Raw genomic sequence first — 126,063 nt, forward strand, 5'->3', positions numbered from 1 at the left:
GGATGTTTGTGTAGCATCTGAGGACCAATATGACATAGAAAAGTAACTCAGAAGGAAGCAATATATCCAGAACCAAACTATACTGAAATGGAGATATTGATTTTATTTAGACTCAGCTAATTTTGTACAGTGGATATGACAATATTTTATATATTGATAATCATAATTTCATGTATGCTTTGCTTCAAAATGAAATTGTGTTGCTTTTTATGTCAATGATTCCAAAACTTGAAATAGAAAAAACTAAGAGATTCTGCATAATAAAGGGCTCAACAATAAATAGTTTTAAGTATGATATAGGTGGCTTATATTTTTTATTTCAGCAGAAGTACAAAATGCGGGAGCAATGGCTAAGAGCATTAAAGTTGTCAGTGCCTCTTCAATAAATTTGGTGCGCTCAAGTCTTGACAAATCTATAACTGAAAGCCTTGTGAAGACATGGAAAGATCATGTGTACTGAAATAACATACCTTCTCCATGTTGAAACTAGCAGGAAAGACCACAGTGAATGGATCCTCTCTTGGAAAAACTTCAAGCATGCGCTTTCTACATTTCTTTAACCACTTATCATCATCACCTCCATCATGAAGATTAAGAAGCTCATTGAGTAATCTCATGGCAGGAGTTGCTTCACTCTTTAGAATCTCTGCCTACATTCAGATTTGTGATTTCCGATTAGCTCATAAGTCATAACACACCAACAAGAGAATTGGAAGAAAAGATGGAATATCCCAATACCCAACGTATATGGCACAGAATCATCTAACTATGATTGAAGGTACAGCTGTGTCACACTTACCTCTACCCTTCTATATAAGAGATCAAGGCTTCTGATGGCATCCCGCTCATCCTGCAGGTAGAACAGAATGTGAAATATCCAAAAAGTAGAATCTATTATTAACTTACGAGAAAAGGAACATCTTAGATATCTTTCTATTATGCTGAGAAATTAGGAAAGCATCAAGGTAAACTGGTGAACAAATAAAAGTGGTAAGGAAATGAAGTAACACTGTTTACAGACTAAAATATTTAGTACTATGGTAATGCTATATAGCAATATAAATGAGTGACAACAAAATGGGATTTTAAGAGCTCCCAGCAAATATTCGTATTTAAGAAAATCTTTTAAAGTCCAAACTGTAAGAACTTGACCTTTAGTAAGGATAAACAATCCATAAAATCATATAGCTCACGATTCAAAAGAGAAATTTTACATACATCACGCCGAGCAACATCAAGTCGATTCCAAATGACCATAAGAACAAGTTCAGTAAGGTCTCCTCTTTCAGCAGCCTTCTCAATTTCCTGCACATGAGTATAGTAGCAGTTCATCAATAAAATAAACTTTTCTGGAAATGAATTTTTAGAAAACAGTGTCATAGGAAGCAAAACGCATGTTCAGGGAATACTAACTGTAAATTTCATTTCCGTGGTTCTTTTAATTAGTATAAGGGAATCATGTAACAATACATTGATGCTCACACTTTGGAGTCAACTTTTGGTAAGTCGGATGGTAAATACATTGATAAGTGAAAGTAGCACAGTTCTATGTATTGTTGTGGATGCATTTAGGTGACAGCTACTAAGGAGAATAGATCTTATGAGGCTGGAGCACGGTGCTTGGTGTAGGAATCTGTTGAGTTGCAAACTTGTAATGGGTAATCGTTAAGACTTGAGCTCGTGACATCCTATGTGCCCTTTAGAACAATAGTTTTCAATTTCATAAGTGTTGTCTAGGTCACTGAAACGCCCAAGAAGTCAAGAGAGCAATATTGTTTGGCGACATTTGTCTCACACTGTTCCAGTATTGTGCTATTCACTAACAGTGACTACTGCCCATAATTCACCAAAACCACAGTTAGCTGATGTACCATAAAGATAAAGGGAGGGAAACACAGAATAGCAAATTGGGGGAATTATTTTGCATCTTGAAGAAAGCAAAATGAGGTGTTAGGTTACCTCCTCAACATCTTCACCAGCTCTTATGAAACTTGAAACTAAAATCCTAGCTTTGCGAACTTCTTCCTGTGGGTAAGCTTTCAGGCGCATGCCTATTTCTTGGTATTCACTTGTTATTCTTTCCTCCTCTGCCTCCTCTTTCTGCCGATATGCATGCCATTCCTTAGTCCTTTCCCGCTGACGGGCTTGCCACTCCTGCATGTGGAAGTATATGTGATATCCGGTTGCAGGAAAATAGTTGTTTTTGATATTTGGTCAAATCATGGATACCATCAGTCAACTCATATAAACATAACAGATGAATGAAATTTGACAGAGTGATGCTGTTTAATGAGAATGCATACATCTTACAGATAAAATACATATTATCTTTGAGGAAATAAACAGTTTTCATACATCACAGTACGGGTACTGCTTCCAACATACAGGTCACAGTGAATGGAGATGGATGGCACTGATAGCTATGAAGCTATTATTGCAACTCAACACAGAGTGAGCAATATGTGAGGAAGACCTGTGCTGATAATAGATTGGTTCTACAGGCTAAAATTTGATGGCAGAAGAACCATCGACGATGCACATTTGGTATACCTATCGAAGACAATTGTGATTTTAGTTGTCTGCTAAAGAACAATACTGAGTACTGAGATAATAACAGCTACATAGAACTTCTGGTGGTATCAGGAAAATTGCAGCTCCAGTGGATTGCCCATCATCCCATGTATCTAAAGACGAGGAAAAACAAAAGTCATCTCTATTTATCCAAAAAGGGAATGTTTCTAACACTAGTAGCATATGGTCCATGTCACATTTTCCGGTTTACAGCATGCTTGTCGATCCTACCACCAATTCACCATAACGAGATGGGATTAAGCTCGCACATCACTCGCTCGATGAAATACCTCAGCAAACTAACCACGAAATCACCCACACACGCGCACATACCTCGTCGTAGAACTCGGGCGGCATCCCCTCCAGCTCGGCCTCCTCGGCAGCAGCAGCCCCCTTGGTCTTCTCCACAGCTGCAGCAGACGAGGCGATTAGTAGTCACCACTCACCAAGGCCCCCGACGCGAGCCAAGTGCAGAGGGGCGGGCCGCGCCCGCCAAGTACAGCAGTACAAGCAGCAGCCGAACCTGATATGGGGAAGAGGGACCTCGCGGGGCGGAGAGGGCTCAGGCGCAACGGAATGGGGCTCCGCCGGCCGGGGACGTGGGGACCGGCGGAGAGGAGTAAGGGCGAGGCCGGCCTCGGCCGGAGAGAGGTGGGCAGCGCGGGCGCCATGGCCGCCATATCGCGCGAGCACGGCCGACGAGTCAGCACTGAGCAGAGGGGGTTTTGGGTCGACACAGGATTTTGCGTAGGCGAGCCAGCCGGCATTGCAGTGATGTAAGGTTCAAAATTACCGGCAGCTCTATCCAAATGATCAACTCCCACACAGAAACGGCCGTGAGTGACTTTGGGCTGGGGCCGTATGTTTGGAAGCAACCTTTTCCCCTGCCAAATCTTCTTTACCAAGGTCACTTTGGTAACCCACGGCCCACGGGGCGTGACCGACAAATGGGTTGGATAAACAACATTAGTAATAAAAGAAATGTTTTTTTAAAAAAGTAATAAAAGAAATGAAATAAGGTTTCACGTGGCAAAGCAATCGTACAGGGCGAAATTCGCGCTGAATCTGACCAATGCTACCATAATTTAGAACATCAAACACCAAAGGATTCGCAAACCCAGTGTTAACACGACTAAAGGGGGATTATTGCTTGCCTACACTGATTCAAGGCATAAGAAATGTTTAAGGTACTGGCGAAACAATGAAACATAACCTTGGCAACAAGTATATTGCAATACTTCCACAGATATATCAGAAATTAGCATCAGAGTACCTTTTTCCAATAAAAGAAGCTGTCGTCGAACTTATTTAATCACAACATGGGGCATATAATATGTTGTCCAAGCCTTTAGGCTTTAGGGAAATCAACAATGCCCAACCACATGGATCCCTTGCATCCTGTGTGATAAAAAGAAAGGCAAAATGGGGCCAACGGGAGAAGCATGACAAGCACGTCGCCAATGTTTATGCTTTATTGTCCTTTAACAGTTCTTTATTCTTGCATCGTTTGTCTTGTATCAGTATATCTGTTGGGGTTCAGCGAACCCCGTGTAACAATACAATCATGGGGCAACCACTTGTAATTGATGTATCTTTAACCAGAAGTATTATTCAACAACACGGCAGTCTAAGGTAACAGCATTGCCATGGGTGCTACCAGACTTATGTTCACCTCACCCCTCGGTCATGGAACGGACCTTGCGTACCCCTGCAACAATTACAATTCAAAAACAAGAAACAAACAACCAATTAGTAGTTTGGCAAAACGAAAAAATATAACGTGTATATTTGTATCATGCATATGTCAAGATTAACACAGCAAGCAAAGGGCAATAAGTGATTACAAAGAAATAACTCTCATAACATTACTGAAAAAGTACAACATTATGCTCAAATCAATTTCCCAAAAAAAAACTAGCAACTTTTGTGTAGAAATATAATATCGATGGAACAGATTAAAACATAAAGACACAATTTCTATTGTCCAGTACAAATAAAAAGAACTATACTACAGCAATCAATTTTCTGAAGGTAGCCAAATTTCCTACTTTCCTGTATAACTTTAGCATCCGAGAAGCAACAAGACAAAACAGAAACTACTAATATACATGGATAAATATACACAAATGTAAGACAAACTGTAACATAATGTTTCATCAGGTAGCGCAAAGGGAAAGCATGAACAAGCAACTTCAAAAACATACTAGGAATGGAAAAAATATATACATCATTTTAGCAAATGGTTTCTTTCTAGAAGCTAAGATGTACACAGTAACACCCAATCATGTGATTTATCTATATATCGCTGTCAACCCACGTTTGTGCGTGTACAAAAGCATCATCAAACAAAGCACTGATATATTTATTCTAATGAAAGGAGTGATTTACGAATCAAATCCAACCAATACAGGACTCAGAAAACATGACCACACCAGTAGATGTCCATAACCTAACTAAACGCCTACTCCCTCCGTTCCAAATTACAAGTCACTCCAACTTTCTTGGAGAGTCAAAGCATCTCAAGTTTGACCAAATTTATACAATGAAGTGCTAACATTCATGATACCAAATAAATACCATTAGTTTCTTCATTAAATATATTTTCATAGTATATCTATTCGGTGCCATAGACCTTTGTGACCCTCTCTATAATTTTGACCAAACATAAAATGGTTTGACTCTCCAAGAAAGTTGAAATGACTTATAATTTGGAACGGAGGGAGTACAAAGTTTTAACTGAACTAGGCTGTCAGAATCAGTCAACATAGAAGAAATGAAGAATGCATTCCTCTACAGCAAGAGATCCGACAACAATTGAATATCAGAATAAATTTATCAGGAAACAATGACATACCACCTCTATTCTATTAATATCCAGAAGTTTAAAAGATGCTTTTAAATGTAGAACTTTGCCAAAATGACAATATGGAAATAATCTTTAAAGATCAAGAAATCCAAGTCAAACAAAATAGTAAGCCTTCTCATAGAGGAAAAGGTACTATGCAGAGTTTAGTTAACCAAAAATGATCTTATAAACAGTTTGTCTCTCTATAAGCCCAAACACCAAAAAAAGGTACATATTTCAAGCCATGAAGAAAAAATAAGAAGAATTATAGGCCAAGACAACTTAAACGCACATGAAACACAGACAATCTCAGCAAAAATGCAAGAAACTGTACAATCAAGCATATCTAATATAGGAAAATGATATACCAAATCACCACACCTCCTGTTAAAAAAAAAGATAATAGCACAACTTTTACCAATATAACTTCATTTTCCCAGCCCAATTCAAGAGAAGAAACACAACAGTTTAAATGTGAACTGAAAGAATCCAAGTTTCCTTATTGGTAACTAGAATAATTTTTAATTTTACGGTTTACTCGACAACAGTAAGAAGTGCTAAAATTTGTGCCACTATGAGCAAAATGTAAGAGATTTGTTGACCTCAGGTCTGGCAAAGTTTCCTTGGGGTAGTAGATAAGTGTCTGGTTCACAGGGCCAGTTTAGTCATGCCAAAACAGATTTCCAAATCAGGTCCCACACATTACAGAAACTAAAAGGCCTTGCAGATGCAAACCATGGATGCTGTCCAATAATTGAGTTTGATGAGATGACAAAGTGTTGATGTCAAATCCCCACACCCAGCATATCGATGCTATGCATATCATACTGTAGTGGCATGTCCAGGTATTCATTTCTACAATTTCTAGCCCCATGAACATATTGGTCTAATTGAGAACCAATTAGCACAATTCCAAGATGCTCTCATAACGAATCAATTTTCTCGTGCACAATACAGAAAATGCTCACTTCCAGGTAACTTGCAGCACCTCAGAAATCCTACCGAAGTGACTTCTTCCTATGCATGATCGAAATATAAAATAACCATGTTGCAAACTCCAACTGGTTACAAGGTCCACAAATGAGGTTACGTTTCTATGTTACAGATGAGGTTCAAGCTTCTCAAACAGAAGTAAAGAACCTCCCAAAATGTCTTTTAGACTTTAGGGACCCTTAACCTTATGTTTTATATCAGCTAAAAACATCAAAGATAATCAAATTAGACATCACCCAAGGTCATTTGTGTCAAGAATGACAACCTCCTTCAACAGCAAAATCAATTCATGTGGAATAATTAGTAGTGCGCTACAATTGAAAAGGCTATTCCGTGAGAACAATAAACCTATCGAGAGACCAACTAGAACATGGAGGTGGCTCAAAACATCATTGACATACCCACCAACTTAGAAAGTTATCTGGATTTCTATTCCACGTCTATGTCAAATAAGCTTAGTCGCTTTGACAACTTTGGCATCCATTTGGCTAGGTGCCTAACTTCTGGCAATAGACCAGTCACATCCGAAGACTAATTCATTTTCTTGCAAACTCATGACAAACAAGATGTTAGCCCTACAAGCTATGGTACAAACAGCTGAGAGAATCACGGAATGAACAGAAGTCAACTAAATTCAGAAAATGAAGCTGACTAGACTAAAATTCCCACCACCATCATGAGACAAACAAACAGGGTACATTCTAGAGCATGCTTCCTAGATGAGTCAGAACTAGACACAGTCCACACAATACGGTTACCTATTTGCATACAGAAATGTATCATGATTCATCAAAATGGGAGATTAACAGATTAACAGGGCATAATATCTCAAAAATGGAGAGAACAATCAACGAGATGACCAAAAATTAACAACATAACTGACACCACTGCGCTAGAACAGGGAAATGGCATGGGTAACTAACATGTCAGAGAACCGTTAAATTCTAGTTACCATGGAAATCGCAAGACTAAGTTTAGCCGTGGACCGAAGTAATCTGGTAGAATTTGCAAAGTAATGAGACGTGGTCAACGAGCACTCACTTCTTGTTGCGCCGCTTGCTCTTGGGAACGCCCCATCCCTCGAGCTTAGCGACAGGGCAGCCACACCGGTTGCGAAAGAGCAGCACGGCGCGGCCGTTGGGCGGAGCCATCCTGCGGAGCTCGGCGCGGAGGCACTCGTAGTCCGGGTTGTTCCCGCCCTGGCCACCCTTCCACGGCAGCGCCTCGATCTCGCGCCACATGGCCGCGTCGGCGCCGCCGACGGTGCTCCCGGCGCCGGCGCGCACGGCCTCCTCGGTCTGGAGCTGGACGTCGAACTCGAGCGCCTTCCTGAGCCCCCGGCATCGCGGGTTGCGGCAGCGCCGGCGCGGGAGCCGGCGGCAGGAGAAGAACGCGGCGGCGGCGAGCACGGCCGCCGCCGCGAGGTAGGGGAGCGCGGCCGCGGCGTGGGCGAGCGCGGCGGCGACGGGGGGCGTGGCGAGCAGCGGGGAGAGCGAGCGCGCGACGTGCGCGAGCGAGGAGGCGAGCAGGAAGGAGAGCGAGAAGAGCACGAGCAGCAGGATGAGGAGATCGAGCGTCGCCGACGACGGCGTGTGCCTGCACGTCGTCCACGCCGACGGCGAGACGGAGACGTTGTGGTGCCCGTGGTTGTGGTGGTGGGCCCCGCCTCCGCCGGCCGAGGACCGGGAGGAGGACGCGGGGCGCATCGCCGCTGCTGCGGCGGCGGCTGCTGCTGCGGTGGAGGCGGCGGGGGCAGAGCGGTGAGGGGAGAGGAATGGCCGGAGCATGACGCGGCCGGCGTGGGGGGATTAATCGGTGTGCGGATTTGGGCGAATTAAATCGGCATCGGATTCGTTGCGTGCCTTGTTTATTGTGGTTTTCTCATTTCTGCATTCCGGAGCGGGGTTTTGCTGCTGCCGCTTGGACTTTCCCCTTTTTCCCCACTCCTCTTTTACTTAATCACGATTAGTCTACGGCATTAGCGGGACACGGCCGGCCGGCTGCCGATAATGCGATCGGGTCGGGGTATCGGGGAGGAGGGAAGCAAGCGTCGAGTGGAGGCGAGCTGGGAAGAGTGGGGTGGGTGGGTCATGGGTGGATCAGGATCCGTCACGCATCAAATCAACGGCAAAAGAAGAGGCGCACAATTTGTATTGAATGGGATGCGCAGATTTGACTTTGCTATGGGGTGTCATTCTAAATCGAAGCAACCTAATATTTTTTTAAAAAAATGTGGTCATTCGGAGAGAGCATGTGTCAGATCATCATTTGTATCGGGATCCGGTGTGCGTTTGATTTAATTTAAGAGCCACGTTTGATAAGTTTTGGCCATGGGAGAGGCTGGTCGCATCGAGCGCATATTTTTAAGGAAAATTGAGCAGGAAGATTGAGCGTGAATTCTCCGTTACAATCATGAAGATTAAGGTAGCGATGTGTGACATACTGTCATGTGTGCATTGTTTGCCCCGTCCCCGTTGTATCGTAGACAGCTATGGTTAAGTGAAGTACTAGAAACGTTATGTTTACATGTGTTTGGTTACATCCACTGCTTCTACCAATTTGTTTGTACCATATAATTTATTCTAATTAGTAGAATAATGTATTAAGTGTGATTGTCACGTCTTAGTATAATTCACCCAATCAAAAAAATTATTATTATTTTAAATTATTTTGTACATTTAATGATACAACCAACCACTTAAAAGGTAGCAATCGCTATCATTAGCACTCGTTAATTTTCTTTCCGGTACTTAGTACTCCTATTTTGGCAGCATTCAAGTCGGTGCCCTGGCGGCCTGCCCCTGTTTTGGCAGCACTCAAATCGGTGCCCTTGTTCACACTGTCACCAGCTTCGGTAACGTTCTCTTTAGCTTCACAAGGGTGGCAAATCTCTTTCCGAATCATACATAGGACTCACCGTTGGGCGTTGAGGATCGTGATGCTTCTTTTCGGCTGAAAACATGTTGACCCCAACGAGCATTTTCTTTAAGAAATGGGCCTAACGAGAGCCTACTAAATCGGGTGGGTTGAGTTGGATGCGGGCCGAAACTATGTGCTTCTCCATTAAGGCCACGGATCCGGCGGCCCATGACCGGCTTGGGCTGGAATGATGCAATGCCATGCAAGTAGGAACATATCCTCATCTGCGGAACGGCGGCGCCCCGATATGTAGGCCTACAGGCCGGATCTCCAGCCCAGGTACCTCAAACTCCCTCCTCTTCCTTCCTCTAATCTCCCCCAAATCTCGTGGATACAGGACCTACGAGCAGAGGTAGAAGGTGATAAGTTGATGGGAGAATGGTGCTTAGAACTATGCACCTGTTTGGCAGCACTCCACCTCATAAAAACCAGCTCCACTCCACCAGCTCCACACTTTCCCAGCTCCACTCCACCAACTCCAGAAAAATATGGAGCTGTTGTACGTGTTTGGCAGATTGTGACGCTCCGGCTCCAGAAATATGAAGATTTGGTGTGCATTGTCTATTATACCCTTGTGTCGTGGGACCCACGCGTCAATGTCTATTGGAGTTCTTCCCGCGGGCAAAGGCGCACCCCCTTACCTTCCATGCTCGATCCCGTGAATGGTGCCGGCGCCGCTGCCCCAAGCTACCACGTCCGCCGGAGCCTAGGCCACTAGCACCATCTTCCTGGCCCCTCCGTCGCCGTTCGTTTCCTGGCCCCTGAATGATTCCTTTCCGTTCCTCGAATTCGTTCCGTAGGTTCCCAAAAGCACAGCAGAATGATGGCGGGCACGTAGCTTGCAAGCAGAGAGCTGAAGACTCAAGTGAACCATCATGTAGCTACGTAGGTACACAAGAATCTACCTCAAATGCAATATCACCAAGTGTCATTGCGTTTATTCTGCTGATACTATGCACTGCTATGGACGGAGCGTCAGTCAAGCTAGCACATTAGCACAACTGAAACGAACTGAACAGCTACACGAACTCAGTCTTCAGGTTGTTGATGGTTGTTGAGTGATGCAGATTATTGGATGAAGACTGAGCTCGAACGAGGAGGAGCGGAGCCAGCGCTTCGCCGACACCGAGGACCGGTCCTGGCACTCGCACTCCCGGCAGGGCTCCGCCTCCACGCCCGCGTCCATCGGCTGCGACGTCGGCACCAGTGCTGGCGGCCCCGTGGCGCGGACTGCTGCAGCGGAACTGGCGGATGAAGGTCTTCCACCGTGGGCCGGCCACCAGCTCCGACCAGCTCCACGGAGGAAGCCGCCCACAGCGGCGCCCAGAAGCAGCCGCAGTAGTGGTGCTCGTGCTGGGAGAAGAAGGCGGCGTCCGCCTCGTCGAGGCCGCCCACCAAGACGGCGCCTCCTGCTCACCCCGCCGGCGGCGGAATCCAGCAGTCCGGTCGGCGGCGCGCCCCCCACGGAGGAGCTCCTGTTCGCCCGGCCGGCCTGTGCGCCGGCCGCGCCGCCGCCGCGGGGGAGCTCGCCCCCGGCCGGCCTCCGCCCCGGCCGCGCCGCCGCGGAGCTCGCGCCCCCGGCCGGACGCCCCCGCCGGCCTGCGCCCCATGGGAGAGGAAATGAAGATGTCGGAGGAGATAGAAAAATAAGAACCGAACTGGTAAATTGTGTAACCAGTGGCAATGGTGGGTAAATAATCCCAACTCCATGAGGAGATCTGAAAAGGAGGTTTTTGGAGCACCTCTTGAGGTACTCCATGAAAAACGTGGATCTACCCCCTGCTCCACCTTTTTCCTGGAGCCGGAGTTGCTGGAGCTAGACGCGTTTGGCTGCGAAATTTTCGGAGTTAGTGGAGTGGAGCAATTTTTTGTGGAGTGGAGTGCTCCCAAACAGCCTGTTCTGGTTCTGCAAAGTTCCAAGGATACAGCTCAGATTTTCAAGTATTTTGCATTTTTCACCAACTTGAGAATTCGTAGTGTGCTGATCGTCGGGGTTAGCTCTTCACCTTGCTCCTGCCATGCTCCTATCTAATGCATCAGGTCAAGCTTGGCCCAAAAAGAGCTTATGTTCTAATTTTACAGTGCCAATACCCACACATTTTGTATTTCTAATGGGCAGAATTCTTATTTACTTTTACAGGTTGATGAAACTTCCAAAGCTGGTGTGTTGGGTAACAGAAACTTGATTTTTAAGTTATCGCTCCGAATTCATTTCATGCGAGTTGGGTAACAGTAACTCAAAGGGCCAACGATTTCTGTGACTCAGAAATGAGACTATCATTCGAAAAGGGAGATTAAATTCATTCCATAACTGATCATACACGTGCGCTAAAACACTTATTGCTTATCATGGTGCTTGCAAAATATTGAGTGCTTACTGATAAGATTACTAATGTCTTCTGAAATAAATTTGTTGATCTAACATGAAACTGACTTAATGGTCTATGCTAGGAGGGGGCAACCAGCATTGCGTGGTGCCGAGGAGGTTGCCGCTGGCAGATGTCATGATAGAGTGAGACTTTACCTCCCCAACGCCAACGACTAGGTGATAGTAGAAATAGACACGCATGGGCGAAAGTGGAGCGAGAGAAAGTTTATGAAGTTGCAACAATTTATACTCCTATTACGTTGCGGGTCATATCCAGTCCTATCCATACTTTGGAATATGTTCACAGAACATGAATATTTTTAAAAATATAGTGTATGCATACATTTTGATGCTATCACAAATGTTTCATACGTGAAAATTGGTGCTCATAAAGGAAATCCGTTATGCCTGTAGCAACGCACGGGTATACTCCTAGCCAAATAATTAAAAGCAAACATATCAAATGATTGTAGTATTCTACGACAAACCGTCGTGATTTTTAATGGTACCTAACAATACTACCAAACTCTAATGTCTCACGGCAACATTTTCCTTTCGGAAATGTTTAGCATAGGGCGTCCGGTGACTGGCATATAATCGAACACTTTTTTTCTAGCGTTGATTGTTTTTTCCTCATCCTCTCGCTGACTCGCTCCTTATCCGTTCAGTCTCCGTCTCATCCCCATCGCCTCGCCCCATCAGCCATCGTTGAGCGGAGGCATCGCCATGGCCTGCCATCTCGCCCCTAAGAGCAGTGGTCATGAGGTCGTAGGCTCATGGCGGCCTACCTTCCTTCCCATCTCCCCTCCTTCATCCTTCCCTTCCACGCCCCATGGAGGCCATGGGTGAGGACTCCGACAACTTCTCCGGTCTCCACATCGGCTGCCTACCTCCATTGCCTCCGCTCTCCGCTTGCCCTCCTTTCACCTCTCCTCTCCACTTCCTAGCGAGTCGGAGTCCGGTGACTCAACCTCCGTGCCACCAGCATGTACTTGCAGGCACGGTCGATGGAGGAAGGAAGTCGCCGACAATCCCTTTTTCCAATTCCTGCTTGCCTCTTTCTCTCACCAGGATTCGATGTTTCAACATCTGATTTTGGTTGTTGCAATAATCAATTTGAGATGTCAACAATCGTCAAGAACTTGAACGCATCGGCAAAAATCTCATAAAGAAGTGTAATGGTTTACCACTAGCTCTTGTTTGGGGATCTCACCTATCGAAGAACCTCCATCTGGACACATGGTTGAAAATGGATCGTAGTCTAGATTGGGAAGTTACCACCTAATGGGACAAAATCATGGATTGCTGAGGGTTTTATGCCACACAGGAGTAATCACACGCTAACAAGATCATGGATTGCTGAGGGTTTTATGCCACACAGGAGTAATCACACGCTAACAAGATCATGGATTGCTGAGGGTTTTATGCCACACAGGAGTAATCACACGCTAGAAGAAACTGCAGTTGACTGCCTGGAGGAGTTACGCAGTTAGCTCAAAGATCTATGATTCAAATTCTCTCTAGGGATAAAATAGATGGTCAGATTGCAAAGGTTCAAATGCACGATATCTTACGTGAATGGGCGACACAACATGCTCGGAAAGAAAGATTTCTCTATTTGTGCAAAAATCAAGCTGATGCGTCAGATGGAATATCTGCTTATTGTTTATCTTTCTTAGATTTCTTTGACAACCAAATTTGCTTATCTGCGCCAAATGCCCTGTTTAGTTCCCCCAGAATCCAAATTTTGGCACAATAAAAAAGAAGATTTCCCGTCACATCAAACTTGCGGTACATGTATGGAGTACTAAATGTTGACGAAATTAAAAGCTAATTGCACAGTTTGATTGTACTTTGCGAGACGAATCTTTTGAGCCTAATTAGTCAATATTTGGACAATAATTCACAAATACAAACGAAACGCTACAGTGTGAACAAGGCCAAATATGGGAAGCATGTGGGCTTTCACTAATAGTTTTCTACCTGTGGATGTCCTCACCTCCCTGTCCAACCATCATCTCTTTGCCCGTGTGGGAATCCGTGACTGCGTTCCCAGACAGCACCCTACTCCCTCAGAACCTTCGTAGCCTGTTCCTGAACTTCCCTGGTACCTGGAACACGTGGCACGCAGATCTTTTGCCAACTCTAGGGAGGCTCCAAAGCCTCGTGGGTCTTCTGTCAGCGGCATATCAACAAGATGATGCGGATGTCCCAGATACGGAGTTAATCTCTCAGCATTGCCAGAAAGCAGAGGTGCCAACGTACGAAGCCCCCATCAGCTCCAGCCCTGCCGGTGGGTTCCCGCGGTTGTTGTCCTTGGGTCTCAGGGGGGTCCAAGCTAAGAAATTGATATTTCCGACTGGTACTATGCAGAAGCTCATCGAGTTGTGCCTTATGGGAGGCCATATGGCAGCGGTTCCAGAAGGCAGAAGGGCTGCTTGACCTGCCGTCACTAGAGAAGTTGGAGCTGAACGAAATGATAAATGAGTTGCCCAGGGAGACCCACGAACTGCTTGAGAGCAAAGGTATCAAGATCACCATCACTAAAGACGAGCAGACAGCTCCAAGGAGATTATTCTTAATAATTTCACACGCTCACGGTAAGATCCAGCTTTATTCAAAACACTTGCCTCCGCAAATAAACAGCGCCATGCTTTTGCTGAAACAGATACCGATCCTGTGCTTATTTGCAGAGGTATCACGTTGCATATGGCCCCTTTCTGAAACAGAAACTGATTCTCCGCAAAACACTTGCCCCCTTTCTGCAGATGGCCCGGTTGCATATGCTCGGAGAGCTTGATGACGGTGCTTGGGTGCAGGAACATGTCTCTGTAACTCAACTGGTCGTTCTCTACGCCATTGCAGGAAGCAAGCGTCGTCGATGTAAGCAAGCTTATTAATTGGTGACTGTTAGGCCGTGAATTTATTTCCTGCACTTCCCTGAACATGCCTACTACGTTGCTTTACTTTGGTGTTGTTATTAGATTTGCTACTACCATTTGTACTTCTGATTAAAATGATTGGTTTACGTGTCTGCTTGATGAATATAAATCTGAACTAGTGAAAACCTGGTTTGAATGTAACAATCAGTGTACATTGTGCTGAATAAGGCTTGAAACTCGAATGGTGTGATTTTGATTTGGCCTGTTCATGGGTGCTAGCTACTTTTGCTAGCACTACTCCCTACTAGCACTACTGTTGTCCTGGGAGCAGACCTTATGTTCAGTTGAAGTGAGACTCGTGAACACACTATGCAGGTGCTGATTATCTGTTCAGCAAGCAAGGTACGCAACTGAATTATTGAACTGAGAATAACACAAATTATAAGCACAGGGTGATGGAGTCAACTCACAGCTCGCGCAATCCCTGTCCCTCGGTTGTCTCGCAAGACCGTGTGGAGTGGTGCTCCCCGGTGCGGAGGTTCAGGAACAGCACGTGGCCGCCGTCGCCGAATCGGGCGGCGACTGGCGACACGAGCCAGCGGCCGTCGTACGAGACGAGGTAGCGCGCCGCGCGCGCGTTTCAGGACGCGAAAGCGGTGGATAGTGCCGCTCGGACCGTCAACGCGGCGGAAGGAGAAGCCGGCCCGCAGGGGCAGCGGGCCTCGCCCGGGGCCTGCGCGGGCGCCGCGCACCCCAGAGCGGCAGACGAGGGCCACGCCGCGCTCGTGCTGTCGCCCTCGCAGGGGACGTGGCGGACGACCTTGCGCAGCACGCCGTTGGGGAGGTCCTTCCACCGATCGAGCGTCGCTGCCATTGAAGCCGGGAGGGAAGGGGCTTGGCGGCGGGGGGGGGTCTGGTACTCTCGTGGATGGCAGAGCGGAGGCGAGGCGGCGAGCAAGCCGTTGCGGTCGGATTACTTCTGGCTTCTCGAAGGAGCTGGTCGAGCCCCTTTTAACCATCGCTCTGGGCGGTCTAGCTGTCCGGCCAGGTCCAAATCTGGTCTGGAGCGAGTTTTCGGGCCTAAAATCAGGGTTACTCCGCCTTCCGGTCCGTTTACAACTCGAAACCGACCAGCTACCTCGTACCCTTTGTTCGACGAGCAAGGAGCTGCTGTTCGACGTGATCCAGGCGGGGCCAACTACCTCGACGCGGTGGAGCTCCTGCGCGACGTGCCAGTGCGTCGCCGGCCATGACGGTCGAGGAGGCCCGTGAATACTTCCGGAGTTCCGGTAACCGTGAGGCATCGCTTGCTAGTTGCTAGCAGGCGGCGCATGCAAGACAAGAGAGGAAGCAACGGCAATATTCTATGGTAAGAAAATTGAACCAAGAGAGAGAAGCATGCTGCAGCTGAACCGAAGATGAAGAGGGTCGTTTGGGATTTTAAAGATGCAATCATACTATCCGAGGTTCTGGCGTCAATCATTGTGTTATTACTTTGCAAATTTATGTAATACTTAGTTGAAACATGCTGTTGTTTGGCCTCATGAACATACACCATTTGCATTCATCTATGCAGGCAACCAATCAAACATATCTTGCATCTCTCTTTTGAATTGTAGGTATCAATATCTCTGTGTGGCCTGGCTAACATAAAACAAGTAACCAAACAACTGGCCGGCCTGGCTCCCTGGTGCGAACCAGGCTACGACGGGAAGATAACACCCTTAGAGAGGGCCGCGTTGGTGTTTGCGAACGGATAGCCATGCTGGAACCGGCCGGTGGAATGCTGGATGACCGTGTACGTTTGTCAAATTTCACAAGCTCACCGCTGCCCCAAGATGGCTGCCTGCTGCCTAGCGGCGTGTCGGAGAAAATCTGGTGGAAAGAATGGAGTGCTCTTGGTAACTTGCAGGCGAAAGAAAGAATATAGAGTAGAATACAACTTCTTTTTAAGAGTTCTCGTAATAAATTGCAGTTCCACACCTTTGTGCAAACCCAATAATTCTGAGCGGAAAAGTTCAGAATCCGTGATCGACCTACGTATCAAGAACAGGAAAATTCTTGCCATTTGCTGAAGATTTCTAAGAAACAACCATGAAGCATTTGTAAGCGTTCTTTCAGTTCCAATATCCAGTGACCAGTGTACAACCTACAACGTCCCCCATTGCAAAGAGAAGCTGCTAAGCACGGTTCAAGTTTGTAATGTACAGAATCTCAAGTTGATTAACCAATGTAAACACTTTCCACTATCCTACTCTATCCCAACCTTTTTGTAATGCATACATTCAGTGTAAAACTACAGCGTCGAAACCAGTATATGTATCTTGACCAGCTGTGGCCGACCTCTTTGCATTGGTTGGTCGGATCACATGGATGCTAACTTGCTTTTATATGTACAGAATGGTTACAAAATCTTGCTATAGCCACCCTAAAAGAATCAACGACTGTCCTGCTAGCTCTGAATCATGTTGTGTACATATACAGTGGTTGTTTGCACAAAATGTCTAGCTGTTAGTGCGGTGGTGGTGGGGCGAAGAGATTCCCAGGAAGAAATCTGCCAATTGAATGAAATATAAGTATAACTCCCTTGAACATAGAACATGCACTGAACCAACCACTAGAGTTTCTGGGTGTAATGGAACTTACCTGTAAGTCAATCCTTGCTTGTTCAGTAAATTATCTGGAACTGGTCCAGATAAAGAATTGCTGTACAAAAACCTGAGTAATGAAGAGAAAAACATCAGCTGAAAAGTGGGGCGTTGCTATAAATCAATGCAAAAGCATGTTTACAAGGTGCACGAAGAGATAAACATCAATCTAGGATGTTCCTATGTTGCAGAATCAACATCCAGAGTACAAGGTGCATGAAGAGATAAACATCAATCTAGGGCGTTCCTATGTTGCAGAATCGAGATATAGTTGTGCTCTATCACCAGCATAACACTCCAATCATGTAACGAAAAGAAACAACGTTATAACATGCTATTCTCCTTTTCAATGGCTCACTCAAACCACTCACAAACTCTCAACGGAGAGATACTTTAAGAAGCAAAATCCTGATAAATTGGACAGACATTGTGAAAGACATGTAAGTGAGATCCTATACATTGTGGGCCTTGCAGGGATATCCTTGTCATTCCACTTTATGTATAATAACAAAAAAGGGAGGACTTCAAATACAGCACTAACTCATGTAACAGGTCTGCATCAAGGGTCAACCTTCTTGTGTTCTTCAAGTATGCAGCTTATATTTACTTGTCAGAATATAGTAGTGTAGCAATTCAAAGCAAAAACTACTGCTGCATTGGAAGATTAAATCTTGGTTCTTTTATGCCATTCATAAACACACTATGCAGGTGCTGATTATTTGTTCAACAAGAAAGATATGAATACTGAATTATTGAAATGACAATGACAAATTATAAGCACAGAGTGAAATCAACTCACAGTTCACGCAATGTGTTGATTGTCCCCAATGTCCTAGGTACTGATCCAGATAGATTATTTTCTTGCAGGTGCCTGTAAGATAGAACCTTCTCCTAAGTAATGTATAAATACACATAACTTTAACCATGATCTTGAGAATTGCATAGCTAAGGGTCTTACAGCCGTTCAAGCTTGCTTAGGTTGCTAAGATCTGGAATTGGTCCAAGCAGGCTGTTGTGTCCGAAAGATCTGCTCATGGTAACAGTGTTACTTTTTGTTATTTTATTCAATTGTTCAATTAATTAATTTTTGAAGAAAACGTACATATTAGTCAAAGCGGTCAGGCTCGCAATTTCAGGTGAAATAGATCCAGAGAGACCCATACCAGATAAGTTCCTGTTACAAATCAATACAATGATGTCAGTACAAAGTGGGGAAGAACCATATTATACAGATGGAAGCAGAATGAGTTCAACTCACAATGAGATGACACGTATTCTTGATCCTTCATCACATGTAACTCCCGTCCAAGAATATCCTGAGGGCATACATGGATCTCCATTCCAATCTTCAGGTACATTTTGAAGGTTTTTCTTTATACTCTCCAGAGCACGTACTGCAAAAGCATGCTAGATGTAATTAACGAGCTTACATTATGCATGTCAACATATGCAGAATGTTATACACAGTACAGGTTTGTTTTCCTGCGATGATATTTTGGATTCCCAGTTACTCCCTAAAAGTGATGCATTCACTGATAAATAACAGGAACTCTTAGGTAACTGTACTAATGACACATAATGCATTACACCTCAAATAATCACATCAATGTTAATGCCTCATGGCTACTTCCTAGCCCAACATATTTAATGTGAAGTGTACTTTCACAATATGGTGCTTGGTATTCTAATAAATGTGACAGCTAATAAGAGTTACCAGAGCCCCATAACTCATAACATGGCAGAGAATTTTGTCCTCAATATACATCATATCACATTGGCCAGGAAATTTTTATAAGAAAAAAATTGATATAAAGAGGAAATAAATGAGAAACTGCTATACCATCCCGTGCATATGTCAATCTTCCTAGGGGAAAAAGTCCGAAGACCTCGCCAGCATTGATAAGTGGGGGAAGAGCAGAAGGAGATGCAGGTTGCAATATAACTCTGGTCAAGCCTGAGAGAATCCATTGTGTTGCAAAGACAGAAAGACCAGCTGATGTGACAGTTAGATCTCCGATAAACAGGTAATCATTTATATATACGTTAAAGGTCCTTGAATTCTCAGGTAATGTGTCAGCAAAGTAGAGGGCAACATAATAGCTATCATTCTGGACAGGCATTGGAGGCCATTGTAACACTAGGGGTGCATCTTGTTCCGCTACGAAAGCTGTGTTAAACATGTTGGGAGGGGGGAGATTCCAGAAATCAGCTGATGTAACATTTTGGGTGCTACTAACTGCATGTTTGCTGTCAGGGAATGGCTGCCAATAGCGATCAAAACTGTCATCAGGGTACCTAACATTGAATGCAAAGAAGGAATCAAGTCAGAAATAAATACAATTCTCATTGTTCGTACACATTCAAGAAATAATCGAATAAATAAACAAATATAGTAGTCCTGCACTCTTAATCAATCATATATGACACCTTCCATCTGTTTGAAATGCGTGAACCATACTAACTCCCGATATGCGCTATAAGTAAGGCGGCAACAGTATACACCAAGATCATAACTCTTAAAAGATAAAACAGAAAGCTACCATACTAAGAAAATAAGCAAGTGAAACAAATGAGATCTTCAAGTGGCATCTGCCAACTACTCCAGGAACAATCCTACTAGTAAATCCCCAGAGAGTACCCCGGTAAACCCAGACTGCACAATATTACGCGAAGAAGTGGAGCGCATTAGCACAAAAGTAACAGCATTCAAGTTCTAAAAGAACAAAAATAGTCTGATCAACCTATCCCTGCCTGATAAGGCGAGATATGTTTTCATCAGATGATGTAGAATAAACTCTTAACCAGAAAGGCTAAAACCAGGAGTTATTAGATATTTGCACGGACTAGAAACTAGCCTAAATGCTACTATCTGTTTAGAAACTTACCCTACTCCTGTCAATTACAGATCCACAGACCACTGTACTCTACGTGGTCAGATTCAATCAGTGCTACAGTCACTAAATCTACTCAATTCTAGCAACCAGGAGTTTTTAGATATTTGCACGCACTAGAAACTAGCCTAAATGCTACTATCTGTTTACAAACTTACCCTACTCCTGTCAATTACAGATCCACAGACCACTATACTCTACGTGGTCAGATTCAATCAGTGCTACAGTCACTAAATCAACTCAATTCTAGCAAGTCACTGAATCCCCATCGAACATTTCAGCACTAGCTCACAAAGGGGCACTTGAATTGAATTGAGGCCAGCCACTAACCTCTCGATTTCGCCAGTGGAGCCAAATTTGGTGCGAGCTATAAGGCCCATAGCGCTGGTTTTGAAATCCGTGGCGTTGTACACGGAATCGTCGAGCTGGATCACCTGCAGCGCGGAGATGAACGGGCCGGCGTCGGTGTAGTCCGGGTTCACCCCGAGGCAGAAGCTCATGTTCCTGCCGCTCGCGGGGAAAACACCCTCGTAGGACGACGCGGCGCCGGCCAGCGCGTCGTCGGTGGTATTGACGGCGGTCCAGAAGGTGCCATCCACGATCAGATCGAAGACGGGCGGCGGCGGCGCGGAGGAGGAGGAGGAGGAGGAGGAGGAGGCGGAGAGCGCGCCGTAGAAGAAGGTGGGGCGGAGCAGGTAGCGGCGGTTCTTGTCGACGGGGAGCTCGTAGCAGAACTTGGACCTGGGGCGGTGAGGGAAGGAGCGGAACGTGGCGAGCGTGGGGTCGAGGAGGCCGCCCGCGCCCGGGAGCGTGGGTGCGCTGGGAGCGCCGGCGGAGACGTAGGGGGCGTCGGGCTCCCAGCGGAGGCCGCGGCCGTCGGTGGTCGCGGACGCGGAGCCGCAGTTGAGGAGGTAGGAGAAGCCACGGAACCCCTGCGCGGCGGCGAGGGCGAGGTGGGCGGGGAGGAGGAGGAGGAGGAGCGCGGCGGCGGCGTGGAGGGGGCGGGTAGGCGGCGGCATTTTGGTCGGGCTGTTTCGCACTTCCGCTGGATTCCGGGTGGGAATGGAGCTGGGGGTCGGGTTGTTTTCGCGTGGCGCAGGTTGGGGGCGGCAGCAGAGTAGTTGACTCGGCCGGCGCCCGGCGGGGAAGGTGGGCGCGGTCGTAGGAGCTGACGAGGTGTGCGTCTCGGCGCCTCGGTGCTGGATGACTGGTGGGGTTACTACTTGGGCGATCCGGCCACGCGGTGACGCGGGTGCGCCGCGTGACCGGTTCTGGCGTCTTGCTCGGTTGTCAGCGACTCGGTTCTGTTTAACATTTTGCGGCCCGTTTGAATTGGGCATCCTTGAATCATCGCAGCGATACCGTTTCAATTTCTAGCAAGAAACATGAGTACATGACGTTATACCTCGAGCAAGTTTAGGACTCTGCCTCATAAAGTTCGCATAGTATTTTTTTTAGTTAGAGGGTGTTTGGTTCTCTAGAGATCCTAAAATTCCTATCACATTGAATGTTTAGATACTAATTAGGGGTATAAAAAATACATTAATTACAAAACCAATTGCAAAGATGGAAGCTAATTTGCGAGACGAATCTATTAAGCCTAGGGCTTGTTCGCTTCAGCTTATAAGCCGGCTGAAAAGCTGAAACGGCTGATTTGTTGTGAGAGGAAAACACTATTTGATGACTGATAAGCCGGCTGAATAAGCTGAAGCGAACATGCCACTAATTAGGTCCATGATTTAATAATGTGATGCTACCGTAAACATGTGTTAATGATGAATTAATTAGGCTTAATAGATTCATCTCGCGAATTAGCCTCCATATGTGTAATTAGTTCTCCTAATTAGCCTCCGAATATTCGATGTGACGTGAATTTTAGTCCGGAGTAAAGATCCAAACACCCCTTTAAAGTGAAATCTTTTGATCGAGATAGTCTCATGCATACATTTCTAGATTATATATGAGTACAATATGAGGGCTACTTATATTTGAGCTATACGTTAAAAGTTGGAGGCATTATCTCTCGTACTATTTATTATTGATGTGGAGTGTGCCACATAAACATATAAGCTAGTGTTCACTCCAACTGTTGCAGGTCTAAGTAACCCCAGTGTAATGTACTTCCTCCATTTTAAATTGTAGGTCATTTTAGCTTACATGATTTTTGTGATGCACCTAGATATACATTATGTCTAGATATATAGCAAAATATATCTATCTAGAAAAGTCAAAACGATCTACAATTTGAAATGGAGGGAATAGCTAATTTAAGGGACTATTACTCTTGAAGCTACTATTTCTCTTTATGCAAAATAGCCGTATTGGTCCCTAAGAGCTACTATTTCTCTTTCGGCGAAATAGTCGTATTGGTCCCCAACTTTGCTCAAAGGGTTGTTTTAGTCCCTAAGCTATCAAAAGACCTAAACTGATATTTCTGGTTCAATCTAATCCCTGAACTTATGTGGCATGCTAAGTTCGCGTGCCATGTCAGCTAATCGGCATGGAGCAAAGTTCAGTGGCTAGCAAACCACGCCTAGAAGGTGTATGCATCATATCTGCATGACTGTCCAACATGGATGGGCTAGCAGCATAGCAGGTAAAACTTGCAAACTCCACCTTCCATGCAGCACGCACACATGTGTGTGTCTGCACGCACACCTTCCTTAGCAGAGGCTTCTTCTTCTTCCCCTTCCTACCCTCCCTTTTCTTCTTCTTTCTAGAAAGTCATGAAGAGGTTAAGGGGGTTCCATTATCCGAGCGGCGGTACGAGGGCTTGAGCCCCACCCGCCCACCGCTAGATATGTCCCTGCTACAGAGAGCGAGGAATTGTGTCTGTATTCAACAACATGTACAATATGCTGACGACAGATAGGAGAGGTGCAGCTAACTGCTACAAGCAATTTAGGTGGGATGACCAGAGCTGGAGGACAACCTAACAGGTGGTATCAATCAGTGAGAGTGGAAGGGTAATTTGGATATTTTGCATGTGGATGTATCGATCAGCTGACGTGGCACGACAACATAGCATGCCACATAAGACTAATGACTAGATTGGACCAAAATAAAAGTTCAGGAATCAAATTGGCTCTTTTAACAGTTTAGGAACTAAGATGACCTTTTGAACAAAGTTAAGGACTAATATGACTATTTGCCTTCTCTTTATCTAACCTTACCGTCCTAATATCTCTTGATAGTTGGCTCCCCCGCCCCCCCCCCCCCCCAAACCCAACTAACTTTTTTGATTCACTTTGTGTCTGTGCAACCGAAGTTAGCACACTCTCGAACATTCAGTTATGAAACATGTGATAATGTTAAATAAGTTGTTAGACTTAAATGGCCTTATTGATACAGAATCCATTTTTTCCAACTGAAGAGTAATATGAAGAAAGGAAATAACATATCATAATTAATGAGTACGCCTCGCGAATCAAATAGATATTCATTTATATCATAATTAATGAGTACGCCTCGCGAATCAAATAGATATTCATTTATAATAAGAAATTTCCTAGCACATGCCGTGGAAAATTCACGTGAAACTCCGGATAGTCTCCTAGTGTGGTATACTCATTTTGGCAAGAACTTCTTTGACCATTGAGGGCTCCTTTGGGAACCTCAAACTCCGAGGGGATCCCGTCGTTTTCCCGAGGCTGGAAGCCCGCGTGGAGAACTGGCCACGGGCCAAATTACCTCATCATTTGGGAGAACAGGAGACAGGGGCGCCTGACCCGATCCGCGAGTTTTTCGTGTGGCGAGCCTTCCCCACCTCGAGGGTCCGGACGGCGCTTCCCCGAGCGTCGTCGCTCCACCTCCGATCGCACCTCGAGGGTCAGCTCCGCCTCCCCCACCTTGAGGGTCCGCTCCGCCTCCGTCCGGGCACTGTTGCCCGCCTCCACCGCTCCTCCACCTTCCCACCACCGGCCAACTCCACCCACCTCCGGCCACCTCCATCCAATAGCCGGCGCCCCAACCTCCGTCACATCCCCAGCTACCCCTCTACCAATCCTTTGCCTCCGTCGTGCCTTCCTCTGCCAAGGATTGGAGATCCCGCGACCCACCATGACTGCTGCCGCTCTGAGCACTCGCCACCAAATCCTCCAGCCGTGCGCCACTTCCACCCAATAGCCCGCACCCCACATCCTTCACCCCACCTACCGCCTCCTCGACGCCACTGGAGGCCCGGCCGAGCTCCTCCTGGGGATTCGAGTTCCCGTGGCCGCCCGAGCCGTCGGCCCGCTATGGCCGCCCTCCCATGGAGCACCACCGTCCCTGCCATTCCCGTCACAACAAACCGCACAAATAGAACGCCGGTGGAATCAGCGGCAGGTGGTGGGGAAGGGGTGGGAAACGTCGGTGGAACGCACAAATAGAACCTCCTCCATCTCCCAAACAACGGTAGGTGGTGGGGAAGGAGTGAGGGAGCGCTACCCTAAGAATCAGGTGGCCGGTAGAATCCCCCGTCGGAGTTTCACAGGTTAACTAGTCACCGGCTTCCAAATTAGCCCTGACTATCGAGACGCGGCGTTACTGAAACCGATCTATAGCCATCAAACGATATTCCACGGCCACGAGTGGCAATGAGGTTTACGTTGTTTTGCCCCTGCGTCACCGCGTGGAAAACCTGCAAGACGACTGACCCGCACGGCGACCTTCGGACCAGACGGACCCTCCTCTCGTCCTCCGGTGCGTCCTCGCCGTCTCCACCAGGACCACCACCCTCCCCGCCCCGACCCCACTGCCCAGCCTGTCGATCCAGCACCAGCAGCGACGCCCGCGCGCTGCCCCCGTCGTGCGTGGGAGCCCAGACAGCGCTGTAGCACGTGCGCGCGCGAGTCCACACCGAACGCAAACAGCTCAGCGCCGGGCCTGTGTACGCGCCCGAATGCAAATTCTCGCGACGGCGCACGTAGCGGTGCGCACGAAACACCCGCAAAACCATCGCGGCAGTCAAAAGCCCAATACTTGCCCCGCCCCGCGCGGCGGCTGGCGTCGCCGGCTGCGGCTTCTCTGTCTCCTTTGCATGTCTCCGTATGTGTCCCTCCACACGTGGAGACCACCTATTGGCTTCCCCTCCAGGAGGCAGGTCCACTAATTTCCATCGTTATCGCACGGCACCAGGAAACGGAACCGTCAGCCCATCTAGTCTGTCGCCGCTCCGTCCTCTATTCTATCCTTTCCCCTTCTCTCCTCCAAGCTGGTCCGCCTAGCTGCTGCACAAATCGAAGAGCTCGATCTCAGCGGGACTTTACATCCAATAGCAAGAAGTTCGATTGGTGGAACAACAAGGTAAATCACGGTGGTAGGGAGCTGATTTGGTCTGCGGAATCTCGATTATTGCTGATTTCGATTTGGGTGGGCAGGACCTTGATTCCGGCTGCAAGATTTCGATTTGGGTGGCTACAACCTCGATTCTTGCTGCAAGATCTCGATTAGGATCGTGAGGATTTCTATTTTGCGGTTTCCTCGTCATTGCGTCCAGTCAAGGTCACCATGGTGGGACATCGAGCTGGGAGGGTGTGACAGCAGGTGTTGTGAATACGATGGTGATGGTGTATCCTTCAAGGTCCTCTTGTCGGAGCAAAGAATCTTCCCCCTGACAAATCTAGTTTGGTTAGTTGTCTTGTGCCTTCCCCCTTTTTTCGTGAGGAATATGCACTTTACCACTTCAGTGTGATACTTGCAATCAGTTGATTAGTTTGTGAACAGAAATGAAATTATATTAATTGTTTTTTACAAAACACAGAAAATATAGTTCCTAGGTAAGATAAATTGTTTGATACAAAGGATTCGATAGATAGTGCACAAAACACATCCATTCTCCTAAAAGGATGTGGCCTAAAAGGATGTGGCTTTCAATAGTTCAATTAAAATGGGAAAACATATTATTGTAGGGATTTGTAACAAATGATTGAGTGGTATTTTCTTGCTGTGTATGTTGACCATGACCAGGGGTCCCAAAGAAAGAACCGAAGGATGGATGCGTAAAAGCATTTCCAACTGGATAGTAGCCTTGATAGTAGCCTGGTGTCTGTATGTGATGTTGATCTGTACTAGTCCCTAAGTGGCCCTGTTCAAACCAAGAAAAAGGATTTGAATATCACTACTGAATATGTGACTAGTCTTAATAATAGTAATAGTAAATAATGTTGAAATCTTATACCAATATGGCTTGTGGTCGCAAATGTGTCACAATATCTGATTCCATTGCTGAGCTAGATGCCTTTGAGTCATTGTTGGTCTTTTTCCTCTTTCGTGTTGCCTTCTCAAAACCAGATGCAGAACCAGATGTCTTTGGGTCATTCTTATTCTTTTTTCTCTTTTGTGTTGCCTTCTCAAATCCACCAATTGGTCTGTCAGATCCATGGATTGCCTTCTCCTTAACCTTGACACCTTTTGGTTTTATAGCCTGGTCTGGTTGTAGTGTAGCTGCAAAAGTCATTTTTTTAAAAAAATTTACAAAAACAAATAAATTGTGTGGCATATGTGGGGTTAAGGCAAGTAGTATTCCAGTGCAAACCTTGCGGCTGAGATGAACTACCCGTATCTGTATCGCCTCTATTTTTCAAGCTTTTCTCCACATCCTCTGCTAATTTCTCTGCACTGTTCACAGCAATAGAGTATGTTTCATCGGATTCTGCAGCTCGGTTAGCTAACTGAAGGAATATTCTACACAACTCTTTTCTGCGTTTGGATAGCTTTATTTTGGGATCTTCATGTATCTCAGGGTTGCTCTTTATATGAACCACTTTTGCATCAATTGTCCATCTGTTGAGTATGTATTGTTCAGGAATTTTTTTTATATTGTTAATATCAAGTATCTTCAATGCATGGCAGCATAAGATTCCAGCAAATTCGAACTTTTTGCAGCTACACTTCACATGACCTTCAAGTGCAGAAAACTTTACGACATGCTCGTTTTTCTTACCATAAACCTTTATTTTGTACACCTTTTCAGCATCAATATCACCAGAATAGAATAGATCACAGTTTAGTGTTTGCATCACTTGTTCTTGTACTAGCTTGAATACTGCTGGGGTATAAATTTTTGCTGCATGCCTTAGTATTGTCAGGTCTGCTTTCAACTTTGGTGTACTTTGTGTTGCTTTGAAATCATATTTTACCTCTTCATATCTTTTATCTCCCACCAACCTGTCAAAGTGCTCAAAAAAAGTAAGTATATCATATTTGACACTAATATATCCCTTCAATTCATTATTCATGCTTTCACTTCTTTGAGTGCTAACCATATCAGCAGAAAATGTATTTCGTCCATATGCTAAGGCCCATTGCTCCCTTTTATCAAATAATCTTTCGAGCCATTTATTTTCTTGTAGCTTATACTTATCTAGCAAATTGTTCCACGCGTTTATAAAATCCTCCTCATCCTCTTGATCATAAATACAGTTTTGAAAATCTGTATTGAACTTCTTATATTCTTCCACAACTCCAGAAAGGTGCTTGCATGCATTCTGGTTCATATGCCAAATACAAATCCTGTGATGACTCTCTGGTAGCACTAGCTTGATTGCTTTTGCCATTGCTGCATCTTCATCAGTTAAAATGGTCTTTGGCTTCTTGCCTGACATAACAGCTAAAAAGGTTTTGAAAAGCCACACAAAACTTTCAGCAGTTTCGTCATACAAAAGTGCAGCACCAAAAATAGTAGTTTTCTTATGATTGTTCACTCCAACTAGCAAACCGAATGGACGCCCATCATTTAGCTTTCTGTATGTTGTGTCAAAGCAAACGACATCACCATAAATTTCATAGTCTGAAACCATTTTAGAATCAGCCCAAAAAATATTCGTTATCAAGTCATCATCGTCAACCTGAAAGGAATGGAAAAACTTCCCATCTTCTGATGCTTTCTTCTCCAAATATTCCAACACTCCTCCCGTGTCTCCTTGTTTTACCTTCATTGATCTCTTTGAATATAATTTATTTTTCATATCTTCACGCGTAAATCCAAGATTCTCATTTCCACCGGCTTCTTTTGCCATGAGATCAAAAGTGGCTTTATTTGAAATCCCAACCGCTTTAGCAGCTTCGACACTGACAATCTGTGCTGTAGTTATTCTCCTTTGAGATCTTAAGTACTGGGCTTGGATGGCAGTAGCAAGAATATGGTTATGCTCAGGCTCAAATTCATAGATGTAGTACAACCCATCCGTGAGACTTATCTTCATGCGTGCTTGACACATGCATCGTGTCTCAGGCCTACTGTACTTGGAATTTTCTTCTCTTTTATCAGGACCCCGAATACCTATTGATAAATAAAAAATTTGATTAAATTGATGTTCTATCCCAAACCATGAAGAAACTATTATAAAAAAGATTTAATTTGATACCTGCACGAGAACAACAAAAGGTTCTGTTCTTTATTGTTGTAGTATTTTTAACATTGTGTGAACTACTCCTTCGGATGCTGAAACCCTTGTATCTGGCGTAAGCATTGTAAAATTTATAGGCTTCTTCCTCAGTGCAGAATTTCATACCAACCTTTGGTATCCTGTCTTCTAGAGAATTTTCTACTCGAGTAGCAAAATCAAATTTATCAGAATCCTGTTCGGGTTTGTAGAGATTACATACGTACCAAGTTAGAAATCATGCAGAATATGCAAACATATTTACATAGGTACAGTATGACTTACATTTTCTAACTCTATTCTTTCCGTATGACCAGAAGGAATGTTGATCCGACAGAAATTTGGCGAGGATGTGGTACCTGCAACCGGCGGCATGGCCATGCTTAGTACTTGTGGAAGTAATGGCGGTGCCCGATCCAAGTAGTTGTCTTCGTTGATAGGTGTAATGTGATTTGACTGAGATGCCATTGTTGTTGTGTGGGAGATGAGGAAGATGCAAATCTGATAATTATCTTTTTGTGTTTTTAGTGTTGTTAGCTTGGCGGCCGATAAAAACTGCACCCGCTGTAATTGGCGCCATTTTCTTCAGAATTAGGCGGCTTTTCCCTCCATTAATTCTCCCTAACCCTCGTAATTACGTTAGTGGGGCCAAAGAAACAAGCGCACGTGGGGCCATTCTCCCTAACCCTCCGTTTCCTGACTCCGTTTTCTGTTATCGTGGGCTGAGGAAAAATTAAAGGGCCCAAGAAGTGAACGGATGGCATCCACGTGTGCAGAGATATGGATGGAGACATGCAAAGGAGACAGAGAAGCCCCAGCCGGCGTCGCCATCCGGCCATCCCACTCCCTCCTCCCCCCGTCCCCCATCATCTGCCGTGACGTCTCCCTCTTCTCCATCCACCCCCCTCTCTTATTTACTCGCACGGCCCGCCCCGCCCCGCGCCTCCCCCTCGCCCGCTGAGTCGCTGGCTCGCTTCGCGGGTACGCACCTCCCCCACGCCGCTCGCAACTTGCTGAACCCGAGGGGGCAGTAGGCGTCACGGAACAGAGCGGGAAGATTCCCTCGGGATCTCGGCGGCCGGGAGAGGAGCGCGATGGCGGGGGACGGCGGCAGCGGGGTGGACTGGGAGAGCCTCGCGGAGGCCACATCGGGGGCAATCGGCTCGCTCGTCAGCACCACCGTGCTCTACCCGCTCGACACCTGCAAGACCAAGTTCCAGGCCGAGCTCCAGACGCACCACGGCGCGCACAAGTATAGGTACCGATCCCTTCCTCATCTCTCTTCACTGGGCTGTCCGGTCCGCTCGTCGGGAGCTGGTGGCGATCGCGTGGTTCAGGAGCGTAGCAAGGTTCTCCTTCCAGAGGCGGGCCGCGAGGATTTGGTCCACTTGGATCTGATTTTGTAGAGGAAGCTCGCGACGATTGGGGTTCCCTGGGCCTGCGCTGTTTGCGATGAGGTTGATTGGGACGGCTTGAACAGTCCCGCGTCAGTCAGGGTGAGGACGCGTTGATTGTTGACATTAGTTAGCGCCTACTAATTCTCTGCGATCGAACTGTCTGCACTTGAGGTCTCGATTTGTGCGAGCTTCTCCAACCTTTATCTCCTTTGTGTGGAATTTCTGTTGAAAGAGGTACAGTCGATGGTACACTTGATTTGGTTAGGTTCACAAAACATTCGTTAAACCTGCCAAATGTTTTATATGGCGAGTGCAATGGTTTTGCGTTGCTACACTAGGAGGGTTAGGTTAATATCTGACAACTATTATCATCACTAAGCAAGCATGGAAAGAGTCTGACGTGACAAAAAAGTGGATAATTATGCATCTGATGTTGTTTCTGTGGACAATCATCACCTATTCTGGGTGTTTGGGGGGGGGGGGGGGGGTGGCGGCGCTATCTTCTAACAATGATGCTGGGAATTCGATTGACTGCAATTTTGGACCCATAGTCCGATAATAAGAGATTTTTTTTGGGGGGGGGGGGGGGGGGGGGGGGGGTGACCATGCATTTTTACTTGTGATTCATGTACACATGGCCTACTGCTGTTGATGATATTGCTATATGTTGTTTTATCTCTACAATTTCATCTTTTCCATGCATCTATCTTGTACTCTTCTAGTTACTCCATTATAGGAACTAAGTGAGTTCAAATGCTTTTTCAGGAACCTTTCAGATGTCTTTTGGGAAGCAATTCGTAAAAAGCAACTTTTGTCCCTATATCAGGGTCTTAACACGAAGAACATTCAGTCCTTTATTTCGTCGTTCTTTTACTTTTATGGGTATAGCTACTTTAAAAGACTTTACTTGGAGAAGAGTGGAGCAAAGTCTATTGGAACAACAGCCAACTTGGTAGTTGCAGCTGCTGCTGGTGCTTGCACAGTTATCGTGACACAGGTAACTAACGCTATAGGTTTGCTGAAAATCAATCTTGTCTGCATGATCTTATTTGTGCTTCTCTTCTATTAGCCACTAGATACAGCAGCTTCTAGGATGCAGACAAGTACCTTTGGAAAGTCAAAAGGGCTGAGGGAAACTCTTACAGAGGGTACTTGGATGGAAGCATTCGATGGATTGGGCATTTCCATTATATTGACTTGCAATCCTTCTATTCAGGTATTAAACTTGACAAGGTTCTTGTACAATGAACATTGTAGAACTTCATATTGCCCATTTGCGCTATGGTGTCCAACTATATCATTTTTTATATATAAAGTCCAAACATAAATACTGAAGATTGTGTTGAAAGGATATTATTTAGTTCCCATCTCCATGCTACAAAATGTGCTTAGTTTTTATTATCTGAAACCAGACATGTCTTCATCACAAACAGACACGGGTCAAAATGTTTGGGACTATTGATCAGGCCCTGTATATCCCTGCTTCTGCAATATTACCATAAATTATCCAAATATTATAGTAGGAATGTGGCTATCCTTATTTCCACAAAAACACAGAACCTTTGGAACGACGAAAGGAAGAACTCAGATTTATGTGGTTCAATATTGTGTGTGGCTTCTGCAATATTCTGTGCCCCCCCCCCTTTTTTTTTTCTGAACTACCTCGACACTCTCAAATATAGGTGGTTCAAGAATGCATGCAGACAGACATAAAAAACTTTGGCCACAGCACTGATATATGCTAATGTTTTGAGATTTGCCATGCGGAAAACAATATTAGTAGAAGTATTATGAAAAGTATTTTTTCAGACCTTAATACCTTAATATTTTTAGTGTCTTTTACTGACATTTATAGAAAATAGTGGTCAAATTTGTGCATGGGAGACTGTAATGATATCCAACAGGTATAGAAAAGAAGAGATCAAGTAACTGTTTGATGATTGTTGGTATCTGTATTCTACAGTATACTGTATTTGATCAGCTCAAGCAAAGGATAATTCAGAGGCAGCGACGTAAAAATGGAGGATCAACAGAGGATAATTCCCGAGTTGCTCTTTCTGCTTTCTCAGCTTTTCTCCTTGGTGCCGTCTCCAAAAGTATTGCTACAGTATTGACTTATCCATTAATCAGGTCTGTAAACTTTTCCTTGGCAATAGAAGTATATTTGGGTCTTACCACCTGCTTTTGCTTGTTAATGCTGTCCGAAGATTTATTATCTTACTACAAATCATCATCAAACAGGTGCAAGGTGATGATTCAGGCTGCAGACCCTGATGAGGATGATGAGGACGAATCAGAAAGGCCAAGCAAATCAAGAGCGCCCAAAACGATGCTAGGTGCCTTGCATGCTATCTGGAGCAAGGAAGGCATTCCAGGTTTCTTCAAAGGTCTACATGCTCAGATCCTGAAAACAGTTCTGAGCTCCGCATTGCTGCTGATGATAAAGGAAAAGATCTCAAAGTTCACTTGGGTCTCACTACTTGCCCTGCGTCGGTATCTTTTCGTTTCTCAGAAGAGGATCAAGACCGCGTAACTGTGTAAATATGTTAGCTTCAAAACTACTAGCTCCCTGTGATGACATGGTGCATCTGGGGCTCTTATACCAAGGAATAAATCTGAGTAACGAGCAGAACTGCAGAAGGAAAGCAGTGTGGTTTTTATGTGGGTTCGCCTTTTTCTTCCCGAGAATACTATGTGGGATCATGTTGATAGCGTCAGGGAGTGTTCTTCAATAAGTTTGTTCATTGCTTCTTTTTAGCTATGAATCTCAGCTACTGAAATGAGTTAAGTGTTGCGGTACCCAGAACTGGACTGTACTTTTACGATGTATGTTGCCCATAATGTGTAAAATAGCAGCCTTGTTTTAATTCCCCTTTTTGAATGGAATCAAATGGATCGATTGCCATAGTAAGATTTGTCGATCATTCCCTTTGATACTTGAATTGGATTTTTTTTCCTTTTTGGAACAATTTTCAAATGGAATGGCTGTTGCTGAGCTTGTGATCATGACGTTGGAATCTCTCTCACGAGTTGTTAGTAAGTTGATGTTTTTTGTGGGATGCTTAATGACAGCATATTATTGTCCCTCAGTTTTTTTTTTTCATATCTGGTATTTCATAGCTTGGGAGGATGGGTGGGTCCGTTGAAGGGGATATTTTCCGGGGTTTCCTTTTTTGTTTCTCATATTTGGCATTCATAGCTTGCGAGGATGGGTGGGAGTGGGACCGTGGGAGGGGATATTTTCCGTCCACAGTTTGATAGCGCTCATACATTGCATTGATCCCTCGTAACTTGCCACGGACATGAGCCAAAGCTCTTTATTTCTAATCATCTCTGTTAACCACAATAACACTTATAGTTGCTCTCTCTCAAAAAAAACTGAGGCTGCGATACGATGACTTGCGCAAATGTGGGCGCTGCTAGTTTATCCCAATATATCTGACGACTTGTTACTCAACCATTGAAGGTACAGCGAAATTGGGATTTTTACCATCACGAACATTGGGCTTCGCACAGTTGCCATAGTCAAGATTGGTTTCGCTAATTTGCTGTTTCAATCGTTAACAATTTGATTTCAGTGCCATTTTCCATTTTACTGTTTTTATTTCCCTTTCCACAGACACCAGGAAGGACTAAAATGGCCTTTCGCTATATGGCGCTGGCCAATTGAACCAGGTAATTCCGCGGTGAGGCAATCACGTCGCGTTCCCGATAGCAGGCCGCAGGCCCGACCCCGTTCGCCTGGCCGCCGAGCGCGCACGTTGATTGCAAGGCGCAGGCGCACGGCGCCGATCACGTTCGGCAGGTCAGGTGCGCAGCCGGCGATCACGTCCTTGCTTGCAAATTTGACTGCTGCCTGATTGTAACGCATGTAGAAGCGGCGGCGGGCTAGGTGTCGGCGTCGGAAAAGACACTTCTGGGCGCAACGACCGCACGCGAGGATGCCCTGGAGGGGCTGAGCAGATAAGTTGAGAGCTAAGGGCATTTTAGTCCTTTCAGTGCTTGGAGAACGGGAAAAAAATAAAAACAGTTAAATAGGTAAACGGTAAGAAAATCAAGCTGCTCTCGATTCGAGTAGCAAATTTGCAAAACTAATCTTAACCATGACAATTGTGCGAAGATTAACGTTCGTGACGGGAAGAAGTCCAAATTTCTCGCAGTAATATTTGCGGAAGTCTAAAATGAATCTTATACCAATTATAAGGATAATCATCTCAAGCTTTAATCCTCACATAACATATATAAGGTCTTTATAAACGTCCGCCACCTCAGCTCTCGATTTTGCAACGTGACTATCCCTTTCCCATTCTTCTGTATCCCTAGCTCCCACTACTGGATTCTGCTAACTCCCGCTACTGGAATTCCGCTTTCAGTACGGCCGGTTCCGGTTCCAAATCCTCCTTTAATATCGATTGTACAACCGGTATTGCTATACTGGGTTAAATAATCGGTACTAAACGGATTCCTTTAGTACTGGTTGGCATCGTGCACGATCCGTAGGATTCGAACCCACGACCTCAAGCCTCGCGCAAGCCTTCCTTACCATCCCACCTACATAGCACATGTGATGGAGGTAGATATGCTTTCCTTTTGAAATAACCCGTGGAGAATTTTTAGTACCGGGTCATAACACCACTCGTTACTAAAAAGACCTTTTAGTACCAGGCAGGGGTGGATCCAGGGCCCGGGCTGCCCGGGCTGCAGCCCGGGGCGAGACCATGGAGTCCCTTTAACCTATGTGTTGTTTAGCCGAACAAAGTGAGGTTTAGGAGACAAAATTAGACTATTTTAGGTGTGATTCAACAGCTCAGCCCGGGGCGCAGCCCCGTTCTGAATCCGCCCCTGGTACCAGGTCATAACACCTTTAGTACCCGGTGGTGTTACGATCCGGTACTAAAAGGCCTTCAAGGGGTCCCAAATTTGGACCCGGTACTAATGCTAACATTAATATCGGGTCAAAATGTGACCGGTACTAAGGGAGTGGACGAAACGTCGTTTTTCTAGTAGCGTCGCCTGTCAAAATTAATTGTCTTATAGTCATTCGATTAACATTTCATTTTTCTATCAGCCACCTTTTATAATTGTCCGATCGTAAAGTAATGGCTCAGATTCTTCTACACCCGATGCCCCTCTCGAGAGTCAAGACCGCCTCCTCCTCGAACCCAATGCCGCCTCCTTTCTTCCTCTCCCTAGAACTCCCCTATCCCGCCTTGCCTCCATTCTAGGTACAACAGCTCCACCACTGCCCACAAACCGCCGGCAACACTAACTTGCTAGCTTCTGACTTCCCCGTTGTGTCCATCTTTTTCCTCCTTTTTCGGAGCTCCCTCATTGCTCCCACCTCCGGGCTTAGGTGGCTTTTGCTACCTCCACCACCGTCAACGAACCATCGTCAATGCTAACTTTTTTAAGCTAGACGCCGTTGACGCTAACCTTTTTGAGCTTGACGCCACCGCCACCGCCACCTCCACCGCCGCTCGCCCCAACTCCGACATCGCCCTCGCCACCTCCGTTCCGTCGCCATCTCTTCCACCTCCACTGCTGACCGATGAGCTATCCCGGAGCTTCCTCTGCAACCGAATATGTGGAGAATATATGGAGGTAACGACCCATATCCCCAATTTAAATTCTATTATCATGGGCCTGCCAAAATATTCTTTTGTTTTATACGTGGGAAAAAAAAGGAATTTACCATTACAGGCGTACCCTAACCAAATTCGGATTCAAATTCAGACGATCCGATCTGTATCTGGATTCGTTAAGTACGAGAATGTTTAAAATGCTATATTTGATCCATTTCCATCCCTAACTAAAAGAGGTGGCAAGGACTCCACCAAGAGACACTGCCCAACTGCTTCATCGAACGAAGTTTTGGTAATTGATGGATAAAAAAAATTAAATGTTTGTTTGAAGAAGAGTAAATACGTATCAAAATTATTCTAATAATAAAAAACTTAAATTCCTAAGGTTACGATCAGTCGAAGGCCTAGGAGTTCTCCTTCCTGATCTCTTCCTCCTCCTCGGGGGTGAAGTCGATCTCGATGCCGAAGTACTCCCGAAGCTCCGGCACCGTCTTTCCCATAATCCTGTCCGCGACGCACACCATCGCCGCGTCCAGCAGCTTCTCCGCATGGAGGTAGTTGGCCGCCAGGATCACGTCGAACAGCGCCTCCTTCGTCATCTTCTCGAAGAAGGCCTTCTCGAACTCCTTAACCTCCACGGCCGCAAACGCGCCGCCGCCGCTATGCTTCTTGTTGAGGTACTGGAGCACCCTGGACATGGCAGGGCCTTGACGTTCGGCAGCGGGACGCCGCCCTCCACGCAGTCGTCGTCGATCATGTTGCTGATCGTCCCGCACTTCTTCGCGACGGACGCCGCCACCGCAAACTCCTCCCCGTCGCAGCAGCGCAGCACGACCTTCTCTTCCTCCTCCTCCACGGGGGCCGAGGTGAAGGCGGCGTTCGGCCCTGGGGCAGTGTGTGCGGCTGCCCTAGGCTTCATCCCAGGGTATAGTAACGGTAACACACTTTTTAAGACAGCTCTAGGCTTCATCCCCTAGGCTTCATCCCAGGGTACAGTAACGGTAACACAATTTTTAAGACAACGGCAATACTTATATTCCAAATAGTATTAAGGTGGGATTCAGAAAAAGATAGCCTTTTATTATTGCTCTGCCTACAATGGTTCACAATAAGGTTAAAAAAAAGAGTCCAATTCATCTACCGCACCCCATCATCCCTATCCCCTCATCCTGCCGCTGGTCCTCTCTCCCACTCACATCGCGTGCCCGCCACCCCTCAGCGTAACGGCAGACGGGCGGAGATCAGATAAGATATCGTCAATTCGCTTTCTATAATTAGGTGATTCGATTGCCTGTTCCCCAATTATCTGTACCATTAATTATTAATTCACTATCACAAGTTATTTAATCTCAACTGATTTATAACTATTGTGTTTTGGTTGATATGACGATCACTTCTTTGAAGAACATATTTGAAGAACTCATGATGTTTAAAGATATATTCGAAGTTTTATTGAGCTCAAGCACTTTGAAGTCATTAAATGGTAATGAACTTGAAGAATGTTGCACTAAATTTGTAGAAATTTTTTCTTTCTGATGTTGAGGTATATGATCTTATTTCTGAATTAAAGATTATGAAATTCACTTTGCCAGATGGCGTAATGTCTGCTATGGAGATTTTCGAGCATGTTAGATATGTGGATTGTTATCCTAATGTCTCTATTGCTTAACGACTCTTATTTATTGTGCGTGTGACTGTCGCATCGACTAAAAGAAGCTTTTCAAAGTTGAAGTTATTGAAGAACTATTTGAGGTCAACAATGACTTAGGAGAGGTTAAATGGTTTGGCAACATTATGCATCGAGAAGAAATTGTTGGATGAGATTGATATCAATCTTATCAGTGACTTTGCATCGAGGAATGTTAGAAGAAATTTTTAAGCTAATATGTATAAATAATTTGATATGAATATTGCTTTTAGACACATTTATGTATTTATTGGTAACATTTCATATAAAAAAATATTTATATTAAAAGATCCCGAGTTTTACTTTCGCTCCGGGCGAGTTTTTTAATATAAATATTTTTTTCTCCCCGGCTAGTTTCTTCTCCCCGGCGAACGGGGCGGCGGCCTCCGGGTGCTTCTCCTCGACCGATGACATCGTCGCGTGCGTATGGTAGGTCTTCGCCACCTCGGTGCCCGGCAGCGGCTAATAAGGGGGTATTTGGATACGAGGTACTAAACTTTACTAATAGGAGGACTAAACATGAGCTAATTATAAAACTAACTGCAGAACCCCTATAGTAATTCGCGAGACGAATCTATTAAGCCTAATTAATTCATCATTAGCAAATGGTTACTGTAGCACCACATTATCAAATCATGAACTAATTAGGTTTAATAGATTCGTCTCGCGAATTAGACTCCATCTGTGCAATTAGTTTTATAATTAGACTATATTTAATACTCTTAATTAGTATCAATTATTTGATGTGATATGTACTAAAATTTTAGGAGGGTGTAACACCCCCTAAACAGGCGAGACGGTGTGGCTGTCAATGGACTCAACCGAGATTGTCGCGATTGTTGTTGCCATCGGTCCGGTGTCTCTGCAGTCGTAACAGGTGCATGGAAAGGCGCCTCCCGAATCCTGATGGACCTGACCAGCTGGCCCTATAAAAAAAATTCGGAGCTGCTAGTCGGACGCTACGTCATCCATCTGATTAGAGCAGTGACCGTCGGATCGCAACCAGAAAATTACCACCGCAACAGAAGGTTAATGTTGCACGCAACATGACCGGTTCCCAGCTCCTTTCTGCGTCGCCCTCATCTGGGTGCGCAAGCTCGAGAGTGAGCCGTCCCCTAATGAGTTCCTCCTCCGCAAGGCATGGCTTTGCAGCAAAACTCAGTTGAAACATGTCCCATTAACACCAAAGAACCGAATGCACACCACCAAATCAGCCATATGCCCAACATTGAAAAGTGTCATATGCAACAACAGAATCAAAGGCTTGAAACATTGAAGATGTACACCAGAAATAGTTTGCATCTACAAAGCTGCACTACACGTAGGGATCTCCACTCCTGGACCAATCTCAAAGGAAAAACGGCATAAAATGGTTTGAAATCATACGAAATCTAGATTGCTCCCTCTAAATCACATCATTGGCCATAAACATAAGAAATTTGGGATTGCAACAATTCAAAATCCCAACTGGAACGTGCTAAAACACTAGACGAAACATATATGTCACATGAGACAAAACTAATCCAGGAAAATATCAAGTAGCAACATCCCAATTTCTCCGTTTCAACATCTCCATTTCAATATCAAGGATAGGATGAGTAGATAAGTTAATTAGGAGACCAAAGGCAAAGGGATAAGAAGCTACGGTAAACAACAGGAGAGAGATAGGTGTTGTCGGTGGGAGGCTGGACGACAGTCACGTGTCGCGCATCCGTGTATGATATTTTCATCTAGCGTCGGACGTCCTACCTGTAGCGTTACCAAAAATGATTTTCGAAGACACTGAGGAATGATTATCCTAATACTATTAGAAATAGACATGTGGTGAAATTGTATGCAAGAATTACCCGTATTTGCATAAAATATTGTGTGACTACCGTTGGCAATCTAGGGAGTGTAGCTTGACGAATTGTATATTTTTTGTATTTTTTTAAAAAATTATGTCCGCAATTACTACACGCGACTTATGGAACAACTCATGAAAATATGTAAGATTAAAAAACAGACCTTAAAAATATTTAAGGATAACGGGAACGTTTTTAAAAATACATTCCTCCTGCTATACTTACCCGCTTGTCCTCTTATAATAATGCACGTGCGTTTAGTAACACATGTCATCATTTTTCGTTTTAGCTGTAAGGAAATATATATTTTTAATATTAGAGTTGCCAGGCGTATAGCAGTGACATAGTGTTGCGGTGTATGAAACATTCGGTTTTATTCTTTTGCAGAACGTATTCCAAAACTGGTAAAAAAAAAGACTTGTTTCAAATTCGGAGCTACTAGCACCCAAAGTTCGATAGGGAATTTGTCGTCGGATGCTTCGTTGCAATATTGATAATGAATTGCTGCAACATGAGAAACCACCGTTTGCAACTTAAAAAATAACATGTATAAAAATGACTTTGCCGTCCGATTTTAGGATAGGAAACACCTGCAACATGATATAAGGCATGAAACATCCACAGATAGCAACAACACGTAGAAATAAAATTTGCAACATTAACGCATACCTTTTCAAATATTTTAGAAATTATAATCATAACATTTTTAAACTACAGTTACAACATTATAAAGGCATATTATTTTTTTTAAAATATTAGTAAAAAATATAATTAATTAATTAGACTAAAACGTGCAACATGATTGAAATATCTGGAATGAAATTTTGCAACATCCTAATGCAGTTGTTACAACATCATAGATTGACTCAATGTAAAATCCTTAAATAACTATTACAATATCAATAATTTGAAACTTTTTGCAACATCATCGCATACCTATCCCAACAAAAATACATTAAAAAATTCCTGCCGCAATATCTATCCATAAGGTTGGAGCGTCTCTCCCACTGCAAACTCATCGTATGCCTACCAAAATAAAAGTACATTTAACAAATTACCACCGCAACATGGTCACTAGGATTCGGGGTGTCCTATTTTTGGTTGGGGCAATGGACGCCCTAACCCAAGCATTACTGTTTAAAATTTCAACACCGGTCGCTCCACTGATAATTAAAATATCATAAACTCCCCATAAACCATTTGAAGTTTGATATTCCTTACATAAGTTATTAATAGTAACTGCCGCCGCTTATTCAATTCTGTACCATCACGGGTTAAGTTTTGTCCAAGTGCTTGCATTAGACTTATTCAACATGTTGCATTGAATTTTTTTTTACAAACAACAAAACTCAATTCAATAACATTGAAGCTCTCACCAACAATTTTATTTATGGAATCTCCAGAGAAGTATCGAGATTATAATACAAGTATCTAATCTCGCTAGAGACGACATTGACAGCTGGCGATTTATGAAAACATGTTGAATAAGTATGTGCACACTCGAGAGGTTTCCACAATAAAACTAAGCACGAGATTTGCATATGTAACAAAATGACTTACGGGGTGCATATCAAACCTCAAATGACTTATGGGGTGTTGTTGCAGTTTTACCGGGCTCACTGTACTTGTGCCTGTTCTGCGTTCAGCTTCAAATTTATGTGCTGTTTGGAATTAGAGACCATCACCAGAGTGCAACTTTTACCACTAATGGCTATTTTAATATAATTACAAGACATACAAAATTACAAGTATATGAAACTGCTAGTCGTGGTAAATCGATCCACGTTAGATATGAAATGTTTAGTCTCTATAAAGCCACCACAATTTTTCATACCAAAATGGAAATGCTCCATGCCTCCATCTACGCTCCGACACCTCCCTATCCAACGAATATAGCAGCATTTATCGTCAGACACCAGATTAGGAGCGCTTTTTCAATCTTAACAAAAACATAACTAGTCCATCCACAAACAGAACACCATCCAATTCATACTTTCAGAAGCTCCACAGATACCTTGCAGGCACCATCCTATTGCATGGTGGAATGACAGCTGGTGGCGGCAGACGGCGAGAAGAGATGCTATTTTTGTTGGAAATGGAAATCTTACACCTTCGCACGGATCCAGGTTTTACTCGTAAGATATTATGCCCTTTTTTAACAAATTGCGACCACATTCATGCAGATAGTAACGAACTTCAAACATATTCAAAGCCACTTCTTTCAGCCAACCGAATAAAGACAGCCTACTCTTCACACCCAGCAACAAAAACCAAACCTGAATGACGCTTTTAAGCATGAGTTCATGATCCTCTCAGAAAAGAAGTATGAGTTCATGCACGAAGCATGGTTACACCCTGATAGGATGCAATCCTTTCAGAATCTAAACAGCCTGATATGTTGAAGCAAAGAATGACTATTCAATTAACAAAAAAGGCATGTGGCTTCTTGGTTCTGAAGTCAGGCGCCCTATAAGCCCAATGATGTCGTAGACTCGTAGGTATACATGTATTCTCGGGTGAGTGACGTGGTGTGTGACAATGACAGTATTAATAAAAATTTCAGTGAAAAAGGAGGCGTCAATGGCTATAAATCTACAATAGCTGTACATGATACACATGCATTATATTCCTTTCCAACATACAATATAACTGTAGCAACTTATTAACCACAAGTGGTGAGTTGGTGGCATTGTAACAGACCTGTATGCTGAATTGAATTACATCTTGCCATTTTCTTCACAATATTTCTGCAGTATAATCTGAATGTTTTACATCTTTATTTAGACAAAAACAAAATCTATTCTCACATGCCGCGTTGAAAAGAAAAATCAGCATAAAAGCTAACAGTGTTTTCCATGAATGAAAATCACATATTTCAGTAGAACAGTATGACTTAAGTTAGAACTTACAATCTGATCGCAGTCCAGGAGATGAGGATGAGTTTAACAGCATAGCATTAAAGGCCCTGCATATGGAATGAATAACCAAGTTCATCAATATGTGTACAGGTTTCACATTTGTCTCCATCTCACTATAAATTCTTGAGCATAGGCTTTGTGGTCAATTTCTCCAGATCTGATTGACCTGTATTCCTGTACATGTGATGGTCTTATGAATCGTCTTCACCTGACGGAAAACTGACAAAACAGTTCCTTCCTGGGACTGTTGGTAAAAGGGCAGGGTGCCATTTCTCAATATTCTTGAATCTTGACAGAACATATACTCCATCAATAACATATCTGTAGTGAAAAACCTGAAAAAAAACTAAAAGGGCACACATATACCCTAACCCACACAACAGAAAAAAAGGACACGAGGAAGATTATACGCATGTAAGAATGGTTGGCGGTTAGGCATGGGTAATAGCACAAAATGAATTGGACCACCCAAATTGCCAATTGGAGGCAGAGTCTGTTTATTTAAGTTGAGGTAGTCTTTTATTTAAATAAAATTGGACCACCTAACAAGATCCAACCGTATTATTATACATCACATTTGGATAGAGAGGATCGGTAAGCCCGCAACCTTGTGCGCACCCCCAAATACATTGAGGCTCTGCCACCAATTATTAAGTTCTGCTTTTAGTCCTCTCCAAGCTACATGATGAGCAATGGCTGATCCATCGTGGAATGGACAATAAAGACAAAAAAATCTGTTGGTATTCTTCAGTGCATGTCTAGCCTGCAGAAAATATTTTGGAAAGACGAAAATCAATCACAGACAATGCATGTATTTATTTAGACAGTAACAAGGCACAAACCAGATAGTGTGTACAGGTAACGATGACAACATCAAGTTCGCTAAGATGAAAATGCTGGGGAGAGTACTCATACAGCAGAGAATGGCCGCTAAAATTAAAATATTAAACCAGTTTAGTAGAGGAGAGAAAAATTATTGCTTCATGCAACGCAAAATCAATTAAAATAGAAAATAGGAGGAAAGATATCAAGATGACAACCAAATTTGCAAGACAGCATTGCATCAATCGCTCATAGACAACTGGGTAGACAAACACTAGATATACATACTCCCTCCGTTCCTGTTTAAAGGCATGATATGATATGGCACGGTCTCCCAAATTAGATTTTTGACCATTCATTTATCTTATATTATATTGATTATGGTTATAAACTTATAATCATTGGAGAGTACATTGGATTACAAATCCAACCGTGTCAAGTTGCATTACAAAAATAAAAATTTATGGGTAAATTATTGGTCAAAGATTGTAAAGTTTGAATCTTGATATGCGTATGCGCCTTATAAACAGGAACTGAGGGAGTAATATATGAGGGTACTCAGGTGGAAAAGGAAATGCTAGGAACTAAAATAATACTTTTTAAGTCAGAAACATATGAGCATACCTTACAATAAATCAATCTGATGACGATGATTTGCCATGAACTTTACACAGGAGCAATCTGATTGTAAGTAAAGACAATGTTTGACTCGGTTGGTGGATAATGGATCTTCAAAAACATTCCTTTAAGTTGGTCATGAGAAGTCATCTCCTCCAAAACCTTATCTTCTGAAATCAACTTAGAACAATGCTCCATTTCAGCTTTAGATAGCATGTTTCTAACATTATTGAACTCGTCTTCTGTAGAGAAGACCAACTTGGACAAGTGATCCTTTTCTGCTTGCCTATCATATTTGTCACCTTCACCTGTTCCATAAGTTATCAAATTGTATGTATATACAAATTTCTTCTGACCTATCCTAAATGCTCTGCTGATGGCTTGCCTTCCAACAGCTGGGTTCCAAACAACATCTAGAAGCACAACTCTTGAAGCACCTGTCAAGCTAATCCCCTCACAGCAAGCTCTTGTAGATGCAAGTAACACCCTGGAGTCATTATTTGGATTATTGAAGGCTTCAATTGAAGCCTGGCGATATCTCGGAAGGATCTTTCCATCCATTTGAAGAATTTCCTTCCCTTCTCTCCATTTGAAGAACTTGCGAAGGTGCTCTTTTATCAGTTCTAGTGGCTGAATAAATTGGCTAAAAATCAATACCTTCTCTCTTAGTGCTTCGCACAAACGAACAACTTCGATTACAAATCTTGTTTTTACCCCTTCATAGGGATTTGACCTCAATCTTTCAAGCATAGGTTTATCAATAAGTGATGCTTCCTCCTCAGACATGTTAATGGCTGTTACAAGGGAAGGGTGTGTAGAAGCTAAAGAAATGACATACTCATGTTCAAAGTTGTTGCCGGAACCAATGTTTTCCACCTTTCTAATAATACTCTTTTGAAGGGGAAGCGGTTTCAGAATAATCACACTCTCTCTGAGCCCTGGAAGAGTTCGAAGAATGTTACCATTATGGATATGAACAAATGGTTTCAATATTGATCTTACTTTCTCTGCATTATCATCAGTAACATTGCTAGTTAGTGAAGCCCAAACTCCTTTTTCATATTTATCAGAAAACTTATCTTTTTGCTTCTTTGAGACATAGTGCCTTCGACCCACTCTTGCTTTAGTCAGAAACATTTCACCAAACCTAGGCCTTACCAAACAAAGAATGTTGTAAAGCTCAAGAAAATTGTTCTGAAAAGGAGTTCCAGATAGAATTATACGTTTCTCAGTTTTAACCTTTCCTAGTGTCTTCCACATGACACTACGCTCATTCCTAGGTGTGTGTCCCTCATCAAGAACAAGCAAGCCAGGGTTATCAAGAAGAATGCTTCTTACTTTGTTTTCTTCTGTGCAACCTGGCTTTTCGGATGTTAGCTTCGTATAAAGGCCATAACTTATTCCGAGAATACCATGGCCCTTGTTCCATGAAAGCAGTTTCACAAGTCTTGTCAACTTTTCTGTTCGATGTTGTTTCTTTACTAACTTACATATGTCCCGGTCCTCTTTTCCAGTGTAATCAGTTGTATTCATTATATGAAAAGGAACATTAATATTCCATTTCTTAAATTCCTCATCCCAAGCAAAAAGCATCCCACGAGGTGCAATAATCACTGGCCGGCAGTCTGGAAACACTTTCATATATGTCTGGATAAATACAATTGCTAACCGTGTCTTCCCTGTCCCTGGAGCATGACAGATCACACATCCTCCAACAACATCAGGCTTTGCTCCATGCTTCAGCTCATCAAGCCTAATATCACCAACTAGATTTGTCCACATAAATTCAAATGCTTCACGTTGATGCTCGTACATAGTAGTAATGACCCCTGGAATCAGATCCCACACCGTTCCATATAGATGGAAATCTTGAGAGTGCTCAGTGGCACCGCCTGCTTCGTCATAAAGATCATGAAACATCAATGCATTCTTCACACCTTTTGCATTTGGCCATGCAGATTTCTCAGCAAAACCTGAGACCTGTAAGAAAAGATTAGTTAAAGGACCAGACTTACAAGCTTGTTCTGTGGAAAGCAAGCTAAATGCATTACGGCCATAAAAAACTTACCAATGATGGGAACATGAATTTGATTTCCAGATTTACTAAGGAACAGTATTTGCATCTGATTCCTATTTGATCATCAATGATAAATTCATGCTTCCCTCGAGAACAAGGTGTTACTGGGGCAAGAGCAAATTCTAGCTGATTGCCCTCTTCTTGACCCTACAAAACAGGATAAGCAAATAAGTTTGGCCACTTCCACTGGACGTAAGTAGCAAATCAAAGTGTCTGACATGGTAAAAACTCTTCAACTACAAGAAAATAAACATTAAATTTTATCAAGCAGCATATCCAGGATGTATGACTTTGAAATGTTATCCCACTTTTACACAAAAATGGTAGGTTAGTTTCTAAAAATGAAAAAAAAGTGTATGCTGAATAAAGAATAGAAATCTACCAGTGGCATCAGGTATGTAGAAACGGTATGTATGTTTGAGTCAACTCAATGATGCCAAGTTAGTAAAGTGCATTCCAAAAAGAGTCATAACGTTTGATGAACAGGCAATTCAGTAAATGAAACAGCATTGATGCTTTTAACAAAGAACAAACATCTCTGCTTCCTTTTTTGTGTGGGAACATTAACAATAGTGCCATTCACAAAGACCATAATAAAATTTTCTTTACCCTTAAGGCCATCACCCAAAAAGTCACAGTTCTGAATTTCTGTAGAATACCTTTTAAGTGCACTAGATTCCTAAACTGAAGATTCACTTTTAATCTTTACTAAGTTACTCTGTTCTGGGAAATGATGTTGGTTTCCTGAGTATTAGCTGTAAAGTTTATGACATAGACAATGCTGTGAAACATTGAAGAAGGTAACCGAACTGAAGAAGACAATGCATAGAGAACAATTTTTAATGCTTTAATAGGGTTTTTATGTACATTTTCAACCTCACTAGTGTTGCTGCAGAAGGTTTGCTAATTCCTGTGCTTTATTTGTGGACATTAATTCTTGTGCTTTATTTGTGAAATGTGCTCAACGAGCACGATACACCTATACATTCAAAGATATTGAAGCTATGTGTATTGGTTAAATGTCACGTGCAAAGGTTTTTCAGAGCAGTGGTGTATTTATCACATGGTGATCAAATAGTTATTTCTTTTCTTGTTGCTATGTTCATGATAGATGTGGACAATTCACACACAAGAGAAAAACACAGATAGTTTATGCTTAATTAAGTTAGCTATTGCAGTTTCTTATAGGTAGCCATGTCAATCCATATAAGATAGTTTAATTAAGTTAGCTATTGCAGTTTCTTATAGGCAGTCAATCCATATAAGGTACAAACTGTTATAAGATTTGTTGTTCTTTTTCGTCTTCTTATAGGGCTAAAAGTGAACTGGAGTGGATGCATGACAAGCTAGAAGTTACTGATAAAGAGCTCCTTGCATGGAATTGCCATGAATTCCTTGACAGTGTGCCTCAAGTTGGACATTATTAATTTTATCATAGTTCTAGTAATAGAGTTGGTGTTCAAATAAAACAGCCACCGCATATTTTTGCAGGTGTCTAAATCAGTACAAAGGAAATGAAAACCAGTACCACACATCTGCAAAAATCAAAATGTACCTCGTCATCATAATAAGTCCCAATATTCTCTGACTCTAAAGCAAAGTCAAAATCAGCCCACAACATATCAATTGCACCATCTTGCTCTGGTTTGTCAGCTGGTACTAAATCTTCATCTCCAAATGAAAATACCAACGGATGCATTTCCTTGAAAATAAACTGGAGCTGAGGATTCAGATCAAATGGGAAAGATTCTCCGTTTTTATCCCCGCTCATTTTATCTATCAAAAGCTTCATAAGAGACTGTCTCTTCAGCATGGTTGTATGGCTAGATTTCTTGCCTGATTTAGACAATGGATGCTTCTTTTTCCTCCCAACTTTTTGATCACCATCCCTTTTGAATCCATTCCTTTTGATCTGTTCGGAACCCGATGAGCTGGAATCTGAGTCCAAATCCTTCTCATACAAAGGGTGTGTCTTCACTATCCCAAGTTTAAGCTTTTTCCTCCTCTCAAGCTCCCAAGTAAATCTTGATTGCTTTTGTTGCTCAGTAAATGTGTCATTGTCCACAACCACAGGGTTCCACCTGGTAGCTTTCTTAAAGGAGATTGGCTGAAAAATATCGACATTTGCATCTTCAACCTCCTCCCACTCGATATCATATCTTGAGGTAGGAACAGTATTATCCTCATATCTTGAGCTACGGACAGTATTATCCTCATATCTTGAGGCAGGAACAGTACTATCGATCATGTCATCATCGGATGAGTAAATCCTGTTTTTCAGCTTTCTCCTTTCAGCCTCTTCTTCCTCTTCCTCTTCCTCTTCATCTTCTTCATCTTTATCATAAGTCTCACTACTGCCGTCATCATTGTTGTCCTCTTCATCAAGTTCAACTTCTGTATCATCATCATCCTCTTTTGGCTCATCAGACAATTCCTCAAAATATGTATTATATGATAGCCTATCTTGACTTATCCCCCATGAAGATCGAGTTCTCCATGCAACACAAGATGGAATTGTTGGTAACTTGGGTTGCACTGATGCCTTCCTGGAGGGGGCACTACTCACATTTTCGAGCACCTTGACTTCCTCATCAGAGTCCAGAACTTCTACAGGCAGTCCTGGTTGATTAGAACCTGGAGCTGCTTCACCCTTTTGTTCCGCCCCTCCCTTGATATCGGCTCCCTCCTCCTCCTCTCCCTCCTCATCCTCCTCTCTCTCCTCTTCCTCCTCTGTCTCCTCTTCTTGACACCTCCCTCCACCCAAAACAACATGATGGTTCACCAAGTCTTGCATTTCCATCTTATCATGGTCTTGCACTGGTGTCATGCCACATTTATCAGCACCATCCATAAAATCGCCATTATCAGTATCATCCTCTCTCTCCTCTTCCTCCTCCTCTGCCTCCTCTTCTTGACACCTCCCTCCAACCAAAACAACATGATGGTTCACCAAGTCTTGCATTTCCATTTTATCATGGTCTTGCACCGGTGTCATGCCACCTTCATCAGCACCATGCATAAAATCGCCATCATCAGCATCATCCATAAAATCACCATCATCAGCATCATCATCAAACTCCATCTCGTCCTCTGCCTCCCAATCCACTTCTCCACCATTGCTGTAAGCACGGATTACATCTCCAACAAGCTGCTCCTCCAACATCTCATTGTCATAGTCATCTTCAAAGGGTGCCATCTCCTCAGCCACCTCATTCACAATCGGTGCCAGCTCTCTGTTCCCAGAATCCCGCGTGTCCTCGTCGACATTAAAGCCACTATCTCGCCCACCTCCATCGTCGCCACCACATTCCACTTCCTCTGCATCACCCGAGGCCACCTCGTCCGTGAGGTGATCCAAATCCAAAGCAGTGACCTCCCGGGCTACACAATGCTCCTGAATCTGATGCCCACCAGTGGCTCTGGGACGATCCCTGTTGCCCTGTTTAGCATTGGCGCCTGCAGTGCGAGCCTCCCCATTCCCGTCATGAGAAGCATCATCGCCTCGCCCGCCGTCGCCATCACTTTCATTGCCACGCGACACCTTCACCCGTTCTCCACGACGAGCTCGCGCCTCCACCTCTGTTTCCGCCTCCAACTCCTTGCCCCTGCGCTTCCGCGCGCGGCCCGTGCTCGATGGCTCCGGGGCTCGCGGCGCGCGGCCCGTGCTCGATGGCTCCGATGCTCGCCGCGAGCGGCCCGTGCTCGATGGCTCCGAGGCTCGCCGCGAGCGGTCGTGGTCGCGCCCGCGCCGCTTATCTCTCGGCGTCGACCTCGAGGCCCCGGTGGCCTTGCTGGCCCGGCCACCGGACGCCTCTGCGACATCCGAGCTCGTTCCCTTCCTCCTCCTCTTCGCCCTGGACTCCTCCGGCGCGATCGCCGCCTGCATCGCCCGCCTCCGCGATCGCGTCCGCATCGCCACCGCCCCTGCCGGCACCATCATCGGCGGCGGCGGAGACGGAGGCGGGGGCGAAGGCGAAGGCGAAGGAGCCGCCGTGGAGCCTCTGCGCCTGCCAGCAGCGCCACCCGCCGCCTCCCTGCCCCTGCCACCAGCGCAGCCGTCGTCGTCGTCGTCGACGAGGTCGATGACAACGACCGGCCCCTTATCGCGGCGGCGCGCGCGGGAGGAGGACGGCGCCTCCGCTCGCACCGCCGCCAGGGACTCGCCACGGCAGCCGCGGGCGCGGCGCCCGGCGCGATCCATGCGCGGGGGTGGGGGCGGCGGATTCTGCTGCTGCTGCGGCAACGGCGCGGCACGCGGGGGGGTGTGGGGGGGGGGGGGGGGGTAGGGAATTGAAGGGGGGTAGTTGCCAGTACTGTGGGGGAGGGAAGGGAGAGGGTTTATGGCCCCCGGAGGGACTATGACGGGTGGGCCCGGGAGGGGTTTGGGGAGTGGCGCTCCGTGGGGCGTGGGGGCGGGGCGGACGACAAGGAGAGAGAGAAAAGCCCGGGAAACGGCGGCCGGGGCCGGGGGCGGGGGGCGAGCCCCGAGGCGGCGGCAGGATCGGGTGCGGTCGGGCTCTCCCCTGCCCCGCACTGTGGCCGGATGCTGCCCGGGACGGGATCATGGATGGCAGGATGCGTCCCATCCCGCCATCCCGGTCGTCCTTTCCGCCGGAGCGAGCCCGTGCAGTGGCAGTGGATTCTGAATTCGATAGCCACACCCACGCACACGCTTTATTCGATTCGCAGCTGTTTTGGGAAACGATCAATGGGCGCATGCACGGCCGTTACTCTCTTGTTTGGTTTTGAAACGACGTGCCCCCTTTTCTCAGCAATGCGACCTATTTCGTGTTTGGATAGGAGGGATAGGTTAAATCTAGTTTTTTGATTGGAGGGGTTGAGAAGATTAGGATGGATGTTATTTGAACACCGTTAGTCATATCTATTAGTGAACTCACCTGCCATCCATTAGATCTCACATGTCATCCACCTAATATCTTTTCTTTTTTTTCTTTTACCCCACTGGCAGCTCTCGGATCGGCGGCGGAGCTCCCGCCACTCCCTTCTCCCGGGGGGCGACGACGTCAGCAGGAGAGCTCGCGCGCCGGGCCGGGGCCCAGGCGTCCGTACCCGCACCCGCCCCGCGCCGCGGCCGGCAGCTGGACCGCTCGTCGCCGCCACCCTTCCCCGACCCCAGCGCTGTCGCCCTGCTTGCCGCGTGCCCCATCGTCCGTCCCGACCGCGCACCGCCGCGCGACTGGAGGACGGAGACGGATGGCATTGATCTGGGTCGGGGTGGTCCGCTCGTTTTGGCGGACCATTCCAACCCGTATCTATAAGGTATATTCCCTATAGGGGACGAATCTAACCTACTGCATTTCCAACCAACTGTGGATCGATGGGGGTCGAATCCGTTCCAACCCAGTTCGACACTCAAACCAAACGCACCCTTAGTAGTAGTGGTGGTGGGGCCCCTGCTTTATTCTGGCTGCGTGATTAGTGGGAGATATTTGCGGTCGAATATTCAGGTTCTAGGTAGCTGACAAAATAAGCAGCAAGCTTTTACAGTACGTGCATTCTATTTTCACAGCGGTTTCATGTTAATTTGTATGTATAGGCTTACTGCAGACGTGTATAGTGTATTTGGTTGATCTGCAAAAGCAAAATGAAATTGTAGATTAGAGTGAAATAAGAGTTGCTGTAGGCTAAACTCTAAAGCTCATTGCATGACATCCTTTCCCTTTTAAAAAAATGTTGGAAGAGATCGAAATCCGAGGGCAAGATTATAGAGTCATTTGTTCATGGTGCAGGAGTTTTATGTCTGTGCTGTAGTAGATAATTTTTTTTTGCAAGTAGTTGTAGTAGATAATTTGATAACTCAACTCATATTATCTTAATCTACCTTCACTAGATATGATAAACATTTTGGTTTCAATATTAGTCTATGATATTGTTTCTCTAATTTGCTTTATTGTCATCACTAAATAACATGTGCCAAAATTCACCACTAAAGCTAATACAAGTAGCTTTTGTGAACAAGCGCAACCATGGTAAGAAGTAATAAGCAAATATTCTTATCAGAATATTGTAAGGGGTCAAGAGGACCACCAATATGAAATGCATATGGCAGCTATTAATAAACCATCAAAGACATCTTTATTTGGAACGCCTTTCCCACCGAGAATAAGTTGTCTTTTTTAAGTGGATTGATTATTTTTATAGAAAGTGCATGCATCAAAGCAATCGTGTAGTTCACAATATAACCGGAGTGGTGACTGGTGAAGCATAGGTTACACACCAATAATATGTATAAGTTTGCTATTGGATTTCCATTATAATATATCACCATGTCTACGGTAGGACGTGGTATATGCATAATTCGTGTATAGTATATATTATTTTAAAGTTTTATAAAAAATATAAAAGATCATCTTTAAAGTTTACAAAAGTACGATATCAATATATAAATATAATATTAGTTCTCTAACTGGTAAGGCATGTGGGGGCACGTGAAAACAGTCCGCGCCCACATACCGTGCTACTTAAATTGAGTCCATCTATTATCGTAGAATCACATGCATGAACTGCACACATCTCCTTTAAAGTTAGCAAAAGTATCTTTGTCAGAGATAGCTTGTTTTGTAGTGCCTGGTTTTCCCTGCGACATGCCTCGAAATCTACTGACCTTTTGCCACAACCCTATAGGTCCTCCTAGACTATTAGTCCTAGGCGCAAAAGTCGAGCTTAAGTTTGCGCGTTACCATTAGACCAACAAATTGTTTACTCCGAGCTTAAGTGACCTTTCTTTCCCCCTCCTTAGCACGTTCAGTGAGGTCCGGTAAAACAAATAATCAAGTCTGGCAAATACCCTCAGGATTGAAACTACCCTTAGACATAATATGCCTGAAATCAGATATAAGGTGAATTTGAAGGAGTTACTGTTTCTAATTTTCCTCGTATGACACCGAACTGATTATCGGTGTTGCACACTTGCACATGCTTTACTCGATCATCACTCACTCAATGTCAGTAAAGTACACTGCCACTGTTAAATTTGTCTAGCGGTGTTACTTAGGGGGTGTTAGGTGTTTGGTTCTTTTCGGAGATCCTAAAATTCATGTCATAGATACTAATTAGTAGTATTAAATATAGATTAATTACAAAACCAATTGCACAGATGGAGATTAATTTGCGAGACAAATCTATAAAGCCTAATTAGTTCATGATTTGACAATGTGATGCTACAGTAACCATTTGCTAATGATTGATAAATTAGGCTTAATAGATTCGTCTTGTGAATTAGCCTCTATTTTTTATAATTAGCTCATGTTTAGTTCTCATAATTAGCATCCGAATATTTGACGTGACACGAACTAGATTTTAATCTATGGAACCAAACACCGCCTTACTCACTCTGTCCGAAAATATATATTTTAGTTTGTCCTAAACCAAACTATTATAATTTTGAACAAATTTATAGAAAAGAACAATAATATTTCGAATGTCAAATGAGCATAATTAGATGCACAATAAAATATATTTTCATAATTTACTTATTTAATGTGTTAGATGTTAATACTTTTTGCTATAAAGCGTCTTGTATTTCAGGATGGAATGAGCAGGTCCTCGGATCGTCAATTTATGTTTGCCTTACATGGTCACTACTTTACCAAGTTGAAGCCTTCGAAATGCCATAGCTTTGAATCAAGGGGAAAAATAAAAATTCAAGTAGCCCCTACCTATTTTTTTATATAATTTTTTATTCTAGGCATGTTTAATTCGCTTCCACAACCCAGACTTGCTGGATGCTACTAAAGTGCTCTAACTACTAGGCTAGAGACCCTTTCACATATAGGGACACAATTGATCCTAACTAAAACATGGGTAAATTAAGGGATAATTGTGATAAACATATCTTGTGGTCTTGGGTCTAAAGCTCATGAACCCTTTGGTTGATAAACCCTTAATTTAGACACTTGAGTTGTCCTTTAATTTAGATTTCGGAAAAAGTGTATTTTTCATCCCTTAAGTATTTGAAAGTGTAACATTTATCCATCATATTTATTTGGTACAAAATCGATCCTTCAACTAATTATATCGGTGCACTAATCATCCCCATCTCAACTTATAATGTTATAGTGCTATCTAACGGTGGTTTATACCATCTAACTAATCAATGCTTAGCGATGTAATGAGTCAAAAATATAAACCCATAAAAATTTCCATTGGATCCTTTAAAATAGCAACCCATAAAAATTTTTTAGGGAAAATTAATATAACCAGTTCACATCGAACTGTTATATGTTATAGCGATTGACTCAATATAAGACGTGGCTAAATAGTAATTAGCAAGATGATTACATCACTAAAATCACTGTTATATGATACTAAATCATTATTAAACTAGGGTGGGGATGATAAATGCACCGATTTAGTTAGTTAATGGGTTAATTTGCACCAAATGAAACATATTTCACACTTTTGCAATCTTTAAGTGATGAAAAATACACTTTATTCCTTAGAGTTATGCCCATGAACTTATTATGTGGCCTATCCGGGAGGTCTAAAGCACATAAACCTTTGGTTGATAATGTGGATGCTACTAATAAAACATGCTATTTTAGAGTGGACCCTACACTAAAAGGCATGGCATTGCTAGTGTGGATCTAACAGTGTATGAGTTGGGGAGAGGGAGGGAGGGAGAGGGAGAGAGGGTATGATAATTTTGTGGATCCTTTGTGTATTCACCGAATGACATGTGGGATTTGATAACCATACGAATGATGGAGGTAATGACGTGAACGATATTTAAATGTCAAGTAAGTTAACTGACACTAAACATAAAGGGTTTGTACTTCGGGTCTTTAGAAATATTAAATTATAAATTAATATTTTTGTTATCTAGGTAACATTCTCAAATAATCTCGAATAAGTTTAGAGACCTATGATATATTTTACTATAATTTAATTTTATTGGACGACACGTTTGCATCCTGCAAGTCAAACACTGCTCTTATTTGTCACAAATCATTTTAAACTCAATACAAGCATTATTGCATAATGGGTAGTGATTATTACTGGATGACAGTATGAAAGACAAGGTGCTGTAGGACAACCGCAAACGGTATTAGATGGCACTGGAACTGGAAAAAAAATGCAAGCGGATTGCGGACGGACTGAACCAAACGAGATGTAACTTAATCAGATATATACTGCCTTATCAGATCATGTTGAAAAAACGTGAACCAAACAGCGGATATACAGCCTTAATCAGATCACGTTGAAAAAACGCAATCAGATCACGTTGAAAAAACGCAAACCAAACAGCGGTAGTGCTTTCGGTGGTAAGATGCTGAGGGATCCACAACCGCGCTGCAACAGCAGCACAACCGCTGAAAGGCGACAACAATCCCTCCGTATTCGCACGCGAGCAGCAACCAACAAATCCAAAAAAATAAGCCAACAATTTGGAAGACTCAACACCAAAAATTAAGCCAACACTGAATAGGGGCAATTCGGTGTAAAAAGAATAGCCATCGTAATTACAGGAGAAGAAATCAAAACCATGTTTTTCGCCTTTTTCATCATGCATTGTTTTATCATCTCGCAAGAAGAAATGTCAGATAATATAAGTTGCTCTTGGTTACAAAAAGAAAAATAACTTTACCTAAGGTGTCCGACTGAAAAATGCTCAAAGCTCAGTGTCCATACAAGAATTGAAGGAAAAGTGACACCAAAGATAACTGAGGACTAGATGCTTCAGCACAATCTGTGCAAACACGTACAGCACACATTCTAACTGGAGCAAGCTTATATATCCCATAAATCACTCTCTCCACTCTTGCATCCCATAAATCATACAGTTTTAGAAGCCTTCCTTGCGGAATTGGTTAGCTATAATGCCCTGTGGCCTGTGCACGGCTCAGGGTAAATTAGAATCATCTCTCTTTCAGTATCCTCTTCGCTGGTGATGGTAACAGCTCAGTTCATTGTCTTCGGTGCAGTTTTATGACTTCAGCACAATCCTCCTTTTTTCGATAAATAGTGGGATCATCTCCCAAAGAATATTTTAAAATCAACATTCCGGTAAGAAAAGAATGGTGCATGTTAACTTGTTTCTTTTACTCTCCAAATCCAAATTCTGGATCCATATCAAGCTTACGTTTTAAATGAGACTTGTCAGCACTGCAAAACAGGAGATTGACAGGTTCAATTATGAAGAGAGATAAGTACAAAAAACTTATACACATTGAGAACGGCTTTATTGCTCATATATACATTGATACAAGTTTTACTCAGCAAGGCTAGTACTGTTTACCTGTTCAATGTTGGCCTAGGAGCAGGTCGTGTGCCAAACACAGCTCCAACATCAACTGACATTGGAATTCTAGAACTCTGACTGGACATGTCATCAGTGTGCCTCGTCCCAGAAGGATGCTCGTCCACTTTATCTGCCCTGTGCATATTACCTTCCATCCCTTCATGCGCTGTCACCCTCCGTAACTTTCTTGGTGGGGAGAGCACCACAGGGCCATCCTGCAGATTCAGGTCAGGTATCTTGTTATTCCCTGAATCTCCCTTCCGCCGTGGTCTTGGAAGCTGTGATGGTATTGTTGGAGCAGGTAACGATGAAAAGTACCTTAAGCAGACATAAACATGGTTTGTCATGCATACAAGCAAGAGAATGGAACTTGAGTTTCCAATCAGTCACATTGTTGTACCTGTGTTCTAGAGCCTGCTGGGCTGTGATTCTTGCTTTTGGGTCATATGTAAGCATTTTCGACAGAAGATCCAAAGCATCATCGCTGGCCAACGGAAATAGTGTACGTAGTGGAGGTGCAGCAACATATTGGTATTCAACATAATCTGGAAGATAAGCCATGTCAGGCCACTGAGAAGACTTTGGGGTCCCCAATGCTGCAAAAATCTTCCCAAGTTGATCGATGTCACTAGAACCCTGCAAAAATAACTTTTTTGTGTCAGTAACATAACTGAATTGCTACATGTCAATATTAATCAGTCTCAACATCTAGGTACACTGTTCAACAAGATAAAAACTAAAGCATGGTTCTTGCTAGTGCCAACTCTATGGTTAAAAAATTAACTGCTGGGCCTATGATTTTGTTTTTCATCCAAATTGTTTAAATAATTTTTCAATTTAAATTTCTTGACGCAAGAATAAATAGAAACAGAGCACTATACTAAATTAAGAAATACAACTCGCTTGGTGGGAGGCACGCCTCGTGCCCATACTTGACTTCGCTGGTTCAACTCTTCTCGCAAGCAGAGCAAAAAAAATTTTCCTTTCCAAATGTCAGAACCATATGAAACAAATTTGAGAAAAACAACACCTAAAGCAGAATCAAACCTGGACAAGGTGAGAAGAACTAGCTGTAAGTGTTGTTTTAAAATTCTAAAATATCATTAAATTCAAACAACAGTGAAAAGTTTTGGCCAATCTAAATTTTTCGCAGGACCACCCACTAAGAGCCGTAACTGCCAAAATTTTGAAGAAATGAAATCATCAATACTATTTCTGTCACACCAAAATACCCTCCCTATTGCTCCCTCACTTTTTGCAAATCGATTGGTGTCTAGTAGCACATGCAAAGAGTTTACCCCTACACTGATGCACTAATGAATTCCAGGAAATAAAGCCATTAGGAATTTTAGAAAGCACCAAATCCATTCGCAGGAAATAAGTCAAGTGGTAACTGAACTCAAAACATTTAGTGGACTTCTATATATTCAATAAAAGGACAGTACCATTGAAAAAGTTATATTTTTAAAAACGGCTAATATATGAAAACGGATAAATCTTAGAAACAATCTCAATCAGCTGCAATTATACACCTAAAATGCACCAGAAAGTAACAAGCTCGCATTAAAGTGCAACAAGATTGCTTTACTCATATGGATAAAGGACCTTTCATACCAGGTCATATCAACTTCTGATGATAAGCAATTGAACCTCCTAAAGGGCGTACCCAGTGCTCAAAGCTACACAAGGTGGGGTCTGGGTAAAGGGAATTCAGGGAATTCCTAGACAGCCTTACCCTTGCAAAATTCTTTTAAATTCTTCAAAGAGGCTGCATAACAGTACTGGACAAAAACTCAACACCCTCCTAAAGGCAATTGAACCTCCTAATTTACTAAAATCAAAACCTCTCCATCTACTAAGAACTTGACTTGGACAAAAACTAAACCCATAACAGTACTGGACATTGGTTATCTACAACTTGTGTGACACACATATTTGTACTTTTTTACTTGTACACTTCAAGAGATTCTTTAAACCATACATTTACATCATGCTGAAATATTTACATATCCCAAAAGAATGCATAAAATATTTTTATAAGAAAACAGGAGGTAATATTCGTTTGTACAAAACATAAACCTTATGTATCTTTTTTCTGTATAAATGCACAAATAGATATTTTTCCACAACATTTTTGCAGATACATATTTAACATGATGCACATAAATGGACTATTTGAGAATTCTTTGAACCGTACAAGTGAAATTTCAAAACTGGGTACATCTACACATAGATTTAGATGTCCTCGCCATGAGGGCGGGCCACATATTTATTTCACAAGTGTATTTGATTCCTCAGTTCAAACTTTCTGGATAATGGTCAAGACATATGGGATCAAAATTAATAAGTCAGATGCCCTGCAGCACACAAGAAAAGACTACTAAATCTAGGACAATAAAATGCTTGGCCATTAATTCTAAATGGCAGATCAATAACATTAACTCCTTTTAGTCCCAAGCAAGTTGGGGTACGCTAGAGTTGAAACCAGCTGGGTCAATAAACTTAAAATGATTGGGCATTCCTTCTAAATAGCAGATTGAGTTCACAAAATCTAAAACTAAATGCAAAATGGTAACGATAACCAGTAAGCAAGTAAACACTTTATTTTCCAATGGTACAAGCACCAACAAATTTTCACTACATAAAAACAACACATCCACTCTCAGCTCTATGTTGCTGTCCAAAGGAACTTTGTGAGCGCACAGCACAGGAAAACCACAATGCAATTAAAAAAAACCTTTGTCCCAATCAAGATAGGGTAGCCTACAGCTGAAAACAACGAAAACACAATGCAATAGTTCTCCATAAAGATTTTGTTAGTTCTTGTGGATCCAATACATGGCAATGACATTAATAGCTTGTTTAGCTAGGGGTAATTTGGAGGGAATGGGAGTTAAGAGGTGAGAGCTTAAATTTCTCTCATTTGTTTAGTGGGAATTGGAGTTTTAGTGGGATGGGGGATGGGAGTTTAGAGGACCAACTCCCACTGCGGACTTACCATGGGGAGGGGTGGTAATTGGATAGGAATTGTGCTTTAAGTGGAAGATCGATGGATCACACCCGTTCATCTTGACTTATGATATAATTTCCCACTCCCAAACCCCCGAACAGAACAGCGGATAAGACCTCTCTCGAACTTTTCATCTTAATTTTCATCACAAGGGACTGGGATTAAAGTGCAACTCCAATGTAAATTCCCTGTCAACTCACACCTCTAATTCCCTTGCCTTTTCCCCTCGTTTGCCAAATGCACCGTAAGGCCTCAGTTCACATGCTGCGATAATTCAGCTTCCAGACATGGAAAATGCAAATACAATGAAGAAACTGTACCCGAGTGGTCAATGCCTGAGCAGTTAATGGGGACGTAATTTAAATTCGTTGATGATATGTCTATGCTGGTTCAAATCCAGCTCGGACAAAAAATATATGGCTTCACGAATATGAATAAAAGGGCGTACCCAGTGCGAAATCTCCCACACAAGGTGGGGTCTGGGGAAGGGAATTCCTAGACAACCTTACCCTTGCAAAATTCTTTTAAAATTCTGCAAAGAGGCTGGTTCGAACCCAGGACCTCTGGGCCACAGGTCCTTCAAGTATGCACTTCCAAATCACATATTTGGTTCAAAAGATGGCAAAGAAACAAGAAAGTAGCGATGCAGCGTTTCAAGAAAGCAAGCATAATCCACATAGAATATGTTAATATTGCTAGGAACTCTTTTCTCTTTTCATTTCCTTTTTTCTCTTTTACCTTTGTTTACAACCTAACCCCCAACTTGCTTGGGAATAAATGGATTGTAATGTTGTTCATAACATTTTATGACAGAAAAGAAGAAAAATTTGATATCAAGTATAGCCTAGTGTCAGCCTTCTGGTGAACCCAGTTACAAAATCATACCAGTCAATGACTAGCTGAGACTACAGCAACCATTTCACTGGTCCTGGTGGTGCTCAAAATGTCAAACTAAAGTATTATTATGAAGGTTTATATTCGAAGAAATTGTACCCCAAACGTAATGCATGTAGATAATGAGTAGACAAAAATTAGAGCCAGGCTTAATACACCTGATTCTACCTATATGGGTTGCTAAGTGCTAGGATTTTGTGAATGGGTGCAATTAAATTCCCAATTTACACACCCTACGGTCAGAGTTTTCCCCAGAGGCAACTAATTCAATTATCTAGCAGTTCAAAACAGGCTTATTGTAGCATCAGTCCTATGGCCTAACTAGCAACAGACAGTTTTCCAATCAAAATAATAGTCTGGTCCTGCTACAAAAATGGAAGTTGATGTACAAATTGAGTTGACACATGTAGTTAGTGCATCGTCAATGAACAAATTAACTTAGCCATGGACATTAAATTCTGAGCATACAAACATTTCTTAGCCTTGAATAGAATTGAATAAACAACAAATATATTCCATTAAAAGAATTAAGAGGTTGTTGTTAACCTGGGCAAAGGGTCGGCGAGTAAGCAGTTCAGCAAAAATACATCCAGCAGCCCAAATATCCACAGCAGATCCATACTGCTTCGAGCCAAATAACAGTTCTGGTGCTCGGTACCACCGTGCAAAAACCTACAAGTAAACACAGTTAACATTCAAGTGTCTGCCAGAACCAGGATAAATAAATCTAGATAAAGGAATGAAATACAAGGGAAATGCATTGAGGTAAATCACACTGTGGTAATTGCTCAGTGTAGAGAATTAGAGCTGGTCCCTGACTGCATAATACATAATGCTACTGAATGGGAACTATGATTAGCAGAACTCCCAGGTGAGATGTCAGATGAAAACCAGCTACGGTGCTTATGTAAGAAAATGATGTCCTTCACAAGCAGATAACATATTTAGCACCTTTCCTAATCAGAAAAAGGTGACTGGCTGAATGTATATTTACCATTTTTTTTTTTGAATTGTGACATGCAAGGGAGACAGCAATCTAAAACCTCATACGTGAAGTAGGATGTCGACTAGTGTATCTTGGAAATAAAATAAGATCTTCCTTACGTGTATGTATTTTTCTCTGTACAAAAGTGTATAGGATTAGGCATTTTTCACAACTTAAGTTAATCAGCAAGCAAGGATGCTTTGCTGGCTTCAGATGTTGCATGATTTGTATTAGCAGACAATTTCTACTGAAAGGGCTCAAATAAAGCTCCAAATAGGTTACAGTAAGCAAAGTACAAAAAAGAACTAACATAAATTTTACCTACCTGAAATGATTCTGATTATTACTGTTCTTGCAAGAAATTACATAGGATCAACAAACATTGGCATACATGTGTCATGGTTTTTCTTCGGTAAAAGGAAAATTAAACCCATTTATTATCAATATCCAGATGAGCTGAAGGGACACGCTAGTGCTCAAGTGAACCATTCTATGTAACAAGCTTCTGAGTTCAGGTAACCATTGACTTGATGCATATATACATAAGTCTATAAAAATTAACCTGATGAGTGAAGTTCCTTCCTGGACTCCCAAACATTCGTGCCAGACCAAAGTCAGCAAGCTTGAGCTGCCCATCAGCACCGATGAGTAAATTATTTGGTTTCATGTCCCTGCAACACAGCTTATCAAATGCTGTTTCTGTCAAAAGAGAATTACCAATGTAGTAGGTACCTGTGCAACACCCATTTCTTGTGGCAGAAAGCTAGACCTTTCAACATCATCTGGGCATATGATTTTGTGTCAGCTGGAGATAATACAATGCGTTTATCTTTTATGACAGCTTCCAGATCAGTGTCCATAAACTCAAATACAAGGTGTAAGTTTTCCTTGTAAGGGAAGCAATCAATCAGCTCAATAATATTAGGATCTTTCAGCTCCTTGAGCAGTTTAATTTCCCTTAATGCTGTGAAGTTGACACCTTCCTTCTTTTCCCCTATCCGTATTCTCTTTATCGCGACTGTATTTCCAGTCTGAAAAGGGACAGCACCCAGCAACCCATGAACAAAACAGGTCAAACAGGAAGAAAAAAACTAGTACAAATCTGAATGAGCATCAACAACTGGAAGACTAAACAGTGGCAACACTAACTAAATTCACAGGCGCTTTTATAGCTCCTTGAGAAAAGAATAAACTGTGACAAAGCTAAATATACAAGTGCTGGTACTTAAGACCAGTGAGAACACACTCCTCATCTGTTGTCACCCCTAGAAACCTGGAATAAACAAATGATTCCACCAAAAAAAACCCTAGTATCTATCAAACTGACCAATACAACCTCCTAGCTATCCCTTTCCCCTTAAATGAAATAACACCTGCAGCTTCACTACAACGGAGACACCAAAACCAGAACTAAAGGTCAACTCATCACAGTATCGCACTCACAGCTCAATCAACGCACAGCTGAACGCTACATCGAGTGACCAATTGTATTCTCATCAGACCTAATCGCAGTAGAAACACCAGAGCCAAAACAGGGCGAAGCTCCAACCATTCAGCGGCGCCAATTCACGAGCTCTTCCGTCCAAATACCCACCACCCTCGAAGCTAGCCAGATGGATCGGACTAATCGGGCTCTAATTCTCGAGCGGTGGCCGCGCCGCAGATCAGCGTGGGAAGGGTTTAGGAAAAGGGATGCAGGAAGGGGGACCTTGGTGTCGATGGCCTTGTTGACGATTCCGTACGTGCCCTCGCCGAGTTGCTCGCCCTTCAGGTAGCGGTTCACCAAGAGCTTCCCGCCCGTGTCGTCGTCACCGCCGCCGCTCGCCATGGGAGCGGGTCCCCACCGCCTCCGCCTCCCAACGGGAGGGCGGCGGCGCGTCCGAGTGGGGCGGCGTGCGCGGGGCCCCGCGGGTCGGCCCGCGCGGAGGCGACGGCGCGGGAGAAGGGAGCGCACGCCTGGGCGAGGCGACGCGCAGCTGGTCCGGGCTTTCGGCTGCGCTGCCGTTCGGCGTTCGGCCCCGGGGAAGAATTGATTTTGGTTTCCTTTCACTTTATTGATTCCGGCTCTCTAGGTCTGATTTTTTTTTTTTCCTTCTAATCGTTTCGACCGTTCGACGGACTTCTGGGCCGCGAGGTGGCCGCGTTCCGTTGGGGCCGGTTCTTCACGGAACCTGCTGCCTGCAGCGAGGGTTCCAAACCGGTGCCGGATTCGTGCTCTACGAAACAAAGACACAACCAAAAAAAAATCACAAAACAGCTCCATATTTTATCAAATTTATCTATAGATCTAAAACAATTGAAAATATTTCTCCAGGTTAAAGGGGTGTGACAGGAGGAGGAGACGGAAAAAAATGCTACGTAGGAACTAATTCTGCTAAAATCGAATTTCTTTTTACACCGCGCCTTCTCCTACCCACCACCAGACATACCCACCGCGATCTCTCCCACCCGAAATTTCACCCCACAATCAATTCTCAATCAATCATCAGTCTTTAATGCACTACTCTTCTCAAATTTGGAGACCGTGGATACCTCATACAGACCACGTCCAGACCCTAAATAAGGCCCTGTTTGGGAAGGGGTGTTAAAGTTTAACACACCCCACTTTTAATATTTTTTAACACTTTCCTATCCAAACACTTGTGTTAAAAGTGGGGTGTTAAAGTTTAACATCCCATTTTCCATAAACACATGGAGGAGGTGTTAAAACTTGCAAAAGGTGTTAAAAGTGGTCCCCCTCTCCACTTTTTCCCAGGTTACCCCTTCTCTCTCCTCCCTCTCTCTCCGCCGACCATAAATGAGGGGGCAATGGAGTCATTTCCCACTAAATGTGTTAAAATTTAACACATCATTCAAACACCCCAATGTGTTAAACTTTAGCACTCTATTTGAGAGTGTTAAAACTTTAACACTTGTTAAATTTTAACAGGGTATCAAACAGGCCCTAACCCATCAATCATCGGCAAAAGATTTCACATCGGAGAGGCCTCGACCGTGCAGCCGCTAGGGAGGAAGACTCTGCGTCGCCACGGCCACGCCCGGCGAGGCAGTCTACGTCGTGTCGCGCGAGGGCTTCGGCCGCGAGGCCACGTAGGATCAACGATCGCCTGGCCAGGCGGCCCATGTATCGCACGCTAGGGTGTTGCTGAGGACGTCAACCGCGCCGCATCGTACGCTCGCCGTCTGTGGTCCATTCAGGTATTTCCAGCGTCATTGCCCTTCCATCCATAGACCCAGCATGATTCATTGCATGTAGCGTCGCAAGCAGGGAGATTCGTAGTACAGGTATTATATTGGTCCGTCTGGGGTCTCCAACTAGGATACACCGATCTTGCCATGGGCCAAACCGAGTTCTTGATACGGTCTAACATGGAATTACTATTGCCAAGATCGGCATATCGGCATGTATACACACACACAAACAAAATGCAGCTCCAGCATCTCACCAAGGTCAGATTGGGTCAATTTTGATTTGCGTTTTGTCCTGTATCATGTATGAAAAATACATGACTCTTCCACGTGCTCACGTTTTTTGTTGTATAAAATCCAAAAAGAATTTGATAGCATCTGGACGGTGATTACCTTTGCTGACAAGTGCAAATCCATTCACAAGCAATAAACTATTCCTCATCGAGGTCGGTATAGACTATAGAGATATAAAGTGCAGCTTCAGTATCTCACCAGGTCAGGGTTATTCGTTACTGGTTGTGCGTTAAGGCCAACGTAGTAGGTAATACATGATTCCTCACTCCTCAGTGTGCTTACGTTGTTTGTTGTAAAATACAATTAAATGGATAGGATCTGGACGTGATTACCTTGCTGACAAGGTGCAAATCACTTGGAAGCCGTGATTTATCTATTCTTATTAATGGACAATCGTCTTCCCCTTGGAGACGTGACAAACACATCCGATGGCCGTTCTGGTGGATGTCGCAAAAGGCAAAGATTGGAGTCAGGGCCAACAATGTTGGAAGGAGAAAATGTTCCTCGGAGCGACCTTGAAAATCTTCCTGGTAGTGACTTGTGTATTTTCTTTTTTGCTATTCAGTAACTAGCATTATACCTCCATTTATGTTTAAATGTCTCCAATTGAACTCTGTTTTGTCTATGAAGATCTTGATCCGAGAGAACATATACGGCAGAAGGCAAGGGAAAGGTACGCACAAGGATGTCAGCAGAGAAGAAAATGGAGCTCAAAGAAAAGGGGAAACTACCATTGTAGAAAGGCTGAAAAACTAGCAACCAATGAGACTACACAAAATCATGGTAATCTATGTCTATTGCAATGCATCTGCTTGATTGTTGTCAAAATATGCCAATATTTTGTCAGATTAAAGCACCACCTCTGCAATTATATCTTGACACTGGTAGCTTTTACCAGTCAAATCTATCTATGAAATATAGAATCTTTAGAAATTCAATGGTCAATTGAAGTAGCTTTTACCAGTCAAATATATCTATGAAATATAGAATCTTTAGAAATTCAATGGTCAATTGAAGTGATTAGTTGTTCTAACTAAACTGTGCATAACTCCATTAAGTTGTTATGTGCTGGAAAACGTAGCTTGGTTTCTAATTTGTCTTGGGTGCATACGGAACAAGATGCAGTCCACATTGTAGCAAGAGCGACTTTCTACTTTGATAACCATGCAGATATCTTGGAATCAGTCTACATTTGTTCAAGATCATTGGCTACATCCGGTCTTAGATTGTCAAGATCAAGAATGACATGAAGATGATCCAGTTCAAGCTTCTAGTGTGATGCAAGTTAGGGTGCGTTTGGCAAAGCTCCCAGAGCTGATTCTCTATTGATTCCAGCAGGAACTCTGCAAAACAGTTTTTCAGAGAGAAGTGATTCTCTGCTGATTCTGTGAAGTGATTCTCTGAAATGAACTGAGAGGCTGGAAGCTGGAAAAGGTAGCTTCTCCTGATTCTGTGAAGTGATTCTCCATCCTAATTTTAAGAGTTTAGTCTAAAGAATCAAAGAAAATAACTTTCAGCCACAGAATCACTTCTCTCAAAGAATCAACTCCCATAGAGAATCGGAATCAGATGGAGCCCTACCAAACACACCTGTGATGTTAGGCCAATCTCAATGCATAGTTTTATCACACTATTACTAAGACTGCCATGTCAGCTTTTCAATGAGATGAAATTGTCATTCTCAATGCATAGTTTCAAAAACAATATGCAGCATTTAATTCCTACATGGTGTTATGATCAAATGTATTGTGCGACGAAACCATAACATCCTCAGTGTAAGTTTCATTATGTTTCATATCTGCACCCACTGGATTTCATGGGGATGAAACTCCCATCTCCTCTCTTCATAATTAGCATGCCGAGTTAGGAAAACTGCTGATGTGGCATAGGATTTAATTCCAAAAAATCCCATGACACTCCAAAGTTAAATATATTAAGATAGTGTTAAAAAACTGTACAGAAAGTTGGAAAAGAGGTTAGAAAAATATACAAGAAAAAGGGTGAACTACATCTAAGAAAAAGAGAGCATGCGAGTTAGTTAGCGTAAGAGTCTATCCAAGCTAGAAAGGGTGCTCTTTTATCGCTCTTGATTCTGTGAGCCTGCAGAGTAGCATCTTATACATGTTGGTGCTTCCATGAAGAGAGGCTTGGCTGCTTATTTTCAAAGATAAGATTATTTCTTTATTTCCAAATATTCCAGGCAGCAATGATAAACACATCCATGAAAAGCAGCACGACCTCACTACCAATCCATCCCCCCGCCAAGAGCACTGTTGATATAACACTAATGCTCACTGTCGTCAAATTTCGGCTTCGGGGATTGGGCTGCCACCAAAGTAGGCGTGATCACGTGCAATCAGCTTATTGATTCCCATAGCAGATAGAACTATAGAAGCATGCGAGATGTATCTTAAATCTTCCAAATTTTGAGAGCAAATACTTAGTATGGATTTGGTAGTCCATTCACGTGGAAGGGGTGTAATGTATTTTCTCAAGGGTAAACGCATCATACAAAATTACAAATTATGAGGGCTGGCTATGCCACTACAACAATGAACTCCAGCAGCAACAAACAAGATGGAAATTAAAAGATGCAAAGAAATTAATTAGCATTTGCTGTTTCCTCTGGATCAATATCTCTGCAATTAGCCTCTTCCACTGCCAACTTGTGACAAACGTAAATGAAATGCGAGTCTGGATCTTTGAGAACATAGTCAGGTGGACCATCCTCTGTGAGTGCAAGTTCCTCCATGGTAGGCTGTGGAGCACCTTTGCTCATTTTCAATTGGTATCCAGGTGTTGCTGTGAACGAAAAGAATAGATCTGGCGTCAGGTCTGTATAAACACAAAATTAGCGCATCCCTTTGCCTTTGCGATATTTTTCATTCAATATTGCTTGTTGCAACCAGGAGCTATCATTATTCAGAGGTATCTTTTGAAATTTTCAAATGCTTCTTTAGTTTTAAGAAGAATGAAAGCGAATGAAAACAATATTCGCTTAAGCATTTTCATCTAGTGAAGCAAATCAGGATCCCATGTTATTAGTATAAGAGGTTAGCAAAGAAGAGAAGACTTGGGTAGTGCGCTCTGTTGGTGGCAGAAGGGAGTGTTTCAAACTTACGCATAATGTAAAGTGCAATACTCCAGCTGCACCCAGCCTGGTTCAGAAGTGGGACTCGTTCCTTAGGAGCACCATATGTTACCTGCCAGAAGACAATCTCTCTTCATATAATCATCTTATTAGCATTCAGAAATAGAGTAAACTTTGATCTCAGAGGATCTTATTAGCATTCAGGAATAGAGTAAACTTTGATCCCAGAGGATGTACCAATAAGTAGATCCCACGAGGCCTAAGAAGCCTGCATGAGTAAACAGCATCGATAAATTCAGAACAGCTAACGAATCAGCCAAGATTGGTTGATATGGAAAGAATGAAGAAAACTTTTTTGTCTTAAACCTTGCCACTTCTGCTAGCATTTTGGAAGCACCATCAGGAGCATCATCAGCACACTGGAACATTGTAGCAATACCGCTCTCAACACATGCCTAATCAGAAAGCTGTTATGTAGTTCACTTGGTAGAAAGTGCTTACCATCATAGCATCCAGGGTTCCTAAAGAGAAAGGTTCAACAGACTAACCCATAAATCAGTAGCAAAAAAAAAATGAATCGAATTAAATGAGGTTCATAGAAAGATTTCAAGAGCACTAAACTATGAATCAACCTTAGTTTGATGTCGTTTGGAGTAAATGTGATGCTTATAATTTACCTTTATCAAGGACACAATCAAACGATTCGTCACCAAAGAAACTCATGTCCCTAACATCCATCTGCATATCTTAAAGCACAAGAAGACCAAGTAAATAGACTGCATATAGAGGACTTAAACTTAGGAAGATGAAACTATCAGTGAACACTACATGTTAGCTGTGGAATCTCCTTGTGTTTCTCTCTCATCTGCTCGATGACCACAGACGAAATGTCTATGTTTACAATGTCCTCATAACCATCCTTCGCCATACCCTCTGACAAAACTGCCAAAATCAAGACTCAAAACAATATCAGATAGCAACATGAAGCTGATTATCAGCACACAGAATAGCAAAAAACAATAACCTTAGACAGCCAAACAACAGAATAGCTTCAGCATCCTCAAGATATTAAAGCCCACACCGCTTAACATAGCTACCTCACAGGAATGCAGGATAGAGCCAGCCAACATAAAAATTTTAATTCATGGAAGAAGGTGCGTGAAGGGAGCACTGGGCGTAGCCATACAAGATTGGAATGCTCTAACGGATGAATGGTATAGCTAGGGTGATGCTGACAAAGGCTCTGAGCCATTCAAATCATTTGGTTAATTGGTGAATCGAAAAGGGCCCACATTCTCTATGACTGTCCGTTTGAAACACATGTAGGAGTATGAGCTAGTTCGATCTCAGAGCAGGTGGCTATTTCGGAGCCCGGATGGAACCCTGCAAGTGCAAGTCTGCAACACGCCAAGATGCAAGCTCTAGCTCGGCAGCAAAGCATGGCAAAAGCAGTAGTAGTTACAGTACCCAAATCGCAGCACCGTGTGGCTGAAGAAAGACAGACGTACGGGAGTTGCCGCAGCCGAGCATGAGGACGCGGGAGGAGGCGGGTAAGCAGGCGCGCAGGAGCGGGCGCAGCGCTGAGTACGTCTGGTACCAGTCGAAGAACTCGCCGCCGCCGCCGGAAGCGGGGGAACCTGCGGAGGAGGAGGAGTAGCGGGCGTCCCAGTAGGCGGCGGCGCCGTAGTCGTTGCTCTTGCACTCGCCGCCGGCCATCCCGACCCCGCCGCGCTCCCTTCCTTTTTGCGGGCTCACGAGTCACGAGGAGAGGGGAGAGGATTTCTGATCTGAGCTCGCCGGTGGAGCGCTACCGGAGACCGCGCGGCGTGGTTTTGGGGGAGGCTGGGTTGCAGGCTTGCAGTTCCGAACAAGGCGTATTGTGCGTGTGCTCGTCTCGGCAGACAGCGGGGAGTCTCGGGCTGACCCGGAGACCGCTTTCAGAATTCGGAGCCTGTTTTGCGTTGTTTCTTGAGAATTTGTCCTCACCGGGTTTGAATGTCGAAATTTGATGAAACCGGCAAGCTAAGATCAGATCCTAGGGCCACTGAGCACCGAGGCGGGCGAGCGACGCCATGGGAGGCAGCAAACGGCAGCCGGTTTCGTTTTTTTTTCTTTTATGGACATCCGGTTTCCATTTAGTCCTACACTCCTACATCAATACAAAATAGAGTAACTTTGATCTCGAAAGTCCTTCATTACCAATACCAATTGCAACTTTCAAGTTTCAAACGATAAATAAGAACGAACAATTTAAAGAACAGAAACTAACTATATTCCACCTAAGTAGAAACAGGTACCGGCACTTCCAGAAACAGACCTTAAAAGCTCATATTACAGCAAAATGACTAACATACTATTGCATCATGTGACTGTCTTCATAAAATCAGACCCTGTTTGTATGAGAATTGCTAAAGTTTAGCAAGCAGGTACTAAAATTTAACCCCCGTGTTTGGATCCAGTGCTAATGGAAAGGTAGCACATGGAGGAAAGTCTTCTCTACCCCTCCTTTTGCCTCCCTGGTCCCCTCCCATGCGCCCTGGTCCCCTCCCTGACCACCCACGTACTCTCTACTTGCTAAACTCCTCTGCTTGCCAAGCTGCTATACAATTTCAGAATGCCAACCTTCAACATAAATTACAATAGTGCAGATTCATACAGTCAAGTGCACGAATAAAAATTACAATAGTATAATGTCCATACAAACTTGCACAAATAACTTATTTCAATTACTCTCGCCTACAAACAAACCGTTAGCGATAGCATCACGAAATGCATTCATATCTTGGTCTCCTAAATGGGTGTTTGAACCACTTTGATGAGATGAAGATGCACCAGAGAGTGGAATGAAGTGTTCATCACGATCGCACATTTCAAAATCCGCATCTGCCATTGCACTCTCTCTAAATAAAGTTGTGAAGTGCCATACAGGCAAGTATTATTTTGCTTTGCTTCGCTAACAAAATTCTGTACTCCAAATGATCTCTTGATGACATTTCGAAGTGATGAATGTGCAAAGTTGAATAACTCTTTTTTACCTTTAGGTGCTGGACCTTGTAGAAATTTTGGTACATGATACTTTGTACCTTTGTACGGTGCAAGATATCCTGGACGGTTGGGATAGCCAGAGGCCACAAGATAAAATTTCCATGAAAAAGATGAAAATTAGAAAGAACAGTATTGAGCATTTGAATATGATGGTAGCGAGTTTGACAAGATGGCAACATGTGAGCTTACCTGGAGGTGGATATGGAAACTTGTCGCCATACTTGCGAATTGCATTAGTAAACACTCTCATGTCGTGCACTAATCCTGGCCATCCCCCGACTACAAAGGTAAACCTCATGTCAAAGTCGCATATAGCCAAAACATTCTGACTTTGAGTAAATGGATTGTTCTGTCACTGGAGGGTTGATCCCAAGTTGCTCATCCTGTTCTTCAGCAGCAGATTGGTTAGGAAGACCTCCAGTACCACCGGCGGGGAAAGATAGGCTGGTAGTGGCTCGAGGAGGAAGACCTCTTGATTGTGCAGCGTGCCTTGTTGAGGTGCCGGCGGACACGGAACCTCCACGTCCACGTCCACGCTCTCGGGCCATGCGAGGAGCGCGGAACGGCGCAGCGGCCTTTGCAGCCACATCTCCCCAAGTGCGCGGAACGACACCACGGCCGTTGCCTCCTGCATCTCCACCAAAGCGCTGAGAGGATCTTCCATTGCCTGATTTGTTGGTACGACGAACGCCGGTGCCTTGCTTCCCACCAACGACTTCATCACCAACCCTTGACGATTGAAGAATGTCTTGATACGACTGCATGTTGGGGAATTCAAGCCCATAGGAGTTGAGGTCGAAGCCTTGGATGTCCTCTCGCCAAGAAGGCACACTGCGCCCCACCAGGGAGGCCTCGGGCTGGGAGAAGCCGCCGCCGAGATTGGAGGACAGCGCCGTGGAATCCCCCTGGGAGAAGAAGTCCACAAAGCCCTCGCCGTCCTGCAGCCCATGTGGTTCCATCTCCAGCGACAGAGAATTGGGTTGGGCGAGGGGAGGAGGGAGGGCGCCGCGGCGCGAGTAGCGGCCGGGAGGAACTAGCGGTGATGGCGGTGGCGGGGTGGAGCACACGGCGGCAGTGGCAGGGAGGAGCATGGGACAGCGGCGGGAGGAGCACGAGGCGGCCGCGGAGGAGGAATCCACGGCTACGTGTGGTGAGGGAAGGAGGGAGGGCGCTGTGGTGCAGCTAGCGGCAGGGAGGAGCACGTGGTGACGGTGGCATCTCGCGTGGGGGAGGGCGACGTTCGAGGATAGGATAAGGTTGGCAAGGGTATTTCGATCTTTTCGCGAGTTCCAGTGCCCATTAGCACCTATTAGCACCTCCCCACCAGCTAATGCTTTTGCATCTTTTTGGAGGTGGGCTAAAGTTTAGCCCTCCCTATTAGCACTCCTGTTTGGACGTGCTAATGCGTAAAGGTGCTAAACTTTAGCACTTTCACCCATTAGCACTTAGATCCAAATAGGCCTTCAGTCATATGCCTGACAAATTAAATGATTGGACATAGTAATGGGTCTCCACGGTTTCATCTGCGAAGAAATCCAAAAGGTTGTGATACAAACTCATTCCAGGACACCTGTGCATACACAGCTAGCCCTGACAAGACTGTTCTATCTAATGATAAAATCAAGATTTGGAGCAAAACCAGATTTCCTTTCAACAATTACAGCATCAACAAACTTCATGTTTTTTAAGAAGGAAGCAGAAGCATACCCAATGCTATGTGGAAAGTGTAATCAAGCTGGCTATTTGTTTTCTGCTGCTTCAATTTGACGAGTAAAACCAGATTTTCTATCAACAATTACAGCATCAACAGACTTCATGTCTTTTAATAAGGAAGCAGAAACATCCCCAATGCCTATGTTGAAAGTGTAATCAAGCTTGCTATTTGTTTTCTACTGCTTCAATTTATCGTAGCCAGCAGCACTTAAGGTATTGTTTACAGAATCACAATGTCAATACCTAATCACTCTGCCACAAATGCAGCATTCTGCAGTACAAGATAGATTGATCAATGAAGAAAGGACTCCATTTATTAAAGTAAGTTTAAAGATGGCTTCAGCAAAGGTGAACAGAATATGTGGTAAGACACGAGGGTAAAATACAATGTTTCCCTCATGTCTATAAAAATTGTACCCCAAACGTAATGCATGTAGATAATGAGTAGAAAAAAATTAGAGCCAGGCTTAATACACCTGATTCTAACTATATGGGTTGCTAAGTGCTAGGATTTTGTGAATGGGTGCAATTAAATTCCCAATTTACACACCCTACGGTCAGAGTTTTCCCCAGAGGCAACTAATTCAATTATCTAGCAGTTCAAAACAGGCTTATTGTAGCATCAGTCCTATGGCCTAACTAGCAACAGACAGTTTTCCAGTTTTCCACATCAAAATAATAGTCTGGTCCTGCTACAAAAATGGAAGTTGATGTACAAATTGAGTTGACACATGTAGTTAGTGCATCGTCAATGAACAAATTAACTTAGCCATGGACATTAAATTCTGAGCATACAAACATTTCTTAGCCTTGAATAGAATTGAATAAACAACAAATATATTCCATTAAAAGAATTAAGAGGTTGTTGTTAACCAGGGCAAAGGGTCGGCGAGTAAGCAGTTCAGCAAAAATACATCCAGCAGCCCAAATATCCACAGCAGATCCATACTGCTTCGAGCCAAATAAAAGTTCTGGTGCTCGGTACCACCGTGCAAAAACCTACAAGTAAACACAGTTAACATTCAAGTGTCTGCCAGAACCAGGATAAATAAATCTAGATAAAAGAATGAAATACAAGGGAAATGCATTGAGGTAAATCACACTGTGGTAATTGCTCAGTGTAGAGAATTAGAGCTGGTCCCTGACTGCATAATACATAATGCTACTGAATAGGAACTATGATTAGCAGAACTCCCAGGTGAGATGTCAGATGAAAACCAGCTACAGTGCTTATGTAAGAAAATGATGTCCTTCACAAGCAGATAGCATATTTAGCACCTTTCCTAATCAGAAAAAAGTGACTGGCTGAATGTATATTTACCATTTTTTTTCGAATTGTGACATGCAAGGGAGACAGCAATCTAAAACCTCATACGTGAAGTAGGATGTTGACTAGTGTATCTTGGAAATAAAATAAGATCTTCCTTACATGTATGTATTTTTCTCTGTACAAAAGTGTACAGGATTAGGCATTTTTCACCACTTGAGTTAGTCAGCAAGCAAGGATGCTTGGCCGGCTTAAGATGTTGCATGATTTGTATTGGCAGACAATTTCTACTGAAAGGGCTCAAATAAAGCTCCAAATAGGTTACAGTATGCAAAGTACAAAAAAGAACTAACATAAATTTTACCTACCTGAAATGATTCTGATTATTACTGTTCTTGCAAGAAATTAAATAGGATCAACAAACATTGGCATACATGTGTCATGGTTTTTCTTCAGTAAAAGGAAAATTAAACCCATTTATTATCAATATCCAGATGAGCTGAAGGGACACGCTGCATAAGAAACTATAATGATAGAAGAAGGTGTGCCAGACCAAAGTCAGCAAGCTTGAGCTGCCCATCAGCACCGATGAGTAAATTATTTGGTTTCATGTCCCTGCAACACAGCTTATCAAATGCTGTTTTTGTCAAAAGAGAATTACCAATGCAGTAGGTACCTGTGCAACACCCATTTCTTGTGGCAGAAAGCTAGACCTTTCAACATCATCTGGGCATATGATTTTGTGTCAGCTGGAGATAATACAATGCGTTTATCTTTTATGACAGCTTCCAGATCAGTGTCCACAAACTCAAATACAAGGTGCAAGTTTTCCTTGTAAGGGAAGCAATCAATCAGCTCAATAATATTAGGATCTTTCAGCTCCTTGAGCAGTTTAATTTCCCTTAATGCTGTGAAGTTGACACCTTCCTTCTTTTCCCCTATCCGTATTCTCTTTATCACGACTGTATCTCCAGTCTGAAAAGGGACAGCACCCAGCAACCCATGAACAAAACAGGTCAAACAGGAAGAAAAAAAACCTAGTACAAATCTGAATGAGCATCAACAACTGGAAGACTAAACAGTGGCAACACTAACTAAATCACAGGCGCTTTTATAGTTCCTTGAGAAAAGAATAAACTGTGACAAAGCTAAATATACAAGTGCTGATACTTAAGACCAGTGAGAACACACTCCACATCTGTTGTCACCCCTAGAAACCTGGAATGAACAAATGATTCCACCAAAAAACCAACCCTAGTATCTAACAAACTGACTTATACAACGTCCTAGCTATCCCATTCCCCTTAAATGAAATAACACCTGCAGCTTCACTACAACGGAGACACCAAAACCAGAACTAAAGGTCAACTCATCACAGTATCGCACTCACAGCTCAATCAACGCACAGCTGAACGCTACATCGAGTGACCAATTGTATTCTCATCAGACCTAATCACAGTAGAAACACCAGAGCCAATACAGGGCGAAGCTCCAACCATTCAGCCAAAAAAAGTACAAATCAGTTTCTTTTTAGCCAAAGCAGCTCTGCTTTTGAGGAAGCCGAAGCTGAGCCATGAACCACACATGTTCGGTAGCTCTGAATTCTAGCCTGTAGTTCAAATCGTCGAAGCCATGGAAGGTTCTCAAATGAGCACATTTCAGTAAATGTAAAGATAAACAGATAATTACTTCAAATCTGCAGAATGGAGTGTGAAAATGATAATCTTTCGTCACAGGGATATAATAAAGTTTATAGCTTATATTTATCCGAAAAATACTAGATGTGGTACACAAGATTGCGGCAAGGCAGCATACAATCAGTACGACTTGAATCCATGTGAGTTGAAATAAAGGCATTGAGCTGACCTCCTGACAGCCACTCCTAATCACATTATACTACTGAAATTAAGCTAACCAATCGTGACAGAAAGGAACCTCTAAGATGACAAAGCTATGGACCTGATGAGGCTTCAACAGACTCTTGCTTTTTCTGCTCATCGCCTTCACTCTATTCTCCAGAAACACCGATGGTGTCACTATTGGATCCAACAACCTCCGCCTCCTCAACATTCGGTCCATCAGCTGATTCCTCGTTTTCTGCTTCCCTCTTGCGACCTAGCACAGCCTCAATAGCCGCTCGGCTAGCCCTAGCAGCCGCTTCTTCCTTAGCCTTTGCCTCAGCCTTCTTCCTCTCCTCTTCTTCTTTAGCAAGAGCCTCTGCTCTGGCTTTCTCTTCAGCTGCACGTTCAGCTGCCTCCGCTTTCTCCCTCTCCACATCTTCATATAACTTTGTCATATCCCCATCTCTTCCCTCTTTCTCAAGTGCCCCCTCCAGAAGTGCTTTCATTTCATCACTAAACACAACATTCTCATCCAACAGAGTACCCTTGGCTATCTTTATCGCATCATCCAACCTTGCGGCATCAACATATGCCTTCAACAGCAGCTCATAGCTGGCAATGTTTGGCTTGACCTCCTTTTCAGGCATCATATCAAAGAATCTCTGTGCCTCATCAAGCCTATCAACCTTCACCAAGCCACCCATGATTTTGTTAAATGCATTGGCATTGGGCCTCAGGCCAGCATCAAACATCTTGTTGAAATAGCCAACAGCATCATCCACCCTATCCACCTTAAAGCAGGACTCAATGAGCAAGACATAGGTGTACTCATCAGGTTTTACACCCCGCTCAGCCATCTCCTCATACAATCCCTCTGCCTCTCCAACAAGTTCATTCTTCCCCAGCCAGTCAATCAGATTATTGTAGGAGAGTGCATCTGGAGCACACCTCTTCTCAGCCATCTTCCCAAACACCTCAATCGCATCCTGAAACCTTTCAGCACGGCAATATGCATCAACCATAACATTAAAACTCCCCAGGTTCACAGCAATCGTCTTGGGTGGGTCATGCTCCATGCACATTCTATCAAACAGCTTGAGTGCATCCTCCAACCTCCCATTCCTCCCGAGCGCATCAAGCACCATGTTGTAACTCACTGCGCCAAACCTCACATTGGAACCCTCTCCAAGCACCTCTTCATAGCAATCCATGGCTTCCTTCTCCATGCCCTTGAGGAAATACCCTTTCATTAGGTTCCCGTACACCACACCATCGAGAATAGGCCCGCCACCGAGCTTCTCCTTCAGCTCCTCATACAATGAAATGGCCCTGTAACCATCCCCGGCATTGACAAACCCACCCATGATGAAGGCATACACCTGTGTATCAGGGGCGACGAGGCCGCGCTCGAGCATGCCATCCTTGAGCTCGATCGCCTGGTCCAGCTTGCCATTCTCGGCCAGGGACCGCGCCAGGATGCGATAGGTGGTGGGGGATGGGAGCACGGGCGAGTCGTCCTTGAGGAGGAGGCGGAAGTGCTCGAGCGCGGCGTCGGGGCGGCGGCAGTCGCAGTACGCCTGGAGGAGGAGGTTGTAGGTGGCGACGGTGGGCGCGACGGAAGCCTGAGTGACGAAGCGGTGGAGCGAGAGGAGGTCGGCGTAGCGCGCCTGGCGGAGCAGCGCGGCGAGGACGGCGTTGCAGGTGAAGACGGTGGGGCGGCAGTTGGAGTAGATGGAGTGGCGCGTGAGGAGCGCCGCCTCGTCGAGGTCATTCTCGCGGATGAGCGCGAGAATGCGGCGGTGGAGGTCGAGGCGCTTACCCGAAAGCACCGAGGCCGACTCGGGGACCTTGGGCGCGTTGGGGTTGGACGCGGTGCGGGGCGCCCCCGGGGCGCGCTGCGGCGCCGGGCCTCGGGAGAGCGGGGGCTCCACGCGGAGGCGGCGCTTGCGGCGGCGGCGCTCCGCGGCCACGTCCGCGGGGGCCTGAGCGTCGTCGGTTGGGGTGGGGGTTGGAGTGGCGAGGCAGAGGAGGCGGAGCTGGGGGCGGAGACGGAGGGGAAGGGGGAGGAGGCGAGAGAGGAGCGGCTTGGAGAGCGCCATGGCGGCGACGGAGCAGCGGGGAGGAGGGTTTAGCTAGGGATTTGTTAGGGGGATCTTTTTTCGTTCCGCGAGGTGGGGAAACGGGAAGAGGAGGAACAGAAACAAGCGAGCAAAGAAGACAGTAGAGAGTGGGCCGAGCTGGATTTGTAGGGTGGGCTTTACCTGGTCTCTTCTTCTAGACAACGGACGGACCCCGGATGTATCAAAATGATGCGTTTTCAGAATTCGGAACATATGCATGCATGCATGTTTTGATCAGGAAAACCTATGCATCCTCTGGAAGAATTTTTTCGAAGAAACTTCCGCTTTAAGTTTCCTGTGAGAATAGGATCCAACGGTTGCAGATATTCCGCTTCCCTTCGCTTCTTCTCCGCTACGGGACGAGGTTAGCCCGACGGTGGGAGGCGGCGCTCGGCCTGGGTGGTGGTCGAGGCCGGCAGTGGCGGCGGTAGTGGTGGAGTTAGGATTAGGATTCAGAGTTTCTGGGGGGGCCTTCATTGTTCGCCGGGCTTAGAGGAGTAGGTCAGGGGGCAACGGCAGGTCCGCGCGGTAGCGACAATTATGCCGGCGGTGGAGGCGAGGCGCGCGGGAGCGCCACCGGCAGGTTATCCAGCGGGCGGTGGACGCCGGAGGAGGTGACAGCAAGCTTCAGATTAGTAAGAGTGGAGTGGGCGGACGGCACAGCTTCCGCCAGCCGGGGCGGAGGACGAGGCGGCGGCGGCGGGGAGCATGGGGAAGAAGAAGAGGAAGGGAGAAGATGGGTCTCAATGAGCTGGAAGTTTCCAGAAGGTAGATAGGAGCCTCCGTTTTGATCACCAACCGGCATGCTAGGTTCAGATCCCAAGACAATTACAAAGTCAATTCCTCGTTGCTATCTCTACGTAATATTAAAGTGCGGTTGTTTATTCCAACCGTCGTAGTTGTTTAGCAAAAAGTTCCTCAACTTTTTCATAATCAACCCCAGTCCTTGGAATAGTTCTTAACGATTTTGCAAAAAGATCCCCAAACTTTACTGCAATTGACTCGAGGTCCAACCTTTCCTTCACGAGTGCAGAACTTATCCTTCACGAGTTCTGCCCTTTAATTCTTTGGTTTTTGGTTTGTCCGTCTGTTCTTTTATTTCCTCTTTTTTCGACCATCATCTCTATCCGAGTTCATCACGGTTTCGCTCGACAGGTCTCCGTCTCACCTTCTAACTGCTACTGCCATCCTTGATCCTCCATCTGACCAAGCCAGCAAAGGTCGGCGTTGCCTGATGCTTATAGCCCTGCAGCTCCTGCCGAGCGCCTCTACTCTACCATGACAAGCCTGTCGAACCGCCCAGCTGCACCGCTCTCCTCCTCCCCTGTTGTTGTTTCTCTCCACGAAAGCATGGCTCCATCGATCTCCTTCTCCAAGCAGCAATCAATCAAGGTTAGGCCCTAGCAAGCTTCTCCTTCACCAACTCCCTCTTCCTTGTCACTTCATCTTTCCTCTACACTACGCCGTGTCCTCACGAGCTTCAGAACAACAAAATTAATGGTCATTCTTGGTCGGCTTTCCTCCACACTTTAATAATTATTGTCCGAAACCACCAAAATAAAATCCACATAATCTCCTCTCTCTCCCGATACCCTCATACATGAAATTGGTGGTTGGAATCTTTGTCCCGACAAGGCTCCACTAAGGAACCACTGCAATGCACTCACGACGACAGTGGCAACACGAGGAACCATCGCAACACCCTGCCGGTGAGGTCAAGGTACCGGTCTTGTTTATTTTCTCTTTAGATTGGGTCCGTATATGCAACTAATTTGGGTTTTAGGGTTTAACAACCCAAAAAACAAATTGACCACGTTTGTTCCCTCATGCTATATAGCAAGGCATGTAATATATATATGTGTGTGGTTTTCATTTATGCTAATCACATGAATTTTAGATCAATATCTTTTTCACATCGGAATGAATTCTCCCGTTGCAACGCGCGGGCATAATTGCTAGTAAGAACAATTGACAGAGAACAACTTTCCCAGCTCATTACAGCAGTTTCACGTTTGCAATTCATCATGGCGTGTGAAGCATAAAACCATCCGCAGCCATAGGTGGCAGCCACGCGCACCATTCCAATCGCCTAATGAACTTTTTTTATTTCAAGTCTAGTGTACGGAAAAGTTTTGTTTACATATAACTTCTAGCGACTATGGCAATTTGAGTGTTAAACATTCATCTCATCAATGATACAGTTTACATGATTGATCGCACGAACTAGTAGCATAGCTCTTCGCCTGTCTAGTTTTATAACATGATGTTACAATCGAAATACAATCTTTGATGGGTTCAAAATCTCTTTGGCCACTCAGAGAGTGAACCATGGATGCAGCTGCTCCTGGTGATCGATGCCATTAGGTCTTGATGCATCAGCTCATCTCGCTTGGTGACTGGGTTAGAGTAAGTTGTCAGCTCAACAATTCTAGCTCATCTGATAGAATTGGAGCCCATGAAACTTTCTCCAAGGCAGTTGTTACCGCCAAAGTCGTGTCTATAACGGAATCTAGTCTGCTGCGCCTGAGAGCTGCTGCACATGCAACGTTATGGCTTCGGGGCAGGGAGACTGGGCGCGTAGAAGCTCCAAGCGATTAAATGGATGTACAAATTGCAGAATGTAGTCTTCATCTGTAAGCCATGCGATAAACAAAAACATGAGTGCCAACTGAGATGTCAACACAAGAACAATATTAAAAAGTTGCCAAGTGAAAGTGCAACTTCTTAAAGGTGAAGAGATCCTTACTCTCTCTGACAGTCCCATACAACCAGCACAAGACCTCATCGGCAAAGGCCAGGCAAACACCACCCTAAGCGCATGGAGATTAGTATAACTATTCAAAGACATGTCAAAATCTGAATGCAAGAAAGTAGCAGCAAATCCACTTTTGGTTGAAACAAATCATCTGGAGGATGCCATTTGGATTCTGAACTTCCCACAAAAGTTTTTCACCCTCAATTTCAAACAGTGTTTAAAAATAGGGCATTGTGCCAGAAAACCGTGTACATTACTTTACCTTTTATACATTAGACGATTCATGAATTGATTGAACATTGCTAGATTCCTCCACTGCTGATAAATTATAGAAACATTATTCAACGTACCTGCCAGTAGTTCTTTGCCTTCACCTTTTGTGTAATATCTTTAGTTCTTAGTCTTTCTGTTCGCACAAGTATGCCAGCATCATTCCTACAGGCCAAAAGAAGGGCAGAGAAAGCTTATAATTTAAACCATTACATATCACTAAAGGCAATGTAAATATCTCATTAGAAGCATTAGGCCTACGTGATAGCATTAGAGTTTGGGTGTTCAGGAACTTAAGGTAAGTTGTTTGGGATATAATCCACCTAGATTATATAAGTTGGATTATGGGTCATGGGTACTATGGTAAAATATCACTTTGGGACCACATGTAATCTGAAATAAGCTAGCCTTGGGTAGCTTATTTCAGATTATTTGTGGTCCCCTAGTGGTCCCATGATGATCTTTTACCCTCCTACCCTTGGATCATAATCCAGCTTATATAATCTAGGAGGAAAACAAACAGGCCCTTAGTCTTAAGGTCCTGTGACAACAATGTCTTAGATACAGAACAAAAAAACTAGCTTGGCATCCGATTGAACAGTAATAAAAAAAATGATAGTTGCAATTACATGTACTAGGCTACTAGCAGTTGGATACATTTGGCACAAAGGTGCGAAACCTTGACGTTGTATACAGGGAACACCAATAGGAATGCTAGAATATATTAGGCCAATCAGAATTAGTGGGTAGCTATAATTTGCTAGTGTGTTGTTTAGAAAAAAATTTCCCTCTAGTTATAAAATTACTTGCCTTCCTAATCAAGGGCATGGTTTCTAAATATAGTGCATGGTTGACCATCAACCATTTCAGACCAGTGGACCATTTGATTAGTTCGTCGATGGGCGAGATCAAAAGTATCCAGACCCCCCCCCCTCCCCCCCATTCGTGCCTTTGTAGTTTAGATGCAACAGCCATACAGATAAGTGAGAAATGTCACACTGATAACCAGTTTCTATAAGAAGAGAGGTATCAAGGCCCCATCCTACCGTTAGCAACGGACTTTGCGTTTATGATCATATCAACAAGATTTAACTTCAGCGGTCAGATTTAATTGCACAATGGCAAGTGACAAAGCTCAGTATACCAGAATGGCAGGATCCCGTGATAATATAGAGAAGAAAATGATAAAGATGAATAATACCTGAATCCCACAACAACATAAGGAACACCAGCCAGGAATGATTGAATCTGCGATATTTAGAGAAGTAAAGAAAGTCAATGTTTCAAGATATTAGAAACTTCTGAAAACAAAATGCTAAGTTGCTGAAAAGTATTAGTCGACAGACTTGTAACAGGATTGCTATGTTATCATCTACATTCTATACTTTATTTAATCGCATAAAAAAGTGAAGAAAATATTGAGTATCAAAATATAATACAGAAACACTTTTTCAATAAAACGAATCAATATCCAAAATAAAACTCCACACAGCAAAACATAATAGAAAGAAAATGAATAGATAGTTTTGAAAACAATTCAATTACCTAATACAACAGCAAAAAGGAACAAGCAGTAGACCCCTGAAACCTAAGTAGCTTAAATGGGAAAGAAGGAGATGAGTAAAATACCCAAAACCTAAGTAGCTTTTCTTTCTCATATGCCTCCACTGTATGGTACTCCAGCTGTCACACATCAAGCTCAAAGATAAAATCTTGATAAAAAATGTGATAGCAGGACTTCACAATTCATGCAAAAACAAACCTCTCTGCTTGTTTTCAACTCCACATAGAACCGCCTGCCATCATCAGTTGCATCACAGCAGTCCATCTCAGCACCCATAACAATGCGATGGGCACCCAATTTTGTCTTTATTACAGAACAAAACTCTACATTTGCATCAATACCTCCTCCATCCTCACTGAAGGAGTTCTCAGTGGCAAGGTTTTCAAAAGAATAGCCCCAATAACATCTGAGAATCAAATATAGGGGAGAAAGTACAGGTTCATCAGTATTAATGTGGTTTCGATTCGTTCCATGTTATCAATGAATTAGAAACACATCATCAGAAAAAATCAATATGCCACTATTAAGCTATCCGGCTGTCTATAAAAAGAAAAGACAACCACCAATGAATGTGTGTAAATCATCATCTAGAAGACTATAATTGGTTCCTTAAAAACTGCCGGTCTATCAAACTAATGCACGAGCCGCTTTTGCAGCCCATGGCAGGCCATATTTTTTGAATTTCCCGCCTTGTCACAATCTCCAATGCTCAGATTATTAGAAATCATTGCCTCCATATACTTTTTAAATGGCCCTCTAAAAACGATATGATCACACTATCCAAAATTGTACAATCTGACCAACAAGGTCAAAACCATCTAAATTGGCCAAGCATTCATATAATATTGTAGTTTTACTAGTATGTAACGCGTGAAGTTTCAAATGAATGGTCACATCCCAGATTTCCAAACGAACACCAAGTATTAACACTTTAGATAAGTATATCTTATTGCAGCGCATGCGCAAATATGGCAACAAACTAATTCAGCATCGTGAAATTAATATTGGACAGGACAAAAACTTTGCATTATAAAAAGTTAACTGAATTTTTGGGTCAACATCAGATGCTCGTTTACTTGAATCTGCAAGTACGATAGAATAACCACAAGACAATTTTTGTGCGAACTCAATCCATCAGCGTATATATGCTAAACTTTGATTAACTTCTTTGTTACTGAACCTTCTATCATCAGCAAGTACATCAAATACCATTCCATCATCATCTACTTGTACATCCAACTTTTGTACATGCAAGGGGACAAAATAGGAGGGAAAGGGGAAGAGAAATCACCTCCTACGCTCCATCTCACTTTTTGGTCTTTCAGGGAGCTTATGAACATCAAGGTATACGACACCCTTTCTTTTGTGAACACCCATCTTCCATGGTTCTCTTAGGTAAGCAGTGGCCAATATCTGATGATAAAGTAAGCTATTATGTTTGTCTTTCAGGATAAAAGCATATAAAAGGTTACTGAAAAATGTTGTGTTGGAGAGCGACTAGTAGATACTGAAAACATCAGGTTACAAAAAAAAAATATGGTGCTCCACATAATTTGCACTGGAAGCACCATACCAGCAATGTTTTAGTGAAAAGTCACTAGAAATGTAAGCAGCAGAAAAGAGCAAGAAGTTTTTGACAGTTTGCAGGATGATACCTTGTTAAGATTGTTGCGGTATGTCTGCAAGAAGAGTATATATTATCAGCAGGTCTAAGAAGTTGTAGTAAAGGTAACAAATGAAGATTGGCATCAATGTAGTGTTACCACAAAATGTATATTATTCTGAAGAGTTATCGGCGAATTTCTTATGCATGCGAGAAGATCGCCAAATCCTTCAGGACCCAAATCTGACATTGAACCATGTTCATCATGAACCAGCAGCACCCTCATATGCAAACAATTATTAAAGGAAAGACTAACTTCCAGCAGAATGACTGCTTTTCAGGATCCATATGTAGAATACAAAAGGAAAAAATGAAACTGACTTTTTCTCCCTTTATCTACTATTTGAAACAACTTCTACTTACATTCTCTATGTTCAAGTGGTCTATCCAATGTAAGTTATATATCATAATGATTGAAAAAGAATTTTGTAAGGCACTGACAGCAACAGATTCATACACTATATACTAATGAACATCAAAGCCTTTCAGTCCCAAGCAAGATGGGGTAGGCTAACACTATATACTAATAGAGTTGCAAATATCAACAGGGATGTAGCGAAGAAAAAACATGAGCTCAAGAGAGAATGTACCTTTCTTCTCTACAAATGACTCAAATCCTTTATTGAGATCTGCACCGACATAGTCACAAATTTCACGTTTGAAGAGCCTCTAGAAAACAGAAGGGTGTTAGTATAACATCCAACATAACAAGAAAGGGTAAAAAACATAGACAAAATTTTTATCATAGATTTACTGAAAAGGAAGAGAAATCAATGCCAGTTAGCAACACAGAGATCTTACCAAGCTGCGATCATCAAAATACACAGCTCCACCCTCAACGCGGCTGAAGGATGCAAACTCACAAGGCTGCATGAGCAGCAAACATGACTCCACAAAGATGAATAACAATCAGAAGAAAAAATGAACATGGTAATACTATACACACCTCCTGGAAAGCAACAGCTTTTCTAGACAATGTTTCTTCGCTCTTATTAAGCTTCAGGTCTGAAACAAAACCTTCGACATTACGTCCATTCCCGAATCTCCCATAGCCAAAGTTGTGTCGCCCTGGATGACCTCCTGGTCTCGGAAGAAGTGGGGGACCTCTGCCACCTCGTCCTCCGAAGCCTCCTCGAGAATGATTATTAGTGTTACGTATTGCAGGAAGCACTGCAAGAAATTATCCATGTTGAAAGAAAGTATTAATACCTCCAATCTTTCAACCTAAATCCATTCAAGCGTTTAAAAGCACTAGTTGCACCAAGCCCCCAAAATGTCTAAGCATCTTAGCCATGAAAAGAATCCAATCCTTCATCACATTCTTTATTACAAAGCAAGGGCATCCTTTCTTCTATAATGAAATATCGGTAGGTTGAATGGATGCTGATTGCTGAAACAGTAGATTTTGAGTTGTTACATAGGAAGCTTTTGTATGCAAAATATATTTGTCAGCATGATAGCACAGATGAAATGCTTAGTAACTTTTCGGGAGGCTTTCAACACAAAGATGCATAAAGCTGTAAGTGTTCGTTAAATTGTGTCATTGTGCTTATCCTAAAGGTGATCCTCAAGTAAAACCTGGTATTATTCAGCAAAAAGACTGACAATTTATTTCACAAACACATTAAGTGATGTGGTTTCTTCAGAGCCATATTTTACCGTTTTCTGAATGGAAATGAAAACAGCTAGATGTATCCTTCCCGACTAACTGCTATCCAATTTTGAGGCAAACCCTTAAATGGTCAGATTCAAACTGTGTCCATTCAAGTATCCTCTCCAACAAATTTACTTTCATGCTGCTGTAATTTGAAATATCTTGCGGCGCACAAAGTCCTAAGAAGTAAGAACCAACTGCCGAAGTGATGGTCAACCTATAGCTGAAACATCCGCCACGCTATGACTGAGGAAAGTGGAAGCCGAAAAAAGCATAGAGAAAACAAGTAAATAATCATTTACAACGAAGATTCATCACTTATGTATCCTAAAGTAGGAAAATTCTACAATCTTAGTCCACAACATCTCACAAAACCCTTCGAACAACCAACTCAAAACAAAACCATTCGAGAAACATGGTAAGATTTGTAGCAGTCTCATAGCTAATTCCGCAAACCAAAAAAAAAACAGAAGCTACTACTGTTCAATCTAGAAACTGATCCTAGGGCATTGCCACCCAACTAACTGACGAGACTCGAGAGACGGACCTGGGACTAGGTAGTTGCTGCGCGCGGGGGTTCTGACGTAATCCTCGTTGTCGGAGCCGAACAAATCCCTCTCCTCCTCTACCTCCTCGCCCTCATCCTCCCCCCTCTCGTCGTCCCGGTAGCCACCGGCGCCGGTGCCCCTCGTCCCCGCGAGGTTGGACGAATCGTGCTCCTCGCCGTCCCCCTCGTCAGCGCCGTCCTCGCCCTCGCCGCCAGCGCCGCCGCTGCTGCTGCGGCTTGAGCCGCCACTGGAGGATGAGGAGGACGCGGCGGCGGAGGACGATGAGGATGAGGACGGGGAGGAGGAGCCCGACGAGTCGCCGCCACCGTCGGCCTCAGCCTCGGCGCCGCCGTCGTGGACGTCGTAGTCCTCGCCGAAGACGTCGACGTCCTGTTCAGAGAAGTCCATGGCGAGCGCGGCGGGGGCGGGGCGGCCGGGAAGGCTTTTCCTTTCTCGGGTCTGGTCGGGGTTGGAACGGAGAAGAGTTGTAGTGGGATCCAACACGGCAGAGGGGAGGGAGCGAAAGAAACCCCTGGAATAGGGTTCACCGGACCAGATCGACTGGCAAATGTGTCCGTCGGCTAGATCCAAAAATGAAGAGGGTCATGTACTGTGCCTACTGCCCTGCACTTCAGTCTCTCAGCTAAACAGGGCCTGCTTCAGCTTATAAGCTGGCTGAAAAGCTGAAGCGGCTGATTTGTTGTGAGAGAAAAACACTGTTTGGTGGCTGATAAGCCGACTGAATAAGCTGAAGCGAACAGGCTGCAATTCTGTAAATACTAAATACGCATGGTCCATTCATGGGAAACATTGTTTTCACAAGTCTAATTTCATATCTAGCATCTACCGTAAATTATTTCACTACCACTCCAACATCATGAAAGAGCACGTTAGTGACTCATCAATAAAAAATAAACATATCCACACATTTTCTAAATCTTTATCATAAGCTTCATTAATATTTCGGATGTCATTGCACCCTTGTCGAGGAAAAAAACTGTTCTGTTATAAAGTTTTGCACTTGTTGACCTTTTCTATTTTGATTATACACTTAACTCAAAATTTATATATTAGCACACTAATAAAAATACTTCCAATTTATAAATGAAATTAGAATATGACAACTTCGAGTATGCTAAAAAGAAACTTTACCTAATACAGCAATATCCACTCTCGGTATAGATGTGTCATTATCTAAAAACACAAGAATTTCTTTCTCCGCTCCTTGATTTTATTAAATTACCATGCAAGATACATTTTTAGTAGCTTTGATGAAAAAAATAACTGAAAATAATTGGACCAAGAAACAAGCATCGTCTACTACGGCCGAGAATGATATCTCTAATGTCACCTTAAAAATGCCAACTCTTGAAAAAAATTTCGGAAGATCTTCATCGACGCTTTGAAGTAAATCAGAAGGCGAAAGAGGAAGAAGAGTTGCGGCGCAAGGAGCATGAAGAAAAAGATTTGCAAGAGTTACATGCGCACTTTAAGGTGGATCACCGAGGCACGGTGACTCAAGTCAATGAGGTCATGTTTTTCTCTAGTAAGGATCCATCATCCGAGGCGAAAATCAATGTGATGTGCTTATCAAATAGCTAAAAATATGCAAGTATAGTAGATAAAGGCAATAGTAAACGAGTTGAAGGGGTAATGATGTTGCATCTATTTCTGATATTGTAATACATAAAAACCATCTTGCTACTATTCTTTTGTCTCTATGGCGTTTGAGAATGTTTTAGGTAGTGTGCCAACCTTAGAACAGCCCATGGTGCGCTTGCCCCCACCCGGGTGCAAAAATGATGCAAGAAGCATCTTCGCATGCTGCATGTTCACTGCACGAGTATTTAGCGCGACCCCATTCCCACTTCAACACTACCTCTTGTAGCTGAAATATGAGACTACCTGTATAAGAAACTACGTATACAACTTTATTTGTAAAAAGTTAATTTGCACAAGCATTAGCATATCAAAACCGATAAAAAGGAAATTAAATGATGCAATATATTTGGAATTTGTATAATTAAACTTGAAACTTGTTGGCAACCTTTGTAAGTGTTAATCGTGTTGTGATCCTGACGTGTCTCTGTCTATGTGGTAGTAGCTGTAATAGTATTTTTTTTCCTAAATCGGTGCTAACTTAAACCCCCTTTAGCACACTTTATGTGTTGCTTTGATTTCTGCACTATAAAAATATTGCGACGCACTATAGCAGAGAGCCAGTGAAGCCATAAAAACTAGCTTCACCTTTCTCTTAGTTCATTTTCTTCTTCGATCTGCACTATAATGGTTTCACACTATGGTTTCCAATGGTGCTAAACAGTATCAAATACTGTAGCAAAGAGCTTAAACCCGTGCTGGCACGAGCTGTGCCAAAGGGAGCCTTAGTGTATATGGGTGGAACTATAACCGAGTTGATAATTTTGTTAACTGAAGATATGCCTAGCCTAATTGTTTAGCAGAAATGATTTGTATTATTTGGAAACTATAATGGCGATCAACAAAGCTGAAAGCCCGGATGAGCTCATCAGAAGCGTCAACAACTCGCAACTCACCAACACCGCCGAACACACGCGGCAGCGCCGCACCCGGCACCCCCATTCCGAGCACACGAAAAAGTGGGCAGACCGGCGGAGCGGGGAGAGGAGCAGGAAGCAGGCGACGCGCCGCGCTTGCTTGTCGTCCCTCCCAGCTCCCACCGCATCACCACCAACCCCTCTCTACCATTCCTCTCAGAAAATCCCACGCTCCTCACCCGTCTCCCTCCCCAAACCCCCCACCCCGGCGCGGCGCCCAGATCTACCCCCTCGCCTTGCAGCTTCCTCCCCCCCACCCCGCGCCCTAGGGCACCGCGCCGCGCCGCGCTGCCCGGAACCCATCGGCGCCGGGCGCGATGCGGGTGCCGTGCTGCTCGCTGTGCAACGTCCGGTACGACGAGGATGAGCGGACGCCGCTGCTCCTCCACTGCGGCCACGGCTTCTGCCGCGCGTGCCTCTCCCGCATGCTCGCGGCCGCCCCCGGCGCCACGCTGCCGTGCCCGCGGTGCCGCCACCTGACCGCCGTCGGCAACTCCGTCTCCGCGCTGCGGAAGAACTTCCCCATCCTATCGCTACTCTCCGCGTCCCCATCATCCCCCTCCTTCCTCCACTCTGACTCGGGATCATCCTCCGACGGCTCTGACGACGAGGACGACTTCTTCGCGCGCCCCAGCCGCCGTCCCGCGTCAGCGCCCGCTGCCCCGCCGCCCGGATGCAGCTCGTTCGACCTTGCCTCGCACCCGGACCTCAAGCTCGCCCGCCGCATCGGGAGTGGCCCGCCTGGGCCTGCCGGGCAGGAGGTGTGGGCCGGCACGCTGTCCCGTGGTGGCCGTGGCAGTGGGGCCAAGCGGTGCAAGCACCAGGTGGCGGTGAAGAGGGTGCCCGTGGCCGCAGGGGACGGGCTTGAGGGGGTTCAAGAGGAGGTGGAGCGGCTGAGACGCGCCTCCACATGGTGTCGGAACGTGTGCGCATTCCATGGTACAGTAAGGGTCGGCGGCCACCTCTGCTTCGTGATGGATCGCTATGCGGGGTCTGTGCAGGCAGAGATGCGACAAAATGGTGGACGGCTCACGCTGGAGCAGATTCTCAGGTGTGGCATCGCATCTAAACGTTTATACTTAGTAGTATAGTAGTTTATTTTTGCGCTGTCTTACCATTGATTGTTGAAAATGGACAGTACTGCAAAAATAGATTGCATTGCAACATCATGTGCATGTTTATGTGTGTCAATACACGTGTTCATGGGCATGAGTTTTTGAACATGCTACTCGATAAGAAGCATGTCTAGCTAGAACGTTCATTAAAAGTGACAAATAGCGGTAGTATGGTCCATACTTGTATGGTAGCTTGACTCGTTACGTGTAAAGTGGCATATTGAATAATGGCGTTACACATCGGGTCTTTGATATGGCTATCACTACGTGTCTGGTTATGGCTTGGTAAGGCTGCTAGCTTCCTTGTTTGCTTTTGTCTTCTATTTCGTGTTATAGTGTAAGAATTTGGAAGGTAAACGTGATCACAATTAATGCTTGTCGTATTGGTTATTTTTCTGCACGACATACTTTGTGAGTAGCATAACTTTGGCTTGCAATTTGTTTGCTGGGTCAATTACCATCAAGTTACCAAGCCGTGCAGCATCAGTTTTGTCTATTATCAGTTCACAGAGCGACTATAATGCTTGTATATGCTGAGGACATTGAAGTTCCTCTGACATGCATTCTTTTGAGTAAATTTCTATAATAATGCACAATTCACATTTAACATTTCTCCACAAGGCTGATGCGGTATTTAGAATGGAAGCCTCACAGCAAAATTCGCACCAACTTGATAGTCTGTTGGTGTCTTCTGCAATGAGACCGTAGTTGTCAGCTCTAACTTCGATTCAAAGATTCCATGTTTGATTTCCACCTATATGTTAGCAAGGGAAATTCAGCCAATAGGTTAAGTAGATTGCCTGTTTGGTTGCAACCATATTAATAGCAGTTCATGTTTCTAGGTTTTCTATACAGCTAACTGTTTATCAGGTGATAACTACATCATAGCTTAGTTTGACAATACTTAATTGCATGCATATGTGCCAATTCATTACTTTCCCCTAATATGGAAGCCTGTCCTATTTCACTTTCTTAGATATGGGATTTCCTTGTAGCACTTTGAGCATTTTCCGAGTCAGAGTACATTTGAACTGTGAACTTTACCAAAGTTCATAATCATCATAACAGCGTGCCAGTGATAGTCTGGTACTCGAAATCAGCGCGCCTTATATCTCACTTACCAAAGTTGCAGAACATTAGTGAATGTCCTAAGCTAGTTGAGTTAATTTGTCTCAAAAACCTATGGTGGCAGAATGAAAAACAACAACAACAAGGAAGCTTTTTAAAAAGCAAATTGGGGTAGGCTAAAAAGAAAACCCTATGGTGGTGTTTTATGGTTCTACCGAGACCATCTTGGGTTCAACTTCATTCTTATACTGTCAAGCTAATCGTGTAAACTTGTTCTGAGTATGCAGTATTGCTGTGGTACATTTGATGAAAGCTTTCGTAATCTGTCGACAGCTGATGGACAAAATCATACAAATACAATATGCTGAGACTTGTAGCATTTTAATACCCAGTGTTTCAGCTGTATCTCTAAGTAAGCAACAGATTTCCCCAATTATAAAACTGAAGCTACCTGTGGATTGATTTTTTTTCATGCTGAGTGCATTGAACGTTAGTAGAATTAGTTATCATGCAATGTCATTCATATTCATTTATTTCCTTTTGCCTTTGAACGAAAGTTTCAGCATTACCAATAAGTATATTTTCGTTGTCACTATCCAGTACATTTTAACAATTCTTGGCATTCTTAACCAGTGTCGCTGTGTTTGATAACCCTTTACTTATTCAACCATGTGGAACCTTTATGATTTAATTACCTGACTTTGCAGGTATGGAGCAGATATTGCCCGTGGAGTAGCAGAACTCCATGCAGCGGGTATTGTTTGTATGAGCATAAAGCCATCGAACATTCTTTTGGATGCAAGTGGACGTGCTGTTGTTTCAGATTACGGTCTTTCAGCAATTTTGAAGAACCTTACTAGTAGGAAAGTACCTGATGACTCCAGTGCCGGCATTGATGCTACACTGCTTAGTCCCAATTATACAGCTCCGGAGGCATGGGGACCATTGAAGAAGTCATTGAATATGTTTTGGGATAGTGCAAACGGCATATCACCAGAGTCAGATGCATGGAGTTTCGGTTGCACACTTGTGGAAATGTGTACTGGTGCTGTTCCGTAAGTAGCATGATTATTTCATTTGTTATCCTTAATATTTTGTGAATGGTGTGGTTAGATACTCTTGAAATGCAGATGGGCTGGGCTAAGTGCAGAGGAAATCTGTAAGTCTGTTGTAAAAGAAAAGAAGCCACCGCCTCAATATTCAAGAGTAGTAGGTGTAGGACTTCCTGGGGAGTTGTGGAAGATGATAGGTGATTGTTTGCAGTTCCGAGCTTCTAGAAGACCATCCTTCCAGGACATGCTAAAAACTTTTCTCCGACATCTTCTGGACATACCACGGAGCCCGCCTGCTAGTCCTGAGAAGTAATATATTCATCTGACTTTGTATTATACTTTATGTGAAAGCATAATACATGGAAGCTAAAAGCTTTGGAGCACCTTACCCTAAAGTGTAGCAGCAAATAGTGAAATATCTTCAAGCTAATTATTCCTAAAAGGAATCATTCATTGTCAACTAGAAATGCATATTGTTTTCCAAACTTAAGTATTGACTTAGTTACTTGCTTCTGCAGTGATTTCCCAAATGAAAGCTTGCCCAATGGCATAGAACCTCCAACAACCTCCATCCAGGAGATGGTTCATGATAATCCAAATGCCTTACATCGTTTTGTATGTGAAGGAGATGCTGCTGGTGTTAGGTTTGTCCTTGGCAAATCTTGTATAGTTGCACGTATATCATATACTGTTTCACACTAAACCTTTTGTAAATACCAGGGATCTACTTGCAAAGGCCGCATCAGAGAGAAATGGTAGTTTGATTCGTTCTCTCTTAGAAGCACAAAATACAGATGGGCACACTGCCTTACATTTAGCATGCCGCCGAGGCTCAGCAGAGCTTGTGGAAGCTATTGTGGCTTACCAAGAGAATGTAGACATATTAGATAAGGATGAAGACCCTCCTATAGTTTTTGCTTTGGCTGCTGGCTCTCCTCGATGTGTTCGTGCACTTGTAGGCAGGTCTTCTTGTATCAATTCTAGGCTTAGAGAAGGCCTGGGTCCTACTCTTGCCCACGTCTGTGCCCATCATGGTCAACCGGAGTGCATGCAAGTATGTCGTCATGCTCACATCATACTGTTTGAGCTTGGTGGTTTCTATTTTTTAGATTTTGTATGTGTGTGCAGGAGCTGCTGATTGCTGGAGCTGATCCTAATGCAGTAGATGGAGAAGGTGAATCTGTCCTGCATATTGCTGTGGCCAGGAGATATACTGATTGTGCTATTGTCATACTGGAAAATGGAGGCTGCAGATCGATGGGCATACCAAATTCTCAACATAAAACGTAAGAAATTGCCTAGTGTAAGGGCCCACCCAGGGAATCAGCTTCTATTATTGTGTTTTTTAATGCTCATCTGCCACTTTAAAAAGTATTTTTTTTTAAAAAATCATTTAATCTTTGGCTGCATTAAATCTTCTCCATTTGCATGTTTTATCTGTCTAGTTATTTCCTTTTAGTGACATTTCACTCTCATGGTGAATAGGCCATTGCATCTATGTATTGAAACATGGAACACTGCTGTGGTGAGAAGATGGGTTGAAGTTGCATCTTTAGAGGAGATAGCAGAAGCGATTGATGTACCCAGCCCTGTTGGGACAGCTTTATGCATGGCAGCAGCTCTTAAAAAGGAGCACGAGAAAGGTAATTTATGGTTTTACTTCTATTACATTTAGCAGATACAAAGACGTACTTCTATAGTTCTATGTTTGGTTATACCAATATGGGCAAATCTGTTTTTACAGTTCCATAAGGTCTAGGATATTTGGACAATCCTGTTCTTTTATCTATTGCAGATCTTGTTTTGTTCTAATAGGACTATTGACTTACATTTGCCAGAGGGTCGAGAGTTAGTAAGAACATTGCTCGCTGTTGGTGCTGATCCTACAGCACAAGACGATCCACACTGTAGAACTGCATTACATACTGCAGCAATGATCGATGACGTGGAGCTGGTTAAGGTAAAGGCCATCTGGTGGCTTGATTTTTTTCCCTAGACTTCTCTGCTGTTTCTGCTTACCATATGATAATATGGCTTGTTTGTGTTATATTTTTGCTGTCAGATCATACTGGAAGCAGGAGTTGATGTAAATATAAGAAATGCTCAAAATACAACCCCACTCCATGTTGCACTCAACAGAGGTGCAAACTCATGTGTTGGCTTGCTTTTGGCAGCTGGAGCAAACTGCAACATACAGGTTTGCTGTCTTGCTGCCTTTTTTTCATATAATTTTTGTAGATAGCACTGGGTAAGTTTGGAAGTCAAGTCCAATAAAATACTCTTGTGCAGATCAATATTAGGAAATATACAGTAGTGCTACTAACTGGGAGTTGTGCTGAACCTCCTTGTAATATGTTGTTCATTCTGATTCACTTATTTATGTTCTTTGCGTCATATGTTCTTCAGACCTTATGTTTTTATCTCGTGTGGAGTTTCAGTAGGAACTTAAATATACCATAAACCTATAAAATGTATGAATGGCATTTAGTTTCTGTCACATTTATTTTTTGATATCCTTTGTCATAATATGTTTTCTGAGATTATAATACACTCAATCGCTATGGTTTTCCTGTGTCCTATTTTTGCATGGGCACATGCAATGGAATTTGTTTTTGCTGTGTTGTTTCTGTCATGATGACAATTATATAACTTAAACATTCAGCCAATCACATGTATGTTTCAATTTTTGGCCGACATCAGTTCTGGAGGAACTAGATAATATATCAAATGGAAATCAATTGTACAAAGACGAAAAAACAAAAGGAAAGAAAAAATTACAAGGAAAAAAAATCATCCCAACGGCTGGGCTACATCAGCCTCTGTAAAAGGTAGGAAGTGACTTTGCAGCCTCTAACCAGTGTTTCTCAAATAAACCTGGCTATTAGGAGATGCTTCGTCTCAAATGTATTGATTTGCCTGAAACTAAATGTGTCAACTTCTCAATGTTATGTGCCAACAAAGATTGGGCTTTATTGTAGTTCCTAGTTCTACTGCACCCTGGAGACATAAAGATCTACTGCATTGTCCCATGTCATCCCTATCAAGTATCAACCACTAGGCTCCAGTACTATGGCTAGATAATTATCAAGGATGGATACCTCCAATTCCTGAAATGTTCTAAAGAGCACAATACTAGGAGTATAGGACCATGTTTAAGTGTTGTAAATGGGCTATTTCATGATCTAATGATCACAAGTCTAAAACGGATCATCGTAGTAGTGGGCATATGGATGTTTAGAATATTTTTTAGTTGCTAACATAATAACTTAACGAACCTGCAAAATCAGTTGGACCTTCTAAATTACTGTGTACTCTTTGTTGGTGATCTTCTCAAGAAGTCAAGATGATTGGTGCTATGATCACCCAAAAAAGAATTAGGATGTACTGAGAACTTTTTTCTTTCAGCCATGTTATAGGACACTTCTATCATTCTATGCTAGTCATCGGGCCTGCTAAATCTGAAAGTTTATGCTGATACAGGTTCTTACGAATGATATCCATCCACTGAATTTACCTGATTTTGATATTAAATGACTGCCCCTGGAATGTGCTATAGGAAGGCCTTACTGTCGGTTTTCTTCCTGGTTTCTTTTATTTCGTTTTTTTTCCGGTTATCTTGGACCTTTTCAGGTCTATAGTTATGTTACACAGGACCAATTCTTTATACAATTTTTGGGTGCACCTTTACCATTTTACTCAACCTGGTTTTACTGCTATGTTATGTATTTAATGTTGTGCTATTTGGTTAACAGGATGATGATGGTGACAATGCTTTTCATATAGCTGCTGATGCAGCAAAAATGATACGTGAAAACATGACTTGGATTGTCCAAATGCTACAACAGCCGTCACCTGCTGTTGATGTGAGAAACCACCGGTAAGCAACTTATGAAGGAAATCAATTATACAAAAAAAGTTATGCTGAAGGAAACAACAAGAAAATATGATTATTGCATAATATTTTCTTTTATTTGAAACCTTCTCTTTACGATGCTGTTGGAAATTTAGTTTTGCGAAACTGCGAATGAAGAAGTTTCATGGTTTATGTGTTAACAAGTCGAACAATATCCTTATAAATTACAGAGGCTGGACACTAAGAGATTTTCTTGAGAGGCTTCCACGAGAATGGATTTATGAAGAATTGATGGAAACACTTGAAGATAAAGGAGTTCATCTTTCCCCAACCATGTAAGGACCTCATGCTGTGTTGTTTTTTCAGTAAATTTGCGAAACTACACATGCTTTGGCTACATCCACGGAACCACACTTGGGAGGTTTTCACAAAAGTACACTCTTGAGCATAGGTTTTAGCTAAACCATACTTTTAGCAAGTTTTCATTCTAGACAATATACTCCCACCAACTGGCAGGCCCACCTGTGTACGCTATACAGTAATATGTGTTGCCATGATGCTAAGATGGAGCTACCATGTGGCGCAAACAATTTGCCATCATCTGCATGACACGAAAGGCAAGTAAGGGGTGTTTGCTCTCCACCCGATATGCTGATGTGTCTGGTCCACGTGACCTAGAGCATTACCATGTCTCACTTATAGGAGGGCCCAATTGGTCAGAGATTGTTGTATGGAACTGTAATTTTTTCATATATTTCCTTTGATATGTTAGTCCAAAGATTGATTGGTCTTATGTAAAATTTCTGTAGAAGTGTAGGTTTGTGACAGTTTGATCAACATATTTTTATGAAATCCACTCTTTCTTTTATTTACATTTTTTGCAATATATGTTCAAGTGCAGTAGAGTGTAAGTTCTAGCTGGGCATCTTCGATACTATCTCTGTTTATTTTAAGCGCTATTTGACTAAAAGTCTCCAATATACAATGTCAACCATTGCCTTCCTTAATTATATGTTGCAAAGAAATATTTAAAAAACTACGATATTCACATACTTTTGAGTTTTGAAGGCAATTCTAGAAGTATAATTTGGAAAAGTTGACTCAGCACTTTCTAGGATGACAAGTAAATAGGAACTTGGTCATGCTATTTGCAACTTGTCTTATTAATCCATTTATTTATGCTGTAATCAGATACGAAGTTGCGGATTGGGTGAAATTTAGAAGAACTGTCACTTCACCGGCTTTTGGTTGGCAAGGTGCAGGACCCAGAAGCATTGGTTTTGTCCAGTCTATTGTAGACAATGACCACCTTGTTGTGTCATTTTGTACTGGAGAAGCACGTGTTTTGACAAGTGAAGTTATCAAAGTCATTCCATTAAATAGGGGCCAACATGTGCAGCTCAAGCCAGATGTTCCAGAACCTAGGTAAATCAACTTTAATTCTTCATACTTTTGATGCTACACCCTTTTATGTGGCTGACACCTCACCGTGAAGTGAATGAAACAATGCCTATTATGTTAACAGGACTTCTTTTCTTGCTGGACTCTCAGATTATTAAATTAACAAAGGCCTTTAGCATACCCTCATATATATAAAAAAGGTACACTGGACCGGAGATCCACCATGCGTCTTCCGTCAGTAACTATAAATAGAAGGCCTGTATGATTGTTCCAGCAGATAGATTCCCTATGCTCTGTATACTTATTCAATCTCGCGTTCCAGGTTTTACAGGGATGCTGATCAATGATCATGCTAGTAACTTGTAGTTCAGTATTAAACAAAACTTGCACGAGACATGCCAGTCTCTGTTCTGATTATATTCAACGGTTGAAAAGTTTAAACTGATGCATTAGGCTCTTCATTGATCCTATGCCGTTCAAGTGATGATAGCCCACAAATGGTGCTTTGCTTCTATCTGTTACAAAAACTGAACTTGCAGTTTAGCAAACACTGAAGTTCAAAACGTTATGGTGATATATAGTTGCCATTTGCATGCTAATGGTATTGGTGTTATCTTTCAGCTGAGATCGATTTCTATGGCATGTTCACTATCATCTTGGTAACCTAGTAATGTGTGAAATGTGTGGGAAAAAAAACTGCAGTATACTTGCCGATCAACTGTTTGATGTGAAATTGTCATTTTTGATCGCTGTCTGATATCCTCTTGTTAGATTTGGATGGCGCGGTCAGTCGCGGGATAGCATTGGGACGGTTCTCTGTGTTGATGATGATGGAATCTTGAGGGTTGGTTTCCCAGGAGCTTCCAGGGGATGGAGAGCTGATCCTGCTGAGATTGAAAGGGTTGAAGAATATAAGGTTGGTAACTGGGTTCGGATTCGTCCCTCGCTAACAGTTGCTGTACATGGCATGGAGTCTATTACTCCTGGAAGTGTTGGTATTGTATACTCCATCAGACCAGATAGCAGTCTTCTATTGGGCCTTTGCTATTTGTCCAATCCATGGTTGTGTGAACCAGAGGAGGTCGAACATGTTGACCCATTCAAGGTAATTTTTTGAATTATCTACCACTTAATATATGGTTTATTTGTAAGTTGCTTCCTGCACGTTTTTTTTAACCATCTACTAGTGAATATATGATCCATTTGTTCGTGTGTATTTGCAATCCTTTACAACTAAGGTCCTTTGGTACTGCTGTGGCTTTATCTGCACTTTTATTTACTCCCTTTTGGTTATATATACATCTTTTCAAGAGACATATCATCAAAGTTTCACTATTTATCTGTCAATTCTAAATAGATTCAGTATGGCTACACAACAATTAGGAATTAACTTCGTATATTTGTGCTTCTGTAACATTTTTGTTATTTGTGCTTCTGTGACATTTTGGTGGCCTGTTTGGTTTTGCTTAGTTTGATGCTCTTGATTTTGCAAAAAACTTTCCAGATTGGCGACCAAGTATGCGTAAAGAGGTCTGTCGCAGAACCCAGATATGCATGGGGTGGGGAGACCCATCACAGTGTGGGGAAAATAATTGACATCGAGAGTGATGGTCTGCTCATCATAGATATTCCTAATCGGGCTGCACCATGGCAAGCAGATCCATCAGACATGGAGAAGATTGAGAACTTTAAGGTATAAGCTTCTTATATTCCCATCTCTGTTATTCTCATTTTTCTTTGGATCCTCATCTTCTGTTTCTGTTTGCAGGTTGGTGATTGGGTTAGAGTTAAAGCAACAGTACCTTCACCCAAATATGGATGGGAGGATGTGACTCGTAATAGTATTGGAATAGTGCATAGTCTACAAGATGATGGGGATGTTGGTATTGCTTTCTGCTTCAGAAGCAAGCTTTTTCTTTGTTCTGTTGCAGATGTGGAGAAGGCACAGCCATTTGAGGTAGGGGAAAAAGTTCATGTGTCACCTTCCATATCTCAGCCACGCCTTGGATGGTTGAATGAAACTGCAGCAACCATTGGAGCCATAGCGAGGATTGACATGGATGGGACTTTAAATATCAAGGTTTCTGGCCGAAAAAGTTTATGGAAGGTTGCTCCTGGTGATGCTGAGAGGCTTTCAGCTTTTGAGGTTGGAGACTGGGTCCGCCAAAAACCAAGTATTGGGAGCAGACCTACCTATGACTGGAACAGTATTGGCAGAATAAGCATTGCAGTAGTCCACAGCATCCAGGACTCTGGTTACTTGGAGTTAGCTGGTTGCTTCAGGAATGGGAAATGGTTAACTCATAACACAGACATTGAGAAGGTAGAGTCCTTTAAGATAGGTCAGCATGTTCGGTTCCGTGCTGGAATTTCAGAGCCTAGATGGGGATGGAGAGATGCGAGGCCTGATTCTAGAGGCATAATCGCTGGTGTACATGCTGACGGAGAAGTTAGGGTTGCCTTCTTTGGTGTGCCTGGATTGTGGAGAGGTGATCCTGCAGATCTTGAAATTGAGAAAATATTTGAGGTTGGAGAGTGGGTTAGGCTGCGGAATGATGCGGATCAATGGAGATCTCTCAGGCCTGGTAGCATTGGTGTGGTGCATGGGGTGGGATATCAAGGTGATGTTTGGGATGGAACCATTCATGTGGCTTTTTGTGGTGAGCAGGAAAGGTGGATAGGGCCTTCTAGCCAGCTTGAAGGAGTTAGCAAGTTTGTTGTTGGGCAGCGTGTTCGAATCAGAGGTTGTATCCGCCAGCCAAGATTTGGTTGGTCTAATCATAATCATTTGAGTATAGGGACAATCTCATCAATTGACGCTGATGGGAAGTTAAGGATTCACACCCCAGCTGGTGCCAGGGCTTGGTTGATAGACCCAGCAGAGGTGGAGAAAGTGGAGGAAGAGGAAGAAATCTGTGTTGGGGACTGGGTGAAGGTTAAGGACTCCATTGCAACCCCAACATATCAATGGGGTGATGTGAACCACAACAGCATAGGGGTGGTCCATCGGGCTGATGATGGAGAGCTCTGGATTGCTTTCTGCTTCTGTGAGAGACTATGGTTGTGCAAAGCGTGGGAGGTGGAAAAGGTGAGGCCCTTCCGACAAGGTGATAAAGTACGGATACGACCTGGTCTTGTATCCCCCAGGTGGGGTTGGGGGATGGAGACCTATGCGAGCAAAGGCGAGGTTATAGGTGTCGATGCAAATGGAAAGCTGAGGATCAAATTTCGGTGGAGGGATAGACTTTGGATCGGGGACCCTGCTGATATCATTCTTGATGACGCCCCCTCACTGACGGAGGCTCCTAATGGTTTTTTTTCATAGGCTTGCTGTATTCTTTTGACCCCATACCTGATTTCTTGCACCCATCCATTTTGCAGCACTTCAAATTTAGTAAGATCTCAACCTGCAGTGGAGTTGCAAGTTGCACATAGTTATGGTCGCTAGCATGGAGGGGTGTATTTCATGTTGATAACCCAGGAATGGAAAGAGACGGCAATAGTGAAATAGAGTTGATAACCACCACCTAGGTTTTTTTTCTTTGGTTTACATGTATAATTATGCGCCTGACGCCTTTTTTGGTTTCAGTGTATCATATACCAGTGTACAGGTTGGGACCTGAACATTAATTTAATTGATAGTGGCCTTGTATCTTTACTTGATTGGCGGCTGTGCTAATAGGTTCTATCTTCTATGAGCTCTCTCGATGTGGACTGTGGAATGCCTGGCCGTGCCCCATGTCCCAGAAGTGACTGCAGAGGAACTCTGCTCCCCAGTGGCATATGGTGGGCTTGGCGTCCTGCCTCTCCCAAGCTGTTTGCATATGTCATGCTATTCTGGTTGCTACCAGCTACTGTGCTATTCTTCTGTTTCAAAATGTAGGTCGTTTTGAGTTTTCTAGATACATATATTTTGTTATGCATCTAAATATAGGATTTTGCTATGCACCTAAATATAGGGTTATGTTTAGATACACAATAAAATCTATGTACATTAGAAAAGCTAAAATGACCTACATTTTGAAACGGATGCAGTACATACTACAAACTGTAGTGATGTTTGAATTTGAATGTGGTATGCTTCAAGAAAATATGAGGATTTTTAAAGTTGCCAAAAAGAAGAAATGATCAGTATACTTTCTGTTTTCCTTTTAGCTACAAGCGTATCTTCAGTTTTCTTGCAGGATCCGTCTTATTTGCAAGATGCAGTCACATTCCGTACAATATAACTTTTGAAATATTTTTATCTTCAGAATAAATTGTTCCAAGTAAAGAAAAATGTTGTCAGCATGAAAAAGAGTATTATACTTACTATGATAAAAGATATAAATTATTACCGACACAAAGGCAATACCGACAATATCCGCTTGACCTTTTCTAAGCGGGGCCAAGGAAAAGAAAGGATTGAGGCAAAAGCTCCATGTCCCGGGAAAATGTTTTGAAACGAAGAAAAATATTGTAAGCAAGAAATATGTTCCAATAGATAATAAAAATGTTTTGATATCAAGGAAAACTAAAAAAGAGAAAATTTCACCAATGTAACAATAGATTTAACTACCAGAATAATAAAACATAACGTGGAATAATTTTTATCTTAGAATAATTCAAATATACATTAAGAAATAATATATTTGAACTATCAGAACAACTCGATGAAGTATGTTAAAATCTGATCAGATCTATAAGAAATAAAAATTAAAGATACAACTTGTGAAACAAATGGGAGAATTACAAACTAGATAAAAAAAATATCTCCAGGTGGACCGGAAAAGGGAAAAAAGAAATGAAAGAAAAGGGAAATAAATATAAACTTCGCCCAGCGAAAAGGATGAAATTTCGCTGAAATTCTGAAACATGGTTTAAGATTCGTAGCATCAGAGCAACTCCAAAAATTCCCTTATATTACTCCAAAACCTAATTTAGGAAGGAAAAAAAACAAGATCCAACAACTCCTATTTTCCTCGCAAAAATACAACGACGCTAAAAACTCATCCGTTGCTATCCGCGTCGCGACTCCTCAGAACTCCCCAATCGGCCCCCCGTCTTCCTTTCCCGCGCGCAGAGCCGGTCCCGCCGAATTTTTTCCCCGCTCGCGCCAGTTCTGGGAGGAGGCAAGCGTCGGAGGCGCGAGTGGCCTTGCGGCGATGGCGGCGCGAACGGGCTTGCGATGCAGCGACCACGTTCATCTGCTCCGGTTCTGCAGGGGCAAGAACGGCCTGCGTCGATCCCCCGCCCTCCCCTTTAGCCATCTCAATCAATCCCACCCGCCGCCGCACCTTCGTTCGTCGTGAATCGCCGCCATCGCCGCCATCGCCACCGTGGCACCTCAGGAGGCCACCCCGACGCCAAGAACCACGGGACCGAGGCCCCTACGTCGTCCCCGACGCGCGGCTCCGACCTCATCGGCCTCTCGCCGTTCAACCACGCCCGTCGCCGAGCCCTCATCGCTGCGGAATCGAGGCCGGAACTCGCCGGGTGAGCTCGACCTCCGCTGCCTTTCCCCGTCGCCATCCGAGCCTCCCTCTCACCCTCTCTTCTCCTTGTTTGGCCACGCATAACCTCCGGAGGCTATACCGACGCGCGGAAGCAAGAACCCGAGGCCGGAACCCCGTCCACCGCGCAAGCCCGCAAGCCCCGTCCGCCTCCGGCCGTCGCTCGTCATGAAATCAACGACGACGACACCCTGGTGAGCTGCACGAAATCAAGACGACGCGTCGGAGGACAGAGGTAGGTGGCTCGAGCGCGTTTACCGTGGAAGGAGAAGGCAGCGCAGAGCAGCAGGAGGACGGGGAACCGGAGCGGCGGGGGTGGCGGCCATTGATGAGGGGGGCGGCCCAGCTCAAGGGGGCACGCGTGCTGATGTGGCGAGTTTTAAAATATTGGGAAATTTATTATCAAGAATCTGCTGTGAGATGTGATGATTTTGAGGAAAATTTTTTTTAGTAGAGCCCTTCGAAACATAGTTTTGGTAAAGAATGTTTTGGAAACTCGCTCTCACACCAGTTACCGTCGTGCCGGCCTCACTCCAGGCTGCGGCGGCGCAGATGGACCGCTAGGGCCACGCCCGGCAACGGGCGTATCGACCACAGCCTGCATTCTCGGCCACGACGACGGCGAACGGCGACTCAAGCCGTCGCGCGCGCGCGCCGGTACAACGAGCGCCGGAGATTTATTTCTCCATGTTCAGTAAGTGACTCCGTGTGCTGCTCCATTTCAACCACCGACTGCTAATCTCCGCCATCAATTAGATTTGGTTGATATATTGTTTCTTCGGTAGATTTGGTTGGATCAGGTGATAATATTTGGTAGTTGTTGATCGTAGGAGGCTATGAAAAGATTGTGGTTTGGATTGGTTTGGCTATAAAGGATGAATCAAATTCTTTACTTGTAGTATCGTTTGGTGAGATGAGCAAGGATTTACCTGATAGGGTTGAAGTATACAATTTGCTTCATGATGAAGTATTATGCTATCTGTAATCTAAATCTACGAGTTTTTTTAATGGGGACAGAGATATACTTGTCTGCAACGTGAAGTTTGCATGTTTACTGCCTAAACACTGATTTTGTGAAATGGCAATGGCCAGTAGGAAGTGCGTATCTTTTAGAAGCTTATTCTGCCAAGGCAGGGAGAATATGTTATTTTTTTTGGCAGCAGTAATCTGGGCCAGCTGTTAAATACACAGTATAGTGTATTTTGAGAAACCCACTCAAATCCCCCATGGAGATAATCCACAGTCTGCCACTCCTGCACCTGTATCAAATTTTGGGTAACTCTACAGCCTGAATCGATAAAGGAGATTATGACCAGCAAGGGCGAGGAGCTCCAAGCAATGGCCCTTTGGTTTATTCAAGAGATGAGGCAGCAAATTACTTGGATCATACCACTGGTGGATGGAGTGAAGTCAAACACGGAGATTGAGCTGGTTTGCATTGTCTGCTATGCTCCATATGCGGTCTTCTGTTTTGAAGTGGTGGTGGTGGCAGAAAGTATCGTCACCGTAATCTTGTTGAATTACTATTAGCTTTTTGCCTTTATCGTTTCTGCGGATGATGTTGCCATCTTGGTCTTTTCTGTCTCCCTATTTTGCCACAGGTTGGTAGTTTGGTGCAGTTCAGTTAGCACTTAGCAGCATAATAGAAGTTGCGATGCTTTCAGACCTTTTTTTTCCTTCTTTAGTAATGCAAATCATGATATTCCCTGAGACACCCTGCATTTCAAATTGCTGATTGTTTCGTGGTTTTGACCTATACTAACCATTATATTCACTTAACAAGAATTGCTTGATTGGAAGTAAACAGCTAAAGCTCGCAAAGTCCACTAATATGTTTTTTGTTGGTTTTGTATGCAGGGCTATTGTTCACCACACACTATAGTAGATGTCCCTTGGAGTGAGATTTTCAGTGACGAGGATGTCCAACAAGCACATGAGACCAAAAGCTCTTGAGGTCAGCACCTGTGACGTGATCAGCAGCCTCCCTGATGAGTTGCTCCACCATATACTGTCTTTCACGACAGCACGGGAGGCTGTACAGACATGCGTGCTGTCCATGAGATGGCTCCACGTTTGGAAACCATTGCGGCGCCTTAACATTGAAGGACGCGAATTCACTAGCAAGATAGGATTCATGAAATTCATAGACAATTTACTACTGCACCGTGGCTGTATTCCTCTGGACAACTTTCAATGGACCTCAAGTAGTAGTGTTTCCCTTGACGATGACAGAGCTAACCGATGTGTTTGCTATGCTCTGCATTGCAATGTTCGTGAGCTTGGGATCATTGAGCATCATCAGCTATTGAATCTAGATCACTCTTACTTCACTTCAGTCCATCTGAGAATACTCAAATCTCTCTGGTGTTTCAATCACTGACGTCTTCATGGAGAGGCTTTTTTCTCGCTGTCCGGCACGATGATAGACTGTCAATTTCTTGTCACCAAATTTTCCTCTGCCACTCTGAGTAATAATTACATCTCGTTGCATTGAGGCATATGATTTTAACGATGATTTTGAAGATTTTCTGATAGATGCCCCAAACCTTATGTCACTGCACCTGGAGGACCTTCCATTTTTAGCTCCTTGCCTTGTGAATGTATCATCCTTGGTAACAGCCTCAATTTCCCTTGAAGAAGAGTCCTACTCGAGTTTTGATGCAAAATACAGTATATTTGGTGCTCTGTCAAATGCTACGAATTTGAAGTTGCTTGCTCCAGTTGACAATGTATCATCTCTGATCTTAACTTTGCTATGGTCGTCTTCCCTTCTTTCTTTTATATAGCTGATTTTTCGTTTTTGTATGCAATTGCAGTATGATAATTATCCATCACAGTTAAACAAGGTGCTGAAAAGGGACCTCCTGAGGTGCCAGACATTCAACAACCTGAAAAAATTGTCTGTTGGTGATTGGTGCGTGGATGCTGACCTTCTTGCATTGTTCGACTTGCTTCAATTCTCACCAATCATACAGAAACTTACCCTGCATCTTGGATCGGTAAGTGTATATTCCTTCTTATCACGTTGGAATCTTTTTTGCTTCAGAACCAATGTGTTGACAAGGTTTATATTTTTCTCACAAGATTGGAGCTTGGGTTAGTCATTGTAAAACTGATGAATCAAAAGTGAAGGTCAATTGTGAACATCTTAAGAAGGTTAAAATCACTTGTGTCCAGGGAGATAAAAGGGTCCCCAATATTGTGAAAATTATACTTGCCAATGCCAAATCTCTGCTGGAAATTGTTATCAAGCCATACGAGCGTTGGGTAGGTTTGTCATTATGTTATTTCTTTTGTCTCTCTACTGCTCTTATATAAATATCTTTTTATGCTTTCAGGCTCATTTACGAATACCCATTATAACTTGTTGCAGGTAGGTCATGCAGATGTTCAGGACTTTGGTATTTTGACTGTGAATTAGAGCCTCTCATGGTTGGCAAGCCTTATTTTCAGTAAATGTTACAATACTTTGCATCGTTATGTGACCCTTTCTTTTGGTTGTTGGGTACTCTAATAAAAAAAGCTTGGAACTGAAGCTTCTTGGGTCGCAAAATTTTATTTCCTGATAAATGGAGGCTTTTTTTCCCCGTGAGGGAAAACAAAAGGAGGTCTTTTAGCTTCGTTGCGTTTGCTTTGGCTCGTTGCTGATAGCTTCGTTGCCTCGTTGTTGTTGTCATTGTGGCATATGCTTATGATAAAATGGTTGCAGGAGCTTCGCTGCAAACTGCAAGCGATTGTCTTCAGTTTGATCTGGTGATGTTTCATGCTTGGTCTGCATGCCTGCTCTTATTGATCGATTTTGTTAGAAGCTTACGGATGCACTGCGGTGCCTTACATTGTTTGAGTCATGCTAACTTTCGAATGATCCTCTGTTTTTTTTTGGTTGTGTAGCTGGTGTCTGGTTTCAGTATTTGAATGCATCGTATATTTTACTTTTGAGCTAATATGTTAGGGATATGTTTTACTGTTAGTAACTGTTGATATAAAGGAATTAGGTACGCTTCTGGGCTTGACAGTCTCTTAACATTCCTGGCAATGCTCTGAAAATATACTGATGCTGTGATGCATATTATTTACCTTCCCAGTACGGGGGGAGTTACGTGGGTTGGATTTTGGGAACCGCATTCTACAAAATTTGGGTTTCCAAAAACCTAGCTGTGTTCACCTGAATTTGCACGCATTTGGCTTGTTGCGTATGCTTTGGCGAAGCCACTCCTAGAAAAATGTAGGAATAAATCTTTGCGTCTCAGTTCATTTATATTTAGTAATAAACCTCTGTTCAACCAAAGCTCAGCCGGCCCAATTGGGCTTATTGGGCAGCCCAGATTTATGGCAGTTCCGGAGATCAGCCCATAAGCTAACTACTCCCTCCGTTCCAAATTATATATCGTTTTAGCTTTTTTAAGTGTATAGTTTTTACTATACGCTTACATGCATATCTAAATGTATAGCAATATTTATGAGTAAAAACTACTTACGACTATTCCACTTGCTCCCATCTAGAAGCACATGATTGGGTCATGATCTGATTTCAAGCCTGCTTCCGAGCTACAAAGACGACGGAAGACAATTCGGCTGCAAGGGACCTCCCGGCCTGAAAAGGTGAGCCTAAATCCACTCACTTTCATGCAGCTGCAGCTGGATGATAGGTCCAGGACCTTGCTGCCGTCGCGTCGCGCGCATGAGCACGTTCTCTTAGCTTCTCACATTTTTCGTGCTAGATGTACGTAGTACAGGGAAAAAAAAAGTCTAATACACATCCACACAGGACATGATGGATTCAGGTCTCCCTCAGGTCCTCGTCTTGGTCAATCGTACATGCATTTCTGAACGTCCAAGACTCTAAAAGAAGATCGTTGTGGTCACTTGTTGCTTCAACATGTGACAAGGCATGCTTTGTTGATCGGTAGAGGAAAGGGCTATTTAGTTGATCTCTTGTGTCTACCACTGGCTACTGTTGTAATGTTGTGTGCTCTCTTGACCCATTCGTTGGTTTCTTGTTTAGGGCACATGTTGTAAGTTGCAACATCTAACTGATTTATCCTTTGCATAACATCCTATATTCCTATCATCCGATATGACGTCTATATGCAAGAAAATGGTGGAAGTATGTATTTTATTTAAACTAAAACAAGCTAGAGTATTTGCTTATTGCCATCAGCAATAAACCCTTTTTTTTGTTAATCTTTGACTAACACATAATCTAAAAATTTATGCATTATACCGTACAAATTCTGCAACATTGGAAATACTTTCATCTGATGTCAAGTTCATAGTTATTACATTACAATATATTAGAGACCACACAAAGTCTTACAAAAATAAAATGAATATACTATATTCACTTTTCTTAATTATTTTTTTCAACGAACTTTTCTTAATTATTTTATGACCCAACAGACGCTTTCATAAATCGTTACCAACAGAAAAGGGGAAAGATACGTCTTGAAAATTAAAGTGACAATGCTATACATATAATCAACTATCACACCACATCAGGGTCGCTATTGTTTCAAGTTGACGCCAGAATGATTCGTACACGGCAGCTTCTCCAATTAACTAACAACAAGGGTCCGGACGATGCTATATTTGTGTGTCATATCAATCATCAGTAGGCAGTAGCCATGCTAATTGCACATCAATTTTCAAAATAGACACCGTTGGACCCTGATTAGTTCCACGTATCTAGTCTTACGATCTTATCACAATTTATTCTTTATCACAAAAAGGAAACAGAAGCATACATCTAATGAATCCAGCTTCGACAATTCATGCAACCACCGGTCTAACAAAACCCTGCCGGTGCTCACCTAAGTGATCTTGAAAAGAGATGAGGATAAGATCATAGGATTTGATTGGGTTTGGGGCTCGGGACCCAGCTGGTGATTAACGGCTATAGTGTTGCTACGTTTAGTCACCGGTGTTTGGTTGTAGGCTGCTCTCAGTGCCAATATCTTATTAGAGTTCACAAAGATGCTTTGAAAATTTGAACTCGAATGAAGACAGATGGTACAGGAAAGTTTGCAGTACTTTTGCTGTTTCCCACTTAGTCCAACTTTCATCTTTAAACAATACATTTTGTGCATGAAAAAGTTTGCAGCCAAGCACCACTAATTATTTTACAATATGAATTATGGTCTTGGTTTTGGGTACCACCCATGCCAGTAGTTAAGATAGGGCTACACATTAATTTTCTACTGGCTGTTCCAAATTACTTTTGTTTTGACTTTTCTATATTCATAGCTTTTGCTAGCACCTAGATGTATGCTATGTCTAGATACAAAATTATGTATCTAGAAAAACCAAAACGAATAGTAATTTGGTACGGAGCGAATACTAGTTAATTAGAAGGTAGGTGTCTCTGTCCTGAGGAGAGACAAACTACAGGCTGCCCCCTGCATTTTTCCTTTGCAAAAGCATAGGCTATGCATGGACACGGGAGGCTACGAGGAAGGAAGAATCAGCAAGCTACATGGAACATAGTACAACTTATTGGTCTCACACACTGTACCGAATCCTTGGCAATGCTATATATAGCCAGATAAGTTTAATGAACAAATGTTGTTGGGGAATTGGGTACTGCAAGTCTGAAATTTTAAAGACCACTTGTCAGTGAGACATCCAATGGCATAACGTGCACGCTTCGTGCTGTGCATCCAATTTCCCAACCACTATATTGGTGGTCTTGCTCACCGCTTGGCTTCATGCCTGTAACACCCTGGTATTAATTAGGGTCATTAACATTTAAATTAAACAAATAAATGTATCTAATAATTTTATTAGCATGTGAGCACATGTGGCCATGATTTATCTTACAAAATGTGATTATTAAGGTGTTTATGTTATCTTTACAACTAAATATAAATTAAAAGTATAAATACGAAAAGTACCAAGTGTAGTTTAAAATGTTAAATGCATAATTATTGACTCATGAACATGTCTAAATCCCAAAATAAAATCAAATTCCACATTTACACGTGTTTTCTGGAAAACTCAAGTGTTGAGGTATGTCATTTTAGCCTTGTTCGAGTGCGTTAAAATTTTATTTTGCCTAAACACTTAACTTTGACCAAGTACAAGATTGGTAGTCCTTATCTAGTTTCCCATGAGTATAAGCTTGATCTGTGAAATTTTGTTTGATTGTTGAAAAACACCGTGAAAATCTGGTCCGCCTCATGTTTTCAGCTTTACCCTGAAATGGCCAAGTCTCCCATTAAACCAATATCCTGAATCCTGAATCCCTGCCATGTGCATTGTTTTATGTCTGAACCTGCTAGTTGCATCTTGCCACAATCTGATGTCATGACCCTGTTGAACAATAAAAGTAATTGATCAAGTCGCAATATAAAATAAAAGGGACGCTTGCAATATAGCTACAAATAGCTAAAATGTACCAATGAAAACTTAGTATGTTTTTCTCTATAAATGAAATCATTTCAAATTGATTTGTATGTCCTTTTATGTTGTTGGCTTGCGACTTTATCGTGAAAGAAATACTTCTGACAAGATACTAAACAAATCTGATCATTACTAGCAACAACCACGCTTCCTGGTGTAGTTAGTTTAGTTTAATAATTGGTAATCGCTATTGTATGAAAACTTCAAAATATTACACTCTTTGCATGCATAGTTCTCGTGTTTGGCTTGTGTTCTGTTAGCTCGCGTTATCAGTGACTTGCATCTCATTCATGACATTTCACGTAGGCACCGCTACTGACGAAGTGGAGCACGAGCTTGTGGCTGTGGAGCAAGCTTAGCCGCGAAGTCCGGAAGGAGTATCCAAAAGACCCGGCCCAAGGTCCGGAAGGATCCAAGCTTAGTTGACACTAAGGGCCTGTTTGGCAGAGCTCCAGCTCTGAAAAAACAGCTCCAGATCCATAGATCCACCTAGCTCCTCCATAGAGCTGCTCCACCGTGGATCTGAAATCTCAAAAAGCGTTTGGTACAGCTCCACTCTTATCTTTGTCTCACTGGCAATTTGGACCCATGCATCAGAATTAAAAGAAAAAGAAAAAAACATCTTCTTCACGGCGAGTGTGACCTCTCCACGCCTCCGCTGCCGCGCCTGCGGACCCGCTGCTCTCCTGCGCTCCGTCGGCAAGGGCAAGTAGGGGCGGGCGGGGCTCCGGCGGCAGAGGCGGGCAGGTATGGCTCCAACTCCGGGTGGAGCCGCTCCACTCCAGAACTCCACATGGAGCCAGCTCCGCTCCAAAACTCCAGAACAAAAATGGGGTGTTTGGCTAGATGGGTGCCCTCAGCTCCAAAAAAGATCGATTTCAGTGTGGATTGCCATTGTTGCCCCCCAATTAAGGCCCCACTTGTCATCCTCTCTATCCTATCTTCTTCTTCCCCTTTTTTCCACTGCACTGTGCCGCACACGGGAGACCCTCCACGGGCGGCGGGGTGGGCGGCAACGGGCGCGGTGGGCGGCGACGGGCGGTGACGGGCGACGGGGCGGCGACGGGTGGCGACAGGCGTCGCCGGGCGGCGGGGTGGCAACGGGCGACGGGTGGCGGGGCCGGCCGGCCACAGGGGCGGCGACGGGCGGGGTTCTGGCGGCGAGTGGGGCTCGGGAGAATAGACGGGCGGCGGGCAGCGACGGGCGACGGGCGACGGGCGACGGGCGACGGGCGGCGACGGGCGGCGGGGCCGGCCGGCCACGGGGGTGGCGATGGGCGGGGCTCTGGCGGCGAGTGGGGCTCGGGAGAATAGAAGGGAGAATAGAATGAAACATTTTTTTGTGTAACCAGTGGCATTGGTGGGTAATTACCCACCAACTCCATGAGGAGGTTCAAAAGAGAGGTTTCTGGAGTAGCAAAAGAGGTGCTCCAAAACTCCACCTCCATTTGCACTACAGCTCCATGGAGTTGGCAACTCCATGGAGTTTTGGAGTTGGGGTGTTTGGCTGAATTTTTTGATGGAGTTGCTGGAGTTTAGGAGTGGAGCCGTGCCAAACAGGACCTAACTCTAGCGCTTGGGAGGCAAGTCCCGGAGCATAACCGTTACTTTTAAAACTATACAATAACTCTAGAGCTTGGGAGGCAAGCCCCGGAGATAACAGTTACTTTTAAAACTATACAATGTCCTTATTTATGTATCTATGCATTTACGTTCCTAGGTGTTGAATGACACCATAGATGCATGATCCCTAAGAATCCCAAGTTAAATACTAGCATGTGTAGGTTGAGAGAAATATCATGCTTAATTAAGGATGGTAGAAGACGAGTGATGGTCTGTCACTCGCGAGATTAGGTTCCTTTGTTAAAACTGAAATGAATGGTTCACATGAGAAATTGAGAATGAATCAATGAGGAAAAAAATGAAGACCGGGCGGAGATGAGTTGGTTAAGGATATAAAATGGATGGAAAGTAATCCTCCGCCTGTGTCGATCAAGGCTAGTCCGTTGTGGCCCCTTTGATTGAGTTTGAACTGTATTATCCACGTGCTGGAAGTATGAGGTATTGAAACTGGTAAAACCTATGACCTTATTGCGCGATAGTAGATTGACTTGGTCCTGTTTCCTATTCATGTGCTAGTCAGTAACTCATGTCTAACCCTGAGAGGTACCGGTGGGGATTAGTACTCGAGGGTCGCAAGAGGGTTCAAATGTTAACGCTCTCTAATTGCCATATGCGGCTCGACGGGGCATGCATATGTCTTGTGTATAGGTCCACCTTGCAAGGTCATCAAGTCGAATCAATTCGCCACCACTCTCGGTTAAGAGAACCTTGATCACTGAGTCACATCATAGTAAGAAGTAGAATGCAAAGAAGTATGAATGTGGATGATGTTGTTATCTAATCAATTATTTTTATATACTGAAAAGTTCTGAATATCTTGCTCACTTAGAATGGTTAAGTTAACTTTAAATTGGATGCTAAAACTTGAAAGTAAGGATCTACTCTTAGTTGCTTTTTTTGCAAAACAAACCCCTCAGCCTGAAGCCTTGCATACTAGGAGTCGGCTAAGTATATACCATAGTAGGGTAAATCTTGCGAAGTATTAGTATTCTCAGAGTTGTTGTTGTGACCCTTTTTTCAGGAGGTGTCGCTTCTCCGTGATGTCATATCGGTGGGCTCGACGTGATGTCTTTCTCAGCGTCGCTTGCGCTTGTGTAACTAAACGATCAGCTTTTGTTTTTCAAACTTTACTTCCGTTGTACCCTTAAAATTTATGTATTACTTATCTATTTGAACTCTTTTTTGTAAACTTACATATCACCCTTTGTGTTGTATCCTTAATTTGTGTAAAGTCTGCCATGTTTGTACTATCTGCGCTTATCTTCGTGTGAGACTTGTGGTGTATTGTTTCGATCGAGATATTCAGTGGTTGCATCGGGCTTGACCAAACAGCCTGCCAGATTACACCGTTTTAAGTGCGTATTGACCGGATTAACCATTAGCAGAATGGTTAGCGCACTTAAGCTGGTTTAATTTAGGTGATTCTACCACAGTACCATGGCTCGTACTTATGTGCATGTTCTGCTAACTGCTTCCAATTAACTTGCATTATGCTGCTGGCATATTGCATTGGCTGTTAAATTGGGGGCAACACAGCAGCATGAACATGCAAACAATTCGAGGCCACATTTGCTAGCAAGACTGATAAAATAAAAGTGTAAACATGTGAGACTTAGGTGTTGCACTGTCCTTTCCAGTTCGTTGCATAGAGAATGCTAGCATTAAGCAGCTGGCTGTGGCATTCTGTAGTTTATGGCTGTGCCTACAAACATGCAGGCAGAACGTAACATGCTGGCAGATGGATATACACAGGGTGTGTGTGTTGTGTTGATACACAACCATAGGAATGATTACCTGATTAGCCATTCCTAACAACCTGGGCAGGCCATTCCTTTATCCTTTGGCCTCTCCCTTTATCCTTTTCGGTATTCTTTACCCTTTCTGTGTCCCTCCAAAGACGGCCAGAGGCACATGCATGAGCAAGTGAATGATAGAGTACCTTGTACATCAATCAAATGCTCTGGACTGGAGCATCTAGCGACTATGATTCTCAGGTTTGACGCCTGGAATTGGAACAGACTGTTATGTGCAGAACTTTCCATGTTTCTTCTGTCAACCACTTTGGGAGGGACTACATTATCCTTGTTATGCAGACATCTAATTTTCGTTTACCCTTCTTTTTTTTTTTTGACTTTCAGAGAGTGGAAGCAGCTGTAATGCACCTTTACGGTTAAGGTCAAGGGAAGATCACCCCTTATCATGGCAAGGACGCTAAATTTGGGAGCAGGCACACTGTAAAAGAACTTGGTTAGGCCTGGCTATAAAGCTGAGATTCTTTGTTAGATATGTAAAGTTTCCTGCCATGGCTCCGAATTGAAGAAGCTCAAAATGAACTAAAAGGGAATGAGATTTTGTGGCTCCTGTGCCTTGTGAATCTGACAATATAATGGAAGCTGCAATTAAGCCGAACGTAGCACACCCTAATTTTTTGCTACCAGCTCCTCGATTGTTTAATTCGGACTCTCCAGTGCCCAGAACCTGAGCTGAAACTAGTTGAAATAGGTATCAAAAGGTACAAGATGTCAAACAATTAGAGGCATTGTTGGTTTCTGATTGAAACATGTCCCCGGTTATTCATACTTCTGTCGATCGATTTCTGATCCCTCACATGTGTAAGGTTCCCATTGTCCAGCTCATTTTCTGACAACAAGGCGATCTTAGTTTGTTGCCTCAAAAGGGTTCATATACCAACTACTCCTACACACTACGCCACCAACTGCTCAAACAGTTTCGAATCTCGTAGTTGGTAAGCATATAGAAGCTTCGCCAACCCTAAACCCGAAATTATTGCTCCTAATTTTCTTTGAATCTGTCTTTTCTTTTGATACAATAACTCGATCCATCGGCTGCAAAAAGTGTGATCGATGGACAACCCATGTCCTGCTTGACTTGTGTTAGCTTACCAAACATTTCTGATTGAAGCTGTGCTTGTTGTAGCTAGCTAGGTACAGTTAGTTATGCGTATAGCAGAAGAACATGACAAAAGGAAATGCATGGAAGAACATTCCCGGTTGGTGCTTTTGATCGATGGTGTACCCTACTCGTTCCTTGCGACAAGTTCTCAGAATCTTTTGATTGTTCGCATTTTCCTCGCCGTTTTTTGTCCATGTTTTAATTGTTGTTTAATTCAGTGGGCATCGTTTCAGTGGAGTAGGTGTGTGCGACAGTGCGTGCATGCACCTGCATCTATGCTGCTGCAGTGCTTTGCACCTACATTACCTGAACATCAATCTCTTTCTTTTTTTTGGAAAAAAAAATAAGCTGAAAAACAATACTCCTTGTTACGAAACATGAGATTAGATAATCTCATCCATCCATCCATCCATCGGTGTATCGGTTCTTGGAACCGACATCACCGTCCAGCATATGGATGCGGCGGCTGCCACTACGTCCGTACGTCGCACCCATTCCCTATGTATATGTATGAAAGATTGAATTAATGAAACTACCGATCCATTCTCTCTTGTTCATTGTTTCTCTCATTTACATTACTCAAAACACGTTATCAGCACTGCTCCGAGAGAAAGAAGGAAAAGTTGAAGATCGATAGGAAGAACGAGGAGGCCTTGGCATTTAGCGGCTGAAGATGTCTCATGAGGTTAACTTAATAGAGGAGGAATTATGTCTTGTGGACAGTTGTGCCACAAAAGGGAGCTCAAATATTTTTAGACTCTCAAGAAGAGAGATGGAAAAGTTTTGACCATCGCTGGACGCGATGCTGTGATAGTTGGGTTTGGTGGAGCCACTATACACTCCCCATGGGTACACATATTATAATTGAGGATACAATCCTGTATCCCGATTCAACTCGTACCCTACTAAGTTTTACAGATATCCGTCGAAATGGGATTCATGTTGAAACCCATGAGGACAATCAAGGAGAATTTCTTCTCTTGACTAAAAAAAATGGATATGGCAAACGCATATGTGAAAGAATTCCATCACTCTCATCTAGGTTCTACTATACATATATTAAGGCCATTGCACATGTTGCATATAAGGTAATTTTTCAGAATGTCGATCCATTCCACACCTGGCATGATCGACTTGGGCACCCTGAAATAGGGATGATGAGAAAAATTATCGACAATTCTATTGGTCATAATTTACTCACTGCAAAGTTTTCCATAATCCTCCGATTTTGTGTGCACCGCATGTGCCACTGGTAAATTGATTTTGAGACCATTTCCTCTCAAAATCAAGGTTGAACCACTTAAATTCCTTGAAAGAATTTAAGGAGATATTTGCGGTCTGATTGTGCCAACTTCTGAACCGTTCAGGTATTTTATAGTATTGATTGACGCATCTACTCAATTGTCACACTTGTGTCTACTTTCGACACGCAACCATGCATTTGCCAAAATAATGTCTTAACTCATAAAGTTAAAGGCAAATTTTCCTAAACATAGGATTCAATCAATCCGTATGGACAATGCTGCAGAATTCACCTCTCATGCTATCAACGATTATTGTATGGCATTGGAAATTTAAGTTCAGCACTCTAATCCATATGTCCATACCCAGAATGGTTTGGCTGAATCGTTGATCAAAAGGATCAAGCTCATTGCAAGACCTTTGTTAATGGATTGCCAATTGCCTACGTCGTGTTGGGGTCATGCAGTATTGCACGTTGCCGACCTTGTCCAACTACGACCAACTACGTATCATGATACTTCCCTAATGCAGTTAGTACGTGGAAATCCTCAAGTATTTCCCATTTGCATAAGTTCGGGTGTGTTGTCTACATCCCGATCTCACCACCTCAGTGTACCGCTATGGGCCCACATAGGAAAGTGGGGATCTATGTGGGATTTCAACCTCCGTCGATCATTAAGTATTTAGAACCCCTAACGGGAGATCTATTTACCACCCGGTATGCTAATTTTATCTTTGATGAGGAACATTTCCCGTCATTAGGGGGAGACTTCAAGTACCAGAAAGAATGCTAGGAAATTGATTGGAATGCTCAACGTATTCCAACCTTTGATCCACGTACTACAGAAACTGAACTACAGGTTTAGAAGATCATACATTTGCAAAGACTTGCAAATGAACTGCCAGATGCATTCACCAATTACAAAAGTGTTACTAAATTCATTCCCGCTCAGAATGTGCCAGAAAGAGTGGAGGTACCAAATAAAACCACTCAACTCCCACTTAATAATAAAGAGAGGGAGAAGTATGGCTGCCAAGCGAGATACTAATGCTAGCAAGCAAAGAAAGATGGTGAATGCAAGTCAACCTTCAATTGACGGACACCAAATGGATACTTCGTATCAAGTGGATCGTGATGATCTGCGGCTAGCTCTCGGTGGTGCATATTGCCAAGACTGGGACATCGGAAGACCCTAGACATATCATTTCGGGAAGTCACGATAACTCTATAAGGGTAAACGAAATTGCCATCAACTATGTTGAGACTGGGGAGACTTTTGATAGAAAAGCTACAATTATTGACACATATTTCTTGGAGAAAATTGTTGAATGCCTTCAACCTGATTAATATCCTAAATCCATGGTAGAGTGCCAAAAGCGCTCGGACCGGAACAAATGGAAGGATGCAATTGCAGTGGAGTTAGCCTCGCTTTACAAAAGAGAAGTATTCTTGGCTGTAATGACTACCCCTCATGATATCTTTCTGTGGGATACAAGTGAGTTTTTGTCCGTAAACGGAACAAAAATAATAAGGTGGTGAGATATAAAGCAAGGCTTGTAGCACAGGGTTTTACGCAAAAACCCGATGTTGATTTCAACGAGACTTACTCTCCAGTCATGAGTGCAATAACTTTCCAATATTTAATATCATTGGTAGTACAAAATCGTCTATCTATGCAGTTGATGGACGTAGTGACAGCATACCTCTACGGGTCACTAGATTCTGATATATACATGAAGGTTCCTGACAAAATCGATGTTCTGAGTCCTAAGGCAAATCGCAACATGTATTGCGTTAAGTTGCAGAAGTCACTTTATGGCTTAAAACAATCGGGCAGGATGTGGTATAACTGATTAAGTGAATTCCTCCTACAGAAGGGATACACTAAAAATGATGATTGCCCGTGCGCCTTCATTAAAAAAACCATAGGATTTTGCATTATCTCAGTCTATGTTGATGATCTTAATATCATTGGCAATGAACTGGATATTGATGAAGCACGTCATCATTTAAAGATGGAGTTTCAAATGAAGGACTTAGGTCAAACCAAATTTTGCTTAGGTCTACAACTTGAGCATTTACCTTCAGGAATCCTTGAGCACCAAAGTGCATATACCGAAAAGGTATTGGAGAAATTCAATATGGATAAGTCATATCCATCTAAAACTCCCATGGTGGTCAAATCTCTAAACGTAGAGAAAGACCCATTTAGACCAAGGGAAAGTGGAGAAGAGATATTGGGACAAGAATTCCCACATCTTAGTGCTATTGGTGCGCTTATGTATCTTGCTAATAGCACCCGGTCGGATATTGCTTATGCAGTAAACCTGCTTGCAAGATATAGAGATGCTCCTACCAAACGCCATTGGGCTGGAGTTAAGAATATCTTTCGATATCTCAATGGCACAAAAGATCTTGGCCTCTTCTTCAAGGGGAATAATGATCCAACTTTGATTGGGTATACCAATGCTAGCTACTTATCAGATCCCCACAATGCTAGATCGCAAACAGAATTCGTTTTCTTGCAAGGTGGAACTGCTATTTCATCAAAGTCTTTCATACAAACTTTGGTAGCTACATCCACCAACCATTCTGAAATAATTGCATTATTTGAAGCATCACGTGAGTGTGTATGGCTTCGCAGGATGGTAAACCACATACTTACGTCTTGTGGTATTGGTTCACTCAAATCACCAACCATTATCTATGAAGATAATGTTGCTTGTATTGTTCAGATGACAACAGGTTATATTAAGAGCAATTGTTCAGATGACAACAGGTTATATTAAGAGCAATATTACCAAACATATTGCTCATAAATTGTTTTATCCTCATGAGCTTAAGCAAAATGGGGATATAAACATCTTGCAGACAAAGTCTTGTAATAATCTTGTTGAATTCACAAAGTCTTTACTATACTCTTCATTTCATAAATCTATTGAGGGGATTGGTATGAGACAACTCAAAGACTTGCAAGAATCAGGGGCAGTATCTCTCTCATAAATAATTTGTTATGCCATCATATTACACTCTTTTCTTTGTATGAGTTTTTTCCCTTTCGAGTTTCTCATCCAAAGTTTTTAATGAGGTAATATCAACATAAGCTATATGCTTCATCATTTATTTTTTCCCACTGGGATTTTTAACAATGATGATTATAAGCATATAATTCCTTGGACTACACTATGAGCTTCACCCACAGGATCCAAATAAAAGATTTATCTATACTGATTATTCTCCTTATTTTCCCATCAGGTTTTGAAGAGTTTTCTACATATATTTCTCAGATTTCTTAACAGATATCTTGAAGGAATAAATCTTCTAATTGGAGGATGATCAAAGCTGGATTCGATCAGGGGAGTGTTACAAAACATGAAATTAGATGATCTCATCCATCCATCCATCGGTTCTTGGAACCGACATCACCATCCGGCGTACAGACACGGTGGTTGCCACCGCGTCCGTATGTCACACACATTCCTTGTGTATATGTATGAAAGATTGAATCAATGAAACTACCGATCCATTCTCTCTCGTTTACATTACTCAAAACTCTCCTCACCAGTCACCAACCAAAAGTTTTTGTTGGGAGCATATATTTATGCGGCTTATCATTGTAGTTGCTAAATGGCCTTATCAGGTGTTGTGACATTTATAAATGCAGCACGCACATTGGGAGATGCATAGCAATTGGTGTAGAAAATTTCACTTGTTAACCAAAATACCAAATAATTGTGCCGGGCTGGGGCCCTCGATCCATGTAGGGATCTGCACCCACAAGCGACAAGCCTGCAGATTTCCAAGTTCTCACGTAGTAGACATGTGAGTAGTACTTATGTGAGTGTATAGTTGACAGACTCGTGTCTCTTCCAACCGGAATGGGTGTGATGCATGCAGCACAACCTCCGAGTCCCTCAGATGATGGACCTCGTGCATGGCGACGATCAAAATCTGGGAGGAAGTGGACGCATCGCCGCATCCGCCGGCCTGAATGCCTGATTGAGTTGTCTCCGGCCACCTTCAGGCGTATGCAGCTGTTGCCCTGACTGCTCAGCGGCAGTGACTTGAGTCTGCAGAGTTAGGGGGTGTTTGGCACACGGGGTTAAAAACTCCTGTCACATCGGATGTTTGGATATTAATTAGAAGTATTAAATATTGGTTAATTACAAAACTAATTGCACAACCCTTAGGCTAAATCGCGAGACGAATCTATTAAGCCTAATTAGTCCATGATTTGACAATGTGGTGCTACAGTAACCATTCGCTAATGATGGATTAATTAGGCTTAATAGATTCATCTCGCGATTTAGCCTAGGGGTTCTACTATTAATTTTATAATTAGCTCATATTTAATCATCCTAATTAGCATCCGAACATCCGATATGACAGGGCTAAAGTTTATCTCCTGTCTCCGAAACACCCACTTAAGCTGGCCGGTGACCACGGGTCATGTTGCAGTGCGTTTTGGTATCGTAGCTGGAAACGGATGGATCATGCAGCATGCCTTGGAGAAGAGAAATTTATACGAAATCCTTGGAGGGGTGGAAAAAAAAATACGTGCCCGACTGGTGTTGATTGATAAGAAACTTTTTTGCTTTGTGGAGCCCACAATCCGGCATGTACTAATGTACAAAAGCATAACTTCTGGATGGCATTTACAAAAAAAATTAAGAAAGTCTAAAAAGAAAAAGAAAAGAAATGATTGTCTATTCTCACATGTCAATGGTCTTCGTTATACATGCATGTGCTGGTGCACAATACGTACGTGGCCAAACAATGCAACCACTGTAGCACATGGTACCTAATTTTTATCTCCGCCGGAATATCAAGTGTGTTTCCAGCTCCCATCCTATGCAAGTCGTACGCATGTTTGACTAACCCCTCGAATTGGTATCTTGCTGTCTTCTATTTGTTTTTTTAAAAAAAATAGAAAAATGGCTTGCTACGCTTGACCAAAGGCCCCCAATCCCGCTAGAACCGGCTCGTGGCATGTGTCCAGGCGTGAGCTGTGATTCCCTCGGTCAATTACTCAATTGCAAAACAAAGCTAGCTGTCAATAGTAGTATACTAGTACACTACTGCTGCTCAACAATTAACCCAATGCAACCACAAGTCGTTGGGTAATCAAATCGTCTCAATCATCAGCAGATAAACTGATGATCATGCACGGAAGAACAAGCAGTTGCAGTACAAAATCGACCTGTACATGTCCAGGAACTTGTCGGCTTGCAACTGCAATTGCCCCTGGAGTGGCTCACACTTCACGGCGCATGCTGGCATGGCGGCTGCTGCTCGCAGATCCCCATGCCTTACCAGTGCCAGCATATCCCAGAGGCAACGACGACGGCGTAGAAACGTAGCCGCAACTGCTCGGCCTCGTGCCGGTGCCGCCGCTGCCTTGTCGTGTACGTCCTCGGCTCTGTGCACTCGTTGGTGTGCTGCGCCGGCGACGGGCGGGTTCGGCGTGGTAGGTGGCGGGAGAATATTTTACCGTTAGGGCGCAGCAGCGGCCTGACACGGAGGTGTATGTCCGTATGTGCGCATGTGTTTAGCCCATTCCCTGGAGCTCCAGAAGGTGTCGCGGTGGATCCAGCAGCAGAGGGCTTCAAATGCTTGGTTGGTCCCGCTTGGGTCATCCATGGATCTCTCTCTCTCTCTTTCTCTCTCTAGGCTGGAGAAATCTGACAGCATGCAGTTAACGGCAGCTTATAGTATATGCGAGAGAGTGGAGACAAAGGCCAATGGCGACGTGCTGGCCATCACCAGTGTCGTCAGATCGTCTCAGGTGGCCACTGAACAACACCGGTCTCATCCTTGTTTTTTCTAGAGAGAGATGGGGCCATTCAAAGACAAGATGTCCATTTACCATGCCAGGAGTAGTAGAGGCATCGATGGAGATGATGGCAAATTGACATGGGAGTAGAGTAAGATTCGGATTGTAAAAAAAGTAAATCCTGCGAGACGTGGCGCGTAAGCACCCGATCTCACCCGACTGATCGTGTGTGCCGGCCAACCGGCCAAGTCTTGGACGTCGCCGGCCGGGCGGCTCACCTGCGCCAAGCGCCAAGCCGACCAGGCGCGCGTGGCGCCCACGAACCCACCTGGAATCGGTAGCCGGTGGTGTGCACTCGAAGCTAAAATCATGCGCCCTACCGGTCCGCGCACACAACCACCGGACCGGACCGGACCCAACTCAACCATGGCCATGCACGCCCGACGCTCCGTCCAGCTCCCGGCCAGGGACCCCCAAAGCAAAAGGGTAGTCCGGTACCTTAGCGTCTTCGTCGTCACACGGTGCACCGTACGCCATCGCCATGATTGGGCCAGTGATAGTGTCACAGCGCTTCGAGCTCGCGATCTTAAACGTGACGAGCTACTGCTATTGGCATTACTGCGACGGGCCCCAAGGCTGCCTGCAGCGCAGCTGGAGAGGCTGGCCGGCCGGTAGTGCTTCAGTTCACTTCACTCCACTGCGGTGAAAAATGAATTGGGGGCGCAGGCGGCAGCCACCAACCGCTCGGCTCGACCGCCGCCCCCCCCCCCCCCCCCCCCCCCCCCCCCTGTGCCGCGTACGGCGGCCGCCCGCCGGTGTCGGTTAATTTGCTCCCGTAGCTTGCTTGCGTTGGGGGGCCACCGGCAGCCGGCAATAATTCCCCGCGCCGCGCCGCGCCATCGGCAGGATTGCACGGCCCCGGGAGGAATTCCAGCATTCCACCCGTCCTTTTGGACTCGCCGATGCGGCCGACGCCACTGTAGGGGTGCCAGGACGCAGCCGCAGCGGTGCCGGTGCGAGCGAGGAGACCGCGAGGGGAAAGAAATCATGGTGGGTAGGCGACGGAGTGAGTGCAAGGCGCCAAGGCCTAGCGGCCTAGCGGGAGCAGGCAGGCAGGCAAGTACCCGGTGCACTGCTCGCGCAGGTGGTTCGTCCGCTGGAGCTCAAGCGATCACTGGTGACGGTACATCGGCATGGATGGCAGATCGCGAGTGTGCTGTGCATGCTACCGTTCAAGTGTTGGTCGGTTTAATACGATTCCGTAAGAAAGGCGTGCTGGGAGCCCGAGCAGGACAGGCTGCAGAGGGGTTAGTAACTGCGTGCAGGGGAATTTCGTGCTAATGGGAACTTCATCTCACAGTCCATACTCCACACCGGACAGTGACTCCAGCTGCTGTCTGTCCTCCCGTGTCCTGAAGCGATCATTGGCCATCATTTTCAACGAACCGAAGAACCACGACTTCCCTGCAACATACAAACCAGCTCACGCCTTGTCTTGGGAAAAAATTAAACACGGGCTCACACGACACACACACACGTAGTACAGTGCACAACCGACTCAAGAACGCAAAAGCAGCCTTGCAATTATATTTTATTCAAAAAGGGAATTCCTCCCGTGACAAAGAAAGAAAGGGCCAGCATGCATGGGTGCGTCACTAACTCGCCACTGAGTATTAACATTATTCTAACTAAGCCGATGCACATCATCCCACTAACTCGTAGCCAGAGAGACCCCGAGCCCGAGAATCTAATCCCGGCTCCAATTCGCCCAACCACCACTTGTTTAATACTAATAACCTGTGGCCCTGTGCGTGCCCTGGACGCACCCACCGCTGCCCGCTGCTAATCCCCCATCGCTCTTTCCTTTCTTCAGAGCGCGGGCGGTGCTAATCCGTGTCCGACCCCAACGACCGAGCACGCTTTCCGTCCCATCCCTTTTCCCAATTATCCGTTGCATTATTCGCTCCGTTGTTTCCCCCCGTCGCCGTTGCAGTGGAACGCACGACAGGCACGGCAACCACACGTAGCCCTCTCGCGGTCGCGCACGGCAGGCACCGGGCCGAGAGCCGTGCTGGACGTTGCACCGGCGGGCAAGGAAAGGAGCCGGGACCGGAAGGATTGACGTTGCCGGCGAGCGGCGCGCTGCCAACGATTCCCGGTCCCGTCCCGTGTGCTGTGGCAGCGCATCCGCGCTCTTTCTTTGGCCGGAGTAGAACGCCCGCCGAAATCCAAGAATTTTGCACGGCAGCAGGGGGTACTACGGCGTGGAAAGCCGCTTCTGTGTGTCATTCCTTTCTTGGGCGTGCGGCGCGCGTAATGGGATGGCGTGGGCGCGTGGTGGTGTGTGTGCTTGGGGAGAGGATTGCTTGGGGCAGGGGCACGCACCGGCCGCTGGCGTCGTCGTTCGCGTGCCGCGGGCTGGATGCGACTGATCGAGCCGTTTCCGCGGCCGCACGGAGGAAACGGCCGAGCCCGGGGGGCTAGCGGGCGCTAGGCTAGTCTTCATTTTGACCGAAAGTGTTCAAGCGTCCGTGCCCTCTGCTAGCCTGCTGGTTTCTGTGTATTGCAGTTCCTGGGGCAGGGCCTCTTCGATACTGGTTTTGCCATATTTGCAACAGTGTGTGGTCACTGTCGCCCGGTTTTGCGCTTGGCGGCAAGTTTCCTTGGGCGGGAGTCAGTGGGAGTAAAATCATTGAGCCTGCCTAAATTGGGAGTAGTAGTTTAATCGAGAAGTTTTGTCAGCCCCGATGGCACGTCTATACCGGTATGTACTTCCTCCGTCACTTTTTATCCGTCTGTAGAAAACCGTATTTTCCTCACAAACCCGCTTCCCGAGTGACAAATAATAAGGGATGGAGGGAGTATCTATCTATCTATACCTATACCTATAATATTAAAAGTGCGGTCGTTTCTTCCAACTATCGTGGTTATTTTGCAAAAAAAAAGTCCCTCAACTTTCTCGTAATCAACCTGCAGTCCTAGAAGTTAATCGTTGATGATTTGCAAAAAGAAATCCCTTAGCTTTTTCGTAATGGCCACTGAGCACGAGGGCGGGGATGGAGCAGCAGTCGAGTGCCTGGTGGAGCAGTGCGGCCGACGCGGGCATGGAAGGTGCCGGGCCCGAGGGGTGGTCCTGGCGCAGCTACGCCACCGCATGTGGGGGATGCGGGTGCCGTGGCTTCCGACGAGAGCGGACTAGCGGCTTTCCCGGCGGTGGTGCTGGGACTCCCCATAGTGGTGGCACGTCGCATCGTCGTCACCCTTTGGTGGAACCTAAAGCTAATCCTGGTGAGGAAAGCATCACAAGCATAGCATAGTGGTGGAGGAGCTCCCCCATGACGTGCAACAGATCTCGCATGGCCATAGTGATGTATGCCACCACCCACCAGTGTGGATTCGCTCGCATACCCAGCAGTAGTTCTTAACCAGAGGCAATGCTAGCTGATGTTGCCTTCATCAGCAACACTCACCGCCATCTGCCAGAAGGGCTACCGCTTCGGCCTCAGTAAGAAGCTCCACTGCCCACTACTGCATCACCGGGAGGGCAATCCACAACTGGGAACCATATGCGTAGGATGATGAGAAAAAATTCACTGGAGCACGTCGCTGCTAATCTGCACGGGTACTTTTTAAGTCACAAGAATTAATGATAAGAGAGGTAAATTAATGATAAGAGGGATCTTCTTACTCCACTTATTTTGTAATATGATTGAGGATCTTATCGTGGGTCACTCGGATACTGTGGTACTTCTTGGGGGCATACTTCATAGTCACTCAGGTCCAATGCCTTCTCTTCTACAATTTGTGTTCGTCTTAGTACAACGCCCTCTCTCATATGCCTAACAATAATTATGGTTTTTCATTATGAAAGATTTTAGCCCAACTGATGAACAATCAAATCTTAAATACGATTTGTCTTTATATTTTGAAATTTTAAGTCGCAAGATAGTAGGTCGACTGCTATACCTTTACTATCTAAATCTGAAAATTAATTTGTGGGTAGAACATTTGATCATCATTGACTATATTATGAGGAGCAAATTGTAGAAGGATACTTGCATTGGTTGATTGCTCATGTTTCTTGGAGCAACTAGGCCATGATGTCAAGCTGTCAGGATGTATACACTCAGGTATGAATTGTTGAGCATATTATAATCAAGGACTGAGCATTTATTTTAGCCTTGCAGTTTTTTCCTTTTTATAGGCTGAAAGTTTTGTGGACAATCTCTTATGTTCATAATACCTTGCATATTCATAAAAGCTAAGACAAAAGTTGCATTAGTACTGAATCTTACCAGAGGTTTTAATGCATGTTTGAACCAGATGTAAGATACAGTACATATGTATAAAAATTGAGATTCCATCGTTCAAATAGGCCATGTAGAATTCAAAGGAGTTATCCGCTTATTATTATCAGAGATATATACAAATATTATGAAACATCCTAAACCAGATTAGGAAGTGAAGTAAGTAAACTAGGAGCTAGTGAATAACAACTTGGGAGCAGGTAAGAAACCGTAACAGCTCACGGGTATCTATGCTAGTGGTTTTTAAGCTTCCTTTTAATTTGATGGTGGGTCTACTTCATTGTTGACGGGTTGGGTACTTGAGGAAATGTGTGTACAAGAGGTTTTAGTCTATTGATTTTGTTTCACTTGGAGCATGTGTTTAGGTGCGTGTGTTTTGTTATTTTCTCGTTTTGTTCCTTTGTGTAACAAGGGAGTCACCGTGAATGATGAGTTGGTTGAGGAGGCTAATCTCTACAATATCATTTTGCATCAACTCTAAAATAATGTCAATATATATGAACCTTTTATGGGTTGGTTGCCTCTAACATTCGTGGTGGATCTAATTTAGCAACAAGTGGCGATGGTGGGGAGACAATAGAATGTACAAGTCATGACAATAAATAGGGTTGTGAGAAAAATCAAACATGATAATGCCGATGTAATATGTATGCGACA

At 43.7% G+C, this 126,063-nt stretch overlaps 14 protein-coding genes across 15 annotated transcripts in view; 3 read left to right on the forward strand and 11 right to left on the reverse strand.

The window, feature by feature from the left end:
• Nucleotides 1-3,331, reverse strand: part of LOC117849621 (protein PALE CRESS, chloroplastic) — a 3,901-nt gene extending 570 nt beyond the window's left edge. The window contains exons 1-6 of the mRNA XM_034731236.2: nucleotides 3,095-3,331; nucleotides 2,905-2,981; nucleotides 1,960-2,154; nucleotides 1,219-1,305; nucleotides 800-850; nucleotides 471-650 (exon numbers count right to left, since the gene is read on the reverse strand). Coding sequence (XP_034587127.1) covers nucleotides 471-650; nucleotides 800-850; nucleotides 1,219-1,305; nucleotides 1,960-2,154; nucleotides 2,905-2,981; nucleotides 3,095-3,251 — 747 coding nt within the window. The 5' untranslated portion in view covers nucleotides 3,252-3,331. The remainder of the gene's footprint in view (nucleotides 1-470; nucleotides 651-799; nucleotides 851-1,218; nucleotides 1,306-1,959; nucleotides 2,155-2,904; nucleotides 2,982-3,094) is intronic.
• A 442-nt stretch (nucleotides 3,332-3,773) lies between these two features.
• Nucleotides 3,774-8,450, reverse strand: LOC117849622 (uncharacterized protein At5g19025). Its single transcript, XM_034731237.2, has 2 exons — nucleotides 7,451-8,450; nucleotides 3,774-4,279 (listed from the first exon to the last, which is right to left on the reverse strand). Exons 1-2 carry the CDS (start codon nucleotides 8,194-8,196, stop codon nucleotides 4,240-4,242), a joined length of 786 nt encoding a protein of 261 aa, XP_034587128.1. The 5' UTR covers nucleotides 8,197-8,450; the 3' UTR covers nucleotides 3,774-4,239.
• Nucleotides 8,451-16,673: 8,223 nt separating this feature from the next.
• LOC117849991 (senescence-induced receptor-like serine/threonine-protein kinase) lies at nucleotides 16,674-21,243 on the reverse strand. The gene is made up of 8 exons (XM_034731753.2): nucleotides 20,448-21,243; nucleotides 19,067-19,521; nucleotides 18,485-18,620; nucleotides 18,329-18,400; nucleotides 18,185-18,253; nucleotides 18,026-18,097; nucleotides 17,225-17,296; nucleotides 16,674-17,132 (listed from the first exon to the last, which is right to left on the reverse strand). Exons 1-8 carry the CDS (start codon nucleotides 21,134-21,136, stop codon nucleotides 17,090-17,092), a joined length of 1,608 nt encoding a protein of 535 aa, XP_034587644.1. The 5' UTR covers nucleotides 21,137-21,243; the 3' UTR covers nucleotides 16,674-17,089.
• Nucleotides 21,244-26,271: 5,028 nt separating this feature from the next.
• Nucleotides 26,272-28,864, reverse strand: LOC117849134 (protein FAR1-RELATED SEQUENCE 5-like). The gene is made up of 3 exons (XM_034730722.1): nucleotides 28,843-28,864; nucleotides 26,581-28,380; nucleotides 26,272-26,543 (listed from the first exon to the last, which is right to left on the reverse strand). Exons 1-3 carry the CDS (start codon nucleotides 28,862-28,864, stop codon nucleotides 26,272-26,274), a joined length of 2,094 nt encoding a protein of 697 aa, XP_034586613.1.
• A 545-nt stretch (nucleotides 28,865-29,409) lies between these two features.
• Nucleotides 29,410-32,747, forward strand: LOC117850092 (peroxisomal adenine nucleotide carrier 1). The gene is made up of 5 exons (XM_034731883.2): nucleotides 29,410-29,741; nucleotides 30,646-30,877; nucleotides 30,950-31,096; nucleotides 31,844-32,010; nucleotides 32,122-32,747. The coding sequence occupies exons 1-5, from the start codon at nucleotides 29,578-29,580 to the stop codon at nucleotides 32,411-32,413; spliced, it is 1,002 nt and encodes a 333-aa protein (XP_034587774.1). The 5' UTR covers nucleotides 29,410-29,577; the 3' UTR covers nucleotides 32,414-32,747.
• A 3,119-nt stretch (nucleotides 32,748-35,866) lies between these two features.
• LOC117849135 (SKP1-like protein 5) lies at nucleotides 35,867-36,160 on the reverse strand. The gene has a single exon (XM_034730723.1). The coding sequence runs from the start codon at nucleotides 36,158-36,160 to the stop codon at nucleotides 35,867-35,869; it is 294 nt and encodes a 97-aa protein (XP_034586614.1).
• A 6,210-nt stretch (nucleotides 36,161-42,370) lies between these two features.
• LOC117848443 (uncharacterized) lies at nucleotides 42,371-49,675 on the reverse strand. 2 transcript variants are annotated; one of them, XR_004638889.2, is made up of 5 exons: nucleotides 46,984-49,675; nucleotides 45,420-45,575; nucleotides 43,358-45,331; nucleotides 42,754-42,841; nucleotides 42,371-42,674 (listed from the first exon to the last, which is right to left on the reverse strand). XR_004638889.2 is itself a non-coding variant. In XM_034729853.2 (4 exons), exons 1-3 carry the CDS (start codon nucleotides 49,627-49,629, stop codon nucleotides 43,400-43,402), a joined length of 4,734 nt encoding a protein of 1,577 aa, XP_034585744.1. In that variant the 5' UTR covers nucleotides 49,630-49,674; the 3' UTR covers nucleotides 42,371-42,674; nucleotides 43,358-43,399. The 2 variants fall into 2 exon arrangements, 1 of the variants encoding a protein (XP_034585744.1); XM_034729853.2 differs by lacking the exon at nucleotides 42,754-42,841 and having other exon boundaries at nucleotides 46,984-49,674.
• Nucleotides 49,676-54,922: 5,247 nt separating this feature from the next.
• LOC117849699 (cyclin-dependent kinase D-1) lies at nucleotides 54,923-62,601 on the reverse strand. The gene is made up of 7 exons (XM_034731342.2): nucleotides 62,287-62,601; nucleotides 61,311-61,609; nucleotides 61,141-61,249; nucleotides 60,140-60,265; nucleotides 56,090-56,325; nucleotides 55,687-56,007; nucleotides 54,923-55,553 (listed from the first exon to the last, which is right to left on the reverse strand). The coding sequence occupies exons 1-7, from the start codon at nucleotides 62,404-62,406 to the stop codon at nucleotides 55,490-55,492; spliced, it is 1,275 nt and encodes a 424-aa protein (XP_034587233.1). The 5' UTR covers nucleotides 62,407-62,601; the 3' UTR covers nucleotides 54,923-55,489.
• Nucleotides 62,602-66,501: 3,900 nt separating this feature from the next.
• On the reverse strand, nucleotides 66,502-69,207 carry LOC117848517 (uncharacterized). Its single transcript, XM_034729949.2, has 8 exons — nucleotides 68,661-69,207; nucleotides 67,981-68,094; nucleotides 67,830-67,898; nucleotides 67,654-67,673; nucleotides 67,519-67,571; nucleotides 67,390-67,420; nucleotides 67,183-67,264; nucleotides 66,502-66,863 (listed from the first exon to the last, which is right to left on the reverse strand). The coding sequence occupies exons 1-8, from the start codon at nucleotides 68,866-68,868 to the stop codon at nucleotides 66,664-66,666; spliced, it is 777 nt and encodes a 258-aa protein (XP_034585840.1). The 5' UTR covers nucleotides 68,869-69,207; the 3' UTR covers nucleotides 66,502-66,663.
• A 2,729-nt stretch (nucleotides 69,208-71,936) lies between these two features.
• Nucleotides 71,937-74,763, reverse strand: LOC140222185 (cyclin-dependent kinase D-1-like). Its single transcript, XM_072292386.1, has 6 exons — nucleotides 74,694-74,763; nucleotides 74,498-74,508; nucleotides 73,854-74,152; nucleotides 73,726-73,792; nucleotides 72,825-72,909; nucleotides 71,937-72,016 (listed from the first exon to the last, which is right to left on the reverse strand). The coding sequence occupies exons 1-6, from the start codon at nucleotides 74,761-74,763 to the stop codon at nucleotides 71,937-71,939; spliced, it is 612 nt and encodes a 203-aa protein (XP_072148487.1).
• Nucleotides 74,015-77,220, reverse strand: LOC117848516 (pentatricopeptide repeat-containing protein At3g49240, mitochondrial). Its single transcript, XM_034729948.2, has 2 exons — nucleotides 75,137-77,220; nucleotides 74,015-74,152 (listed from the first exon to the last, which is right to left on the reverse strand). The coding sequence occupies exon 1, from the start codon at nucleotides 77,115-77,117 to the stop codon at nucleotides 75,186-75,188; it is 1,932 nt and encodes a 643-aa protein (XP_034585839.1). The 5' UTR covers nucleotides 77,118-77,220; the 3' UTR covers nucleotides 74,015-74,152; nucleotides 75,137-75,185.
• Nucleotides 77,221-79,223: 2,003 nt separating this feature from the next.
• LOC117850034 (NAD-capped RNA hydrolase DXO1) lies at nucleotides 79,224-86,096 on the reverse strand. Its single transcript, XM_034731812.2, has 13 exons — nucleotides 85,592-86,096; nucleotides 84,337-84,560; nucleotides 84,192-84,257; nucleotides 83,981-84,059; nucleotides 83,491-83,573; nucleotides 83,383-83,406; nucleotides 83,019-83,140; nucleotides 81,926-82,133; nucleotides 81,793-81,846; nucleotides 81,365-81,411; nucleotides 80,244-80,328; nucleotides 79,885-79,948; nucleotides 79,224-79,769 (listed from the first exon to the last, which is right to left on the reverse strand). The coding sequence occupies exons 1-13, from the start codon at nucleotides 85,998-86,000 to the stop codon at nucleotides 79,648-79,650; spliced, it is 1,587 nt and encodes a 528-aa protein (XP_034587703.1). The 5' UTR covers nucleotides 86,001-86,096; the 3' UTR covers nucleotides 79,224-79,647.
• Nucleotides 86,097-88,251: 2,155 nt separating this feature from the next.
• On the forward strand, nucleotides 88,252-100,315 carry LOC117849912 (E3 ubiquitin-protein ligase KEG). Its single transcript, XM_034731649.2, has 15 exons — nucleotides 88,252-89,219; nucleotides 91,059-91,406; nucleotides 91,482-91,712; nucleotides 91,922-92,047; nucleotides 92,124-92,457; nucleotides 92,532-92,689; nucleotides 92,889-93,046; nucleotides 93,242-93,363; nucleotides 93,466-93,600; nucleotides 95,156-95,280; nucleotides 95,487-95,591; nucleotides 96,448-96,681; nucleotides 97,429-97,762; nucleotides 98,162-98,350; nucleotides 98,426-100,315. Exons 1-15 carry the CDS (start codon nucleotides 88,486-88,488, stop codon nucleotides 99,980-99,982), a joined length of 4,890 nt encoding a protein of 1,629 aa, XP_034587540.1. The 5' UTR covers nucleotides 88,252-88,485; the 3' UTR covers nucleotides 99,983-100,315.
• Nucleotides 100,316-104,357: 4,042 nt separating this feature from the next.
• LOC117849913 (uncharacterized) lies at nucleotides 104,358-105,770 on the forward strand. Its single transcript, XM_034731650.2, has 4 exons — nucleotides 104,358-104,878; nucleotides 104,966-105,148; nucleotides 105,234-105,416; nucleotides 105,523-105,770. The coding sequence occupies exons 1-4, from the start codon at nucleotides 104,699-104,701 to the stop codon at nucleotides 105,568-105,570; spliced, it is 594 nt and encodes a 197-aa protein (XP_034587541.1). The 5' UTR covers nucleotides 104,358-104,698; the 3' UTR covers nucleotides 105,571-105,770.
• The last annotated feature ends 20,293 nt before the right edge of the window (nucleotides 105,771-126,063 follow it).

Source organism: Setaria viridis, chromosome 3 (assembly GCF_005286985.2).
Source record: "Setaria viridis chromosome 3, Setaria_viridis_v4.0, whole genome shotgun sequence".
Lineage (NCBI taxonomy): Eukaryota > Viridiplantae > Streptophyta > Magnoliopsida > Poales > Poaceae > Setaria > Setaria viridis.

Bases quoted from the DNA above. Each gene is read 5' to 3' on its own strand.
- LOC117849622 (XM_034731237.2), bottom strand. From the start codon at position 8,196: ATGCTCCGGCCATTCCTCTCCCCTCACCGCTCTGCCCCCGCCGCCTCC. The intron at 4,280-7,450 runs GTGAGTGCTCGT...TAATTGTTGCAG, and splicing joins AGCAAGCGGCGCAACAAGAA to GGGTACGCAAGGTCCGTTCC.
- LOC117849991 (XM_034731753.2), bottom strand. From the start codon at position 21,136: ATGCCGCCGCCTACCCGCCCCCTCCACGCCGCCGCCGCGCTCCTCCTC. The intron at 18,621-19,066 runs GTATAGCAGTTT...ATGCTTTTGCAG, and splicing joins ATTGACATATGCACGGGATG to TACGTGCTCTGGAGAGTATA. The intron at 18,254-18,328 runs GTACGTTTTCTT...TACCATGAGCAG, and splicing joins CTGACCGCTTTGACTAATAT to ATCTTTCGGACACAACAGCC.
- LOC117849134 (XM_034730722.1), bottom strand. From the start codon at position 28,864: ATGGCCATGCCGCCGGTTGCAG. The intron at 28,381-28,842 runs GTACCACATCCT...ATTTATCAATAG, and splicing joins GGCCATGCCGCCGGTTGCAG to GTATTCGGGGTCCTGATAAA. The intron at 26,544-26,580 runs GTTTTTGTAAAT...TGACTTTTGCAG, and splicing joins ATATGCCACACAATTTATTT to CTACACTACAACCAGACCAG.
- LOC117850092 (XM_034731883.2), top strand. From the start codon at position 29,578: ATGGCGGGGGACGGCGGCAGCGGGGTGGACTGGGAGAGCCTCGCGGAG. The intron at 29,742-30,645 runs GTACCGATCCCT...ATGCTTTTTCAG, and splicing joins CACGGCGCGCACAAGTATAG to GAACCTTTCAGATGTCTTTT. The intron at 30,878-30,949 runs GTAACTAACGCT...CTCTTCTATTAG, and splicing joins GCACAGTTATCGTGACACAG to CCACTAGATACAGCAGCTTC.
- LOC117849135 (XM_034730723.1), bottom strand. From the start codon at position 36,160: ATGTCCAGGGTGCTCCAGTACCTCAACAAGAAGCATAGCGGCGGCGGC.
- LOC117848443 (XM_034729853.2), bottom strand. From the start codon at position 49,629: ATGGATCGCGCCGGGCGCCGCGCCCGCGGCTGCCGTGGCGAGTCCCTG. The intron at 45,576-46,983 runs GTACATTTTGAT...CCTGTTTTGTAG, and splicing joins GGACTTATTATGATGACGAG to GGTCAAGAAGAGGGCAATCA. The intron at 45,332-45,419 runs GTAAGTTTTTTA...CTTTTCTTACAG, and splicing joins AATTCATGTTCCCATCATTG to GTCTCAGGTTTTGCTGAGAA.
- LOC117849699 (XM_034731342.2), bottom strand. From the start codon at position 62,406: ATGGCGAGCGGCGGCGGTGACGACGACACGGGCGGGAAGCTCTTGGTG. The intron at 61,610-62,286 runs GTCCCCCTTCCT...GTCCCTTTTCAG, and splicing joins ACAAGGCCATCGACACCAAG to ACTGGAAATACAGTCGCGAT. The intron at 55,554-55,686 runs GTAAACAGTACT...CCTGTTTTGCAG, and splicing joins CCTAGGCCAACATTGAACAG to TGCTGACAAGTCTCATTTAA.
- LOC117848517 (XM_034729949.2), bottom strand. From the start codon at position 68,868: ATGGCCGGCGGCGAGTGCAAGAGCAACGACTACGGCGCCGCCGCCTAC. The intron at 68,095-68,660 runs GTACGTCTGTCT...TGATTTTGGCAG, and splicing joins GCTCGGCTGCGGCAACTCCC to TTTTGTCAGAGGGTATGGCG. The intron at 67,265-67,389 runs GTACATCCTCTG...GTCTTCTGGCAG, and splicing joins CTCGTGGGATCTACTTATTG to GTAACATATGGTGCTCCTAA.
- LOC140222185 (XM_072292386.1), bottom strand. From the start codon at position 74,763: ATGTGTGGTTCATGGCTCAGCTTCGGCTTCCTCAAAAGCAGAGCTGCT. The intron at 73,793-73,853 runs GTACCTACTGCA...GCTGTGTTGCAG, and splicing joins AAGAAATGGGTGTTGCACAG to GGACATGAAACCAAATAATT. The intron at 72,910-73,725 runs GCACACCTTCTT...GTTTACTTGTAG, and splicing joins AGCTTGCTGACTTTGGTCTG to GTTTTTGCACGGTGGTACCG.
- LOC117848516 (XM_034729948.2), bottom strand. From the start codon at position 77,117: ATGGCGCTCTCCAAGCCGCTCCTCTCTCGCCTCCTCCCCCTTCCCCTC.
- LOC117850034 (XM_034731812.2), bottom strand. From the start codon at position 86,000: ATGGACTTCTCTGAACAGGACGTCGACGTCTTCGGCGAGGACTACGAC. The intron at 84,258-84,336 runs GTGTGTATAGTA...CTGCTCATGCAG, and splicing joins AAGCTGTTGCTTTCCAGGAG to CCTTGTGAGTTTGCATCCTT. The intron at 82,134-83,018 runs GTGATTTCTCTT...TTTGATTCTCAG, and splicing joins AGTGAGATGGAGCGTAGGAG to ATGTTATTGGGGCTATTCTT.
- LOC117849912 (XM_034731649.2), top strand. From the start codon at position 88,486: ATGCGGGTGCCGTGCTGCTCGCTGTGCAACGTCCGGTACGACGAGGAT. The intron at 91,713-91,921 runs GTAATATATTCA...TTGCTTCTGCAG, and splicing joins CCGCCTGCTAGTCCTGAGAA to TGATTTCCCAAATGAAAGCT. The intron at 95,281-95,486 runs GTAAGCAACTTA...TATAAATTACAG, and splicing joins GTTGATGTGAGAAACCACCG to AGGCTGGACACTAAGAGATT.
- LOC117849913 (XM_034731650.2), top strand. From the start codon at position 104,699: ATGTCACTGCACCTGGAGGACCTTCCATTTTTAGCTCCTTGCCTTGTG. The intron at 105,149-105,233 runs GTAAGTGTATAT...TTTTCTCACAAG, and splicing joins TTACCCTGCATCTTGGATCG to ATTGGAGCTTGGGTTAGTCA. The intron at 105,417-105,522 runs GTAGGTTTGTCA...AACTTGTTGCAG, and splicing joins TCAAGCCATACGAGCGTTGG to GTAGGTCATGCAGATGTTCA.